General features: G+C 38.6%; 7 protein-coding genes and 1 pseudogene across 32 annotated transcripts; 6 read left to right on the top strand and 2 right to left on the bottom strand.

Annotated features, from left to right (window-relative positions):
- The first annotated feature begins 20,928 nt into the window (after positions 1-20,928).
- LOC104613436 (UDP-glucose 4-epimerase GEPI48-like) lies at positions 20,929-28,762 on the top strand. 2 transcript variants are annotated; one of them, XM_010281257.3, is made up of 9 exons: positions 20,929-21,320; positions 22,611-22,660; positions 23,850-23,985; positions 24,323-24,424; positions 25,266-25,493; positions 26,067-26,145; positions 27,563-27,645; positions 27,775-27,866; positions 28,489-28,762. In XM_010281257.3, exons 1-9 carry the CDS (start codon positions 21,138-21,140, stop codon positions 28,580-28,582), a joined length of 1,047 nt encoding a protein of 348 aa, XP_010279559.1. In that variant the 5' UTR covers positions 20,929-21,137; the 3' UTR covers positions 28,583-28,762. The 2 variants fall into 2 exon arrangements, with proteins under 2 accessions (XP_010279559.1, XP_088748273.1); XM_088892147.1 differs by lacking the exon at positions 24,323-24,424.
- Positions 28,763-34,051: 5,289 nt separating this feature from the next.
- Positions 34,052-51,708, bottom strand: LOC104613435 (P-loop NTPase domain-containing protein LPA1 homolog). Of its 4 annotated transcripts, XM_010281255.3 has the most exons (10): positions 51,428-51,567; positions 51,020-51,217; positions 50,533-50,713; positions 50,223-50,415; positions 42,289-42,623; positions 40,571-40,652; positions 39,826-40,317; positions 38,796-39,533; positions 34,901-35,020; positions 34,052-34,532 (listed from the first exon to the last, which is right to left on the bottom strand). In XM_010281255.3, the coding sequence occupies exons 4-10, from the start codon at positions 50,403-50,405 to the stop codon at positions 34,236-34,238; spliced, it is 2,247 nt and encodes a 748-aa protein (XP_010279557.1). In that variant the 5' UTR covers positions 50,406-50,415; positions 50,533-50,713; positions 51,020-51,217; positions 51,428-51,567; the 3' UTR covers positions 34,052-34,235. The 4 variants fall into 4 exon arrangements, with proteins under 4 accessions (XP_010279557.1, XP_010279558.1, XP_019056031.1 ...); XM_010281256.3 differs by lacking the exon at positions 50,533-50,713 and having other exon boundaries at positions 51,428-51,708; XM_019200486.2 differs by lacking the exon at positions 51,428-51,567 and having other exon boundaries at positions 51,016-51,157.
- Positions 51,709-59,552: 7,844 nt separating this feature from the next.
- LOC104613434 (nuclear pore complex protein NUP93A-like) lies at positions 59,553-84,736 on the top strand. Of its 2 annotated transcripts, XM_010281250.3 has the most exons (15): positions 59,553-59,731; positions 59,827-59,918; positions 60,092-60,158; positions 62,974-63,033; positions 71,722-71,811; positions 73,764-74,033; positions 74,297-74,392; positions 74,541-74,675; positions 74,985-75,038; positions 75,154-75,237; positions 76,197-76,283; positions 76,360-77,265; positions 78,847-79,028; positions 83,933-84,224; positions 84,349-84,736. In XM_010281250.3, exons 1-15 carry the CDS (start codon positions 59,630-59,632, stop codon positions 84,424-84,426), a joined length of 2,595 nt encoding a protein of 864 aa, XP_010279552.1. In that variant the 5' UTR covers positions 59,553-59,629; the 3' UTR covers positions 84,427-84,736. The 2 variants fall into 2 exon arrangements, 1 of the variants encoding a protein (XP_010279552.1); XR_016078557.1 differs by lacking the exon at positions 78,847-79,028.
- A 3,482-nt stretch (positions 84,737-88,218) lies between these two features.
- Positions 88,219-113,096, top strand: LOC104613432 (uncharacterized). Of its 20 annotated transcripts, none has more exons than XR_016078908.1 (9): positions 98,163-98,405; positions 98,501-98,553; positions 99,443-99,477; positions 105,574-105,719; positions 105,816-105,947; positions 110,808-111,203; positions 111,872-112,023; positions 112,646-112,773; positions 112,840-113,096. XR_016078908.1 is itself a non-coding variant. In XM_088892394.1 (8 exons), exons 4-7 carry the CDS (start codon positions 105,598-105,600, stop codon positions 112,008-112,010), a joined length of 789 nt encoding a protein of 262 aa, XP_088748520.1. In that variant the 5' UTR covers positions 98,163-98,405; positions 98,501-98,553; positions 99,443-101,275; positions 105,574-105,597; the 3' UTR covers positions 112,011-112,023; positions 112,840-113,096. The 20 variants fall into 20 exon arrangements, 17 of the variants coding, with proteins under 17 accessions (XP_088748526.1, XP_088748520.1, XP_010279544.2 ...); XR_016078907.1 differs by having other exon boundaries at positions 99,443-101,275; positions 112,658-112,773; XR_016078906.1 differs by having other exon boundaries at positions 99,443-101,275.
- Positions 95,823-97,848, bottom strand: LOC104613430 (basic leucine zipper 23-like). The gene is made up of 2 exons (XM_010281241.3): positions 97,714-97,848; positions 95,823-97,030 (listed from the first exon to the last, which is right to left on the bottom strand). The coding sequence occupies exons 1-2, from the start codon at positions 97,773-97,775 to the stop codon at positions 96,190-96,192; spliced, it is 903 nt and encodes a 300-aa protein (XP_010279543.1). The 5' UTR covers positions 97,776-97,848; the 3' UTR covers positions 95,823-96,189.
- A 1,449-nt stretch (positions 113,097-114,545) lies between the features above and the next one.
- LOC148790132 (putative glutathione S-transferase) lies at positions 114,546-116,258 on the top strand (annotated as a pseudogene). Its single transcript, XR_016078909.1, has 2 exons — positions 114,546-115,459; positions 115,592-116,258. The product of XR_016078909.1 is annotated as a putative glutathione S-transferase (transcript).
- Positions 116,259-118,714: 2,456 nt separating this feature from the next.
- Positions 118,715-119,832, top strand: LOC104613429 (putative glutathione S-transferase). Its single transcript, XM_010281238.3, has 2 exons — positions 118,715-119,140; positions 119,209-119,832. Exons 1-2 carry the CDS (start codon positions 118,829-118,831, stop codon positions 119,578-119,580), a joined length of 684 nt encoding a protein of 227 aa, XP_010279540.1. The 5' UTR covers positions 118,715-118,828; the 3' UTR covers positions 119,581-119,832.
- Positions 119,833-121,196: 1,364 nt separating this feature from the next.
- On the top strand, positions 121,197-123,720 carry LOC104613475 (glutathione S-transferase U8-like). Its single transcript, XM_088892403.1, has 2 exons — positions 121,197-122,972; positions 123,119-123,720. Exons 1-2 carry the CDS (start codon positions 122,661-122,663, stop codon positions 123,488-123,490), a joined length of 684 nt encoding a protein of 227 aa, XP_088748529.1. The 5' UTR covers positions 121,197-122,660; the 3' UTR covers positions 123,491-123,720.
- The last annotated feature ends 18,350 nt before the right edge of the window (positions 123,721-142,070 follow it).

The following is a 142,070-nucleotide window of genomic DNA, read 5'->3' as shown; positions in this document are numbered from 1 at the left end:
TGGCATTTGCATGGAGTGGAGTTTTACATCGTGAATCGATGTAAAACCTCATCAAGCATATCGATGTAAAACTTTACACTTTTTTATCACGGTTTTCAAAATGTAACAGTCATCTATATATGCGATTCAAAATAAAATGTCACCAGTGTATTTACACCGGATCCAAATGAAGCCTAAGTGGTTATTAAGTGCTTATATGTGTTTGGTAAAAAAGTGACGAAGTACTTTTTTTAAAGAAACACTTCTTAAAAAAGTGACCCTAAGGTTGTTTTATTTCAGCACTTCTTAGAAAGTGCTTCTCCCAATCGAATGGGATGAACCAGTCTCTGTTAATTTTTTAATTCCCAAAATACCCCCATGTGAGGGTTTTCTTCCCTCTCCTTCCATTCGAACACAACAAACTAGGGAGTGACACCTTCAATTGTAGGTCCATCGGCAATGATTGATGAAGAGGAAAAACGGCAAGCAGACTTGTCATTTTGCCTTTTTCTATCTATGAAGTTTTTCTTCAATTTAAAGCTATTTTCTTGTTTTTTTAAGTCTAAAACTCCTCTCTTCTTTGTGTTCGCAGATTTGCTTTTTGGCAAGTTTAACAGCAACAATCCCATCGTCCAAGTGCCAACAACAAAAAGGTTAGTTCGCCCAAACTCCTCATCTCCATGTTTGGTGTTCATTTTTGTTTTTTTTTGGATGATTATTTGTCTGATTCAATTTTTTTTTGGTTTCATATGAGGAATCCGAATTTTTTTGCTTGTTTTTTTTTTGCATTGTCTATGAATTTGCTCCTATGCATAAGTAGGATTTTTGGGCGGTTTTTGTTAAAAATCATGCAAAAAATTTACTAAAGTTGGATGAATATTTGGTGATGTTAAATTCACATTGCATTTTGATGTGTGAATATTTGTGATGTTTTATTTATTAAATTCTGATTAATATTTCGTTAGATGTTTATATGAATATTTGATTTTTTTTTCAAAATTGTGATTGCATTTTTTCATGAATTTTTATATGAATATTTGTTAAATTCAAATTGCAATTTTTATTTGTTAAATGTAATAGTGAAGCTTTGTTAGTAAATATTATTTGGTGTTGTTAAATTCACATTGCATTTTTTCATGAATTTTTGTTGGTGATGTTTTTAATATTTTTTGAATGACCCAAATTTTCATTTTTTTGAATAATCCAAATTTAGTTATCCTATTTTTATTTAATAAAATATTGGTGGTGTTTTTTTCTTGAATAATCCAAATTCAATTATTACATTCTTATTAATTTGTATAATAAATTTTATCCTATTTTATGTTTTTTTGAATAATCTGAATTTTCATTTGTTAGTAAATATTATTTGGTGATGTTAAATTCATGTTGCATTTTTTTCATGAATTTTTGTTGGTGATATTTTTAATCTTTTTTTTGAATGACCCAAAATTTCATTTTTTTTGAATAATTTTGTCATCCTATTTTATTTTTTAAATTTGGTATTGGTGGTGTTTTGTTTTATTTTCTAGAATAATCTGAATTTCCAATTATTGATTTATACGTATAGTTAATATAATACACATTTGATGTGATTACACTTGGTGTGTTGTACATGTCCAAGTGAGATGCATTTTTACAAACATTCACACTTTTTTTGTGAAAACTACTCTTTAAAAATACTTTATAGAAGCATTTTGTGAAAATTGTGCCTTAAAAGCACTTTCTAGAAGTATTTTGTGAAAATTGTGCTTTAAAAGTACTTTCTAGAAGTAGTTTATGAAAATTACTCCTTAAAAGCACTTTATGGAAGTATTTTGTGAAAATTATGTCTTAAAAGCACTTTCTAGAAGTATTTTCTGAAAATTGCACCTTGAAAGTGCTTTCTAGAAGTAATTTGTGAAAACTGGTCTTTAAAAGCACTTTTTGAAAGTATTTTGTGAAAACTATGCCTTAAAAGCACTTTTTAGAAGTATGTTGTGAAAACTACGCCTTGAAAGTGTTTTTTGAAAGTAGTTTGTAAAAACTGATCCTTAAAAACACTTTCTAGAAGTACTTTGTGAAAAATTGAAAGTGCTTTCTAGAAGCATTTCTTATTTCTTATTATTATTATTATGATTGTTGTTGTTGTTGTTGTTATCCATGTAGAACTCCATGTGTAGGCCCATGTAGGCTCTCACGTGTTATGATGTGGTGATGTGGTGATTTTTCATTGAAATGTATATTATAATTATATGAAAAGCACTGTTTATATGCATGAAGGAAATGAGAGCTAAAAGTATCATTTATGGGAAAGTAGCTCACCAAACATCCCCACCCAATAAGTGCTTAAAAAACACTAAATGATTGGCAAGTGTGGGTCACTCCGCATAAATCTTGACATCGCTCCAGCGAAGTTGATAGAGCTCTAATCGTTTATCCCTAGGGAACTGAATTTTTTCTGTCCCATCCAATTAGAGCTGAGCATACCGCTCTCCCCTCTTTCTTTCGAAAATGACGGAGTCCAGGCTGTTAACTACAGTCCGGACTTCAAAAATTGATAAAAAATGATTAACCCGCTTCTTTTTCATTCTCTCTCTCCCTTTTCCTACCCTCCCTCCTAAGTAGACTTGTTCATGGGCCGTGTGGCCCGACAGGCCGACCCAGCCCGGCTCGGGCCCCAGACGGGCTTGAACATACATTTGAGCCCGCGAGCCAAAAAGCCCAGCCCACAATAAATTTGAGTCGGGCTCGAGATTTGCCAAAATAGCCTGGCCCGAGCCCAGCTTGGCCCAACCTATAGGTTAAACCCAAAAACCCTAATATCTTAAGTAACCCCTCTTCCTCATTCATCTCTTTCGAATTAGTCGAACTGTCGAACCTCTCTTCTCTTCATAGTGACTCACATCACATCCTCACACTCTTAGGCAGCCATAGAACCGACAAACACTCACCGGCGCAACCAGTAAACTCCGACAAACCAGCAGTGAGTCTTCTCTCTCTCTCTCTCTCTCTCTCTCACACACACACACACACAAACGCGAACTGACTTCACTTTTCATTGTCAAAATCTCAGCTCACCGGTGAACACGGTCACCAGCGGTGAGTCCTCTGTTAGGTTGGGCTTCTGGCTTGGGCCCAAGTTGTAAGCCCGTTGGTCAGGTCGGGCTCGGGCTTGGACTCGGGCCTAACAAAATCCTGTTTATGAAGAGTAAAAACCCGGCCCAAGCCCGGCCCGGCCCGGCCTGGCCCAGCCCATGAACAGGTCTACTCCTGAGCCTCACCGCCTCTTCACATCACCAACACACAGATTGAGTCTCACCGCTGCAACCCTCGTGAATTAATGGAAATGGATTTGAGGCTCATGGGTTTTGACAATCCTTTGTTTTCGGTGCTCCAGCACATTCTCGATGTCTCCAATGAAGTTGAGAAGTCGTTTAACGCTCTTGCACGCACTTATGTTTGAGACGCTAAGACTATGGCTTCTACTTTGGCAAACGTAAAGGAATATCCCAACTCGTATACTTAAGTTCGGTGACATCACATTTAGGTTGAGGACGATAATGTGCTCTTCATCAACGGCTGGGGAACGCAAAAGGGAAAAGGAGAACGAAGGAGCCAAGTATATTAGGAGAGGAGGGTCGACAAGTTCATGAGGAAATTTGTGCTCCTAGAAAATGCCAACACCGGTGCCATTTCTGTTGTCTCTCAAGACAACATGTTTAGAAGCCCGAGACCATTGAGGTCAAGATCACTGAAGTGAAGAACGAAGGGAAGGGGAAAGATCGTCGGAATGTAATGTCAGCCTAAAAGTGTGGGTTTGACGTTTGGTTTGAATGTTCTTTCGGTATTGGTTGTTTTGTTGTTGCTGAATTGGGTATGTTTGTAAGGTCATCACCGGATTCTGATCATGACGGTGCCAATTCCTTTGATAGATGTCTATCCATTGCTCTTTGAATTTGTATACCTCATATTATAACGAGACTTCGCCTTTTTTTGTTTCTGTAAAATCTTTTTGAGTTTCCGTTAAAGTTCCTAGGGTAGCCATTTTCTGAGAAACAAAGAATTTGAATAGGTACCAATCTGCAGTTTACCCATTAGAATTATTTTCAATCGATCGAGTTGCACAAGTTGCAAGGAATGGGATTGCCTAAATGCCTATGCATGACCATTTCTGGGAGAATATGAAATGTTTAATAATTTACCAAAAAATGAAGAAAAAGGAAAGGTAAATAGGGAAATTGTAGTTATTTGTCTTCCACAGTCAAAACCAACAACTTCACAGTTTGAAATTTTTATGGTAAAGAAAATCGTTCCATATGCAGAAATTAGAATATATTATTTGCATCGTTCTCCTGTTATTTGCATTGGATGATTTTTTTTCTTTTGATTCTTGAATATATTATTTGCATCGTTCTCCTGTTATATGAGTTCTATAGTAGGGTGGAACCGGAGGTGAAGGGGGAGGAAGAAAAAAAGAAGAGGGAGAGTTGGGCTCGAGATGGGGAATGAACAGAAGTTGAGAGCTGGCTGTTGCAGCAGGAGAAAGAAAGAGGGAGAGAGTAGTTATACAAAAGGGCATCGGGTGGGACAGGAGTCTACCACCTGCCAGTACGCTAGTTGTGTTGCCGATCTCAACCATTGTTGTCCGAAAGAACTGCAAGTAACAGACTCTAGCAACATGGTAGCATGCAATGGAAATTCGGTGCTGTACATGTAGGGGCAGTGGGGAGGAAGGAGAAGAGAAGATAGAGGGAATGAGAAGCAGCAGCAAGGGTTGCAGCGACAGTTCCAACGGCGGTGGAGATTCAAGTTGGGGAGGGGGGGGAGCGGTTCAGTGCTATGTAGGGACCGTGGGGAGGGAGGAGAAGAGAAGAGGGAGAGAATGAGAAAAAGAGAAAAAAGCATTGAACGGGTGATTTGGATTTCATATCTTGGAGTCCAGGTTGTCGTTAAGACTGGATTCTGTCAGTTTGAATTGTAATAGGGAGGGAGTGACGCGTTCGATTTTAATTGGATGGGACAGAAATTTTTCTGTTCCTAGCCTCCTAGGGGACAAACGATATGAGCTCGATTAGATACCTTCGTTTCTATCATAACTATACAATACGCAGAAATCGGAAAATGACCTTGGAGAAAGAAGAGCGAATGATGAAGCTGCCACCAAGCGACTAGGGCCCTGTTTGAGAACACTTAAAAAAGAAGTGATTCTTTCAATGAGTATTTCTTTTAAGACATGAGATCATATATCAAGTGATTTTTAAGTACTTATTGGTATTTGATAAAAAAGTGGGAAAAAAGTACTTTTCTTTAAAGAAGTACTTTTCTTTAATGAAGTGGCTTTAAATTGGCTTTTTTTAAGTACTTCTTCAAAAAAATAGGACGAATCAGTCTCTAATAAATTTTTATAATGCCTAAAATACCCCTACACCCAAAAATCATTGTTCACCATCTTCTTCCCCTCGAATCCACTTCATGCTCGGTCCCTCTTTGCCCGATCCCTTTCCTACTTCCCTCCTAGAATCCACTTCACGCCCTTACACCCTTACGATGCTCTACTCTTCTGTAACTCTCTCTCTCTCTCTCTCTCCTGCTTCTGAGTTCCGAAAACGCTTCAGAGGAAGAACGACTGAAAGCCTGAAAAGTTGTTGAGACTAGACCTTGAGCCAGTGAAGTTATGTGGGTTGATATTGAGCCAGCCTATGTTTGGTGGGGTGAAGAGGACAAGATCAAAGCTGCACAATGCCAACGATCTGATATTGCCTTTGTCCATGACGAATCATAATTGGAAGTCGATATTGCTGGTGGGAGCGGATCGAGACCACAAGTTCTGTAACCCCATGGTGGAAGGGTGCACCACTAACAGAATTAGATTGTTGGGGAAGTGCTTCGTGAGGGGGTTTGGTGGGAATGTTAGCACCGAAGGAGTTGGTGGAGATGTTATTGAAACATGGCGTCCATGTTGATGCTCATTTTGATGAGATTGGTTTCCATCGGATTGATCTCGTCGACATCAGAAGGGCTTCCGTCACTTTCTCCATGCTTAGATAGTTCTTAAAGTGGCTACTGAGTACTGAGTATGTGTTTTATAGATGATACAAAAAAATGGCGGGAATTATCTACCTCTTTTCTTTCTTCGAAGGACATGTGTACCAGTATTTTATTTATTTTATTATTATTATTATTATTAATTGGATCCACATGGCAGCCCATGTGGGCTCTCAGTTGAAATATGTAGTATAACATGTGAAAAGTATTGTATATATGTATGAGTGAACTAAGGGTTAAAATTGTCATTTGAATAAATATACACTTATGGGGAAAGTAATTTACCAAACATTCTCACCCCAATAAGTATTTAAAAACATAATAAGTGATTTGAAAAGTGGGTTACCAAACAGCCTAAAGGGCTATTAAAATAAGTACTTCTAAGAAGTACTTCACAAGTACTTCTTTTAACAAGTACAATCATCAAACAGGGCCTCGAAAGGAAAAGTGGAAGAGAAGTACTGGGAGATCAGAGAACACGCAGAAATGTACCCCTATGTATGGGCTTCATATATCATCATATACGATCTGCGCCCCACAAGGGGTGCCCCACAACGTCCTACAGCACATCCCCGTCATGAATTGAGAATATCTCCCGATGATGACATCATCATTTTTTGTACATCATCGGGAGATGTTCCCAATACACGGTGAGTATGTGTTGTGGGACGTTTTGGGGCGCAGATGTTAACTCGTGGTCTTGTTGTTTGGACGACCTACAGATGGAGGAAGTTCCAAAAGATTGAGGGTAGAGTTTGAGTTCTCCAAGAAAGACTCTGAAAGCTCATCAAAGCCAAAGAGTCAACAAACACATCAACACCGCACCTATCGAGAAAGCAAAGCTTGATAAAACCAATAAATAATCAGTGAATTGGTAAGTTTTCGTTTGAATTGTACATTTATAACATATTAGTAATTAAGTACATGCATTGCACGTGAGAAATTTTTCTTCATATTAATTATTTGAATTTTAGATATATCATAGTTAAGATAGAAATTGAAAATTAACAAAAGTAACAATATGATTAAAATAAACTTAAATATTTATTATTCAATTATGACATCATAGGTTTCTTTGAAAAGTTGGATCACTAACCCACCATCTAGATAAGTAAATAGCTTTGCTTTTGGATTAGTTTTAAAATAGGGAAAATTTTAGTTGGAGCCAACTGTACATTTAAAATTAGGCTACAAGTTGGTCCATAAACCAACAAAACTTTGACAACCAGCTCTACATTTTAAATTATAAAAACCCCGCCATGTCATCGAAGGCTTATGTGGCTGTTGCCAACATGGGACTCTTAATCCATGTTGGACACAACAAAAAACTTATACTAAAATTGCCCTTTAATGTTGGGTGATTGGAAAATAAAAATAGGGGTTTTTAGTCTCCCTCTCTCTCTCTCTCTCTCTCTCATCATTATCTTCTCAACAACTATGTGATTTGAAAATAAATAAAAATGGTTTTTGGTTTTTATATTTACGTTCCTTATATCAATTTCTCTTAGTCTCTCTCTACCTATCGTTCTCTCTCATTCTCTTTCTCGATTGATCTCTCATTCTCCCTTAATTTTTATCATTCTCCCTTAGTTTCTCTCCCGCTCCCTCTCTCATTTTTTTATTTTCTTACACACTTTTATAGTATTAATCAGATCATATAAAAGAACATGAGACCAACTTGGTATGGTTCAAAAATCAATACACCAATTTGACAAAAATTCACAAGAAGCTCTTGGTTAGGAAATTTACACCAATTGGAGAATGATAAAGATTGAGGGACAAGGAGATATTGATCGAGAGTGAGACTGAGGGAGGAGAATGATAAAGATTGAGCGAGAACAATAGAGAGAGGGGGAATGAGAGAGAGAAGTTTTGATTTGGCTACAGGCCGAAGTTGAGAAAGTGGAAGAGACAAAGGGAGTGAGAGATCAAGAGATGACTATGAGAGTGAGAGAGAGAAGGGAGGGAGATCGAGAGACAGGGGGAGTGGAAGAGAAACTGAAAACCAACTTTTGATATAGGTATTTTGTTGTGTCCAACATGGACTAAGAGTCTTATGTTGGTAACAGCCACATAAGCCTCCAGTGACATAGCAGGGGGTTTTATAATTTGAAATGTAGAGCCGATTGTCAGAGTATTGTTGGTTTCTAAACCAACCTGCAACCTAATTTTAAATGTACAACCGATTTTTACTATAATTTTCCGTTTAAATATATTTCATTTACATTATATAAAATATTTTTTACTTATCACACTTAATTTTTGTGTCTATGCTATCATTTGACTCAAACCACTAACCCACCATCTAAAAATAAAATTGTTTAATTTTTAGCCTGACATTAAATTTTGTAATACATTTCCATCATTAATAAAATTATTTCTTTTGTATAGAACTTATTTTTGTTCAATACAATAAATGCACAATATTAGAGGTGTATCCAATATTTTATTTCTTTATAAATATATAACATTAGATATGTGCCCAAAATTTTCTCTATCTTTTTTTTATTATTTTTGTGATTCTTTGTATTTTTTATTATTAAAAATTTTATTATTTGATTATAACATCATTTCATTTCTAGGTAGAATTTGAATTTGGCATTCCATTTTTATCATTAATAAAAATACTTCTTACATTTCATAGTTATTTATTTGAATTTTTATTATTTAATTATGGCTTTATTTATTAATCCATTTGACCCCAAATGGTTGAATTGCTTTCCCACCACCGGGAGGAAAGAAATACTTTTCAAAATATTTATTTTTATACTATTAAAATTAATATTGTAGGTTTAAGGATGAGAAATATATATCTTAAATATAGGATTTAATGAGAGAGAATAGGAAAATATTTTTATTTCCAATTGGTTTTAAATTTTACATTCCATTTCCATCATTAATAAAAACATTTCTTATTTATCATACTTATTATTGTTTAATATGTATTTTAAAAATGTTCCCATTTTCTAATTTCTATTTTTTTAATTTTATCTATTTTATAATTTTATTATTTAATCGTGGCAACATGGATTAACCCATTTGACCCAAAATAATTTAATTTCTTACCACCACCTAGATGAAAACACTATTTTTGCTAGGTAGATTTTAAAAGTATAAGCTTTTATATTATTGGAATTATTAATTTATTAAGTATAATTTTAATTTATAGAACTTAATGATAAGAAGAAACAAAAATAACTTAAATATATGATTCAATGTACATGAATGCAAGTTAATAACTTAAATGTTGGATTTAATGAGAGAGAATTGAATGCATTGAATATCTTTAAATTACCTCTTTTAAACTCATTTAATATCAAGAACCGATTACCCTATTTTCTCCCATTTTTTATCAATAAATTTAAATAAAGAGGGATAAATTTTGTCCTTAGAAAATTCTATAAATATTCTTGAGGCCATTCGTGCTTTTTAAAGTACTGGTAATTAAGCACATGCATTGCACGTGAGAAGTTTTTCTTCATATTAATTACGTGAATTTTAGATATATCATAATTAAGATAGAAATTGAAAATTAGCAAAAGTAACAATGTCATTAAAAATAAACTTAAATGCTTGTACCAAATAACAATTATTATTATTATTATTATTATTATTATTATTATTATTATTATTATTATTATTATTATTATTATTATATTTTGTTTCCATTTCTACCATAAATAAAAACAACTTTTATTTTAACAATTATTTTTACTTAATATGATGAATATATAACATTAGAAATATTCTCAAATGTTTTTGACAAAATTCTGTACATTTTCATTTTTGGTGTTCTATCTTTTCTTTAAATATTTATTATTCAATTATGACATCATGGGTATCTTAGAAAAGTTGGATCAGTGACCCACCATCTATATAAGAAAATAGCTTTGCTTTTGGATTAGTTTTAAATTAGGGAAATTATAGTCAGAACCAGCTATACATTTAAAATTAGGCTACAGGTTAGTCTAGGAATCAACAAAACTCGGACAATGGACTCGACTTTTTAAATTATAAAAAAGCCCTACCATGTCATCGGAGGCTTATGTGGCTATTACCAACACGGGACTCTTAATCCATGTTGAACACAACAAAAACTTATATTGAAATTGCCCTTTAATGCTGGGTGATTGGAAAATAAGAAAATGTTTTTTAGTCTCTCTCTCTCTCTCTCTATGCTCAATGACTGTGTGATTTGAAAATAAATAAAAATGGTTTTCGGTTTTGTTTTTACGTTCTCTCATTCTTTCTCTACCTATCGTTCTCCCCCAATCTCTCTCATTCTCTTTCTTGGTCAATCTCTCATTCTCTCATAATTTTTATCGTTCTCCCTCAGTTCCTTTTTTTTTTTATTTTCTTACACATTTATATGATATTAATTAGAGCGTATAAAAGAACATGAGACCAACTTATTATAGTTCAAAAATCATTACACCAATTTTATAAAAGTTCACAAGAAACTCTCGGCTATGAAATTTACACCAACTTGATAGAAATTTATAATTTGATTGTACAAGTGGTTGGTCTCTTTAGTTCTTTTATACAGTATGATTTATATTATAAAAATTCATAAGAAAAAAAAAATGAGAGAGGTAGCAAGAGAAAGACTAAGGGAGAAGGAGATATTAATCGAGAGGGAGAGTGAGAATGAAGAAATGAGAAAGAGAGAGAGAGAGATAAATCGAGGTTTTGATTTGGCTACATACCAAAGCTAAGAGAGTGAGAGATCGAGAGATGAATATGAGAGTGAGAGAGGAGGGAGGGAGATCGAAAGACACAAGGAATAGAAGAGAAATTGAAAGCCTATTTTCGTTATAGGATTTGTTTGTGTCCAACATGGATTAAGAGTCTCATGTAGAGCCGGTTAGAGTTTTGTTGGTTTCTGGATCAACCTACAACCTAATTTTAAATGTATAACCGATTTTGACTATAATTTTTCCTTTAAACTATATATTTCATTTACATTTAATAAATAATTTTTACTTATCACAATTAATTTTTGTTTGTCTATGATATCATTTGACCCAAACCACTAACCCATCACTCAAAAAGAAAAATAGTTTGATTTCTAGGTTGACATTAAATTTTGTATTACATTTCTATCATTGAAACTTTTGTTTCTTATGTATAATACGTATTTTTGTTCAATATATTGAATGCATAACATTAGAGATATACCCAATATTTTATTTTTTTATAAATATATAACATTAGATATGTGCCCAAAATTCTCTATCTTTTTTTTTTAATTTTTAGGATTCTTTGTATTTTCTATTTTTTAAAATTTTATTATTTGACCCTCGAAGGGAAGCAAGTACCTCGGGCATGGAATATTGTCAACTTAAGACGATACTATCTGTAACAACTGAGTAGGCCACGAGCCACTCCCAAAGCCTAAGGGCCAAAATGCCGAGCTAACACGATCTCAACGCAATAAGACCTGGTCGCCTCTGAGGCACGGACGGATTTCAAAAGTGAACTATAAATCACTCCCAGAGCCTAAGGGCCAAAGTGTCGAACTAACACGATCTCAGCGCAATCAGATCCAGTTGTCTTCATGACATGGGTGAACTTCAAGAGAGGAGTATAAACAGCTCGGGCTTAAACCCCACCAAGCATAGCTTATTCTAGTACGACGATCGAACTAGAGAATAACCAATGAGCATATAGTTCGGGCACACGTGGTAATCACTTTGTCGTGCACCATAAAGATGCCTTAAATGGTTTAAGGAGCAGTTCGAGGTAACAATTATCGAGGAGTTCTACTTCGGGTACGTAGCCCTCATAGCTTGGGTGTTGAGATCGCCTTAGCAAAGATAAAGATAGCATATCATACTTGGAAGAAAAAAGGGAGAACTTTCATTGTCATTTCAAAAAAAAAAGGAAAGAAAAATAATAATGCGATAACCGAACTAAACAACTCAGGAAAGTCTAACTATCACAGGGCACAACCGCCCAACCAAAGACCTTTGAAAGACCGGGTTTATGGCACCGGGAAGCCACCAGAAGTCCAGAGAAACACCGCCTCAGGGATCTGCCTCATCATCCTCTAGGGAGTCAGCCTCCTCTTCCTCCGCTTGGTCCGCCGTCTCAGGAGACAGACCCTTCATAGTAATATCGTCGAGGTTGAGTCTGGAGAACTTCTTCCGAACTAGCCACCGGGCACCGGCAAAGCTTAAACCTAGAGCGGTACGAACCCGAACCATATTCCGCCTGGAGGTCGTGGAATTCCTGGGAGTCTTTAAAATCCCAGACCGCTTTCTCTCGTTCAACCTCCACCATTTGATCAAAGTTTCGAGTCCAATTTAGAAGAATGGACTCCAAGTCCCACACCTACTGCCTGAAGAGCTTCCTCTCTGCCGCCATCCTCGAAAATTCCTCCCTGTAGCGCGCGCTCTCTTCAGAAAGCCGGGCGATTTGAGCCTCCTGGTCGTGGACGAGTAGCTCTTGAGAATCGCTCCCCTTGCAAGTGTGATGAAGCTCACCCCGGATCCGGTCGAGCTCGCCCTGGAGCTTCTTGTTAGTAGCCTGCTGGTCGAGGGTGTCGACATGATGGACGCGCATCTGGAGAGCCATGGCATGGATGGCAGAATTCACCTGCCAACAGAAGAGAACATCAGAGGACACCGGAGAGGTGCAAAATAAGAGAAGAAAATGGAAAGGGAAAGGGGTCACTTACCACCATGCAGTGGGTAGAGGTGAACGCGACGAGGTCCCCGGGCTCCATACTCCCCCACTGAGCGACCTCGTCGTTAGTAATCGCCTTCCGGCTCCTCCGGCGAGCCACAAGGTAATCGTTCACCCCTTCCCATTTCCCCACTAGGAACCGGGGGTAAGGGCGTGGCTAGAGGGGGTTACAGGGAGCCTCCCCTCGCTGAGGGAGTTCATTCCCTCCGAAGTCAACCCCACTAGTTCCCTCGGGAGTGGGTACCGAAATTTCGGGCGGAGGGGAGGATAAAACCGGCTCAGCAGACCTGTACTCTGTACCCCTTGAGGGGGGAGTCCGGTTGGGGCGCGTCCTCTTCGCATGGCGCCTCTGGCTGCTCGAGAGAGGCGGCGCGAATCGGCACTGGACATGATGGTTGTCAAGAAGAGCATCAGTGTTAGTCCGACAAGAATGAAATACATGCATGCGAATGTGAGTACCACGTCGTCACAGAAACCATGTGACCTAAAAAGACAACCTACCCAGGCTCAGGCCGGCTTGCACGAGCTTCTCCTCGACCAAGTAGTCCGAGCAAAGGAAGCCTACCGGTGCCCAGGACAGCATCGTTTTCCGAACTTCGGGGTCCAGCTCGGCCCCGGGGTCCTGGATGGCGCCCCTCCAAGCAATTGGGAAGGGCCACCCCTCAGGGTTACGAACCACAAAGTAATCCCGCTTCCAGGCGGGAATCTTGTTTGGAAGCTCGTATAAGAGCTTATAGCCGCGACGGGGAGAGAGGTAGTAAAAGCGCCTCTCCGGAGGAACCCCAGGAGCAGCATTTTTTATACAGAGGATAGAGACAAAAATATCGAGTACAGAGGAAGACAGTACTCATAACACAAAGATATAGTCCCAACCATGTTTCGAATGGCGTTGGGATGAAGCTGGTCAATGGTGACGTTAAAGTGATTTAACACCTCCACTATCAAGGGGTGTAGGGGGAGACGCAAGCCAACCTCGAGTTGTTCCTGGAAGATTACTATGTCATTGAGACCATGCTCACAAGGGAAGTTGCGAGTAGGGAGGCTGTAAACCAGGTCCCTAGGGAGGCAAAAGTAGCGGATTAGAGATCTGAGTCTCTCCGCTGTCATCAAGGAAGGGCCAAAGGTGTCAGGATCCCTTCCCCTAGAAGTAAACGCTATGTTGCCGGAGGCCTCCCGAGCCTCCGGGATCTGCTCCCAGTCTCCCCCTGACCTCGAGGGAGCATCGTCATCCTGGCTATCGCCCCAGTGGTAGGTATAGTACGGGTACCCAGACATGGCTGACAGCGATTGGGACTCACCGGAAGAGACAGAGCGAAGCAAACTGAGGAATTTGGGTAGACTAGATGAAGTGCGTGACCTCAGAATCCGAAGACAGCAAGATGGTGTGGGAGAAAGTGAGGCCCAAGGGCCCCCCCTATTTATAGTCTCCACCCTTCCAAGTTGACGGTCCGGATCAAGGCAAATCCAACGGCCTGCGGGCGCCCTGACCGCATGCCTTCTGAAAACCGAAGGTGATTGGCCCGTCTTCCATAATTAAGGTAATCGCGGCCGCACAACGTTCGGAGTTAAAAGCCACCTCAGCACGTTTTCAGAATCCGAAAGTCAGGAAAGTCAGAAAATCTCTTGATTCTCGCAAATGCATTTAATGTGGGCAGTCAATCAAGTTTGAATTTCGGTCAAATCAGTCCATTGCGCTTCATAAACTCCCCGCGCTAAGGCAGCGCTCTTAGCCCAAGGAGTGGGGGGCAATTGATGGAGGGTGATTTGACCCCACCTATGAAACGGTGACGCTTGGACATTGAATCAGCACGAGCGACAACTCAGCGTTGTAACCTGGTACGACCAAGTGGCGGGCCTACAAAGCAGCTCGCTACATTGTAGCTCACGAAAGGAGTTCGCCATGAGGCGAACCCCGGGCTCCCCGAGCTACCTTTGAAAAGATACTCCAAGGCAGTTTTAGCTCACGAGCTAAAGTCATTAGCTCGTTCAAGCTCCCAAGCGGACAAGCCATCCCCAGGGCCAATTCTACTAAGGGTAACCCTGGAGTGTTCCAAGTTCACTACAGAATAGCTTGCGAATGAACCGCACGAGCACGCCCCAGGAAGCTTCCGACTGACAGACCGTACCGGTCAGACTGCGCCATATCCCTTATTGACGGCGCAGTCTCAGTCCTTTCGGCAGTCTGCGTCCACATCTCACAGCAGGCAAGGGCATGCCTGTCACTTCGGAGACATGTCATTCACCCGAGCGAGACGTACGCCACAACGGCCACCTGCGCAGCCCTGGCAGGTAACGGCTGTGGCAGGAGCCCAGTGGCGGTTATGCCCGACTTGACGTAAATGTCCCTATAAAAGCCCTCAGGGCAGAAGAGAAATCTTCTTCTTGAGACCTCTAATCTCTCAAGTACAGTGAGAGCGCGCTATCTGCACTCTTAGCCTTCCTCTCCTTTTTGCTTCTCCTACATAGTATTAACTTAAGCATCGGAGTATCCCCACCGGGTAAACTCCCCGGGGATTCTTCTTCTTGCTCATCTCAGGTACCTTCCAGGAGCCACGTGAATGACAGATAGGAGTGACCGGATCGCGTTACATCATGTCGGTAGGATAGAATTGCATTTTCTCTTAAAGATTTGTACGTGTGTTTTCTTGAACTTGTAAGATTTACCGATTTTTTTTTCTTGAATATAACTTTGAGATGTTGAAAAATGGTGTAGTATTTGGAAGATTGTATTTAATTCTGTAGATATGCTTTTTCTCCTCAGAATAGTGAAAATTGAGATTGAATCTCTAACTCTCAATTCCATTTTTTCCTTAAAAAAAATCCACTTTTTTCCTTGGAACAGCCACAATTGTAATTAAAACAGACAGTTATGAATTTTAGTTGTTGGGTTTACTCCATTTATGTATTTATCTAGCTTTGAGGTTGAAATGAACACCTTAAGTGGTGAGAATTAGAATTATAGAAGAGAAGTAGAGATATATATGATATTGTTATTGATCATGATGCCTAATATTCAATTAGCTAATTGTGTTTGCCTTCGATTAAATGTACCAAATAGTTAATTTTTTTAATTGGTAATAGCTTTTTTTTTTTAATTTGATTATACAAATTTAGGTCATACACGTGACCCGGAGTTGCTAAGGGCACATTTTAAACAAGTTTCCCTAAGATGGCCATTGTGTGACAGGTTTCTAGTTTATATTAGTAGTTTTTTAAAGCTTCATATAGATAGCATTTCTTGGTGGTTACAAATTCATTTGATTGAAACTTCTTATCTGGGTAATTGGTCCCTGTTCTTGATTCTGAGCTGAAGCTTATCCAAACGCAAGCTTAATTTAGCAATTTCATAGATAGAAATAATAATGTTCTCCTTTGAACTACTTTTACTAAAGGAGGAGGATTGTGTCAGGTTGGCAATTTGCATTAAATTTTTTTGCCAAACTCTTATGAACATGGATTTTTGCCAACCCCATATAGATATTGTTAGAAAAGTCTTAGATGATGATGAAAGGGCTTTCTTGTAGATTTTTTTTTTCTCTAACAACTAGTAAAGAAAATTTGTACGAAATTACAGGCTCTGTTCATATTTTATCTTCACATCTTCAGTGGTAAAATCTCAAGCTGACAAATATGAGAATAAGGGTTCAAGTCACACACTGAGGACAGCCACTTTATGTAAAAATGCCAATATGGAATCCACCCTTTCCAATGTACAGACCAACTATCTTCCCACCTTAGTTCAACATTGTTATTTTGAGGGAGCCATTTGATAACCATTGAAGTGAATGACTTAATGTTTTGTTGGATAAATTAATTACATATAAATAAAATATTGGAGTGTATTCCAATAAACCCAATTTCAGTGTCAATCATTAAGGAGCTCACAACCTCAACTTATTCAATAAAATTAAAAGCAATAAGCCATTTTAATTAAGCTGTTATCAAATGGTCCTTTAGTGTTTCAATCTCAGAGGATAGACATTTTCAGTTTATTATGGTGCATCCATCATTTTCCATCTTATTATAAATTTATAATGTCATGATCTTAAGCATCAGGCTGCTTCAAATGCACATTATTATATTCCTTCTCTTTACGTAGAGACATTAAATATTGTGTCATGTAGATATAGAGCACTAGTTGTGGCAATGATGGTTCCACCTAGGGAATTTCCTTTGTCAAACACCACTTGGATGACTGTAAAGCATTTGGTTTGTGGATATTCTGGATTATTTTCCGTCTTTGCCTTGTCTCTCTAATGAAACTGAAAGTGGCTTATTGCTTTTTGTCTTTTCGTGTTATGTTTGCCTTATTCAGTAACTCTCTTTCATTACACATGTTAAGACTGAAGAATCTCTTTTGTGGCGGCACTGCACCCCTGGAAAGATGTATTGGGTTTGCTGAATGCCCAATACAGATTCGGACTCCTTGATTATCCATTAGGTCTACATGTAAATTTGGACCATACACTGAGATGATCGGATTGTCATCTGCTGTGAGTACGTTTAACCATGGCCTGACTATTACCTCTCTGAGACTTGTTACAAATCTATAGATACATGTTAATTTTGTGCAGATAAACTCATAAAAGTATACAGACACAAATATAATCAGATTGGGTCATCATATGGGGATGGATCAAATTAATAATAAACGGACTAAATTCAGATTGGGTTAAATACCAAAAAAATAAAAGAATTCGGATCAGGTTCAGATTCAAATTTGTACAGATACTGTTTTGCAGCCCTGCCAACCCTAAAGTCGTCTCCCTCTACAAAATTGTAGAGTATGTAATTGCACTGTTTTTAAAACCGGACTGGACCGGATGGTTGGATCAGAAAAACCGAGAATCGGTCACTTGATCAATTCCGTTTTCCTCTAAAACCGTTTTTTCCCTCAAAAATCATTGATTTTGGTCAGCAAACCGCTGAACCGGTTAGTTAATCGTTCAAACCGTTTGAACGGTTTTGACTGTTTTTCAATTTTTTATTTTATTTTATTTTATTTTTTCATCAGAACGAGCTGCCCATTCGGATCAAACAGTCAAACCTTTCGAATCGGTAACTGGACCCCTGACCAGTTCGTTTTTAAAAACCATGTGTAATTGCATTTTTATTAACTAACATGAAATTTGCCTGCTTATGAAAATAAGCAACTGATGTGACTTGACTAATTATTTAAAATCAATGAAGGATAAAAAAACTAGTTTTACTAATGTTTAAAATCCGGCCCGGTGGTTGAACCTTTTCAGTTTTTCCCTTCATGTTATTGAGTCAACAGTCAACCATTTGAGTCAATGGGCCAATCTATGATGCTGTATTTTTATTAATACAATTTTTTCAAGGGAAAATCTATGACGTGGAAAAGATATGGTATGGGAAGAGTTTTGATCAATCAAAATCCATCCATGAATTTTGATAAATGACACCTAATTAGCTATCCCATTTATGATTCCAGTTGACTGGTCAGAAATTTTACAGATATCATATCTTTTTCATATCATAGTCGAACCCTTTTTTTAAAGAAGTAAAATAATATAAAAAATTAATAACCCATTGACGATTGAACTGGGCAGACAAATCAACAATTTAACCATTTAGGTCAATGGATTGTTGACCAAATTGGTAGATTTTATAGACTTCGGATCACCTGCCCACGTCTACCCACAACACACTACCCCGTGAATTGGGAACATCTCCCTCTGCATAATGCTATGTAGGAGGATGAGATGTTCTCCATATGCGGCTGCAATGTTATGTGGGTAGGTGTGGGCAGAGTTTGTGTGGGTAGGAGATCCAAACTCGATTTTTTATTGGCCAAATCAATAGTCCAACTGGTTAGGTAAACAACAGTTTGAAAACACTAAATATATGTTTGGCATCGATGCTGCAAATACAGCACCGTTTTCTGATGTGTGGGTTGGAAAGTGTCTTTTTTCTGTTTGGAAACATTGCTGCCAAGTAGGACATTTCCACGTCACTGCCACATCATGTCCTCGTTGGCAACAAGGAATTGCAATCTAAGAAAATGCCAAATTCGACATTGCTCCAAACCATGCCTTTTCAATTTCCAATGTGTGACTTGGAGCACCGTTTTTATAGAAAAATGATTTCAAACAAAGCATTTCTTGAAACACCGTTTCTTCCGACATAATACTGATGTATCACAGTTTTCTAGAACAAGACGCTAATAAATACCACCAAAATGCCAAACACATCCCCAATTTGTTCAATTAAAAAAGAGTTTCCCTTTTGATATCCCTCCATGTGATTTGGCTATCGAATCACTATTTGCTGATGGGTTGTTGTTTTTATTTTTTTATTTTTTAAAAATCAAATTACTGGCAAACAGCCCGTAGTGTTTCTCTAATTCATTTCTCTCATAACATGATTATGTTTTTTTTTTTTTTTTTCTCATTTTACTCCATGGAACACACTCGTCCGTTCCATGGCAATTGTAAGGCACTCTCTATCTCTCCCAGAAACCTGATCATTTCGAGGGGATAGCCGGATAGGGATATGACATCATTTTCAAAATGTAAATTGAATAATCATCAGCCTACCCTCGCTTACTTGATTACTTTATTTATCCCCTTAGAATTTTATAATTTTTATTTAAAAATAGAAAAACAAAGCACAGGCTACTCATAACCGACGCAGTTTCCTTTTTATTAGGAAACATGTAATTATTGCCCTGTAAAGTATAGTCATCTTGTAACACCAACCCGCTTATGGTTTAAGCCATGGTTTTTAAAACTGACTCGGTGCTGAATTGGTCAGGGGTCCAGTTATTAATCGAATAGTTCAAACGATCAGCTCGTTCTGATAAAAAAAATAAAAAAATTTTGATAAACGGTTGAAATCATTCGAATGATAAACCTGCCAGTTCAGCAATTTAATGACCAAAATCAACGGTTTTGAAAAAAAAAATGATTTCAGGAAAAAACAAAACTGATCAAATGACCAGTTCCCGGCTTTTTCAGTCCAGTTTTAAAAACCATGGTTTAAACTAATAACAAGTCAAAAGCTAACCAAAGTGCCAACAGGCTAATTGGTAAGATCACCAGCTGTTTATAATGGAGACTTTGGATTGAATCCCGCCTGCATCAGGGTTGGGTGGTTATTTGGTCAGGGGAATGTGATAGACTTTGCAAACCCATTAGCACCAAACCAAAGATCCTACCTTCAATCCAAGCATATGCCGAGCCACCCTTGGCCAATCTAGTTTTCCATTTCATGGACAAGCTGGGCTTAATACCTATAACAAGGTTATAATTCGGGCTTGATCTCGGTCCAACTCAAACCCCCAGCCATTTCATGTTATATAACATATAATATTGATATAAAATTTATATTATACTTCATATAATGGTCGGTCACCCCTTATTTCGGATCATGGTTCCTGGGTGGTATGAAAAAATTTTTTATTTACTTTAGAAATACACTTTGGCTTCTTTTTTTTTATCCAAGAAATACTTTTGCTCCTTCACGGTAGGTGACAAGGCCACGCCTCCTTCCACTTTTCGATTAAGTTGCTTTACATCCACCGTGAATAGGATTAGCTGGAGACAAAAATATACACACTCGGCTGAACTACGGACTACTTGTCACGGTTGAACACGCTACAGCTGGGTCCTAGGTATTGCCTATTATGAGCACGGGTGTGCATGAATTTATATCCAGCTCATCCGGACTGAAATTGGGAAGCCTTTTCTTTCTCTTTTATGAAAAGAGCTAAAGTCAACTCATAAGCTCCAGAAAAGAGGGCGTCATGCGCCACGTACTCTGTTATCAGTTCGGGTCTCCTGCCAATAAAACCAATATGATCCGACAAAGAACATGCATACATGGTAGTGTTAGAACGTTTTTATTGCAGGAGATTCTAACCCGTGTTTTATCGGTTGAAGCAATCCAAGCAAACCATCGCTTCAAGCTTAAGATTCCCTGATTTGGATGGTAGGGATTTGTAACCGATAAAACGCTTCAACCTTATCCCAACGAGCCACTGCATATGCACATCGGGAATATCTCCCTTGATATTCGTGAGAGATGTTCCCGATATACAGTTGCATTGGCTGATTGAAACGTAGTGGGCACCCTGTGTTGGTAGCTGATCCGACCTCTGATTTTGACGCGCGACCCGTCTACCGAATTAGTTTGCGAAAGCGGTGGGCCGTGGGCCCCAAGAAAAGAATTCCTCTTGCCCTCTTAATATTGCCCGCATGGCTAACTACCTTTGTTACGTAGTATTATAGTATCTCCTTTTGTTATCTGACTCAGAATTCATAAATTGATTAAAAAATAGTACCTGTCTTCGCCCAGCCTCGCTCTCTGCCTCTCCACCAATTCTCTCCCTCTATCGCTCTCTCTGATTTCCCCTTCCTTCGCACTTCATTCTCCGAGTCTCATTTCTCCTTCTCCAGAGCTCTCATCGTGTGTCCGACAACGCCATGGCGAAGAACATTTTGGTAACGGGTGGTGCCGGCTACATTGGCAGCCACACTGTTCTTCAGCTCCTGTTGGGAGGATTTAAGGCTGTCGTCATCGATAACCTCGATAACTCCTCCGATATCGCCATAAAGAGGGTAGCCGAACTCGCTGGAGAATTCGGCAAGAATCTTAGTTTTCATCAGGTTTGGTTCCTGTTCTTTGTTGTATACGTTCTTGTGAAAATGAAGATGTTTCTGCTTGATCCTTGTTCTGTTATTGTTTACAAAACCTAAATAAGTCTGATTGATGATTGTTTTAACTTGTGTGGACATAGTTTGTCTATTGTTTAGGTGTTTGAACTTATCTTTATAGCTTGCAATCCCGAGATTGATATGCTGATTTACGTGCTTAAGCTAACGTGTCGGTTGATTAGATGTTTGATCAATCACTAAAGTTAGCAATGTTCGAAGTGGATTACTTATTTCACGGTTTTTGATTGAGAATAAGTGAGCTCAAATTCTTCAATGAATAGGTGTTTAATTTGTCTCCATGGCTTGCAATTTTACAGACTACATCATGTATCCATGTATATGTCTGACGCCGTGAGTTCAAATCATTATTTAATTTTGTGTTTCATCTTTATCTGCAGCTTAATCTATACTTAGGTGTGATGTGACGATTTGAGATTGATTGCTCAATTGATTAGGCCTTTGATCTATTTCCGTAGCTTACATTCAATAGATAGGTATACTGATTTGAAGTTATTGAGCTTAATCCGTCACTTAAAGAAACCTTTACAATGCAAGAGTTTAATATGCAAATAGTTACGGCTATACTTTGCCATGTGATTTGTTAAGTCCAGGTTTTGCTTAGATCTATTAAGAGGAAAACTTAATAGAAAAGGCTGCATCATCCTGTCATCCACAAGTTCTTTTCCCTGATCAAAAGTAGGAAAATGTGTTGTGAGCCTTGTAATTTGGTTAATATGACACCTGTACCCAATGGAAAGATAAATAGCAATCTTAAATGATCTTGTTCTCAATTGAACCGGATCCCAAAGTTCTGCCAGTATGAGGGTTGCACCTATTATCAGACAGACTGCCCGTAAGGTATAAGAAAGAAATAACCATCTCATGTAATCAAGTGATTGAAAGATAGATCTATATCCTGTACAGTCCTGCCCTGAACATTAGATGAAAGAATATCTGGGCTGGTTCACAGGGTCTTCTGGATTAAATAGATCAGGGCTTGACCATGCATCTCTCTCCACATGGTTTAGCTTTTTGAATCACTTTTTTTATTGTTGCTTTCAGGTTTTCACATATATATTCTCTTTGCATAGATCATAAAGCTCTCTCTGAAGCTTACATCATTAATTTTAGTTTTTTAATTCATGGATTTTTGAAATTTCCAGGAATTGTTTGTCTACCTTCATTCAGTTAGTTCTTTTAAACATGGTTTCTGAGATTTCTAACTTCTGTTCTCCTCTGCAGATTGACCTTCGGGACAAAGCTTCCCTAGAAAAACTTTTTTCTTCAACGAAGTAAGTTACTATTACAACTGATGAACATATTCTGTTTAATTCCCAATCCTTTCTCATACTCTGCTTCTGTACAATAGGAATCTTGACTTTGATGAGTGCCTCTAGTTTGCATCTCTTGTAGCATCTACTATCAGAGTTTCACAGTTGATGGTATTTCTGTTATGTCAGAAACCACCTTGCTCTCTTCTCAATCATTTTAATATAATAGTTTAAGTAGGGCAGAGAGTGATTAAAATGAGTTGGACCATGATGTAGAAGGATGGATTGGATAAAAGGGATTGTCTCAGTTGAAATTGAACTATTGGCTTCCTGAACTAGCATTTGTTCACAGTTACTGTTATGAAACCAAGGGAATAAATGAGGTGGCATGTAATACAAGAAGAAAGAAAGATATTACCCCCATGATCCTCCTGATATTTTGAGACTGCCATGACAATCAGGGCTTGCTAAATTTCCGGTCAATTTTAGAAGATTTCGAGGGGAGGGGGAGGACTATCACCAGCCTATTCAGTAGTTATGGAATTCTGAAGAATTTCAATCTTGCATCTCTTCTTCAATCTCCAAGTGACAGTGGTGAGTAGTTCCATCTTTACTTGATGCTACCCAATAACCATTATCAAGTGTACTGATGGCACTGAGAAAGTGTTGTGGCAGAGGATAGGGTTGGGGTGATGCTTGTGGTATCTTTCAGTTTTATTCTTCTGGAATCAATACAGAGTACCCAAAAGCGAGCTTAGCATATTTAGGTGCTTGGGTTAAACCATGTAGACAGTGCTGAAGGAAATGCTTTGTGACAGTGGGCTTTCATGTTGCAACACATATAGAAGATCCTAAACAATGGCCCTTTCTGTAGCATTGTCTTTTTTTCACCAATGGATTTTATGGCTCATAAAATCATTTACATCTAGTTGAGTCATAAGGATGTCTCTTTTATCAATTCAAACTTCTTGAATGACCATCTGGACAACTTGTTGTGGATTTGATTTAAATTTTTGATAGTCCATTTGCTTCAGTCAACTTTTACTATGGTTTACAATAACAAGGTTAAGGATTTTGATACTAGGCTGAGATGTCTATGTGACAAGAAATTTTATTCCATACCTTAATTGCATCAATTTAGTGCTACATATTTTTATCTTAACCTTTCTGCTACATTATAACATTTCTCTCATCCTCATCCATGCTGCAGTTTTGATGCTGTTATCCACTTTGCTGGATTGAAAGCCGTTGGTGAGAGTGTTCAAAAACCATTGCTTTACTATAATAACAACATCATTGGAACAATAAATCTCTTAGAGGTCATGGCTTCCTATGGGTGCAAGAAGGTACTGCTTTTCTCTTAAATCAGAAAGCAAGATTTGAGAGGTTCAGCTAGGATTCACTTGACTGTTGAATCAAATTTTAGTGTCCTTAATCGATATTTCCCAATTTTAAGAATAAATGAAAAATAATAAAAAAAAAATTGTGACCATCTCAGTTGTAAATTTGTCTGGGTGCAATCCCAGCTGTAGGGGCAGAGTCAGGTCTTTGAGAATTTTGGTTCTCTCTGACACTGGTCCTCGAGTTATGACAAGAAGCCTTAAATCTTATTATGTCACATGACTCACACCCAAATACGTGTTTTTCCCTTACACTAATATTAAATCTCTTGAAATCTTTTAGCTCGTTTTTTCTTCATCAGCCACTGTTTATGGATGGCCAAAGGAGGTGCCTTGTACAGAAGAGTTCCCCTTGAGTGCAACAAACCCATACGGACGAACCAAGGTATTGTATGACAACCCAGTGCCAATCCCTTTATGATGTGTAACACTAAAAGAAACAAATGTTGGTAGGGCACATACAAACATGAGGAAAAGGAGTGCAGATCACCTGCCAACAAAACACGTCCCAACCCTCTACCAACATGATCTCACACCGCACATCTCATACATGGCAGGTCCCACTTTTATGGTGGGTCCCAGTCTCATGGTGAGATTTCGGTGTTAGATCAGGTTGATAGAGCGTTGGAACGTGCTTTGTTGGCAGAAGATCCCAACTTGAGGAAAAGGACATCCGACTTATATTTTGTTTCTGGCCCTTCACTCTGTCTAGTGTCTGCAAAGGCATTTGAGATGTGAACCTTGAAACATGAATCTCCAGTTGTTCATGAAGCATGAATGAGCTGAGGCATAAGTGAGGCATGTTCCACATGAACATATGAAATGGATTTAACAAAATGATAACTAAAAACAATTATTCAGTTTTTTAAATTTAACTTTCAACTGTCAAGTCCGACCCTGATAGATCATAGACGTGAATTACACATTTACCTTTTCACAAAGAAACACATAAAAGAGATAATGTTAGAAAACAAAAACAAAAAGAAAAGTAATATCTATATTTTATTGTATGCTTGTTTATGAAAGAACGTTTTTATGTGATGTTTATGCCTTACTATTTAGGCAAGTTAATTGCCTAACCTCTCACCTTGCCACATCATGGGTGCCATATACTGAGCCAAAACTTTCTGGATGTCTATATTTTCTTTATCGTGTTTCCTGTGTCTTCTTTGTGATTGACATCATCCTTTTCTGGTAACAAAATCTGCTGGTATTGATTCTTTCAGCTTTTTATTGAAGAGATATGCCGTGATATCTACCGTTCAGACTCTGAATGGAGTATAATATTGCTTAGATATTTCAATCCAGTTGGAGCTCATCCTAGTGGTTATATAGGTGAAGATCCCCGTGGGATTCCAAACAATCTTATGCCCTTTGTACAGCAAGTTGCTGTAGGCAGGCGGCCTGCACTGACAGTATTTGGAAGTGACTATTCAACAAAGGATGGCACTGGGGTATGTTCCTCTTGTTCTGTGTATTTTGTTTAATTTTTAATCTTTCTTTAATTGAATTTAACAAAATATGTGTTTTCAATTAAGTAAACAATGTAATGTTCATTTATGATCTTAAATGAATTTTTCATGTTGTCATAGAAATATTCAACTGAAATATGTTAAGATTTTTTATTTTCAGTTTGAGAAAGAGGTGCATTTAGTGCAAGTTGATTTTGATCATTTCTTGAAGTCCACTTTCACTCCTTTTAAAGAGGAGGAATGCTCCTTTTCACAGTGATGCTAAAACAATGTCACTCAATGTTATCATGAAAGTCTAAAATTTCCTAAACCATGGAAGACATGGCCTTATTATCCACTGTGAAAAGGGTCATTCCCTTCTTTTCTTGCTGCCTTCTAAGCTTATATCCCATCCATTACATCCATATTTGGAATTTATATGTTGATACATAAAGACTTTTGTTCATAATTACATGGATTCCATTCCTGTTCATTTGTTTTCTTTTCTTTTTTCCCTTGGTAAATCTTTTCCTTCCATAGAGAGCATGTCATCTTGAGATTTTTGTCTCCCTCCAGGTGCGTGATTACATTCATGTTGTTGACTTGTCTGATGGACACATTGCTGCATTGCAGAAGCTATTTGAATCTAAAATAGGTTTGTATTAGGATGGCCTTTTTTACTGTTTTCTTCATTTATTTTTGCCATGTATGAATTATATATTGGTTTACTTATGGAAATCATACGTAACTTTCTCCACAACCTTTGTTTCATGCTGGTAGAATTTGAACCAACTGGTAGAATAACTGCTTTATTGGCAGCTTTCATCAGTCTGAGCCTGCTAGGAGTCCCAGAATGTGTATTCACTTGGCATTTGGCATATAAAAAGTTTATCACTAGTAAACAAGAAAAAGCTATGGGTTACAAAACTAAAACTTAAGCGGCATATAGAATAAATTAGTTCTGGAGTATGAAGTTTACTCAAAAGTCATAAGCTTACAAGCATCCATGTTTTACAATAAGTCCAAGAATAGAAGGGATAATTGCTTGGAGGCAGAATCAGATCCCAAGTTCATCTGTTTCACATAATGCTTTGGTTTTAACCCCATTTTCTTGCAGTTAATTTCAGATCTCCTTGTTTCCCTCTATCTGATTCCTTCTTACTTCCACTTATGCATGATTTACAGCCAAATTTTAGTAAAAGAATAAAAAATAAATTTGTAATTCTGTGTGAATGAGAAAGGAAGGTGATAATGATTAAGAAATAAACAAATATTAAGTAGTGGAGCAGGGACCTGTAAATATTCATAAAATGTGTAAAGAACACTAATAAGGGTTACATGATATGCTTTGAGAGGAAAAAACACCAATCAAGAAAAGCATCAGTTGTTTCTCTCTGTTTCCATTTTAGTTATAGATCATTGTAATGCAATGGTCCATATCAATTAGTTTTAAGAAATATTAATTCTTAAAATAAGTGTAAAAAGATTAGGATTTACTTGGTACAAGGTGTAAAGGAATGTCAGATGAGTGCATGTGATTGGGGACAACTACCTAGCGGATTATATTAATGCTGATGTACAGGTTACCTCCTGTGGACTGTTTATGATGTAGGACTGGATAGGATTCCTACAGAATTAAAACTTCTGGTGGTCTAAAGAGTAGAGCACAGAAATCAAGGAGCTTATTTGTTGATAAAGGATTTCAGATCTAAATAGTAATGGTACAAGACAGTTCAAGAAATGTTGCAGGTTGGAAACTTTCAGGAGTTGACATTGTAATGATAGAAAAGCTGGCCAGAAACCATAGCTTTAAGAAGACTGAAGATTTAGAGAGAGATCTTCTAAAAGATATTAGAAGAATGGGAAGCAAAATATCATCACCTACCCATATACACAAAAAATGCCACATGCGTGGCTCCCAAAAGCGTGCTAGGAATTTTAGATTTAACAATTGTATTGAAATGCTATTCTGTACAAAAAAATTGCCATTCAAGTAAATAATATTGAGATCCTTACTAAATTGGTAAGTGTATCAGAAACAGTTTTGACTATTTGCACTTTTGCACCTGCAGGCTGTGAAGTATACAACTTAGGAACTGGAAAAGGAACATCAGTTTTGGAGATGGTTGCTGCATTTGAGAAGGCCTCTGGACAGGTAGCTTCATAAAGAAGATATTTAACTGGTTATTTCATAAAATCCTTGCAAATGGATTTTGCTCCTCTTATGGAGATTATTTTATTTTCTTCTTTCTTGGTTTCACATCTGAAAATGTTCTTGTCTCAGAAAATCCCCCTGGTTATGGCTGCAAGGCGACCTGGTGATGTTGAGACTCTTTATGCACTAACTGACAAAGCAGAGAATGAGCTGAAATGGAAGTAAGTTTGGACCTAATATGTATATAAATAAATCAATTTGATTTATGAAAACACTAGTATATTAACATTTATTGCTTTGAAGAAAAGTCCGGATTATTTGTCCATATAGATTGAACTTATTCAACAATCAACCTGCAAATAGTTTGACCTTGATTGATGGCTTCTTGGTGTGGGTTCTACTTGATGGGGCACCACCCAGAATTAAACTAATTGAAGATCATAGAGGTAAAACAAGATTGCTGAAGAAGCAGAACCAACGGGGGAAAACTTGATACAATAGGCAGTTAAATGTATCTAAATTATTCTGATATTTGAGTCATGCTCCATCAAGTGATCATCTGCTGGTTGAACAGTTCAGATAAATGCTCAGTTTGGACAGAGTACAAATACAAATATGTACAGTGCAAATACATACACAATAATACAAAATACAAGATTTTGCACTCTACATATTTGTAGTCATACTCTTTCCAAACTGAGCCTAAAGAATTGCCAGGTTGTATTTGCACTAATTTTTTTCAGTGTTGGAGGCTTTAGGATGATATACATTTCATCCCCTGTATTCATATGGATGTTTCTTTATATGTTGCCATCTATTTTTTATCAACTAATTTCTTTGCAGGGCAAAATATGGGATTGATGAGATGTGCCGGGATCAATGGAGCTGGGCCAGCAAGAACCCTTATGGCTATGGATCTGCTGACTCCACCAATTGATCAGAGTTTGGGTATAATCTAATAATCGAACCACGTGATGATGAAATCATTCTGCAATGCAAGGCATCGGTAACATTTTTTGACTCATGTTATAGTCAAAATGAATTTGTATGATTTGAGGATTCCATGAAATGAAGGACATAATGAAATCTTGTCATTCAAGTACTCATTTGTTGTCTAATTAATGTCAATTGCATTGATCCAGTCCAGCCAATCACGGAGTACTGTTTCATAGTTTCTTTTCATCTGCTGAATTCTATACTTACTAAAGATTTTGTTTCACCATTTGGCATCCTCATAGTGTCATACAGACTTTGCCAGGTAGAATTTGAGATGTTAACCTGTTAGACGGATGGTTCATCCAGTCTATGCAATGCATTCCTAATTTCCTACAAAAGAACAGGCTAAGCCATAGCTAACTGGAAAGGTACGATGTGTTGAAGAACTGGAAGAATTAGCTGAATGAAACCCAGTGAGGTGGCTCTGGAGTCTGGACGCTGAATTTGTCACAAACATATCCGTAGGTTCGTATGGTTCAGGACCTCAGGTCACCTCTTAGTTCTGTTTTTCCTTATCATATCATGGCTGAAGGTGACCAAGTGTAACTATGATTGAATGGATGAATCACTTTTCTTGATGCTTGAAGTGGAGTGGTACATTTTACCAAACAATAAGAAGCATCAACAGCCACTTTGGTTTGAAAGAAAAGGTAGGGAAACTGGGAAAGGTGGGGAAATCACATTTTCCTTCAAACCAAACACAGCATTAAAGTACACATACGAGTTCAACCTTCATCGTTATCTCTGCTTTACGTGACTTTTGCCACCGCAACCCACGAAACATGGTATAAACCTGACCAAACAGTGCTTGGTTGCTTCGCCCTGCTGCTAACCTAATGATAACTTTTAGTCCATCACTAAAATCAGAAGCATCATTAGGAATTAAATTCTTAGCCGTGTTATTGACTATTGATCGTAATTGAACTCAAATGAGTCCTAACCAGCATCAGAATTGTTGATGCTCGATCACGCATGGCCGAAGTATTTCTTACGGCCTACGTACATACTCGAGCATCAATTCTGGTCAGCTACTTGGACGAAGCATTTCTAAGGGTAGACGATGAGTGAGGAAATTTGTGCTTTGAGGATTTTAAATGAGCTGCATAGACTCATAAATCATGATATATATCTGATACTTTGAGTCTTTGACTTGCTTTTTGGTTTTGTTTTGTTTTGAAAATAATTTTTGGGTTTCACCAAAATTACAACTATATAAAAAATTAATATTTTTAAGGGAAAATTCTTTATCGGTACCTTGACCTCTCGGGATTGTGTCAACTGTAAATTTCCTTTACAATAGGTCCTTATCCTTATCCTTTACAATTTTCAGAATGTATTTATGCATTACTCAATTTTCAGAATGTGTCTAATAGGTCCTTATCCTTTACAATCCGTTGGTTAATTTTGGAAATGTCTACCAAGTGTCATCTAATTTTCTTTATCTGTCATTTCCACATAAACCAATTTAAACAAAACTCCTTTCATTTAAATCTTGATTCCAATAAATTATGTTGTCGTTTCACCTTGACTCCTAGCAATCTTGCTTTTCCGTTTTATGGAATGATAAATTACTGATTACTGACAATGAATTTGTGGTTAATGAAGTCAAATCAAAACACAAGTAAATTCTTAAAATGAGCAAAGAAAAAACTAAGTTATACCATTGTGAAAAAACATAAACAATCAACAGAATCTTTCCCTTGTAAATGCTAAGATCAACATCATTTCCCCTTGCATCCTAGTTGAGATACGAAGGTTGTAGCAACTACCCAAGATGGATTTTAGAATATACGGGAAATTTTCACTAGTTACAAAAATTTTTCTTTAAAAGAATTAGAATATATAGGAAATCGTAGCAATGGTGGCGGTTTCGACCGTCGTTGGAACTTGGTCAGTTCCCAACACAGTCATTGGTTTGTTCAAATATATTCTTTGCACCATCTCAGTTCTTAACACCGTCGTAGCGATGGCACAGCTCTTCAATCTCAAGATAGAATGCAATGAACAGTGTCTTCTTTCAATGGCAGTTTTGATATTTTAAAAGTTTTAAGTGGTGCATGTCATTACATGATATAGAAAACTGATGGACTATTAATGACAAGGACCTATTAGACACATCTGAAAGTTTGAGATACTATATAAACAAATTTTGAAGTTCTGGGACTGATTTGACACAACCCCTAAAGTTTAAGGTAACAATCAAGAATTTTTCCTATTTTTATAAAAAGTGATAGAGGTATGGTAGCCTATTCAAAATGCATGAACAGTTGACAAAACATTACATATAAATATATAAGGCCGCATTGTTTCCGATATTCATCTTTTACATCAATCCGGTTTAAAGGTGTTAAAAAGGAGACCAACCCTTATCCCATTTACACTGTTTCTGTTTGGTGCACAACGATGTAAATGAGGAGGTAACTTTTTGTCAGCATCTGGGTGATATACAGCTGGATCCTTGAGAACACCGTTATCAGAGCAGAAAAATAGTGAGAAATAAAAAACAGATGAGAATGATGAGGGCATATCTGAGAAGAATGCATTTGTTCCTCGCATCCTTGAAAAAAGAAGAAAAAAGGGGGCAGATCTGAGAACGATGCATCCCTTTTTCAGATCCGCGAAAAAGGAGGAAAAAACGGGGGCAACTCTGAGAATGATGCATCCCTTCCTCAGATTTGTCCATCCGATGGGAACAAAATGGTGCAAATATGAGACTAATGCATTCTTTCTTCATATCCGTTATTCCCAATAAAAAAAATGGTGGAAGACTGAATCTGTGTTGGTGCCAGTAGAGAACACTGGTGATGTTTTGAACGTTGCAACAGCTAGAGGAGGTGCAAGGAGGGAGTTTTATTACCGATAGGGCAGACGATGGAATTTTACATCTTCACCGAATATCGATGTAAAATTTGGGCTCGGTGGAGTTTTACATTGCTTTATGGTGTAAACCAACAACTTAAACAAATGCACGCAAACTCGAACCGAGATGTAAACTTTACACCCATTCGAGTTTCCACCTCAATCAACCCCAACCCAATATCACTAATAAGGGTGAAATTGAAGAAGCAGCTCAGGCTTAGTCTCAAGTTCAAGCTCAATTCAAGTTGGATGCTAATCAAGTTAATATCTCACAATAAATTTGATCAATTATTTTGAACTCAAACTCGATCAATAAAATGTTCTGCTCAAAAGCTCACGAGATTGGCTCCATTAATATGTATTTTGTGAAACTCAACTCCAGTCGAAAAATAATGTTCAAATTTTGCTCAAACTCAAGCTTGAATGAATATTTTAGTCAAACGGAATCAAGACATGCCAGTTGAATTCGGTTATGTTTGATTGCACCCCCTAATCACCGCCAATTTTCTAAAAGTCATAATGTAATTAGCCCCGAGATTTATTTCTTCTATCATTTCCCAAAGTTTCCAATCGTATCTGGATAGTTCACACTATATAAAATCATTAAAAGGTCTTTCTTATACCTTATTAATAATCTCATGTCCATTGAATTTTGTGTTTATTGATGTATTTTTGAGATTGATATGGGTTTTCCATTGTGAGTGTTTGCAGAGTATATCCTCAAAATTGCCTTTTCATTAAGGGCCTCTCTATTTGTATTACATTCTAAGTCTGAATGTTTCTGAAATTATAATTATTACTTTAAGATGTGTATTGGAGTTGGTGAATTTTTCTTGGTTCTAAAGTCTGAATGCAAAGAATGTTGTTCTGAAATCTAAATGTTGAATTCTAAAAAGTAGCAAATGACCATTTTAACCTTGGATATGAAAATTTTGTTTAACTATTTAGTAAATTAATTAAATAAATATAAAATAATTAATAAAACTAGAATTAATGAAAACTATTAGAACAATTAATAATTATTTATTAAGAGATATTTATTACATAATATTTTACTATTTATTCAATAAAAAATAAATAAGTAAATAATAATTATTAAATAATTGCAAATATAATAAAATAGTCATTCATATATAATAAAATATTTAAATATTTATTTTAATTTACAATATTTACTAAATTAGTTATTTTAATAGTTAACTATTAAATAAATAAAAATAAATTATTTCAGTAATTAATTATTTAGTTTTAATATTTTTATAATTTTTTAATTAATTAAACATTAATATAATCATCTTAATTATTAAAATAATTAAGAGTTTTTAATTATATTATTTAAATAATTATATAACTATTGTTTCTATGGTTAAGTATTAATATATTTTAATTATTATTAATTTGTTTTTATATGTTAAAATAATTAATTTATTTAATAATCCATTATTAAACTAAATTAAATAAAATTATTATTATTATTATTATTCAATAATCCATTATAAATAAGTCAGCCGAAATGGGTACCCTTGTGACTTGTGTGGAAGATGGGTGTATTGTAGAAAATAGAATACAAATATAAAGAGAGGGATAAAACTGGAAGTAAATTTATAATGCCAATTGATTGATGGGATGTCATTACAAATTAGTACAAATTCAGAGGTTTGAAGATTTTGAGCAAATGAATGCTCAGAAACCTCTTAAAGTGCACATGATCTCTTCAGCATTAAGAGATAAGTGGTAACGACAGGCCCTCGAGTGTTTACCAAAAAACAAATAGTTAATTAAGTGGTTTGAGCACTGTATCTAGTAACCCTAATTGTTGAGTTGCTTTTTCAACAAATTTGGCTCTGTTTGGAAAGAGTACAAATATAAAAATGTACAATACAAATATATACAAAATACAAGGTTTTAAACTCTATATATTTGTATACTCCTTTCAAACTGAGCCAAAGGATCCATTTGTTTGCACATATGTTACAGTGTTCTGTTGTGTGTAAAATGGCTAAGAAATAACTCAAGACTGTGTTCCCACTTCCCAGGTGTATTTGTACTCCTTCCAAACTGAGCCAACAGATCCATTTGTTTGCACATATGTTACGGTGTTATGCTGTGTGTAAAATGGCTAAGAAATAACTCACGACTGTGTTCCCAGTTCCCACTTCCCAGGTACAAAATACAAGGTTTTGCACTCTACATATTTGTATTTATATTCCTTAGGTTCAAATGACCCATTTGTTTGTACATATGCTATGGTGTTCTGTTGTGTGTAAAATGGCTAAGAAATAACTCACGATTGTGTTCCCACTTCCCAGGTGTATGTCAATTTCTGAATAAACGTAGGTACTCAGTCTGGATTCATATCTTGCAACGCTCGTATACCCATCAGGCATTCATTTTTTTTTCCCAAGTTGAAGAAATATTTAGTTGATTATCATCAAGGATCTCAGAATACGTGCAAATACAAATATAAATAAAACGAAAAAGAATTGCCAACTATAATGAATTCAAAAAAAAATTACTGTAGGTAGAAATTCCACCACTTCGGTTAATGTAGATCTAAAAAGGAGGAAAAAACATGTAATTCTAAAATGAAAAGGGAACACTGAAGTTCTTCATAGGCAGAAGAAACGACCAGTTCAGGTACAGATGAATAAATGGCGAACCAAGTAAGATTAAAGCATTAATAAGCTCAAACAATGAAACAAACATTTCTCTTTTTACAACTGTACTTATCCTCTTCATGCATCTGTAGGAGGCATTGGAATGTTCACACGTTTAGGGTTGTTAGAGTGATTTCTTTGAAGAGGGAGGCTATTAACACGGCTAAAAGGCTTGCCTTCACAAACAAATTTTCCTGAGAGTTTCATGGAGTAGCATTTCCATAGCTTGTGATGCTTACGGGGACCATCAAAGGGACTGGTGGGATGGCTCAAAGCTTCCAAACTTGCAGCATCTTCATATAACATTCCATCCTTTAGGTCAATATCATACTCATCATCCGATCTTGTGGATGATTCAACCACCGAACCTTCCAACTGCCAAGAGGGTAAAAATCGAAATGAGTCCACGGAGATGGCCTACTTTTACTTAAGAATTGATGATATCAAACAACCATTACTCTTTCATAGGTAATTAAACAAATACCAGGTTCATCTCAAGGTTCAAAATATTATGTATCCAAACGTATTGTACAATACATATTGGTTTGGTTTTCAGGATCACTAAAATACTTAGAGGTAGGTAGGTTTGATAGATCTAAATAGCAATTATTACCTTAATGTACCTATCTGCAAATTACCAAACATAAATATATAAAAAAAAAGAAGAAAAATTGAATTGAGTATCAAGTGTGTTAATACTTTGAAGTTTGAACCATGGTTCATCTACATAGGTTGTTTCTTACCTCATGTCCAAGCTCAAAAATTGCATCTCTAGAATCATCATCATCATCATCATCACCATTATCATCATCATCTTGAAGTGGCTCCTCCTCACTTTCTGACGCCACCACTTGTTCCGTGAGCTGATCAAAAGGAGGGATTGCTTAGTTAGAAAGAGTAATACTTGACCTTGCTAAAAGGGTAATCAATAATAAATAAAATGTTATAGAACAAACACAAATAGTCAATAAATCTGTAACTCTGACTAAGATGCACAAAAGAAAACAGGTTGCCTAATTAACACAAGTCACACTTGTCACTACTACATTGTATCCTAAGCTCTTTAACTAAAACATATCTATCCCATCTTTTTCTCTTATTTATTTAATCAAATATTCAGTGTTAGTATTCACTACCAAAAAAAAAGTGTTACCATTGAAATGGAAATGAAGTATCTTGGAGTAGGGGTGAGCATTATTCGGTTAAAACCAAAAAACCGAACGGAAAATTTCGGTTTGGTTTTTTTGCTTTTTGGTTATTTCGGTTTTGGTTTTTCAGGTTTAGAAATTCAGTTAACCAAAAAAACTGAATTAACCGAACTTTATTATCTATAGTATATATATTAACATATAATACATCTATAATATGTATAAAATATATTTTATTATATTATATTATATATTAAAATATATAATTTATTATATACATTGTATAATATATATCAATAATATATATTAAAATATATATAGTGTTGAAATTCGGTTTTAACCATAATAACTGAAAAGCAAACTGAAAATCTTAGTTTCAGTTATTTCGGTTTTGGTTTGGTTTCTAGCCGAATAAACCATTTGCTCACCCCTATCTTGGAGTATATAATAATATCATCCAAATTGGCAATTTCTACATGTAAGTGGTCTTTGTCAAATTTGACACAATCTGCTGGATTTAGAAATCCTGGAAGCAACAAAATAAATACTCATTTACTGGAAAACCAAAACCCTTTTACTCCTCAAAATGCCCATAATGCCAAAGACTAAAGCGGTTTCCAACCTTAACAACTACATGCAGTCATAGTCTCATACTACCCTCATGCAATGACCATGTGAATGCATACAAAATATTTGAATTGCCTTGAAAATATACAATTAAAGTTAAAGTGATTTTGAAGAAGTAAAAAAATTATTGTTATCTCCACTCCCCACTAAAATTTAGATATTGGCAGCCAAATCAAACAACTAGCTTCTGGGCACTGCTGGTTTATCAACACATTTACCTCCTTATTACTTCGATCCCTAAGGTAGAAGGAGCAACCAACCTCAAAGATTTCAGACCGATAAGGCTGCTTCATAGTTTTTATAAACTTCTTGCAGAGAGATTTAAAAAGGTGTTGGGATCTGTAATTTCAGAAAACCAATGTGTGTTTGTTGGCGGAAGACAAATTCTGGACAGTGTTTTATAAGTACTCTAGGAAGGAAGGAGAACCAGGTCTGTTATGTAAAATTGACCTTGAAAAAGCCTATGACCATGTGAACTGGCAGTGTTTGAACTTCATTCTGGAAAAAATGATATTTGGTCAGAAGTGGAGAAACTGGATGAGGGTATGCATATCTTCCCCCAAATTTTCTGTTTTATTTAATGGAAAGCGCTCTGGTTTCTTCAAAAATTCAAGGGGCATCCGCCAAGGTGACCCCCTGTCACCTCTGCTTTTTCTATGTATTATGGAGGTGCTGACCCAATTCATCAACCATGCGGGTCAGGCAAGCCTATGGGAGGGTTTTGAGATAATTCCAAGTGGTGAGAGGGTAAATTTTCTTCACTTTGCTGATGATACTTTATGCTTCATTGGTGCTTCCTTCTCTCAGCTGGAAACTTTAATTGGGATTTTCATCCGGTTCGAGGTGGTAATTGATCTGAAGATGAACTTAAGAAAATCTTCTATCATTCCAGTGGGCAGAATTGAGGGGCTGGAAGAATGGGTGGAAGTACTGGGATATAAAATAGATATCTCCCAACTAGCTATCTTGGTCTTCCTCTGGGTACAAAAAGCTCATCCTCAACAATTTGGGAACCTGTTGTAGAAAGAATGGAAATAAAATTGGCGATTTGGAAGGCAAAATACCTTTCGAAATGGGGAAGAGTGAATTTGATTAAAAGTACACTTGCAAACCTTCCAACTTATTACCTTTCCCTCTTTCCTTTACCAAGTAAAGTGGCTAAGAGAATTGAAAAATTGCAAAGAGAATTTTTATGGAAAGTCTGGGAAGATGAGAAGAAATTTCACTTGGTGGCTTGGGATCAGATTTGTACTCCACGTAGTTCAAGTGGTTTGGGTCCAAGAAAACTGAAAACTTTTAACACTGCTCTAATGGGGATGTGGTTATGGAGATTTGGCACAGAAGAAAATAGTTGGTGGAGAAAGCTCATTGCTGCAAAATATGGCCTTCAGCCGGAGGGTTGGACAACTGCAATTAACCTTCCTTCCTATAGATGTTCTTTGTGGAAGGCTATAATGAAAGCGATCCCGAGTTTTCTGAAGGGTGTGGTCTTTCAGGTGGGAAAGAGGGACAGAATTCGATTCTGGAAGGATGGGTGGCTTGATGAAACAACTTTAGAGGTAAAGTTCCCTCTTAATTTTTCAGTGGCTGAGAACAAAGAGGCTACAGTGGCTGAATCTTTTGAGCTAATGAGAGGGGAAGTGGTCTGGAAGCCTAGTTTCCGCAGAGCTTTTCAGGACTGGGAGGTGGAGGAAGTAATGAGACTCCTTAGCTGCAAGTAAGTGATATTTGGACCTGGAAATGGAAGGCTGATGGGAACTTCTCAGTTAAATCCTTTGTGGAGGGTCTAGTGCTACAGGAGACTCTGTTTTCCCATCTAAACAAATCTGGATTCCTTCTACCCCTTCCAAAGTCAATTTCCTAGTTTGGGCTGCAACTCTAAAGAAATGTCTAACAAGAATCAGTCTGATGAGAAGAGGAATCACCTCGGATGACCTAAATTGTGCGATTTGCGGTCAAATGGAAGAGCCCATGGATCACTTATGTATTCATTGCTCTTTTGCTTGGAGGATTTGGTCTCACTTCTTGCATGTGGTGGGCATTAACTGGGTGATGCCAGGATCGATTTAGGAACTTCTTCACAGCTGGTATAATCCAGGTCTATCGAAAAGAGGAAAAATCATTTGGAGGACCATTCCAGCGGCAGTGATCAGCACTATTTGGTCTGGGAGGAACAATAGAATTTTTAATGATCTTTGTAAAAGTTCTGATGAGTTGATCAATTGTATTGTGGCTAAACTTGCTTCTTGGTTATCAGTTGTTCCTGAGTTTAGCAATCAGAACATGTTTCTGATTCTAAATTCAGTTAGTTTATGGGATATCTGATGCTGCGTATGCGGGGGAGTCAATCTTGTTTGCTCCTCCATTTGTATGTGTTTCTTAAGAAATAATATTACCTTACTTTTTTCAAAACAAAAAACAAAAAAACACATTTACCTCCTCATCACCATCCATTCAGAGTAGAAGAGATAAGAAAGTTGGGTCGGAAGTTACACTATGGAAATCCAGATTTCTATAATGCAACCTCAGAACAGAAAACGCATAGCATCTTATTTCTTCCATCCAAAAAAAAAAATCAGTTTCAAAAATGAAACTTTAGTGACATAAGTTTCAGTATTCTCAAGGTAAGGTAGCCAAACCAAGGGAGTAAGGGTGTACTAATACCAACAATAAGATTCAGTGATTATGCTATTAATGTCATCGATGATTTTCTAAAATGTCAATCATAGCTATAGTAAGTGTCAATCCAAGAGAATTATAAGATGCAATTTGCATGGTTAACATTGTGAAAGACAACCCTTGCAGAACCCATACATACACTACATTAACATAGGATTGAAAACATTGAAATATAGACCACTACCTCCTTCAAGTGCCCTTCATGATGCAGTTGTGAACTGGAGGAAGAAGAAAGTTCAACCACTTCTTCATCTCCATCAAGTCTGAAATCATTTACACTGCTCGTGTAGCTTGTACCTTCTGTGTCATTTGGCCAAGAACCTATCCCAAAATTACCAAACTGTATATTAACAGGCTCAGCTTCACGAAACTGAATTGATCCATAGATAGGACTCCCAACTACACTGGTACTAGCACTAGATGAAGAGGGCTTCTTTGTTCTATCTTCATGCATAAATGGCCATGCTTTGGAAACTGAGCCATCTGAGTTGACTATAGCCATGTAATGATGTAAAGATCCTTGCCTTTGGATCATCCTGAACATGCCTTTTGAACTGACAGAATTTGCATCATAATGCTTAGAGTATTCTTCATTTATTACTTTAACAGTGTTAGTAACCATATCATATAAGGAAACCCCCATCTGCCTCCTTCTCAAACAACTAAATATAGTTGAATGTATAGCTGCCACACTTTGGTCAACATTGGTGTTGTTCACCTTGGGTACAAGGTACTTGTCTGCCCTTCTGCATAAGTAGTCTTGTATAGTACGTATATTCTTGATGTACTTTGCATACTTATTTTTAGAAGGATCCAGGGTCATGTATTTGGCTCGGACAGCAAACCGTTCCAAGTGTTTTTCCTCATCTGATATGTATATCAAAAATGGAATTATGGAAGGATGCTTCTTCATAAGACCTATCTGGAATATAAGACAGAAGAAGAGAACGAAATCAAGAGTGGCAAGAGCCAATTTATAAGAAACAAAATTTCTTAATTAAGCTATACAATGACAAAGGTAAACCCTTGGTAATAATGTCTAAGCCCCTAAGACTCAAGCCAATCAAGCCTGACTAATAAAAGTCTTTCCAAGAAGACTTTTCTTCATTTTATAAATTATTCATTTGTGTGACTTAAGTTGGAAAGTTAAAATCAAACCAAACCACTGAGATCCTAATATTATTTAAACGCACCCAGAGGGAAAAGAAGATTACCACAAAATTGAGACTCAAATGGACACCCTCCACCACTACTGATTCTTTGTTTTCCTCCCAGACTGTGATTAGCCTATCAAGACTGTCAATAACCATTTCACTCTGTGCTTTATAACCTTCAATTGCTAGAACTTTGGCGGCAACTTGTTCAGTTGGAAGATTGGAAACACCGTCTGTTTTGTAACAGTCACTTAATTTCGTACATTCTCTCTTGGATGGACCTGCTTCCAAGAAGTTGCCTTCAGGTGTATCACATAGAGGTTTTGGCATTGTTTCCAATTTCTCCAAACCAACCTGACCACTCCAAGTCATGGTGGATAATTTTCTGTCCTTTTTTCTCTTTGCTTCAGCTACAGCAGCTGGATCTAGAAACTCCCCAGCATGATATGTAGATGCCCACAATAGTGGGTTTTCCTTTTCATTAATAAAGCTCCTCATCATATGGCGAATAGAATCAGTAGAAACAACAGTTGTAATGCCTAGTCTGCTTGCCTGAAACATCAAAGTATACTACTACAATAAGATATGTTCAAAATGTAACAGGTATATGATAGCAACCATAAGATTATAGTTCATTATCTGTTAAAATATTTGAAAAGTTGCTTATTGTTGTCTCGTTTTATTCTCAACGTCTGGGGAACAGAAAAAGATAAAATTATGTTGTTCCTTAAGTATAATTTCATATTGCTTCATAGATTCAAAACAAGGAGGAAACATGAAGCTAATACGTGCACTGAAGCAATACCAGTAAAGAAGAGAGAGTTGACTTGCCACATCCACTGGTACCACAAAGCAAAATGGTAACAGATTCCTTCTTTTCACGAAGTCTATGGCAATAGAGAGAAATTAGTCCAGAGAATAGCATGAATTATGTAAGGATATAGTGTAGATATTGAATAACAATCTAAGACGTTGGAAGTCAGTTCCATGTTAAACAAGACAACAGAAGATATAGTAGCAATTTGTGCACCACTGGTTTGGCTAACCCATCTAAGACATGTCAACAGTGACATGAAATTCATACATGTGGAAAATTTCGGTTAAGCCTATGACAAAAATCTTAAATTTGCTATACAAGAATGTCCTGCCACTTCAATCTAATTTTGGTTAAAATCTTTATAATTAAATTAATTTCCATGAGAACAGAGCTACTTGGAAGAAAAAAGAAAGTGTTTCAAATTCAAAGCCAACACTTCAAAAATATTAACAATTGACTCTACATATTTATGAAGGCCATTAATGTAGTCTTGCCTTTTCCAAGGGCACTAGGTAACATGCACAAAGAATTTTTTTTGAGAGAAAGTAATTGAATTCCATTAGATAATTAAAAAAAAAAAAAGTACACGAGAAGATAATTCCCATATGACCATGGAATGGCTCCCTATTTTGACAGGACATTTGGACAAAAAGTTCCAAAAGAAGCCCTCTATATGCCTCTATTTTTGTCCTCATTCTCTGTTCAGTAGCTTCAGTACTTGTAAATACTTGCATGGTGCAAGCCTTAGCACGTTTCTCAAATTTTAGATTTCACTTTTTGAGCTTGAAAAAATAATAGCTTGGAAATTTTATAGACCCATTTCCTTCATAATTGAAACTCCATATCCAAAAGAAGAAACAGAAAAACAAAACATTTTATCCATCACTTTTCCAAAAAACAAAAAACAGCACATCTTATTTGAGGGTCACATGGTGCAAAATTAAATTCTAGTTTTTCTCCAATTCTTGGTTGTTAGGATCTTACTTGTAGTTCAACTGCACACAAAGTTTAGGTTATTTGAGAAAAAGGGAGACTAGCAGATGGAGTCTCAGATACATGTCAAGTAGGATGCTAAATAGGTGCTTTGAGATAGAGGTGTATACTATAACATTAAGTCATTTTTTCATGCTTGCCAAAATCTTCTCATATTCCTTGTTAGGATGTATGCAGATTTTACAATCATTGTCAGCAACAAACATGTTCTCTTTATATTGAATAGAAGCTGTAATTGCCACTTTACTCTTCATGAGAAAAAATCATCCTGATGGCATGCTAATTCAGAGTTAATCTCGGTACCATATAGAGCTTAGAAGTAGAGAAATATCCAAGGTCTTCAAAATCAATCTAGCAAGAGACTTCTACTCCATGTCTATTCATCATATGACAGACTGTCTATTGACAGAAAATATAAATTATACCATTCCTTAATATAGAGAAGTAGAAGTTGGAATAATGGTTAGGTCTTTTTTAAATATTAACAAGATTAAGATCATCATTTCCAGAAAATATTGCTCATCTAAAATCAAATTTATGTGATATAGGATATACAAATAACAGAATTACTCTACTCATCTTGATTTCATGTCATTTTCCTAATAATTGGGCTTGACATATAACACAATCAATATAATGGTAGAAGATTCCTACCATTAAGAGTAAAAAACAGGATAGCAATGCCATTCTACACAGAAAAAGAAAAATAATACCTGCATGCAAGTCCAATATCAGCACACTGACTTGGTCCCACATAACGATATTTTTCAAGAGTACTGCATATGACATCCAAGAACCTCCCTCTCTTCACTGTCGCAGATACCCGTTTCTTATAAAGATCATATGGCTTATCTCTGTCTTTTGCAGAATGATCATTTTTCATGTCCACATGCAGTTGACCTTTTGAAGTTTTAAAATCGTCATGACCTTCTTTTCTGATGTAAGAGAGTTCCGTTATCCCATCAGAAACAAAAGTTCCCCTCACTTCAAAGTCAACTGCTCGTTTTAGGTTTTCATTCTCCAAGATATCAAAAACTCGTCTACTGATCTGTTGCAACAAAATGGCATTCAAATTATATAACTAAACAGTTCTTGAAGGAAATATCTCACATACAGTACAAATTTAAGAAAGGTAAACAAAGTATCCCACCCAATAACATCCAAAAAACAAATAATCAGGAGCTATCCAGACAAAAGTAAAATAAAATAAAATCATAAATTGGGAAGGGACAAATAGACCAGGGAATGATAGGAGATTAAAAGGCTAACTTAATATAAACATAATGAGAAAAACCAAAAAAAATAAAGAGAAATGTAGAAATATTTAAACAAAATCAAAAAAATTGGCAATCTTTTAATTGTGACTAATAATGCATGTTTTGTTTGAAATGTAGAAATTATTGAATGTACAAAATAATCCAACAGGAAATTTTGTTGTCAGCATTTAACTGAATATTACCTGTTTTTCAACAAGAAAAACAAACCAAACTAAATCTTAGAAATCTATGATAAAAATATATTTGGCATTTCAATAATAAAAATGGGAGGGAACCCTACTTTTCCAACAGATTTGGGAGGCAAAAACAACTAAAGTTTCAAAACATAAGCAACGACATTCAGTTTTCAAAACATACTTCTAATAAAGTAATTTATCTCTTCCTAACAAGCAGTCTCTTATAAATTTTTTCTTGAGGCTTTTGAGAATTTTATTCATTGTAGAAGAGGGAATTATGCATTTGAGTAGAGGAGATAAGGTTAATGACCACCTATCTGTCTTCATCCTAAATATAAATTGGACCCTAATACATTTGACGAAAGCTTTTTTTCTACTCCTATGTTCGTTGTATTCTTTACTTGAAACAAAAGAAATATGTCCATTGTGATTTCAGATTTTCCAACCTTGGAGACAGTAGAAAAACTTATGTGCTGATTTCGGCCAAGCTTCTTGTGAAAGGAAGAGTAGAAAGTTGGGGATTTCAGCAAGAGACAGAGGAAAGGGAAGAAAAGAAAAGAAGGTCGACTAGGATAGATTGACTTAACCCTAGCCGCCAGCCCCTCATTCTATTTATAATTAACTTAAGTATGAGATATTACAAAGATGCCCTTAGTAGGGTGGCAACTCAACCTAAGTAATTACAGCTCTTTAAAAAATAAAACTAATGGGCCCAAGGCCCAACAACATCTTAATTTAAAAGGAAATAAACTAAACACAAGTCGGCCCACTCAACACTCCCCCTCAAGTTGGGAGTAGATGTCATACATCCCCAACTTGCGTAGATCATGCTCCAGCTTATTCTTTGCAACGCCTTTTGTGAGGACATCAGCAAGCTGCAGATCAGAAGAAATGTATGGAAGACAAACTTCTCTAGAAATTACCCTTTCTCTGATAAAATGTCTATCTACTTCAATGTGCTTAGTTCGGTCATGCTGAACTGGATTATGAGCAATATTAATTGCTGCATGGTTATCGCAGTATAGCATCATAGGTTCTTCTGCCTGAGCACCGATTTCTTCCAATAGAGAACGGATCCAGAGAAGTTCTGAAACTCCATGTGCCATGGCCCTATATTCGACTTTTGCACTTGATCTTCCCACAACTGTTTGCTTTTTACTCTTCCATGAGACTAGGTTGCCCCCAACTAGGGTGCACACTCCTGAAGTTGATCTTTTGTCATCGAGGCATCCTGCCCAGTCCGCATCTGTATAGGTCTCTAGCTTGAGCTGTCCATGATCAGTAAACAATATGCCTCTGCCTGGATGTCCCTTCAGATAAGCAAAGATCCTGTCAACTGCCTTCCAGTGTTGGTCTCGTGGAGCATGCATGTATTGGCTCACTACACTTACTGCATAGGAGATGTTCGGTCTTGTCATGCACAAGTATAGTAGCCGACCCACAAGTCTTTGGTACCTCCCAAGGTCCTTTACTGGTTCACCTTCTGATGCACTGATTCTATGGTTCTGATCAATGGGGGTGCTAGCTGCCTTTGTTCCAAGTTTCCCTGTTTCTTGGAGAAGGTCCAAGACATACTTCCTTTGAGAGATAAAAATTCCATGTTTCGATCTTGCAACTTCAATGCCTAAGAAGTATCTCAGTTCTCCAAGGTCCTTAATCTCAAATTCCTTATGCAGGTTCCTCTTCAGACTATCAATCTCACTCAAATCATTCCCAGTGACAACAATATCATCCACATAAACAATTAGGATTGACACCAAGGATCCCCTGCGCTTCACAAACAAGGTGTGATCAGATTGAGTTTGAGTGTAGCCAAAAACAATCAGGGCCTTTCTGAATCTGTCAAACCATGCTCTAGGGGATTGTTTCAAGCCATATAGTGACTTCTTCAGCTTGCATACCTTTCCCTCTTTAGCATTATCATAAAAACCAGCTGGAAGATCCATATACACCTTTTCTTGCAGATCCCCATTTAGGAAAGCATTCTTTACATCCAGTTGAAACAAGGGCCAAGAGTATGAGGCAGCAAGAGAAAGGAGTATCCGAACAGAGGTCATCTTTGCAACTGGTGCAAAGGTCTCTAGATAATCAATGCCATAGGTTTGTGTGTATCCTTTTGCAACAAGCCTTGCCTTGTACCTCTCTATGCTTCCATCTGCCTTATACTTTACTGTGTAAACCCATCTGCATCCAACTGTCTCCTTGCCTTTTGGTAGGTCCACAATCTCCCATGTCTGATTCTTAATCAAAGCCTCCATCTCTTCTTGCATAGCTGCCTTCTACTCAGGTTTGGAGAGAGCCTCACTAACACCCTTGGGTATAGGCACGGAATCAAGAGAAGAGAGAAAAGCACGGTAGGAAGGAGAAAGTCCACTGTAGGATAAGTATTGTGATATGCAATGAGCAGTGCACTTCCTCTTCCCTTTTCTAAGAGCAATAGGGAGATCAAGGTTATCTGTAACAGTGTTAGTGGGACCAATGGGAACTGAAATAGTAGAGGGATCAAGAGGAATACCTGGATCTGTATCAGCCGAATCTGGAGTCTCCAAGGGATCGACAGGAAGTGGTGTGAGTTCTGCTGTAGTGGAATCAACCTCCTTATGAAGTCTCTGCCACGAGTAATACTGTGAGACGGAACGCAAAGAGGGGGGCAAGGTAGGTGACATCGGATGGTTGTCAAGCACAGTAGTAGGCACAGGAATTGGAACTGGGAGAGGGATAGACTGCTGACTTACTTCCCCAAAACACTCCCCCTGAGAAGGATTCCTTGAGAAGAAGTATGTAGATTCGAAAAAGGTGATATCTATAGTAACAAACCGGTTCCCAGAGACTGGATCATAGCAGCGGTACCCTTTCTGATTCTCTGCATATCCAAGGAAGACACATTTCTTTGCCTTGGGATCAAGCTTCGAACGGTAAGGACCAAGAATATGTGCAAAGCAGACACACCCAAACACCCTTAGAGGAATATGAAAATCTCCCCCTGAGGAAAAAGAATGCTGAATGGAGTGCTGAATCCAAGTATACGAGAAGGCATCCTGTTAATCAGATATACTGCCGTGAGAACAGCATCACCCCAAAAACGAACCGGAACTGTCGTTGTGATCATCATGCTTCTTGTCGTCTCAACAATGTGTCTGTTCTTTCTCTCTGCAACACCATTCTGTTGTGGACTGTAGGAGCAGCTACTCTGATGGACAACACCATACTCCAACAGATATGAGGCAAGATGTCTCTCAAAATATTCCCTAGCATTGTCAGATCTGAACATCTTGATTCTAGTTCCAAACTGTGTTAATACCATCTGATGGAATTGTCTCACCAAGGATGGTACCTCATCACGTGATTTCATCAAGTAAATCTAGGAATATCGAGAGAAATCATCCACAAACAGGAGAAAATAGCGATAGCCGCCCATAGAGGGAACATGATAAGGGCCCCACACATCCGAATGAATAACATCAAAGGGAGAAGAACATCTTTTATTACTAGGTTTAAAAGAGTGTCTACAATGCTTTCCAAGTTCACAACCCTCACACTTCAAACTTGACAGACTCGCAGACTCCAACAGTTTTCGAAACAAACAACTCAAAGAAGAAAAGGATAAATGACCCAGACGGTTGTGCCAAAGCATAATCTGACCCACAGATTTTGTCTCACTATCTCTGCAAACATGATGGCTTTGGTGAATTGGAAGAGTATCCAGGAGGTAGATTCCATTCACTTCACGACCACTCCCAATCGTCCTCTTTGAATCCAGATCCTGCAAAATACAATGTCCAGGAGAAAAAATTACTAAGCAGTTCAGATTCTTAGTCAAACTACTAACAGATAACAAGTTGGTGCTCAATCTAGGAACATGGAGGACAGAGGGTAAACAAATGGAATCATTAATCTTGACAGATCCCTTCCCAGCAATAGGAACATGGGATCCATCAGCTGTGGAGACCCTATCTCTACCAGAACTGAGCTGGTAAGAGGAGAAAATGGTGGAGCAATGGGTCATGTGCTCTGAGGCTCTAGAGTCTATAATCCAAGGAGATTTCTCCTTACCTGAAGTAGAAACATAGTTTGCAGTGACATGTGGACTACCTGTGTGGGCAAGGGAGGTAGAGTGAGTTCCACCTATGCTACCTGTACCTTGTTGTCCGGTTGCGGCTGAATTGGAACTAGTTGTATCCCTCTGATTCAGAAGTAACCCAAACCTCTCAAGCTCGGCCCTTACTGCAACAACTGCAACAGACTCCAAGGCAGTTGTAGTAGGGGGGGCGGAGTGTCACCAGTAACTGCCATATGTGCATTTCCTTTCTTATTCTTCAATCTGGTCGGCACAAGATGTGGGTGAAGCTTCCAGCAAGTATCTCTTGTATGCTTCGGTTTCTTACAGTAGTCACAGACTAAGTCCCTTTTGTCTTCCTTCTTGTTCTCATTGCCATTCTGTTTAGGTTTCACTGCACTTACCATAGCAGACTGATCAGTCATGAGATTCTTCATCATTACATCCCTCCTGCACTCCTCTCCTGACACGAATGCATATGCTTGGGAGAGAGTGACACTGTCCCTAGAAAGAAGATGTTGTCATGCAATGTCATACTCAGGGTTAAGGCCAGCAAGGAATTCGAACACCCTATACTTCTCTAAGTGTCTTTGATGGGTAGTTGCATCCTTGGTGGTTTCCCAAGCAAAGGTCTCTAGATGATCAATCTCCTGCCACAGGGTCTTAAGGACTGAAAAATAAGCTGCAACAGATCTATCTCCCTGCCTAGTAGCAATAATCTGATTTCTTAGTTGATAAGCCCTAGCAACATTCTCCTTCTGTGAATAGGTCTCTGCCACCCCATCCCATATCTCCTTAGCAGTGTTTGCCCATAAAAAGTTTTTACTTATATGTGGCAACATAGAATTGCACAACCATGTCATTACCATATAATTTTCTTGCACCCACCGGGAGTTGCCAGTTTCGGGTTTTACCTCTTCACCAGTAATATACCCCAATTTTCCACAAGCCCCAATGGCCATCTTTGCAGATTGGGACCATTCCAAGTAATTTGTACCATCCAACCTAACTGTAGTAATGGTTCCGACTCTGAAGGGGTCTCCAGCACCTCCTCCCACTGGTCTCATTTCATTCCCGGGCTTATATTCAACTCTGTGTCCCTCCATGTGTCTCAAAGAGGAACAGAAAACAACTAAAAAATGCAACAAGAATAAACAGAATACCTTCTGGAACCAACGACACTCCTTTAGTGTCCTGGACTTTCTTCCCACGAAAGATTCCTTTTCGGTGGGATGGGGAGAAGAGAGAGAAGAAGCAACCGCCCTCTCTAGAGGCCTCCAAACCACATGGAACTTGAATCGCCCCATACAAAAAACCCAGAGGAACCCTAAAAAAATAGGGCGCCACTACCTAGGTCAAAATTGAAGAGTCCAACAAAATCAGGACTCTTCCCCTTTCTCCAGTTTTTCCTGATTCTGATGAGAAACCCTAGACCAGCTACAGGGCATACAGATCCACCAAGAAAATCCAAAAACTGGCTTACCTGAAAGCTTCGATCAGCCTCTTAAATCTCCATGCAGTCGGCTGATCTAGGGCTGCAGGAACGAATCTCTTCAAGAACCTTCAACCCGCTCTGATACCAAGTAGAAAACCTTATGTGCTGATTTCAGCCAAGCTTCTTGTGAAGGAAGAGTAGAAAGTTGGGGATTTCAGCAAGAGACAGAGGAAAGGGAAGAAAAGAGAAGAAGGTCGACTAGGATAGATTGACTTAACCCTAGCCGCCAGCCCCTCATTCTATTTATAATTAACTTAAGTATGACATATTACAAAGATGCCCTTAGTAGGGCGGCAACTCAACCTAAGTAATTACAGGTCTTTAAAAAATAAAACTAATGGGCCCAAGGCCCAACGACATCTTAATTTAAAAGGAAATAAACTAAACACAAGTCAGCCCACTCAACAGAGACTTTGTCCACTGGATTGAGAGAAAGAAACCTTGAAATTTGTTGCCTTGAAAAGATTTCTGAAAAAAAAAAATCCAAATTATGGCTTGAACCTAACACCACAAAGTAGATACAGAGAAAGAATTATGTGCCACTATCAATGCCATATGAAAACCCAGATGCCCATGGTGGATTTACTTGCTGCAGAGTTGATAGATAAGGTATATTGGGGAACTAACCACTGGGTAAGTGTATCGAAGTCCTTTTAGAAGATTTTCATGTAAATTTGGAGGCAGCTGGCATAAGGGGCTAGCTCTCATTTCACCATGTGGTGAGGTTCAATGTGCTCTCTAGCCTATCTCTGCATTACCAATCCCAAAAAAAAATGCACATCATGCATTCATCCAATAAATAAGAATTTAATCTGTTAAGTATTTAAAATATCTTTTAGTCAATATGGTTTCCTTCATTTCATATGCAACCAAATGCATCCAAAACAAACAAGCTTTTGGCTGTGAGCCTATGACATGTAAATTTGTAATGTATTGCTTCTGAAAAAAAAAATGTGACTAAGTGAAAGAAAAAAGGCCAACAAAAAAAAAAAAAATCTATTAGTGTTTTTACAAATGCTACTGAATCGTCACAAGCTTAAATGACCCAAACTATTATAAATTTAAAATGACAATAAAATCATCACTCCAATAAGGAAATAGGAGGTAGATGCCTTTTACATTTGTGTTTGTATGTAGATATATATTAACTAGACCATTTTCCAATAGAGGGAGACAAAAACAACTAAAGCCCATTAGCCAATGCTGGTCCCAATTATCCTGGGTATTGGGAGGGGTGGACTGGATATCAGGATATGAAGCTAATCTTTAGCATTTTGGCACAAAGTGGCTGCTCTCAGACTTGAACTCATGTTCTCATATTTGCCAGACCACGATTTTACCATTGCACCAAGCAATGGCCTCTGTATAGGAGAGTGCTAAATATGAATTAAGAGATTTAAGCCTGCAATACTATTTCTCTAGCCATACAAAAAAAAGAATGAAGCCGAATCAATATATGCATTCATCTAATAATAAAAGAAATCAATCTCTTTAAGTATTTAAATGTCAGTTAAGCAATATGTAACAACTTCAGAAGTCAAAAAGAAATACCAAAACTAAGGGAGCATCAAAGATGTATATTAGTGAAATCAAATGAACAGAAAAGAAATGAAAGAACTTCACGATAGAAAGAGTAAAGCACCTTGAAAGCATGATGCACTTTGCATCCAACTAATTGCAAAACACTCTGCAGAGTCGACTTTGTGTACCAAAATGATGTATCAGAATCATTGCATGATCCTGGCGCTAGCCTGTGTTGCTTTTCAGTTTCTTCACCATTATCATCATCAATAACAATGACATAACAAAGTTTCCGAACAGCCATATTCAAAACTCTGTAAGATAAATAACTAGATGTCATCTTACAATCTGTCAACGGCAATAAGTGGAAAAATGAAAAAGAAATCCTTAAAAAAAGTTTAGAAAGAGAATTTTAGTTACAGTATTTAAACCTGAGACAGAAATCAGATTGATTTGGAACTGAAATATAATTATGAGAAGGATCAATCTTGTTCTCTTTCTTCAATCAAAGATTCAAACTATTGACAAAATGAGGAGAAATAACAGAATCAGAGCCTCCAAAGAAGAGTTTTCTCTTGCTTCCTTTACGAACAGGATTAGCATCGCGATTCACTGGTACCAATAAAAGTGTAATCAAATTGGCGATCTGGGTATTCCCCCCATATGGCGGTTTAGTTCCATAACCCACTAAAAACTACTAAAAATATAAAATTTCTTAAACAGGAGGAGCTACAAAAATATAAAATTTCAAATACCCAGATGGGAAACTGAATCTTAAAACCAAAGCATCGAAACACACATAATTAGAAAGGGGAAGAAGCCTGAACTGAAATTAAAAATAATCGACTTTGAGGTGAAGAATTTTGATCGAAAAAAGAGAATTCAAGTGAAGAAAACGATGGACGATATCTTACTAACAGAGATTCAAAATGGGTATTTGCTCTTTCGAGTCTAGTGATGAAATTTGACTCAACCGCCTCCAAATGAAAGCCTTGACCAGAACTTCAGCAGACACCATGAACAGTGGAACATCTCCAATACACCAACGGTTGCATTTTCCATATTTTCTCGTGCAAGGATCACATGATACGAAGGGTAACGGTTCGGTGAGAGGATCTGCAATTCAGATTGCCCAGATCGCATCAGAGTGAAATCATCCCAATAAAAAGGTGGGCTTGTGGTGGGTATGATTCTATGATATTCGAAAGCTACGATTAGAAGATGCTTGTTCATGCTATATTCATCCGTTCCGTCAAATCCAAACAAGAAAGATTCATCCACTAAAGTCATGCGTAGAATTTTCAGATTTAACGTTTACCGCCTTACCGGGTCCCGCCACCGCAGAACAAATTCGACCTTGTTGATCTTCGTGAAGAAAAGAGAACAAAAATCTTCATCTGAAATGCCATTGGATCTTAAATCGCTGTCTCAACATCCTCTAGTCTCAATCATGTGCAATCCACCTCACACTCACACAATGGTCAGGGAAAAGGAGTGCTGACCGAACGGCGGACCTGTCTAGTTTGGGCTTTTTGAGATAGGGCTAGGCTGGGCAGGGGTGCAACTTTTGCAGGTTGGGTGTGTGGGGCCTGCCAAAGTTGCACCCCTACCCATTCTTGTCACTACCCAATTATTAACTCAGATCATGGTCCCTTGTCGGTGAACACTTGCCTAGTCGCCCTCATAGAAAATCCCATTTCCATTGAGTGCAAAGAATTAATTGCTGACTTGTGAGTCAGTCCATGCAAGATTCACCAGGCCATTAAATTGTCATCAAACTAAGAACCTACAAAAATGTTCTCAAGTTCTGGAATAAAATCCAATTCGGGCATATACAAAACCACATCTGAAGAGTCTTTGAGAAAATAACAAATTTACAACTGAGGACTTTGTCAAGGGAAGAGCAGCAAGAACCACACTCTCTTAAAGACCAATGTAACTATTGGCCGGTTAAAGAAGAGCAATTGTGGAGAGTGAAATCAAGGGAGTTATGGCTTAGATAATGACACAGAAACACAAAAGTCTTTTCCCACATGACCAATTTCAATAACTCCAAGAACACCGTTGATTGGCCAAAATGCCTTAAAGACCAATATAACTATTGGTTTCTATCAAGGGAAGAGCAGCAAGAACTGCATTCTTTAATACCAATATAACTATTGACTGGCTAAAAAAGAGCAATTGTGGAGAGTAAAATCAAGGGAGTTATGGCTTAGAGAATGAGACAGAAACACAAAAGTCTTTCACCACATGACCAATTTCAAGAACTCCAAGAACATCATTGATTGGCCAAAATGTTTGGATGGCTCTAGGACCTCTAATAAGGATTCTATAATTAATACTTTCAAAGAAGCACTTCTACAAGTGGGAGGCCTTCTAAAAGTCTCTAATCCAATTCAACTAAATGGCCTGAACCTCCCAACTCTATCCCCTCAAAAGGATTCAGTCTTAGTTTCTCCTACCTTTGAGGAAATTTCATCGGTGGTTAAACAATTTAACCCTCATAAGGCACCAGGACCTGATGGCTTCACTCCTCTCTTCTTCCAGTATTTCTAAAATATAATTGGTCAGGACATTAACTCCTTGGTGCAAAGATTTTTTAACACAGAATTTCTGCCTAAAGCAATAAACAACACAAATGTTGTCTTTGTACTCAAAAACAACAAGCTTGTGGATGTCTCCAATTTCAGGCCGATCAGCTTATGTAATGTCATGTACAAGATTATCACAAAATTGATGGTGCAACGCCTGCAGCCGATTCTGCAAGACTTAATATCACCAAATCAATCGGGTTTCTTGAAGAGAAAACAAATCTCAAACAATGTCTTGCTAATGAAGGAGATTCTACAAAAGATGAAATCCCAACCCAAAGGTAAGAAATACATGGCTATTAAATTAAACATGTCAAAAGCTTTTGATCGTATGGGTTGGTCTTTCTTATCCCATCTGCTCCGCAAGATGGGATTTCCAAACAAATGGTGCAATTTAATTCATTAGTGTATATCTACAGCCTCCTTTTCTATAAAAATAGCTAGTGAATCTCATTGCCAGTTTTCTCTTAAAAGAGGATTAAGACAAGGCGATCCAATCTCTTCATATTTGTTCATATTGGGGATGGAGGCTTTCACTCAGCTATTAAACAAAGCAATGCCATTGGATCAGCTTAAAGGAGTGAAAATAAGCAATTCCGGGCCTCCAATCACTCACCTTCTCCTTGCCGATGACTATATCATCTTTTGTAAAGTAGAAGTAGGGCAAGCAAGATCTTTGGTTTCAGTTCTACAAGAATTTGAAGAAATGTCAGGTCATAAAATAAACTACTCCAAGTCAAGCTTATTTTTCAGCCACAATGTCCCCAAACATCACTGAAGAATCCTCTCTCACATGCTCCACATATCTCGATCCATGATTGGCTCTAAGTACCTCGATACCCACATTGTTTCAAACCAATGCTCCTCACACAAAGATATCATAGAGAAGGTTTCTTCAAGAGTCTCGTCTTGGAGTTCACAACTTCTTTCTCAAGCAAAGAAAACTACTATAGTTCATTTGGTATTGCAGGCTATACCAGTGTATACCATGACCACAAAATTAATTCCTTAATCAGCCTCGATGAAGCTGGAAAAAATTACAAGATCATTTTGGTGGGGGAACTCCAATAAAGCATCTATTCATACAATCTCATGGAATAAAATCAGTCGGCCTAAGAATCTAGGAGGTCAAGGCTTCACATCAATAAAATCCATGAGCAAAGCCATGTTTTCGAACCAAATATTGAGACTGCTAACAACCACCTCAAACTAGGAGGTCAATAAACTCAGAATTCCATTTAAGTTCCAACTATTCATATGGAAGCTAGTGTGGGAAGGCATATCAACTAAGAATAAATGCCATGCTTAGTTGCGGGAAGGGGATCAAATATGTGTCCTCTACAAGACAAGTTGAGACAATCCATCACATTTTCTCCTGATGCCCTTTTGCTAAGGCAATCTGGTGTGAATCTCAAATCGGGTTAAATCCATCACTTTTGCCCATGAAACCTATACATCAGGTCATAAAGGAGTGGTTCCATGAGTTAATTATCCACTTTGGTAAGTAACAAGCTATAAATAGCTTAGCTAGCTTCAACATCCTAAGCTACCATATCTGGAAAGATAGAAATAAAAAATTATTTCTCGTGGAGTTGGACCTGAAACAGGTGGCCAACCTACTGTCTCGGTTCTAGTACAACGAACCATTAGATCAAACCCTTCCTAATGAAGCTAATCGAGCTCTCACTAACATGGATACATACTCACTTTTGGCTCTTTTGATCATTCACTTGGTTATGCAGGATGTGGGTTCTACATCAGCCACTCCAGTCACCACCTGGTTTTCGCAAGAGGAGCACCTTGTTAGGCTATCAACAGCCACGACGCTAAAGTTAGAGCACTCTTAGAATGATTGCGTGAAGCTCAAGCGCATGACATTTCTCATCTGAAGGTCTTTTCTAATAATGAATCTTTAGTAAATATGGCAAAGTTTGGCATGACGAGCCATTGGATTTATCAACTATACAAGAGCCAACTTAAAAGGCTAATATCTACTTTTATTTCTATCTCTTTTGAGCATGTACATAGGTAGTATAATCAATTGGCCCATACTTTTGCTTACTTATCATGTAAGGGCCAGTTTAAGTTACACTTCAACTCACGCTTATCTCCTCATGTAACTTTCAGCATATAAATATATTTTGTTCTTTTGCCAAAAAAAAAAAAAAACTTTGGTAGGCCCCACATGACTGTGAATCGACTTTTATATAGGCTATGTTTGGATTTTCGGTCATTGCGTTGTGTTCAATTAAATAATTTGGGGTTTTTATTTATTTTTTATCTGAGTCTAGGTTTGGTCTTTAACTAGTTCGAGCCTAGCCCAACTATATGCATACATATATGTATACATATTTGTATAAATGTATACATATATGTATAATTTTAGAATGAATTCATTGACCAACCCAACCTTAATTTGAGCCCGAGCCCAACTCGTGCATCAAATTATAATGCAAATTGGTTTTAGGTGGGGAAGATTGGGCTTGGCCTCATACTTGGTCCAAGTTTTGGCATGGCCCAAACCTTAGGATTGGGTCCGGGTTGACCATAAACCCGATTCAAGCCACCTAACTTACACACCTATGACTGGGTGAATGTGGCCAGTAATGTGTTGGGGTCAATACATCTAAATTCAGTGTATGCCATTTTGGATCTACTACATTAACAAACTCTTCGCACATGACACTACAACTGCACATTAGGAATGTGTAAAGAATAATTTGTGGGTGGGAATGTGGGATGTGGGATGTGTAAAGAGTTTGCGAGTAAGAGATATAGGGTTAAAATACCTGACTTCTCCACGAAGATGACCTTAATTAACCAACCAATGAGCAGCTTGATTACCCCTCTATACATGTGAGAATACTAACTAGACCACTACATTACAATTACGACCAATTTGTTTGTATTCTTTTACAAGTATCAACTGCATTGTCCATGCTGCATGGAGTCTCCTTTAATGATATTCTCATATGCACCTCACTGGGCTGGTAATCTGGTTGGGTTTCAAGAGCAGCTCCCTTTCTCAGCAATTATTGGCCCATAATTGTTCCAATAACCTCTTTGAAGTTTCTGACTATACAACCAAAATAATGCCATCCATTGAGGCTTCAAAAATTTATTTTCATGGATTTGGGGGGAGACCATTTAACCCACAAAATTTTCCTTGATTAGGTTGGCATAGGGTATCTTTTGCAATGGATAGCATTTAAAATTCCTTTATGTATTCCATATTGCTTTCAAGAGAATCTCTAGATGTCCGTATAACCTTTTGTTGAAAATATTATTGTTTTTATTCTTCCATAAGAACCAACCACATCAAGAAGGTTATATTTTTCCATATTAGAACAAAGGGTCCATTGTTTTTGTAGTCAAACTAGAACCAAAATCCCTTGGAATCAGAATTAGAATAGCCCATTCCTTCATTTATTTGGTTCATATGGAAAACAGGATCAGAATAAGATTTTGATAAAATGGGATTCTCATTCCCAATGGAGGGGGAGTGAATGGCCATTCCACTATGAATGGGAATTAGATTCCAAATCCTCCCAATTGAACAATTTGGATGGTATTTGGTATGGCGTCTGCTTATTTGAAAAATGGTGTCAATTCATCGACATGTAAGTGTTTGTCCCAAAATGTTATTTAGTAAGCCTATTTATCAAATAAACGTTTTTTATCTCAATTTGGTATGACTTCCATTTATTTGAAAAATGTTTGTACTTGATTTATCTTCAAAACCGAGAAAATGTGGTTGATAAACGTTTTTTCTACTATTGTTTGACAGTTAGGCACCATTAAGTGCCACATAAGCGGAACATTGGTGTTGAGGGAAGCGTTAAAATGAATCTTTCCCCAACGATTGGCTTACACATGAGCTGATACAAACATTTATTTGATAAATAGGCTTACCAAATAGCATTTTGGGACAAATGCCCATATGGCAATAAGCCGATACCATTTTTTTAAATGGTGCCACGTTGGATCCACGTAGGCGATTCCACAAACACCCACATACATGATTGTTTGGTTTAAGCATTTTTTTTTGAAAAAACGCATGCCTCTTAAATCGGGACCCAACCGTTGCATGAAGCGTCAAATTTCGGTGAACCATTGCCCCCAACGGTTGACTGATTGGTGACTACGTGTATCCTATGTGGCGCTTACCTGTCAGCATATACATGAAAAACGGTGATGAAAATCACCTTACCAAACAACATAGTGTTGCTCACTGCTTATGTGGCAAAAACACTCCAAAACATATCAAGGCGTTTTTTTTTTTTTTTTTTTTTTTGTGAAAAACAAGGTTAGCAAGCATGGGCATTTTTTTTTTTTGAAAATTGGTCCCAAAAAACGCCCACACTTCCAAACACCATCTTAGTTTAATGAAGTTTTGGAGAATTTTAGTATAATACTCTTAAGGTTCGGAAACAAAAACAATTGTTACATCAACAAAATTATATTGTTTTTTGCTAATTAATGTAATAGTTATTTTTATTTTTAAATACAAAACCAAATGTGTTGTTGGAGATGGGTGCTTAGGTGGCAATAAATTAATGGGATGTTCAACAATATAGTTGGTTTTGTTTTTAAAAATAAAAAACAACTGCTAGCAAAATTGTATTATCTTTGCTGATATGATTTTTTTTGAAAAACAAAACCAACCATATTGTTAAATACCCCCTAAATCAAAATGATATTATATTAAGGATTGAAATTTGTTATTATGTTTTTCAAGCTGGGCTGACATTTGATCTGATCATGAGATTAATAAAAAAAGGGAAGATTAAACTCTAAACCCTTAATTATTCTATGAAAATAACTACCGAAAGAAAACTAACCACTACACGATAAATACATCCAATGTTAATACCAGCTAATGGATGGTTCATCAATATCTTAATTGATGACCGGGCCACATGGACAAATGAATCAACCTTTTACCGTTGCATGGAGTTCATATTGGTCAAATGTGTCACACCAAGAGAGTTCTATGACAGCACAAGCTACACTATCTATATTATTACTATATAAATTGGATAATTACTATGGATTTGAAAAATTATGAGACATTTCCTCTTCCCCTTTGGGTCAATGGCTTAGTGGTTCAATTATCCGAACCAATGGGCCAATCGATGATGTCATTATTATATTTTTTTTCATAAAATAAAAACAATAAAAAGTTATTTGGTGTCCGTTAAATGTCACATAAACAAAAAAAATAAAAACATTATTTCAATTATAATAAATGTCAAAATGATATTATTTCCAAAAATTGTTTTCACAAAATTCAAGGTATTCAATGCTGCTTGAAAATATTCAACCAGACAAGAAGTGTGGAACACATTATACCAACATCATGAAAATGCTTTGAAGCTGATACCAAACACTTTTTTGTTTATATTTTTTTGAAAATATAAAATAAAAGGGGAAAAACCCTTCCCTCATTTAAAGTTTCCAATTAATATTAAAAGTTCATAGGGTTAGATTAGGATCAATGGCTTCACGACAGACGAAACACAGTTTCCTCCATCCTAAATAAGTTTATCTCATATCTTTGGGTGGCAAATCAAGTCCAAGTAGATTGCTAGTTATATATTTATATCTAGCTAGGCTGTAAGCAGACTCTTAAAAGTCCGAAATCCAATCCAACATCTGTTCCAATTACTTTGGATTCGAATCCTAGTTAAACTCGTATCTGTTTAATAACTGGACCAAATGTATACTTGCATTGATCCAATTAGGATTCAAGTCCCATTGAAAATTAATATTATTTATAGTTATGTACATATAATGATAAAACCATGTAAGGACCAGTTTTGGATTCGAATGTTTAAAATTTGGATCGGGTCTGGATGTTACTGGATCCAATCCGAAACTGTCCCAATTACACCCTAGTTTATTGCCATGTGAAATAAAAAAGGAAGTTGGTGGGGACGGGGGAGGGGAGCCTCTCCCCATCCCTGTCCCCGTCTCCGCTAACGGGGATAAGGTTATCCTATTTCTATTCTCATGGGAATCCTTATTCCTGCGGGGATTTTCATTCCTTGTGATTTTTTATAATGTTATTTATTTTATTTAAAAAAATAAAATTAAAATAATTAAAATTTATAATCCTATTAAAAAAAAATTCAACCATATTTTTTAAAATATTAATATATAGATGTATGTGCACATATATACATATATAACATATACATACATATATATATTAGTGAGGATCCCACGGGTGGGGATGGGGGACCCTGCATGGCGGAGAATGCTCTCCCCATCTTCACCCAGTCCCCGCTAATGGGGATAAAAATTTTTCCATCTCCCTCCCTGGGGGGAAACCATCCCCATCCTTACTCCATTCGACGTGGATCCCACAAGAATCAAGAAAATGGGGAAAATTAAGATCCCTAAAAATGACTTGAATGTTTAAAAAAAAAACAGATGGGCTGTTATGTGCACGATACGTTAATATGGGTGTGGGGTAAATGAGTAATTTTATTAGTTTCAAATGAAAAACAAATAAAGAAATAACTGGAGTAGCGTGTTACGTGTAGGAAACTTCAAAACAGACGGGATAGGCTCTCCACGAGCATGCCCCACGCGGGGTCCACAGCCCATCCCAAACATCTCGGGAAATATTTCCACTTTCCACAATGCACGGGTTGGGATGGGCTGTAGGTCGCGCTCTGCGGGAAGCCCATCCGAACTCAAGCTCAATGCCTACTTGCCTAGCACACCTTGCTCAAGTGGGCTGGATTACAGTACACCCAACGGTCGTCGGCCCATCTAAGAGTCCACGCTCTCGCATCATGGGCCGGATGTGTTGACACAAGACACTACTGTGTGTGTTGTGTGTCAAACAAGGTCTTATTTTTTGCTTTCGTGCCGCTTTCCCTCCATTTAAATTAGGGCTTCTCTTTCACTGAGCTTTGGAGTTGCAGACATGGCGACGGAACCAGACATGAGTAGCTGGACTGACCTCCTCCATTCATCCACGAAACTTCTCGAACAAGCTGCTCCTTCTGCTCAGTTTCCTCCTCTGCAGGTCCTTTCAAATGTTTTAAGTCATCATTTTTTAGCTTTTCTTTTCGATCGTTATTTTCTCTGGGTACAGTTGATTCATACATTTGAATGCTGCAGAGAAACTTAGATCAATTAGAAGCATTGTCGAAGAAGCTGAAGGCGAAAACCCTAAGAACTGAAGCTCCTTCTCAATCTATTGCTGCCACGAGGTACTGCTCATTCCAATTTTGTACGCTTGCTTTATTGTTCACTGTAATCGTCGATTTTCATGGCTCTTTTGAGGAATTTTGTGCTTTAAGTGGAGCAGAAATAACCGTGTTAGGTGTCTTTGGCAGTGTATTATTTTTCTCAAACTAAATCTCATCGTTTCTGGGGTGCACAGGCTGCTAGCGCGCGAAGGAATAAACGCAGAGCAACTTGCACGAGATCTTAAGTCTTTCGAATTAAAGGCAATTATCTATTTGATACATTGTTTTTGTTTTATTTTATTTTAATTTTGTCTTCTTAGAATAACATATTGAATGCAAGTGTCTTTAAGCGAATCGGGTAAGGGCTTATATTAAACGCAGAGATTGAAATTGAAATGCATATAACTGTTCTTTCTTATCATTTCAAGATCCTTCTCAGATGTTACATATGCCATTGCATAAAAAAAGGCATTAGCAAAATGTTATGCCCATGTTTTAAAGAGGGTTATAGAAAGAAAAGTGACTTCCTTGTGCCATGCACAAAAACAATGTGGTATCCAATCATGGTAAAATTTTGACTTGGAACTAATTTTTGGTAGGAGTAAGGGGGCACCATCGAAAAAGGCAAGAGATGGTTTTTAAGTTGTAGTGATAAAAGAAATCTATTCTTCTATTTTGCATGCCATGATATGTTGTCAGGTTAGGAGACTCCTTAATGAAATTTGAATGTCTACTTGTTTCTATTTGCTCTATTAATGCCTTCGGGAGGAATTACAACATCAACTTGTAAATATTAAGATCCTTATTTCTATATCTTTTTTGGACAATGTTGTTTTTTAAGGTGTTTTACAGCAAGGATTATACTCCTAATTCCATCATTGTCAAGAAATTGTTAGAAGTTCTTCCACATCCAAATATATGATATTTTTGTTAGGCCTAAATTCATCAGAGGATTAATACTTGTAAGATGTTATACAAGGAAATAGCCATAAGGTGTTGTGCATATGCTTGTCGACTGTGCAGATGAAGAATAATGCAAGACATGCAACCCTTCATTAAATCCCAAGGAGCTTGGAAACAGCCAATATTAATTGTAATGGACCTGCAAATTTATTCTCATTAATGCAGACCTAACTATAACTATCATTGTCAAGAAATTGTTAGAAGTTCTTCCACATCCAAATATATGATATTTTTGTTAGGCCTAAACTCATCAGAGGATTAATACATGTAAGATGTTATACAAGGAAATAGCCATAAGGTGTTGTGCATATGCTTGTCGACTGTGCAGATGAAGAATAATGCAGGACATGCAACCCTTCATTAAATCCCAAGGAGCTTGGAAACAGCCAATATTAATTGTAATGGGCCTGCAAATTTATTCTCATTAATGCAGAACTAACTATAACTATGCCCCCCCCCCACCCCCCACACACACACACACACACAAAGTGGCTGCTCTCAGATTTGGGCCCACACTCTTACACTTGTTAGCCCAAGATTTTACCATGACAACAAGCTTGGAATTTCAATTGTTATTAGTCACACTATGGAGTTTTAGAAAATCGCTATTGTTTCATTGTTTTGATTCTTTTTAAGCTTTCTGTGGATGTCTGAATGGTCAAACCTCAAAAATAGTCATTTAGGTTTTTAGTATTTTTTGACCTGGGAGTTCTTCAAATAATAGGATTTCTTTTGAAATTATGATGCTGCTTTTTCTAAAGAATTTAAGCCCAGGTTTGATTTGGACTGCTTTTGAATATATTAGAATGTGATAAATTCTCATGGGAGTATTTATAATTCATTGTTTTGTTTTCAAAATTTGTTGTAATTACTAATTAAACTGACCGTCTTAATCAATTCTCTTCATGTTGACACTTTTCTTAAGTGAATGCTATTTTTTAAGAGATCTGTATCTTTCCTCCATCTTCCTCAACATAAGTTGAACGCTTGCCCAAATATTTTTGCTTTGTTATCAATGCCCACAAATGCAGTTGATTAGGAGATTATGGATTTATTCCTTGGCCCTGCTACAAAAGATATGCAAACTCTTGATTTGCCTTCCTGATTGTTGAGATGATTGGTGACTATTACTTTATTAATGGTGCTTTTCATAAGGCCCTTATATTGAGCTGTGGTACCCAAATTGAAGGCCTGGGAAAGATTTCTTCCTTGATCAATCTTTTCTTGAAAAAGAAATAATTGAAAGTAATCTTGCCGCTTTTCATTATTCTTTTGTTTTCTAATCTACCTGCCAATTTATTTTTTCTCTGTCAAGTCTCCATAATACAGCATGTGCATCTAGAATATGAGGAAATACTAACTAATACTAGCTAGTTTTACAATTAAAATAATTTCCAGCAAGGAATTGTTTAACTGGGACCATCCTATGTGAAGATGAAAATTAATGTTTTTACTTGTTAGTAAATAACATTGCTATTTTTTTTTTGTTTTTCAAATTATAAGCATTCTAATTAGTACATAAAACAAGAGAATTAACCTAGAATTTTGTTCTACTTGTAAAATTCTAGACACCTACTATTTGGTTCTACTAGTAAAACTAGACACCTAGGTGCCTGCCTAGTCGAATAGGCATTCCACTGTTGTCTAGAGATTTTTTTTTTTCTTTTTTCTTTTGAGAAGGTAAAGTAAAAATTTGATTGATGAGAGAAGCTACAATACAACAGCAACCTAGTGGAAAAACACTAGGAGAACTACCACATTACAAAGCCCAAATGGAGTGGGATTCAGGGAGCTGAAAGACATTCTGATTTTAAAATTCTGAAATTACAGATAACCAGGAAGCAAGTCTATTGACAGCAGTTTTAAGTAGATGATAATTGGGTTTGTTACTTGCTATTTTGATGTTGTTTGTTTAATTTGATATGATTTAGTTTAGTCCAAAGTTCTTAGAAAACTATTAGGTAATGTAATGCAAACGTGCAGTATCCAGTTCTTTGTCTTTGTTCTTTCAGTAGCTTTTCAATCATCTTTCTCCTTGATATTTTCTCAAGTTAACGGTTGTTACACAGTGTAAATGTTTTTCTTGACACCTCCCTCATACGTTTTCTTGTAGACAACGTTTGAGGATGTCTTCCCTGCTGAGGCAACAAGTGTTGAAGAGTATTTGCAACAGGTAGCTTTTACATCTCTTGTTTCTTAAGGACAAAGTTCTGTTTCAAAAAGCATTCAGAGTTACACTAGTGGAGATATTGATGATCTTTCTGTTTTAACCATTTAAATTATTTGATAATAACATTTTTTAATCAGTAACAAATCAGAAATTTTGTTAATAAAAGAGAAGAGTGTTACAAATAGGTGCTTATAAGCAGATAGCCTTGACTATCCTCTCATGCTAATTTTACAGGTATACTTCTTACCCAAAGATGTTCTCTCAAAAATTTAACTTCCTTTATATATAGCGGTATAGCCCAGTAAATTGTTCCCTTGATCTTGTACCCTTTGTTTTGCTAATGTGTCTGCCATTCCATTTGCTGATCTGTTCATCCATTGTGTTTTTGTGTGCATATCCCTTGTCAACCATTTTAATTTCTTCATCATTTAAGATTGTATAAATTTCTTATGGTGGCATTATGGTGGTATATTTATCTCACTTTTCTACACCTCTTGTAGGGGACCAACATGTTTGAAATTTCATATAGTTGAAAAGCAAATTTTCTAGTCCAGTTGTTGAATTTTCAAGTAGATTTACCAGTTCTAGGTTTCTATTTTTTGAATGACTTAAAACTTCTCTTTTTTTGACCCATATGATTTGAACTTCTTTTCAAATAGGAGGACTGTATTAACCTCAAGATAGCAATCGAATGGGCTCTTACAGTTTCTCCAGCCATTAGGCATCATACTTCTTTTTCATTCCTTTGTACATATTTTAATTTTAATAATCCTTATAAATGCAATGCATTTGATTCTGTTGTATTTTAGAATTTCTGAACCTCTCCTAGTTCAAATGTTGACTTTTTTATGAACACAAAATTGGCTTCCAAGGAAATCAAATGTCAGGCTGTCAGGTTAAGTTAGTGGTCTCATTTTTGTCCTTCTCTCTCTCTCTCCCTCTCTCTCTCTTCCCCCCCTGACATGTAATGAGCTTCATTAACTATTAAAAAGAACTGACGGAAAGAAGTAAACAGAGAAAATGGAATACATAGAAGCTGCAAAGGGAAAAAAGAAGATACTTTCCTGTGCCCCCCTCCCCACAAGAAGATGCACAATGGTACTCCCAACAAACAATGCATCAATCTGGAACTAACACGCAACACATGAACCTAGTGTCCCCCATGTCTCAACAACTCAGAAAGCATCCTCGATCATTGAATCCGCCTCTGGTACCTTGCTTGTGATAGAAATATAAAAAGACTAGGTTCATTCTTACCTAGCTTCTAATAGACAATTCACATGATTAGCTGGATATTGCATTCTTGTTTTGGTTGTGGAAATCGTCTAGTATGCTCCTTGTACATGCTTTTGTTGCTGATCTTTTTTTAATTGTTTCTTGATGGCTTACTGCTGATGCAAAAGCAGTTAGTTTCTTTGCTTCATGGGGATCTTACTGGCTTCACTTATCCTCATTAATTTGTATATACCATTTCAAATACTATGATATCTTCTGGATGTGGGCAGAAGAGCATTGCTTCAAGCAGAGATTGTTTGATTTGGAAATCACTGTATATACAATGCTTTCCTGCAATAGTCAAAGGAACACATTTTTAATAATGATTTGATTTATGTGCTGAACAAGTGAGTAGATATTTAATAATCTGCTTTTCCTTTATTAGTTTGTATCCAAGTTATGTTTATACATTCAGGATTTGATTCCTGGCAGTGGAAAATATTAAATACTAATTTACCTGTATTGGTTTTTTGAAACTGAAGAGGATGCTGAACATTTTATTGTAGTTCATGATTCAGTGGTTCAACCGTCTGGTATTCTTGTTTGAATGGTTCATTCTGTCTCTTCATTCATAAAAAAAAAGGTTCATTCTGTCTCTTAAGTTGATGCCAATAATGAAAGAAGTTTCCTAGTTTGCGGGCTACCTTATTCTGTCACATGGAGTTGTCATGGAGAACCAAGATTGCGGGCTCAGGTTATTGTCTCTACCGTTGTCAAGGAATATAAACTTTGGGACATCTTCTTATAAGCTATAATCTGGATCATATGGTGTGGTTTAGGTCAAATTTGGGCTAGTTAATAGATGGCAACCAAAACGGGCTGTTGAATGATCAGATCTAAAAGTCCTTCAATGAACTGAGCGATGGCAGATCCATCTCCCATTTCTGCTGCATGATTTTCTTTCTTTGAGGACAACAAAACTAGCCCAAAAGAAATAATAGAAGCTGCCAGCAGTGTTTACAAAGAATAAAAGGATGTTTGGAGGACTGAAAGCAATCTCCCCATCAATTGTATGAAGATACTATTGATGAGGATGTGGAAATCATTGTTTACTATGAATGGGGCATTGAAAAAAAGGCTGCTGCTGCTGATTTTTCCATGGATAAGCAAGGCAGATTCAAAAGGGTCATACTGCTACCTGTAACCATGGAGAATGCAGAACTTGCAGAGATGTTGTCAATCGGGAAAGTGGTGAAGCTTGCAAGAATGCATAAATGGGTCTTATTACAAGTGATGCTTAGATTATAATATCTCTGCTATAGCACAAGAAGATTGAGGACCAATAGGGAATTGAGGGCCATAAGAAGACATCAATAGATCTTTGTGAGCTTCCAAGGCATATATAAATAGAAGTGGAAACCTGTTACACAATTGTTGGTTGAGTTTGTGTTGAGACCCAAACATTCCCTTCAGAACCCACTAGGGGAGTGGAGCAGGCCACCACCTATCAGCCATTCACAAGAAGACAGAGGAGCCAGGCGGCAGAGCCACAGAATTAGTTACACTCAGAGTTGGTTACTCTGCCACCCGAAAATATTCCACCCATGTTATTTGCCAGAGTTAGTTATCCAGAAATCAGAGGATATTCCCTCTGATATTACACCTGTAGGCCAGCTATATAAGGCCATCATCATATAATGAAAGCAATGCATGATTCTCCCTTAATTTTCTTCTCCCTGATTCCGGTTTCTTCCTTCCCTCCCTTCTCTCTTTTCTCTCCATCTTCTGTTTCAGGAGGTCAAGCCTCCCTCGAAGAGGTTTCCGAGGTGAGCGGAAACTCACCAAGTTGGTATCAGAGCAAGGTTGCAGACCAGCTATGCCGCAGACAAGATCCTCTACCATGGAAGATAGAGTCGACCAACTTGAGATTGGGTTCCACCAGGTACTGAACGAACTCAGGGATCTCAAGGTGGTCATCTCTAACCTTGCCTCCCAACAACAATCCGACAAGACCAGTCATCCAACAGGGGCTGGCGCCTCTGTTTCCAGTAGTCAGGGAACTGGGGATAACCCCGTCGGAAAGGTTACTAAAATTAATTTTCCCAACTATTCCGGTGGAGATCCCATTCCTTGGATCTTCAGAGCAGAGAGATTCTTCGAGTATCATGAAACCCCTGCACACCAGCGCGTCGCCATCGCCTCCATTCACCTAGAAGGAGATGCTATTCTCTGGCTCCAATGGTATCGACAAACCCATCCTCAGGTAACTTGGGCGGAGTTCACAGAAGCTCTGTGCATCCATTTTTGGCCGACGACGTTCGTGGATTACGACAAACTCCTCACTCGACTAAAGCAGACTGGGACAGTAGCAGACTACCAGCTCGAGTTCGAAAGAATGGCGATTCGGGCACATGGATGGCCGGAGAAGGCCTTGGTAGGGTGTTTTGTGGGAGGTCTCACAGAAGACATCTGCCTGGAAGTGAGAGCTCTTCGACCAGCGACAGTCATGGCAGCAGTGGGTATGGCTCGCCTACAAGAAGAGAAGATTGATAGCATGCGCAGGACCAGCAAGCCATCCTACCCGAATGGGAGGGCTCCCTTGCGGGCCGAACAACAACCCCTGAAACAAGTTGGGGATTCTCAGAAGCCCATTTTGCCCAGGCCCACGGTGCCTTTCAAGCGCCTCTCGTGGGCTGAGATGCAGGCCCAACGCGAGAAGGGCCTCTGTTACAACTGTGATGACAAGTTTGGGTCGGGCCACAAGCGCCGGGTCCAACGAGTGTTTCTCCTTCAAACAGAGGAAGAACCGGAGGGGACAGAACCAGAGCACATCGAAGACTGTGAGCTGATATCAGGCGAACCAGAACCTGTCGGAGCCGAGATCTCCCTACATGCTCTCATGGGTCTCAACCCTCTTCAGTCCATGCGAGTAGAAGGAAGGTTGGTTGGCCGATCTGTGATGATCTTGATTGACAGTGGCTCTATCCTGAATTTCATCACTTGCCGATTAGCAAGGCAACTAGGTATGTCTCTACAACCCACTCCACTCTTTTCAGTCTATGTGGCTAATGGAAGTCAGATGACATGTGATGGTGTGTGCAAGAAGGAAAAGATCTTTATACAAGGCCACTATTTCGTGGTAGATCTCCACCCATTAGATTTCTCAGGGGCTGATATTATTCTGGGAATTCATTGTTTACGTGGCCTAGGGCCGGCGCTGTGTGATTGGGCCAAAATGACAATGGTCTTTTATCAGGATGGTCAGACTTGCCATCTACAAGGGGTGCGGTCTCTGAGTCCCCAAGGTGATACTGTAGCTTCCATATTACGGGCCTCCAAGGATACTGGACAACCCTTATTTATGCACTTAGGCATGCAGCCCATAGTTCCAACTTTAAACAATCAAGGCTGTGACCAACCCACGGAAGCCCAACACAAGGCACTACGATCGATACTCGATCAGTTTGTTGATGTGTTCAAGGAACCAAGCCAATTACCTCCACCCCGGGCCCATGACCATCAGATACCCCTCTTACCAAATTCTAAACCGGCCAATGTGAGGCCATATAGATACCCCTATTTCCAGAAGCTAGAAATTGAGAAGGCGGTAAGAGAACTAATGAACAAAGGGCATATACAAACCAACACCAGCCCATTTTCATCCCCTGTACTCCTAGTAAAAAAGAAGGATGGTAGTTGGCGGTTTTGTGTAGATTACCGGGCCATGAATCAGATTACAGTGAAGGACAAGTTCCTGATACCCCTCATTGATGAACTGCTGGATGAGTTAGGAGAAGCACAAGTGTTCTCCAAACTGGACTTGCGATCCGGGTATCATCAGATCCGGGTTCACCAGGCCGGCATCCACAAGACCGCTTTCCGAACCCATGATGGCCATTATGAGTTTCTGGTTATGCCGTTTGGGCTCACAAACACCCCCTCCATCTTCCAAGCCCTTATGGATGACATTTTCAGGCCTTTCTTATGGCAATTTGTTTTAGTATTCTTCGATGACATTCTGGTTTACAGCAAGGACTGGGGCACCCATATGGAACATCTGAGACTTACCCTCACCACTCTAAAGGAACATCAGTTACATGCCAAAATGACCAAGTGTTCTTTTGGACAAAAACAGATACAATACTTAGGCCATGTGGTTGCAGCAGGGCGGGTCATGGCAGACCCAGAAAAGATAGATGCCATCCAAAAATGGCCCAAGCCCACTACTGTAAAGGCTTTCAGGGGTTTCCTTGGGCTTACAGGGGGTATTATAGGCGTTTCATTAAGGGGTATGGGCTCATGTCCGCCCCTCTAACGCGCCTGTTGAAGAAGGATTCTTTCAGCTGGGTTGATGAAGCCCAACGGGCCTTTGAAGACTTGAAGACAGCAGTTTCGAGCCCTCCAGTCCTTACTCTTCTAGATTTCACTCAGCCCTTTGAGATTGAGTGTGATGCCTCAGGTGCAGGGGTGGGGGCCGTTCTGATGCAGAGGGGACAACCCATTGCTTACTTCAGCAAGGTCTTATCATCCGCCCACCAGAACCAGTCCATTTATGTCAAGGAGATGATGGCAGTGGTAATGGCAGTCCAGAAATGGCGTACATATCTATTGGGATGCCAATTTATCATAAAGTCAGACCAACAAAGTCTGAAGTATATAGCAGAACAAAGAGTGCACACCTTAGAGCAGCAAAAGTGGCTTAGTAAACTGATGGGCTTTGACAACCGAATAGAGTATAAACCTGGGCCTGCTAACAGGGTAGCTGATGCCTTATCACGGGTGGAAGAGTTGGCCCAACTAACCTTCTCTCAACCCAGTTTTCCCTTGTTTGAAGCCATAAGGCAAGAAGCAAGGACTGATCTGCAACTGCAAGACATTAGGGAAAAATTGAGGCAGAACCCTTCCTAGGTTGCAGGGTACCAAATTGTGGGACCAAACCTTTTCTTTAAGGGCCGGTTCGTGATTGCTCCAAATTCCAGCCACAAAACTGAACTATTGAAGTTGTTTCATGATTCCTCTTTGGGAGGACATTCAGGAGTGCTAAGGACTCTAAAGAGGCTTAGCAGCCACTACCATTGGGTAGGTATGCGCAAGGACGTGTTACACTATGTATCTGAATGCCAGACCTGTCAACGACAGAAATACTCCTCACAGTCTTCCGCGGGCCTCCTACAGCCCCTCAAGATTCCAGAGCAAGTATGGGAAGACCTCTCCATGGACTTCATCACCAGACTTTCCCGTTCTTTAGGGAAGGAAGTTATCATGGTAGTAGTTGACCGTCTCACCAAGTATAGCCATTTCTCTGCCCTGCCTCACCCTTACACCGCAACAACGGTGGCTGACATCTTCATACGGGACGTCGCAAAATTGCATGGGACACCAACATCCATTGTCTCGGACTGTGACCCTGCCTTCCTGAGTTCATTCTGGAAGGAATACTTCCGATTGCAAGGAACCCAACTGCACCCATCCACAAGTTACCACCCCCAGACGGATGGACAGACTGAAGTTCTTAATCGGTGCTTAGAAGCCTACCTGAGGTGCTTCATAGGGGAGAAGCCCAAACAGTGGGCTCACTGGCTTCCGTGGGCAGAATACTGGTACAACACAACTTATCAATCAACAGCAGGAATGACACCCTTCAAGGCTCTATATGGTAGAGAACCTCCTTCCATATTACCTTATGAATTTGGGTCGGCTAAGATGGCAGGAGTAGAGACTCGCCTACTGGCAAGAGATGAGATCCTTAGACTGCTCAAGGCCAACTTGACTAAAGCCCAACAAAAGATGAAGGCCTACTATGACTCTCACCACCGCCCACTAGAGTTTCTGGTAGGTGATTTTGTCTACCTTAAGCTCCAACCTTACCGCCAGGTCTCAGTGATGAGACGGGCTTGGCACAAGCTAGCTCCCAGATATTATGGGCCCTATAAGGTGCTGGAGAGAGTGGGCCTTGTTGCTTACAGATTGGACCTCCCTGCTACCTCGAAGCTACACCCGGTATTTCACATTTCACTTCTCAGGAAAGCTGTGGGGAATCATACCCCTATCTCACCCAACTTACCCCAATTTATAGATGAAGGGGACATTTACATGGAGCCTGTCAAGATTGTGGATTTCCGATGGGTTCGGCGAGGAGGGCAGGTGGTGCCAGAAGCCAAGGTTGAATGGGCCGGACTGCCTCTAGAAGAGGCCACATGGGAACCTTATCTAAGGCTGAATGAGAGGTTTCCCAACCTAGACCTTGAGGGCAAGGTCTGTGCTAAGGGGGGAGGAACTGTTGAGACCCAAAAACCCCCTCCAGAACCCACTAGGGGAGTGGAGCAGGCCACCACCTATCAGCCTTTCACAAGAAGACAGAGGAGCCAGGCGGCAGAGCCCCAGAATTAGTTACACTCAGAGTTGGTTACTCTGCCACCTGAAAATATTCCACCCATGTTATCTGCCAGAGTTGGTTATCCAGAAATCAGAGGATATTCCCTTTGATATTACACCTGTAGGCCAGCTATATAAGGCCATCATCATATAATGAAAGCAATGAATGATTCTCCCTTAATTTTCTTCTCCCTGATTCCAGTTTCTTCCTTCCCTCCCTTCTCTCTTTTCTCTCCATCTTCTGTTTCAGGAGGTCAAGCCTCCCTCGAAGAGGTTTCCGAGGTGAGCGGAAACTCACCAGTTTGTTTGTTCATGCTTCAATGCACGGCTGTGGTTACTTTTTCTATTTTCTTGAAAGGAATTTTTGTTTGCTACTAGATTAACCAAACAAGAAAAAACTAAACCAGTGATAAGAAAAACAGAGAATAAAGGTACTGGTGGACACATTCTACTTAGTTACCAGTTACCACTCTCTCTATTCCCAAAGAACTGTAAGTCCTAAGATATTCTGTTTCAGAAGGGCATTTTCTTGGTTGTTTGTATATTTGTTATTTTCTTGATTTATCCTGTTCTAGTTTTCTTATTTTTGATTACGCGAGTGCTAAAATTATTCATGGTAAGAAAATAAAAATGCCCGATGTTGGTCCCAGTTATCTGGTCCTGGTAGGCGTAGACTGGATACAGTCCTAACCTTTGGCCTTTTTTTTTTGCACAAAGTGGCTGCTCTTAGAGATTCATGGTAAGAAGATGCATAACCTAAATGCTGAAATTCTTAGTGTTTTTAATACTAAATCTCTTTTTCCCTGTTTATTGTCTTTTTCTTATTTTTCTCCTGTTTTGGTTAAATTTTCACAATTGCCACAATTTGTGCACTTAGAGTCTGTTCTTGGATTTCAGCTACTGATAATTTTGGCAAGTTCTATCTGAACTTGTTAAGTTTATTTATGCAATGTGAAATAATGGATGGCAGAAATTGAAATTTGTATCACTCCCATTACATGTCTGTGTTTCTTTTGCATCTCTTTGTCTTAAAAAATGATGGATATTAGAAACCTTTGTATGTTAGTATTCACTGGGTTGATTGCAATATTTGCATCTCAGATTCATGAAATGGCAATGGTCTCAGCTGTCCAGGAGGCACAGAGAGATAACCTTAGAAGTTTCAATGATTACATGATGCAAGTTTTGGAGGTTTGTGTACTTCTATTTCATGTTTCATGCAAGCTTTACCTCAGTTACTTACCACAAGTGCATTTACTTTCTAATGTTGGAAACATTTATTGATAAAAAACATGGTATGGGAAGTGTTTTGACCAATCAAAACCCACCAATGAATTTTGGTAAATAACACCTGATTGGCTACCACGCTTATGATTCCAGTTGATTGGTCAGACATTTTTCAGATATCATATCTTTCTGTTATCATAGTCGAATCCTTTATTAATAGACAAGAAATAAATGAAGAAAGGCTATGCAAGCTACATCCCTCTTCTGCCTTTAATCATTCAGTGATAGTTTGTGAATCCCCCATTTGTATGCATAGCTCTGAAACCCAAATTCCTTGCCAATCACAGATCTTGAGTGTCGCTTAAACTTGGAGTTCTTCCCTTGTTGAACCCCTTACCCTACCCCTACTGGACCTCTGATAGCAAATAAAGTTCTGCCCAGGCTACAGCAACCAAAATTCAACTTTGTTCAATTTTCAGGGGTGGAGTTCATGCTATTGAATGCCTTTCTCTTCTTGAAATTGAAGATGCTATTTCCTCCATTTGCCACCCTCTAAGGATAGCAACAACAACAAAGCATGAGAGTTTCTTTGTTTTTACCCAATGTATAAACCTAATTTTCATCTTGTCAGTTGGGTCTTCTTTAGATTTGGTTGTACTTGAAAAGATTCTCATGTTTTATGGTTGCTCTCATGCATCTCCATAGCAACTTCCTTGTATTGGTCTTTGGGGAGAAAAATTGTCTGGGTAAAGTTCCCATACTATTAGTAAGATTTTACCTTTCACCAAATAAAGAGAGAATATTCCCAAATGCTGTTACAAAAGATCAGTGATTTAAAAGGCTTGCCTAGGCGCACAAGTGAGGTGCATTTTGGGGTATACGCCTCGCCCAGGTCCTAGGTGCACCCCTTTCAAAAGGCGCACACCTAGTGCGCCTGGTGTGCCTTGTGCCTCAGCCCAGGCGTGCACCTTTTTAAAATTTTGCGCTTTTTGTTTTTTTTTTTTTTTGAGTCTAACGGCTGGGCTGGGGGCTCCGTTCCCCGGACCCCCGATCACGCCCCTCGAGGCAAGCCTGAACAAGAATGCAATATGTTTTACATCACATTAGCTACTTGAAGCAATGCAATTAAGGAAAAAAGAGATTGTGGGTTTTACATGTGTGAAAATGCTTTATATATTTGCTTTTGTTTTTAAATTTTGCATTTGAATACGCTTTACATGTTATGCTTATTTATTTTAATTTTAGACAATAGGTTTTTTAAAACATTTATTTTAAATTTTAAGTTTATATTTTTTATTAACATTATGTTTATTATTCTTTTGATTTTTTTGCATTTCTTTTTAATTTTTTTTGGCATTTTTTGAATTTTCTGACTTTTTTTGATTTTTCTTCTTTTTTTTTTGTAATTTTGCACCTTGCTTAAAAAGGCGTGTGCCTCGCCTTGTGCCTTAGGTGCAAATTGGCACTTGCGCTTTTAAAACACTGCAAAAGATGAGGAGATTAGTAGGTGGTCTGCTGATTCTCCACTTCCCATCTATGATACCCAGATACCTATGCAAAGGTGCAATATCATGTTGGATACTTCAACTTTTAGTGCACATTTTGTAATTGATACCGTTTTCAGCTGTATCTGTGCCATATCTGGGTAACGTATCTTGCCATGCAAACAATGCAAATATGGGGTGAAAGTACCCAAGTAAGCTTTCTTCTTGGGTTGCAAATAAAGTGTCCAAGAATGCCTTTGTTCTTGTTGCTCCCATTGGAGTTGAATTTGACTTGAATAAATTATTAGTCACTGGAATTTTAGTACAACTATTTGCATAACAATTTGATGATTTATAAACTTGAGGCAATTATATTTTACTCACGGCGCTTTCGAGTTCTGACCACTATTATACTGTTTTATGCGTAAACAGGAGGATTGGCAAAAGGAAAAGCGGGACTTTCTGCAAAGCTTGAGCCGACTTTCAACATTACCCAAGACCAACAGCAGTGCTTTAGGAACTGGGGTTACCCGACCTGGTCAAATGGTGTCCATAGCTTCTATCCCTCAGGTCTCTGCCAGTCAATCCAGTATGGAGCTTGTGCCTGTGGTTGACAAGCCTATCCTTGAAAAGAAGGCTTCAGCATATGCTGTAGTTGTAAGGAATCTCAATGATACAAGAGAACGTGGGTTACCTTTTAAGGTGTGGATTGGTTCTCTTTGTACCACCCAACTCCTACATTCTGTTGAAAGAACATTCTACTCTGTCTGTCTTTAATTTGTTCACCTCTTTAGATGCAATCATGTCTTATATTTTCAATTCAACATTCTTTTTGGAATAAGGCAGTGGGCTATGCATTAATAATGTATGGAAAACTGTATTGTGGTTTTATGTGGTTCATTGTGTTATTTAGAAAATTTATGTGTCCAAAATAATTTATTTACTGTTTTATTTCTTCTGGCTAGCCTGCTACTGCTTTCAAGGTTGCTTATGAAGGTTTAGGCCTTGATGTTCCTGGTGGAAAATCAGTTAGCATGCAGAAGATATGGCACTTAATTCAGGTACGCTTCCAATTAATTTTTAGTTTTTTTTTCAGAAATGTGATCCTGAGCAACTTTATTATTGTCTTTGTTATGTTTCTCTTTTATATATTCTAGGACTCCTGTTTATGAAAAATTTACACTGCTTTGTTCCTTTATTTGATTTTAGACATTGATGGGGGAGGATTTGGCTATTCCACACAATGTTTCAAGAAAAATGGCATTAGTGATTGGTGCAAAGCGCCACCTGGAATGGGGGCATGAGAAGTATATCATGGACACAATTCAAAGTCACCCTGCACAGGTAAGAAACTCGTGTAAATTTATTGGCTTTGAAATGTTGGTCTTTGTTAACTCTGTTCTGCTATACCCCCCCCACCCCACCCCACCCCACCCCACCCCACCCCACCCCACCCACACACAAAAAGAAACTGATTTCTACTTCAATCTTTATTTTGAGGAACTTTATTTTCATATTTGAATTTTTTTGATGAGTAATTCATATTTTAATTATTTACTGGTGCTTTATCATTACTTATCAGCTGCCTGGATAAAAATAAAATCATGATGAGTGGAATTTATACTTTTCAGTTGTTTTCTAATGTCACTGTAGGCTGCTCTTGGTGGGGCTGTTGGAAACTTGCAAAAAGTTCGGGCATTTCTTCGGGTTTGTCATCATATTCCCAGATTCCATTAACAAGTGTCTTAAATGTAATGATTCTTAATTCTGACTATCTGATTTTTTTTTTTTTGGTTTTCTTTTTTTATTTTCTCCTGAACAGATTCGTTTGAGAGAATATGGAGTCTTAGATTTTGATGCTGGTGATGCTCGTAGGCAGCCTCCTCTTGATACAACATGGCAGCAGGTCTTAAATCTCATTTATTCCTAGTTTTTAGTTGCTTGGTAGACATTAGTTGGTCAAGTTGGTATTTTAATGTACATTAGAGAAATAATTTTTTTCCTTTCTTTCTTTGAGTGCTTGTGCTTGCAGTACACGTATGTTGATTGATAAATTAGTTGGAATCAAGCACAATTGCGCAATTATAACTCATCCTTCGGTTGTATAAGCTTTTTAGCTATATATGAGTTTTACAAAGATGAAGATGCTCTAAAGCACATATATGATGGAGCCTTGATGACAGAATATGAAGGAGTATCTAAAGAAAAGAAGTTGGACCTTTTCTTTTCCTTCTTTCATGGAGGGTGGTTGTGGGTGCTAATTTCAGAAATTTATCCTTTTCTTCTGTTACCTTTCGTGGCTTGCTGGTTCTTGACTTTCGTGGATCTACTTGGATGGCTTTGACCAGTTAGGCACAATATCTTGCCCAAATGCTCCAGATAAACGACCATGAATTTCTATTCTCAGTTTTATTAGCCTGATCACCTGGTGCAATCCAGTCTAGAACATTTTCAGAGTTCAGACCTGTTGCCATCATACCGTGTATTTGCTGGAATACATGCTCTAGCCTTTTGTTTGTTGTCATCTCTGCTTGGCTTCTATTCTTTTTTTATTAATGATAGGAGAAAAGGAAGAAATTATGATTTAAAAGTTTAGTGTGATTGTTTCTTTTCATGATTAAATTCCTTATAATATGACATTTTTATAAAATATTTTTCATTGGAAAGCACAAATGACTGTAGAAAGAAAAACTACTACATTCTTCATTTTGTTATATTGTATCTCCAATTCCAACTAATTCTTTTTTCTTTTTTTTTTTTTCTCTTTGTAAGTCCTGTGGTTTTCACTATCAATAAAAATAAATCCCATGGTTTTCACCATTGCTGCATGTTTGGCTAACTTTTATTCTTTCTGACCATGCACAGATTTATTTTTGCTTGAGAACTGGCTATTATGATGAAGCAAAAAATGTTGCCTTGTCATCTCGTGTTTCACACCAATTTGCGCATCAGGTAGAGAGTGTTCACTATGGATTCTTATTCCCTTTTACTAGCAGTCTAACATAGTTAATGATATCCTTTTTGGCAGCTGGCAGAGTGGATTTCAACTGGAGGTATGGTTTCACCAGAAACTGCAGCTGCTGCTTCAGAAGAGTGTGAGAAAATGTTGAGGATGGGTGATCGAGCAGGCCGAGCTGGATATGACAAGAAAAAGTTGCTACTTTATGCTATTATATCTGGTTCTCGCAGACAGATTGATCGGTTGATTAGAGATATACCAACACTTTTCAATACCATAGAGGACTTCTTGTGGTTCAAATTGTCAGCTGTACGGGAACGGGATGTCCCACGAGGGGCCTCTTCTGTTGTCCTAAACGAGGGCTTGGTACCCTACAGCCTAGATGATCTACAGATTTATCTAAATAAATTTGAACCATCATATTACACCAAAAATGGAAAGGATCCCTTGATGTACCCGTATGTATTGCTTCTAAGCATCCAGTTGCTACCGGCAGTCCTATACCTCTCCAAGGAAACAGGAGATGAAGGATTCAATATTGATTCTGTCCACATTTCAATTGTTCTGGCAGACCATGGTGCCCTTTCTGATGGTGCAGGGACTGGCCAAAAGCTTGGAGTGATGGATGCATTTGCAGAAGTAGCTAGCATAATTCGGCAGTATGGGTCAGTCTACTTGCGCTCAGGTAATCATGCAATGGCGTTGGAATACTATGCACAAGCTGCTGCTGCAGTGGGTGGTGGACAGTTGTCATGGACTGGACGAGGCAACCTTGATCAACAAAGACAGAAAACCATGATGCTAAAACAACTCCTCATGGAGATATTGTTACGGGATGGTGGTATTTATCTTTTACTTGGCTCAAGGGGTGCTGGTGAAGAAGGTGAACTGAGAAGATTCTTGCCTGATAGGAATGCACGGCAATTTTTGCTTGAAGCTGCTCGTCAATGTCAGGAATCTGGGCTTTATGACAAGGTAATACTACTCTTATTCTTGACTTTTATGGTTTCAGAGCTGCTTATGCAGGAGTTCATATGATGCATTACCACACAGATTCATGGCTATTAATAAGAAATATTTTCTGTAATGGTATAAATTAGTATGCTATGTTTTAGTAGTTTCTCTGTATCACCACCATGGTATTGCAAACATATGTTTTGATCTTTGAGGAGAAAATGCACATTGCCAGTATGCAGAAATGCAGAGCTTTTTGCATTATAGTACCATATACTACTTTGTCTAACACCTGTATACTGTGTACACCCGAAAGAGAATTATAGGATCTGTGGTTCTTCTGGAGCTTGCTTTTGTGTTACTTGTGCTATAGAAGAACCACAATTTCAATCCAAAAGAATCTCCTTGGCTTCTTATCTATTGAGAGTTTTTGTGAGAGCATATGGAGGAGAGAGACAAAACCAGAGGGAGAAACAGAAAGTATAGGTAGGCCTGTCAACAATACCTGAAATTCTGCAGCCCGATCCGATTATTCCGGAATCGGATGAGCCATATACAATTTTAGATCAGACTTGGATGGGGCGAGTAGAAAATCGGATTGGATTTGGATATACCTCCACCCAATCTGATAAAAATCTGACTCCGATGTGTATATATATATACACATACATATATATATGTATATATATAGTATAATTATATTAATATGTTATATAATAGTATAATATATTAAAGCCTTCAGTGTATTAGTACATAATTGACATCCGATTTGACTCCGATATATTATATACACAATTGAACTCTAGTATATATTATATAGTATAACATATTAAAGCCTTTGTTTGTTTTCATTGAACTTTTAAGCATTGTTTTGAATAAAAATTTAAAGCTTTTAGTGTATTTAGTACACAATTGGGCTTCTGAACAAGGCGGCTTTATATTAGGCCTAAGTAAGTCCTTTGGAGTCAGATCAATCCAAAATCCGAAAAATCCAATCCGAGTTGAACTTGAATGCATTGTTCATACATCTGATAAGATTCCCGATCAGATTTGGATGCCATTAATTCCTTCTTATCAGATCGAACTTGGGTTTAGTCTGATTACAGGCCTAAGCAATAGGTGTCTGCATAACTAGACATTTAGATTTTTGAGACAAAGAAGTATGGATATATGCATATGCATATACATGTATATGTATCCCAAGATTGTTTTCTATTCTCTTTCTATTGCTGTTTTGGTCAGTTGGGATGTGTTATACAATGGCCCTTCCTACTTCCCATTAGGCCTATAGTTGTGTCTGTGTAGTGCAACCTTGTTTTAGGGGGTTCTGTTTGTTTGCACTCCTTTTCTATCACTAAAGTTTTTCTCTGTTGCTACATAAAGAAAATAACCAAAATAAATACCTATCAAGGGTCTGCATAAGATAAAGAGGATTGATATTCACTCATCAAGAGTATTAAAATGTCTACTTTGTTCTATTTCTTGCTTATTTGCTTATCATCTGTTTCTTTTTGTCGTAATGGAATTCTAGTCTCATGTTATCATAATTAGTTCTATGACTTCCCCAAGTATCTTTTATATCCTCATTTTGTAATGTTTCAGTCGATAGAACTTCATAAGAGGGTTGGGGCATTTTCAATGGCCTTGGAGACAATTAACAAGTGCCTATCAGAAGCGATATGTGCTCTTTCACGTGGTCGATTAGACGGTGAAAGCCGGACTGCTGGTCTTATTCACTCTGGCAATGAGATATTGGAAATGTACAAATATTCTTCTGAAGTCAGGTAATTTGTCATCATCATCATCATCACCACCACCACCACCACCATCTAAGCCTTTCGTCCCAACCATGAGGATCAGCTTATTAATCTGTAATCTATTTTTTTTTTTTTTGATCAATAACAGGAATTTTATAAAAAGAGATATAGAAATTACAACCAGGAGGGAGGGGTAAAAAGACTTAACCCTCCCTAACAAACTGAAAAAACATATTACCATATAGCCGAAAAAAGATTTGTTCTTCCCACCCCCTGTTTGGCCAAGGTATCAGCCATGGAATTAGTGCACCTCTTGGCCCATTGAACCCTTACAGACATTCTGAGTTAACTGAGTAATTTTCTTTCTTTCATTAGAGAACTTACACAAGCTGGACACTTCCTTGCAACCATTTAATAGTCAACTGAGAATCTCCTTCCACCAACAACTTAATAATCTTCAATTTAGCGCTTTTAAATCCTTCTAGAGCTGCCAAGATTTCAGCTCTCAATGAGTCCCCCCAGCCTATAGGTCCTGGGAAGATAGCAATGATTCTACCTTCCTCATCCCCGAAGATACCGCCTATTACCAGAATGGCCTGGATTTCCTTCGCTGCTACCATCGAAGTTCAATATGATGAAACCCGGATCTGGTGGAGTCCAAACAGGTCTAGGAGCTGTGGACATGGGAGCTGACCGAGCCACTTCATCCCACTTTCTAATGATGTCTCCTATCGAATAGTCTTCAAAGAGCTTCAAAGGCTTGACCCAAAGAGCCACCCTAACATAAATAAGTTCTATGATGGCTTCCTTACTTTTTTCTTTATCATGAAAAACTCTTTGATTTCTTTCTTCCCAAACCGTCCAACAAACAACAGCTCTAGCACAACTCCACAATATTTTCCCTCTCTTTTTTAATCCCCTCACTGTTGTGGAGCTAAACAAGCTTTGCACATTAGAAGGGAAGGTCCACCTGCAACCAAATAGAGAAAAAAACCAACACCAGATATCTGAAACAAAAGGGCAAGAAACAAACAAGTGATAACATCTTTCACCATTCTTCTTACATAAGATGCACTAGTGCAGGGATAAACACCAATTAGGCCTTTTCTTTTGAAGTAGGTCACAAGTGTTACACTTTTCTAGGCATGCTTCCCAGCAAAAAGCGCCTACCCTAGGAGGGATTGGATTACCCCAGATTTCCCGGACTGTAAAAGAAAACCCCGGAACTGGACTAGGCTATGTTAGTGCTTTGAAAAGGGAGGAGCAAGAAAAGATACCCGAAGGGACAAGAGACCATACCTTGGGGTCCCCAATTGAAGGCTCAAGGACTACCTCATCCAGGATCTTAAGCAAATTCGAAATGGGTTCCAATTCAGGATCTCTAAGTGCCCTTCTAAAACCTAGGTTCCAACCTATAACAGAGTTAGACACGGTAGCAAAGGTGGCTACAGGTTCACTTTTAAACCTAGCCAGAGCAAACAAAGAGGGAAACTGCTCTTTCAAGGGGGAATCCCCCACCTAAATGTGTTCCCAAAAATTAACTTACAAGCCAGAACCAAGATCATACCTGATGAAGGGAAGAAAAGATTGAAGGATCGCGTGGATTGATTTCCACGGAGAAGCTCTTGAAGCCCTAGGTGAGAGTCTCGGATCCCAGCAGTTGCCTCTTGCCCATGAATACTTGGGATTATTTTGGCCCACAGGTTCTCCCTTTCTTTAGACCACCTCCATAACCATTTCCCTAAAAGAGCTACATTCTTCTTTTGGATGTTTCCCAGCCCCAGACCCCCTTCACTTTTGGGTCTTGTAACTAGATCCCACCTAACTCTATGGTCCCTTTTTTCTTCCCTGGGTTCCCATAAGAAGTTTGTCATCAGTTTTTCCAACACCCTACAGACTCCTTCAGGCATTTTGAACACAAACATGAAATAGACTGGAAGGTTTGCCAATGTAGACTTCATCAGTGTAATCCTACCCCCCAGAGACAAGTAATTCTTCTTCCAGGAAGCTAGCCTTTTAGTGAATTTGTCAATCACCGGATTCCAAAAACTCATTTTTCTAGGATTATCTCCTGAAGGAAGCCCTAAATTATTTTAGTGGCCAATGAGCTATCTCACAACCTAGCACTTGAACCCTTTCCTCCACCTCTCCCTCGCTCATATTAATACCATTCACACAGCTCTTACCAAGGTTAACTTTGAGTTTGGTCATTAGTTCAAACACCTTAATCATCTTCTTCAAGTTTCTTACCCAACTAATCTCCTCTCCATTACAAAACAGAATTGTGTCGTCTGCAAATTGTAGGTGAGTGACCGGAACCCTATCCCTCTCCACTCTCCATCCACTAATCAAGCTCCTTGAATCTGCCCTCTGAATCAGCCTCCCTAACACTTCAGCAATTAGGGTAAAGAGGAAGGGGGATAGAGGGTCCCCTTGCCTAATACCCTGAACAGCTGGAAAGTGATCCACCACCCTACCATTCACTAACAAAGAATAATGACAAGTCCTAATGCACCCTTTTATCCACTTGCACCATCTCTTCCCAAATTCGAAAGACTCTAAAACCTCCAATAGCAAAGACCAATCCACCATGTCGTATGCCTTCTCTAAATCTAGCTTACACACCAACCCCTTCTCACCTCTACTTCTATAGTCTTCCACGCTCTCATTGGCAATCAAGATTTGGTCCACAATTTATCGATTCATCACAAAAGCACCTTGATTGTGGGAAATAATTGAGGGGAGCACCTCTCTAATTCTTCTAGAAAGCACCTTAGCAATAATCTTGTAGAGGCTATTAATCAAACTGATGGGTCTGAATTCTTTAGGGTGACAGGCTCCTTCAGTCTTCGGAATTAAAGCTATAAAAGTAGAGTTCAGGCCCGGGTTTATCACACCTCTTTCAAAGAATTTAGAGAACACAGCTTGAATATCATCCTTAATTATCTCCCAACAATCGTGATAAAAAGCCAACGTGAAACCATCAGGGCCCGGGGCTTTATATCTATCCATGGAAAAAATGGCATCCCTGATTTCTTCCAGGTCAAACTCTCTTTCCAACCACACAATCAACTCATCAGGGAGCTTAGGCCAATCCAATCCATCAATCCTTAATCTCTTAAACATAGGCTTATTGAAGATGGATTTAAAGTGCTCCACAACAGCCTTGACAATCTCATGCTGTCGAGTCAAAACTGTCCCATCAACTACCAACTTAGATATGGTGTTTTTCTTTCTTCTGCTATTGGCAATTGTGTGGAAAAATTGTGTTCCTATCTCCTTCCTTTACCCATTTATGTCTAGATTTCTGCCTCCAACTAATCTCTTCTTGGAAAATTGTGTCCTCCAGGCTCTTCCTTAACTCCCACCTCTGTTCTTTATCACTTTCCCCAAAACAACCCCTTTCTTCCTTAGCATCTAACTCCTCTATTTGGCTTATCAACTGTTGCTTCCTCTCCTCTAACCTACCAAAGTGGAGAATATTCCATTCCTTAATTTTGACTTTCAGTTCTTTTAGCTTCCAATGGAATTTCATCTCTGCCCAATTAACTTTCAGGTTACTTTCATTCCACCAACTTTTCACCTTGTTTTTGAAGTCCGGGTGAAGTAACCACATGTTTTCAAACCTAAAGGGGGAGGGTCCACTACAACCAAAATCAGTCTTACAAATCATTATTGGCCAATGGTCGGAAGTAACTCTGGGTAAGGTCCTTGACACCAAATCTCCCCCATGCTCCTCCCAGTCTGTGGTGAACAAGAACCTGTCTAGTTTTGAGCAAATAGGTTCAGCTTGGAGATTGGACCAAGTGAAGCTATTGTGTTGGAGATTCAGTTCCTTTAGCTCAAAAGCATTAATGAACTCATTGAACTTCCTCATGCTGGTAGTACTCCTTTGTCTTTCCTTGTTACTCTCTTCAATGAATCTAATCACATTAAAATCCCCTTCCACAGTCCTCTGACATCTCAGTTCCTCCCACAACTCATTCCTCTGTTTATAACTATTGGGGCCATATACATTGGTAAGGGCCCATTCAAAACCATCTGACACATGCTTAAATTTAACCGAGATTGAAAACCTTCCCACTAATTCTTCCACTCCCTCCACTACTTCATCCTTCCACAAATAATTAGGCCACCAGGTGAGCCCCAAGATGGACTCATGGCCCAACTTAGACCATTCACTCTGCACACACTTCTAGCCCACTTTTGATTAAATGTCATAAGCTTAGATTCCTGAATTAGAACAATGTCTGGATTTTCCTTCTTTAATACTGCCTTTACTAAAGCTCTCTTCCTAGCACTCCCCAGCCCTCTCACATTCCAACTTACTATCTTCATTTCTTCAACACCTCTGCTTAGCCCCACTCCCTTTCTTCCTAGGATCCTCCTTTTCTCCCCCTCCCTCTCCTTTCTCTAGCCTCCTTACCCCAATCCACTTCCAGCTTCAATTTCTCCGCTTCACTTAACCTTCTCTTTCAGTCTGTAAATATCCTTTCAGCTCATTCAAGTCTCTAGCCTTGCAACCTAGCTTTGCCACAAATTCAGCTATGGATCCTCTTCATCCACTCCCATGACAAACATTCCCCCCCCTTATCTCACTGCTCCTCTTCCCCTCCTTTTCCTTCTCCGTCTTACCACTATCTATGCATAATGTTCTATTCTACCTATATTTGTTTACTAATTTTTTATAGATAGTTTGATTTATAATTTGATTAAATTGCTGTTTTATTTGATGGATTTGAATGACTTGGTTAAATTTTGTAAATCTTAAATAACTGAATTTTCTTTTGTTTTGGAATTTCCATCACCCTTGCTGTAGGCCATTTATCTTGTCTGGAATTAATTTTTTTTCTTTATGTGCAATTTGCTGCATAAAATTTTCAAATCTTTACCTTTTATGGCTTATGAAGTTATCTAAATCTCACGTGCAGCCTTCAAGAAAGGGAGCATGTTATGGAACAACAAACTGTGTTAAGGCAACTTGAGGCCATACTATTTGTCCACAAATTGGCGAGATCTGGCAATCATGCAGATGCTCTTAGAGAAGTTACCAAACTTTCTTTCCTCCCACTGGATCCTCGGGTTCCAGATACAGCAACTGATGTTTTCCAGACTTTGTCTATCCATATCCAAGATTGTGTACCCGATCTCTTAAAGGTTGCCCTTAATTGTCTGGACAATGTGAGGGATTCCGATGGATCTCTTCGTGCTTTGAGGACCAAGGTTTGTGTGATAAAACCACTGCTTTTATCTGCCGTGGAATTGTTTCTTCATTTCCCTTGCACCTTCTTGTTTCTTCATTTTTGAAAAAAAATACTGAGATGTCATGGATATTGGGCCTTTGCAGATAGCGAATTTCGTGGCACACAATTTGACAAGGAACTGGCCTCGGGATTTATATGAAAGGGTTGCCCGAAGCCTGTGAAACAAGTGGATGCTGGCAGGTTGAGATGCTCCTGTAATTCCGTTGATCATCTGATCAATGTGTTAATGGAGGTTTTGGCAATAGCTACAAATTAAACCATTAGTAATATGACAGTGCTGTACAAAAAACTGCCAGCCTTGCTTGAGCAGAGGAATTTGTATTTTCTGTGGTTCCTCGACCTCTCTTCTTTCATATATACATGATTACATGATGTACAAGGTGCCTGTAGCTATTGACAATTTACCAAATTTAAGTATTATCCTTTCTTGAATCGGATGAGGAGTTCGCTAATTTAATTCAATTTCAATCAGATGTTTTCAGATGTGTATACAACAAAATTTGGTCTTTACAGCCTCTCCAGGCAATTCCCCACGAAGCTCTTATTTCGATTTGGAATGGATGTTGGATACAGAGTTACAGATTGAAAGACGACGAGTCGTTGAAAATCCAATGGCGATGATGAATAAATAGTTATATTTTTTTGATCAATCATGATGAATAAATAGATATCCTAAATTCCTTCCTGCTGTGGTGTGAAATGTGGGAACCTCATAATTTGGAAGAAGAAAGAGAGATTTGCGCATAAATAGTTATCCTAAATTCCTTCCTGCTGTGGTGTGAAATGTGGAAACCTCATAATTTGGAAGAAGTAAGAAAGAGAGATTTGCGCATAAATAGTTGTCCTAAATTCCTTCCTCCCTGCTGTGGTGTGAAATGTGGGAACCTCATAATTTGGAAGATGTAAGAAAGAGAGATTTGCGCATAAATAGTTATCCTAAATTCCTTCCTCCCTGCTGTGGTGTGAAATGTGGGAATCTCATAATTTGGAAGATCTAAGAAAGAGAGATTTGTGCAAGTAATGATGTCGTTTGGCAAGTATTTTTTGAAAGATCTTCTAGAAGATTTGACAGCCAAAAGATGTAGTGACCTTTTACATAAAGATTTTGGCAGCCCATAGACCGTTTGATTAGAGGCACGTTTTTTTGTGCGAAAATGAGACAAAAAAGGCAAAAAGCTTCATTTCTAGCTTTTTGAAATAAGCTTGAATCAAGTTTCTCGTGTCTTTTTTGGGGTAGTCTTTTGGCGGCTAGATCTTTTCCCGATCAAATGGGAAAAGACGAAAATACAGACTGTCGGGCTTCTAAACAGCTGATAGCCTGTGCAAAAAGATGCGCCAAATGGGGCCAAAATTAAAAAATGAGCCAGTTTCCTCTTTCATCGCCCCTTCCTCTTCCATCTTTGGTTTTGGGTGGAATTTGGGCTTGAGAAGGGTTGTGAATGACTCGGGCCTTGACAATATTTCGAATCTCTTTCAGCTTCTTGACAATATTTTCTTAGATCCTACTAAGGTGGACTCTAGAATTTGGACCCCCAGCCCCATTGGTTGTTTCTCTTGTGCCTCTTTCTTCAAAGTTTTAAACCAGTTCACCAGTCCTATAGCCCTTTCTTTTCCTGTTAATGAGGTTTGGTGCAAACAAATTCCTCCTAGGGTTGGTAGTTTTTGCTAGGAAGCCTTTTTGGAAAGATTCAACACTTGTGACCTGCTTCAAAAGAAACGACCCAATACTTGTTTGTCCCTTCACTAGTGTGTTCTTTGTAAAGCTGATGGGGAGACTGGTTTTTATCTATTGGTGTCTTGCCAATTTGCGAAGTCTATTTGGGAGTGGGCTTTTTCCCTCTTTGGGTGTAGTTGGAACCCTCTATCAAATTTGCAAAATCTATTTTCCCCTTCTTTTTTTAGGTGGCGTATGAAAAGGGGAAGGATTATGTGGAGAGGACAGACTGCAGTTTGCTGGTCCTTATGGGAAGAAAGAAACTCCAGGATATTCTCTGAAGTAGAGAGATGTACTGAAGAACTAAGGGCTCTGATCCTTATAAGGGTTGTATAGTGGATGAAATCCCTAGAGCTATTCACATATTATACAATGGATGGCATGTTAAGGAAATGATGTGAGATTGTTAACTGTTCCTAGGCCAAAACAGTGATGAGTGTGTCTTGGACCCCCCCACCTGTAGGTTTCATAAAACTAAACTTTGATGGGAGTTGTAGAGGGAATTCTGAACAATCAGAGATTGGGGGTGTTTTTAGGGATGAGAATGGGGTTGTCTTAACCATGTTTTCAAGCCCAGTTGGAGTGGATGACTCTTTCAGAGCCGAAATCCAGAAAGCCAGGGAGATGAATATCAGAAAACTCATAATTGAGGGAGATTCGGAGGTGGTGGTAGGATGGCTGAATAAAGACAACAGTGGCTTATGACATTACAATAATGTGAGGAGGAAATTTAGATGGCTGGTTCGAGGAATGGAAGTTAAAATCATTTGGGTAAAAAGATCAACTAATTCTTTTGCTGATGGGTTAGCTAAACAAGGGGTGGAGAGGGAGTCAATGTTTTGGGCACAACCATAATTTTATTCTTCTTTTCCCTTTCTCTTTCTTTTTTTCTCCTTTTTCCTTTCTTGGGGCTCAAACTGTATTTGGAAGATAAGAAAGTTTGTATTCTTATTTGTAATTTTTATTGAAATTACATAACGAATTGTGTTATTGATAAAAACTAAAACGGGGGCTGAAATTTGCTCTCAAAGTTGGTTTATAGCATAGTCCACCATGCTTGACTTTATACGATAGTGAACCATGCTATAAACAAATTTTAATTTCAATATATGTTGCTCTTAAGTCCTTTTCCAAGAACTTGCTGGCTTTGTTCTTATCTAGGTAAAGTGATACGCATGTGTTTTAGTAGGTGCTTGGCATCGGTGTTGGGAATACAACACTGTTTTCTCATAAAAACGGTGCTGGGCATGTTTGAGTTGTAAGCACTGTTTTCTCTTATTTTTGATTGGAAGCGGTGCTGCCACAGAAAACAGCACTGGTTTTGTTTGGTACTAGTGCTCAAGAACTGTTTTCAGCATTGGCCATATTATCCAACGTCCAAGATGATGCCACATCATTGCATCGCTGGCAGCAACGGGTTGTTTTATGAGAAAGCATCGAATTTGGCGTTTCTTCAGACCATACTTTCCCAATTTCCAAGGTGACTTGTACCAACGTTTTTTTTCTTGGAAAACGGTACCAAATAAGAGGCCGTTTTCTGAAGCACCACTTTTTCTGATGTGGCACCATTTTCTCATAAAACGACATCGATGCCAAACACCGTCTTAAAAGCCTAAGGGCCTTTTTTGCGCTTGAGGTGGGTGCAAGGTGAGTGCCTTTTTTAAGCAAGGTGCAAAAAATGGTAAAAAATTAAAAAAAGTCAAGAAATTCAAAATAATAAAATATTAAACACAATATTAATTAAAAATAAAAATTTAAAATTTAAAATAAATGTTTTAAAAATCTATTATCTCAAATTAAAATACATAAACATAACATATAAAACATATATAAAATGAAAATTTAAAAATAAAATTGAGCATAACATATAACATATTTAATCATGTAAACTCTTAATCTCTTTATTTTTTCCTAATTGCACCACTTCAAATAATTGATGGGCATTCTAAATTGTCTGATAGTGCAGCTAAATGGTTACTGTCTTTTGCTAGCTGGATAATGTCAACTGCCAGAGAGGCATTCTAAATGATTCAATAAGGTCTTACGATTGTGTTACTAGAACTAATAATGATGATTCCATCTATTAGAAAAAAAAGAAGGATTGAAACATGGACTAGTACATCCAATAAAAAATAAACACCGTGATCTTTAGATGGACCAGCAACTGATATGTGACTAGGTCTACTGGTCCTTTTTACACATCTTATTTCTAGCAGATGCAGACTCATTCAATTGCAGAAAAAAGGGTATATTTCCTGTCCCAGTGGGAGGAGCTATGCAAGAGGAGCTGGTGGCCTCTATGGTAGCTGTTAACTTGGCAGGAACACAGAGATTTGAAAGTGATTATGGAGTCAGATTCAACCGTGACAGTAGCAGCGCTTCAGGGTCAAGTCAATCTATTTCAGCACTTAGGTGATGATCTTTTACTTACATGGCAATCTTTTGATAATTTACAGATTTAGAGTGCTTTTTTTTTTCCCGACATGGCACTTGTTTTTTCTGTATAGTTTGATGTCCTCCTTCCTGGCCGAAGAAGAACATGTGCTTGGGCTTTTTTTATGCTCTCTTAATATATCAATATTTATTTCTGTAGCAGAAGCAGCAACAACATTCATAAAGAAAGCTCACTTCTCATTTTGGCCTATCAACCAACTTCACAGTTTGTTTCCGTCAATGGATCATTTTTCTCTACAGTTCATCATAATCATCTAATATCCCCTTGAATGAATATTATGATCTAAAACCCAACCAGCCCCAATCAGACATCTCACCTTCTCAACTTTGTGCTCTATTTGATATTTTGTTAATCTTTCCAACCATTTAAATGACCTCAACCTCCAAATTCCAATCTTTGGACTTCACTGTTTGTTGCATTTCTTTGCGACTGTTGAAATCTGCTTGATCAATGGGATCCTGAATCCTTAGGAGAACATCTTGACCTCCCTACATCCCTGATACAAGATATTTGGTCCCCAAAATGGTTAATCCGTATTCTCCAATCTATGAGTGGTCACCTGCATGGTTTTGGAACAAATATCTGGCTGGCTGACGTGTTTCACCATTCGTTATTGGTCCAGACTAGTAATGTAGTAGCTTGGGTCTTGTCATCACACCTATGTGAATTGTGATGCCCTATGACTTCATGGTTCTGTATTTTGCACTTCATCAACTGGTCTTAACATGTAAACAGACTAACCTTGCAATGAACCCTACTAGTTTACTGCCACATATGCAAACAGGATAATAGTTTATCATGTAGCATCCACCACCAAGAATTGGGGGGGGGGGGGGGGGGCATTAGTGAAAGATCAATTTTAATCTGACTGCTCTATTTATTTTTTGATTAAATTAATTTGATTGTTCTGACAAACATTGTTTATGTACACTTCTGATGCCAACTATGAATCATGCAAAAAATATGTTATCTTCACCTTCTATCATTTACCAACGAGCGACTTTATGGGTCCTGTTTGAAGGCAGTTTCTCTAGGAAGAAGTTAATTCAATTTATCTTAGTGGTCTTATCTCAAGATAAGTTTGATTCTTGCCTCAGGGAAGCTGGAACCGATCCTGATAAACCATCATTATCTGATGTTTTAGACCTAAGGTCTCTAGGGGTGTATAACAGAAATTACCCTTGGAATGGATCTGTTAAAGTGAGCCGAATAGGGGTAGTTTAGTCATCTCATGTTTGTTAAGTACCTTGCTTATGTGGCAATTTTATTAGAGATACTCTACCCCACTCTTAAGTGAGGGCAGTTTAGTCTTTGTGAATGTTATTAGCACCTAATAAACATTAGGGGGTCGAATGAATAGTGAATCAATGAGTTTCGACTAAACCCTCATGTTCTCTCTTTCTCTTTTCTTCTTCTTCTTCATCTTCTTCTTCCTTCTCTCCTGGTTTGGGTTACTGTAGCTGCATTCGAAACATGGTATCAGAGTGAGGTTCCTGACCTGCTTCAGTTTGTAAAGCATCTCAGCTGTGTTCGTGACACCTTCTTCTTCATTTAAGGTTAGTTAATGGAGAGAACTGATTCGCCCTAGGTCTGAGACATCACAACTCGTTTCTCTCTGCCGCGCCACAATCTTCTTCATCAAGGAAAGTGATTTCAACAGTGAATGGTTGGTTGATACTCTCAAAGGAAGGTTGGTTATCTAGTCATTTTGTGTTGCTGGTATTTCTGGGTAGAAATCTTTCAAGAATCAGTTAGTACTGATTAGAACCTAGAGAACTAGGTTTGTTGTTGCCCTAGAACGAGCTGTGTACAATAGCCGAATGGTGTAGGGGCTGCTGCAGGTGGCCAAGTGGTGTAAGGTGTAATGCAGTGACCTTGCCGAGTTCTTTGTGGTTGTGTAATGCCCTCTTAAATGTGTTAAACAAGTCTGAACTGGGTGTAGCAAATTTGACTGTGTTATGGTGCTAGTGGTGCACAACTTTTATTGAGTGGTTGGAAGAGGGCCTACATGTGATAGTGAGTGCTAAATTGATGCTTATGTGGTTCGTGGATTTGTGAAGTCAGCAGTAGTGTGAATAAGAACAAGGCGTGGGCTCTCATTGTTGTGTTTAGGGACTGCAATAGGTGCTGAAATATCAAACTGCGAATAATATCAGTCAGCTTGTAGCTGAGAAGTCAGGTTAGAGGCAACTGTGAAAGAGTACAATGACAGCAATAAGAGATGGGTACAATGATCAGCAACCTAATGTGATGGTTTCCCCCGACTATCTAGGGGTACAGATGACCTCAATTAAACTGAATGGGGAAAACTACGTTCCATGAGCTAAATCTGTGAAAGTTTTTCTTAAGGCAAAGAGGAAAGTGAAGCATGTACTCTAGGGTTTGATGATTGGGAACAAGAAGATGCTCAAATCATGATTTAGTTGTGGAATAGTATGGAGCCCAAAATTAGTGCCAACTTCATGTTCCTTGATACGGCTAAGGATATATGGGAGCATGCTAAAAAGTTATATTCTGGACAAGATAACACAACAAGAGTATATCAACTTTATCAAGAGTACTTTGATTTACAACAAGGAACCAAAACACTAGAAGAGTACTATGCCTACATGAAGAATATAGGGAATGAACTCAATGTCTATCATCCCCTCACTCTAGATATTAAAGTTCAGCAACAACAAAGGGAACAACTAGATGTTACAAGATTCTTGGTGGGGCTGAAATCGGAGTATGAACCAGTTAAAGCCCAAATATTAGGGAGCTACACCCTTCCTACACTTGATGAAATATTCTCACGGCTTTGCAAAATTTCTTTGGGACAGACAGAACCCCACACAGTCTGATAGATTAACACTTGTGACAACTAGAGGAGGTGGACACAGTACAAGAGGGGGAGGACATGCCTCCCGAGGTGGCCGTGGCAGTTCCATGATTGGTCGGGGTGGTCGTGACTCAGGGGGAGACCGTGGCAGAGGGAAGAAGAACTCTGCGAGGAAGTGTACTCATTGTGGTAGGGAAGGACACACAATGAATTTCTGTTATGACCTACATGGCCCTCCCTCCAAATGAGCTAATCATGCTGTAGCAGGTGAGGTTGATATCAGTGACAGTAAACAGGTAGAACGTACTCCTCTCCCATCTACATCTACTTCTGGGAGGGAGATGGTGAGTGTACCGCGTGATGAGTATGAACAGTTCCTTCAAGCTACTTTACTGCATACCACTGCCACACTTGCCCACTCAGGTATTGTTTGCATGTCATCTAAAACCTCTCACTGGATTATTGACTCTGGAACCTCAGATCATATGACCGGGACTCCAGGTGTGTTCCCTTCTCTTTCTGAAACCTCCACATCACAAACTGTTACACTTGCCAATGGGTCATCATCTCCCATCTGTGGTGTTGGTAATGTTGACATGGCTTCTGTGCCCTTATCATCTGTTTTATATGTACCTAAGTTTCCATTCAATCTTATGTCTATTAGTAAATTACCAAAGTTCTTAACTTTTCTTATGTCTGTTAGTAAAATAACCAAAGCTCTTAACTGTTCTATTATCTTCTTTCCTTCCACCTGTGTTTTTCAGGATCTCAAGACGGGGAAGAAGATTGGTGGAGGGCATGAAGCTGGTGGATTGTATTATCTTGACGGTGGTGGATCTTCAATTGCTCTTCAAACTTCACTTACTCCTCTACAATGGCATTGCCGACTGGGACATCTATCTCTCAAGGCTCTCAAGATTTTGGTTCCGTCATCGAGTCATTTGTCAGTTTTGCAATGTGAGTCATGCCAGTTTGGGAAACATCGTCGTGTGCCCTTCAGTCCAATAGTTAAGAGTCGTATGTTGAGTCATTTTTCGTTGGTTCATTCAGATGTTTGGGGTCCAATCAAAATAGAGTCTTATAATGGGTACAAATATTTTGTCTCCTTTATTGATGATTGTTCAAGAATGACATGGATTTACTTAATGAAAGAAATAAGTGAATTGTTTTCCATTTTTCAAAAATTCCATGCTGAACTACGCACACAATTTGGTGTTCCTATCAAAATTCTCCGTTCAAATAATGGTCGTAAATACTTTCTTGCTTCATTTCAACAGTATTTAGAACATGACATTATTCATCAGACCTCATGTGCATTCACCCCTCAACAAAATGGGGTAGCTGAACGGAAGAACCGTCAGCTTCTTGAAACTGCTCGGTCTATTCTTCATCACATGAATGTTCCTAAACGGTTTTGCAGTGATGCTGTACTCACTGTATGTTTTCTCATTAATCGGATGCCCTCTTTCATCCTTCATGGTCGGTCCCCCTTCTCTATCTTGTTTCCCACTTTATCTCCATTCCCATTAACTCCTTGTGTCTTTGGTTGTGTGTGCTTTGTCCACAATCTGAGTGATGGAATAGACAAGCTAGATGCACGCTCAATTAAATGTGTCTTCCTTGGCTACTCACGGACTCAAAAATGGTACAAGTGTTATAATCCCATTACCCAAAAGTGCTATGTCTGCCCTGATGTCACATTTTTTGAGTCTGTCCCCTTTTCTCAAGTCTTGAAGCACCTTCATCTCCACCCGTACTTCCTCTTCCTCTTCCTGTCAGTGATCCCGTTCTAGATGCTGTTGTTGGAGTAGACTCATCACCTCATCCAGTGCAGATCATCACCGAACGACCACCAATCCGGCAAGTGAATACACGACGAACGACACCGGCCCCTCCTCCAGCTTATACCTCATATGCGGATCCTCTCATGGCTCCTATTGTTGAACCTTCAGATCTTGACCTACCCATTGCCTTACGGAAAGGTAAACGTAGTTCTACCCTCCATCCCATTTCCAATTTTGTTTCATTATCTCGTCTTTCTACCTCACATCGCCAGTTTGTTTCACTTTTGTCCTCTATTTCCATACCTAACAATGTTCAAGAAGCTCTTAGTTCACCTGGGTGGTGGCGGGCAATGGAGGAGGAACTTTCTACTCTTCAACATACTCAAACGTGGGGACTTACTACTCTCCCACCTGGTAAGCATGTTGTGGGCTGTAAATGGGTGTATACTGTGAAATACTTGCCAGATGGTAGTGTGGAGCGTCTGAAAGCCAGACTTGTTGCTAAAAGTTACTCACAGTTGTATGGAGTGAACTACATGGAGACATTCTCTCCGGTGGCTAAGATTGGTTCTGTTCGTGTACTAATTTCCCTGGAAGTTATGTATGATTGGCCTCTGTTTTAGCTTGATATAAAGAATGCCTTCCTCCATGGTGATCTTGTGGAGGAGGTATATATGGAGCAACCACCTAGGTTTGTTGCTCAGGGGGAGGATGGTAAGGTATGCAGATTGAAGAAGGCAATTTATGGGTTGAAACAATCGCCGCGTGCTTGGTTCGGAAAGTTCAGTGAAGTGGTGAAAAGTTTTGGAATGAAGCAATGCCAGGTTGATCACTCAGTGTTCAACTATGACTCAGAAGCTGGGAAGATCCTATTAGTGGTCTATGTGGATGATATTGTCATTACTGGTAGTGATAAATTGGAGATTGGCAAACTAAATGTATTTCTGCAAAATCATTTCCAAACAAAAGATCTTGGAATATTAAAGTATTTCTTGGGAATAGAAGTTGCCAGGTCAAAACAAGGTGTAAATCTGTGCCAAAGAAAATATGTTCTTGATCTATTGGAAGAAACATGATTGTTAGGTGCAAAACCTGCTGAGACCCCTATGGAACCAAATGTTAAGTTGAGCAGTGATACAGGAGAAGTATTTGAAGATCCTAGAAGGTATAGACGACTAGTGGGGAAGCTGAACTATCTGACTATCACGAGACCTGACATATCTTTTGCAGTCAATGTGGTGAGTCAATTCATGCAGAACCCTCGTATACCTCACTGGGATGCAGTTATTAGAATTGTAAGGTATCTAAAAGGAGCTCTAGGCCGTGGACTATTGTATAAACCAGGAGGAAAACTTGAAGTAGTGGGGTATATAGATGCAAACTGGGCAGGCTCAGTGAATGATAGAAGATCTACTACAGGTTATTGCACATTCCTTGGAGGAAATCTTGTGACGTGGAAGAGTAAAAAGTAGATAGTTGTGGCCAGAAGTAGTGCTGAAGCTGAGTATAGGGCCATGGCACATACTACTTGTGAGTTAGTGTGGTTGAGGAATCTTCTACAAGAAATTGGGCTTCACATGGATAAACCTATGAGACTGTATTGTGACAAACAAGCTGCATTCCATATCTCATCCAATCCTGTATTTCATGAGAGAACAAAGCATATAGAGGTTGATTGCCACTTTGTGAGGGAGAAGGTTCTTGCTGGAGAGATAAACACAGAACATGTGGGCTCGAATGATCAATGGACAGATTTGTTTACAAAAGCTCTAAGCTCAGGGAAAGTGAACTATCTATGTAATAAGCTGGGATTATATGACATATATTCTCCAGCTTGAGGGGAGTGTTAAAGTGAGCCGAATAGGGGTAGTTTAGTCATCTCATGTTTGTTAAGTACTTTGCTTATGTGGCAATTTTATTAGAGATACTCTGCCCCACACTTAAGTAAGGGCAGTTTAGTCTTTGTGAATGTTATTAGCACCTAATAAACATTAGAGGGTCGAATGAATAATGAATCAATGAGTTTCGACTAAACCCTCCTGTTCTCTCTTTCTCTTTTCTTCTTCTTCTTCTTCATCTTTTTCTTCCTTCTCTCCTGGTTCGGGTTACTGTAGCTGCATTCGAAATAGGATCAACATAGAAAGGACCATCAAATGAACTGGAAAGAAGAAATGAACAGAGATGAGGTGGCTTAAGCATATGTATCATACTATCATCTACATCTAGGGAAATATATGATTTCTAGAAGTGAGGCTGGTTAAGCATTGTATTGTGTATTGGTGGCAGCCAGTAGGAAGGTTTAAAGGACCATGGGTTGCCTGACATCTTCTATTTTCTGGGAAGGTAATTCAAGCAGACCAGGATTATCGGCAAGATATTTTCTGCTAGTTTGACAACTTTATCTACATGACAGAGTCAGAGAAGATCCTTGCTCCTCCCTAATCAGAAAATGGTCATTACCCAATGTTGGTCTTAGCTATCTGGGGTCTTGGAAGGGGTGGACTGGATCACTGGATATGGACCTAACCTTTGGCATTTGCTCCTCCCTCATCAGCTATTAGAAAATATGTGCATCATCTCTTATGAGAAATATAGACTTGAGGACTTTATTTTATATAATATCCTGAAGGGTTTCCATAACTCAAGAATCATAAGATTGTACTCTGTATTTCATTTACAGCTATCTAGAATAAATGGTTTTATGTATATGATAAACCTCCAGGCTGTCTTGAGGACTTCATTTCCATCAATGCTACCTCGGAAATTGTCCAGAAGGGTTTCTATGACTCAAGAATCATAAAAAGATTGTACTCTATATTTTCATTTACATCTATCTAGAACAAAAAAGATGGTTTTATGTACATTACAGGTAGCCAGGCTGCCTTAAAAGCCAGTTCAACATGTAAGAAAGGAGAGCTTTCTCACCCAAGTACAAAGTTCTATTAACTAACTAGATGAAGGATCTTTCTGTATTTTATGTTGAACTTAACTTTTAGGTGCTACAAGTTACCACTTATCATATATTATACAATGGAGAAATCTATTTGTAAGTTCACCAATGTCAGCAAAAATACAAAAGCAACCACAAGATAGTGAGCTTGGTACTTGGTAGGCAGCATAATCAACTTACAACTAAGATCCTCCCTCTGGTTATTCAGCTTGAGATTTAGATGAGACCATGGTCCCCAATGAGTCCAAGGTGTCTGGCATCAAGCAATTAGGATGTGCTTCACCATTTGCCATGTTTTGTGTGACAGATGCATTTAGGTTTGCTTGACAGTTGACAACTGCAGGTTGGCAACTTCCTTCCCAATTGACAACCATTTTTGTGTTTCCACCAATTCCAGCTTCTAGAGATGGCCCTATGTGTGGGTGAAGGCATGGAATGTCAGTCTCACACCGTAGGCCAATCCCTCCACTTGCAGATTGGATGCTACAATCACCCTTTCTAAAACTAGTAGTGGAATTACACTGCTTTTGGTAAGGAAAAACACCCAATTCATTGTCAATCTTTCCCCTAAGATCAATCAACAGAGTCTTCAGCCTGAGAACCTCAGTTTCAAGTATTGCCTGCCCCTGTAATTTCCTGATCAGTTGCTGGTTCAGGAGGCGTAGCTTTTTGACTTCCTCTTCCAAGTACGCTGTCTGTGCCTTCTTCTTCTCTCGATATTTCCGTACCGCTTCCCTGTTTCCTGAAGGCCTCCTAGATTTTGTAACGGACTGTTGTTTGTGATTTGGCGTGTCATCTTCCTCAGATGCAAAGACTTGGGTATGTGTGTGGAAACAAGTGTGAGTGTGTGCTGCATCATGGCCAGGAGGGTTACAGGTGTGAGTGTGAGTACATGTCCGAGTGATCTTCGAAAACTCGTCAAGAAAATTGTCTACAGAAGTCGATCCTTGGATATCACCAGCCGCATAAATATCCGGCAGCAAAACCTGATCTGACACTTCTACCTCTCCATCATCCATGTTCATCCCTCTTTCAATGGATCTTCATGTGAATTCATGAAACGACTGATATCAGTTTAAGCTTGATTCCCATCTTGGATTGATAATCTCTATAATCCTAACAATTCGATAATCTCCTCGGGAAAGTTTAAGGCTAATCTCTACAAGTTCACTCACACCCAGTTAAGAAAAGCTCATATACAAGCAGAAAGGATCGATCTGGAGCTGTGTAGGTTCAGGAATATATGCAAAGTCACACAGCTTCCAGAACAAAATCCAAAAATTGCCTACAGCATAAATCCACACAAAGAACAAAAAGTCTATCGGCCTCACTGAATTTTCGGCTCTACCATTACAGATAAAAAGAAAGGGGAAAAAAGCAACTGCAACTGAAAATTGTGGCCTCAGGATATGAAAAGCAACTCTCTTGCGCAATTAAACTAATACCCAAAAGGAAATTCTTCCTAAAAAGAGAATACCTCTGGGATTAAAGGACGACCTAGATGGAGAGTCTTGGAAAGAAGAAGTCAAGCATACCAGACCATGACCCCTCCAAAATGGTCAAGAGCAAAACAGATTCCAAGCTTCAAGTGGAGCAAGATGACAGAACAATATCAAGACTTTCTAAAGCAGCGGAATCTGGGAAAGGTAAGAACATGGGCTTGATTGAATTGGAAAGTAAAGATTCTTCTCCGTTTGTAATCACTAATCATGCGGTGCATTTACCTGGGTCGTCCATGAAACCATGATGCTTCCAGCTCTGCCAGTCGCTTTCTTCCATAATCCATATGTTCGTCATTGAAGCTTACTTACTGGCCTACAGGCCGGCCCTATACCGGCAGATGTCAACCATGATACAGTACTTTTTCTGAATTATGAACCAGATGCTGAGGCTAACAGGATCGGACGGTTCAATGCTTTGCACAAGTTTCCACTGCAAACAGTTACTCTTATTACAGACTTCCGACTCTTTACCCTCTCTAGATGAAAATAACCTTATTGATGGTTTCTGGGATTGCATGTCTCTGTTGAGCTATGGAGAAATCTGGAGCCGACGGTCCAGAGGACCAGGCGTGGCAGCCATGCGAAGCTCTCCTAAAGTCCTCCAACCAGATGTTTATCTGGAGAGTGGAAAATACGACGAATGTGGGTTTACGGGAAGCGTGAACGGTGAACCTGCCAATAAAATTGTAACACGTCGGAAATTTGAATCGGTGGGAACGTTAATGGGTGTTCAGCCGTTAGCTGAACAAACCCGGTTGAACCACCCACAGAAAAAGACAAAAGACCCAAATTTATTTCATTCGAACTCCTATTTTGATTCTTCCTCTCCTCCGAGCCCTAACCCAGGGAAGCACCCCACCGGCCACTCACCACACACCAGTGTCCATGACTGTAGAACGGCGGCAAAAATTCAAGTAGGCAATCTACAGTCTCTCCAACGACTATTTTTCTTTTTCTTCTTCTTCTTCTTCGAAACCTCACGTTATTTTTGCTCGTTTCTTCTTAACAGATCGAAGAACCCTTTGCAACTCACACCGGCTGTTATCAGCCCTCGGAACAAAGGTAATCTCCCCAAGCCCTAACCCCTGTTTCAGTAGATTAAACATCCCTATTATCCTATTTTCGGTTGGAGCTCTTGAAGCTATGAATTTATGTTATTCGATTACTCGGAGGTTGTTTAATAGAAAAGAAAAAGACGATAGGGGTTTGGGCTTGAGGAGATTACCTTAATTTGTTTTAAGGACTGATGACCGCCGGTGAGATGCTAAGGGTTATTCGATCTATTAAGAAGAAACGAACAAAAATAACATGAGGTTTTGAAAGAAGAAGAAATAGTCGTTGGAGAGATTGTAGATTACATGTCAGAGTTTTTGCCGTCATTCTACAGTCACGAACGCCGGTGTGTGATGAGTGGCAGGTGGGGTGGGCTTGGAGGAGAGGAAGACTCGAAATAGGAGGGAGTTCGAATGAAAGAAATCTTTTTTTTTTTTTTGATTTTTTTTGTCTTTTTGTGAGTGGTTTAACTGAATTTATTCAACTAACGGCTGAACACAACCGATTAAATTTCCGACGTGTTACAATTTTATTGGAAGGTTCATGCTTCATGTGAACCCCGGTTCGGTGTATTTTTACACTCCGGTCCAGTTTTGTGGCCGTTTGGATGGGGTGTAAAAATACACCGAAGATCTGTCCAGTTTTCGATGTGAAATTAGATCAAAGCAATGACGGTGTAAAAACACAACGGCTCTTCGTCTCTTCTGAACCTCTCTCCCTCTCATAGTCGAGCACCGCCGGCTAGCACCCTCCACCACCGTTTGATCTTCTCTATCTCACAGTCGAGCACTGCCGATTAGCACCCCACCACCGTCTGGTCACCCCTTTCTCTTCCAATCCTTCTCTCTCTATTGCTCTTTCTCTTCTTTTCTCACTGTGTATTCTCTTTCTCTCACAGGTTCGAACTCATCTCAGAACAGAGGACACACTCAGGTATTATCTTTCTCTTTCTCTTCCAGTTTTACGTTTTTGTAAGATAACCTTTTCAATCGAAAGATTGAAAACTCCGGGCCGATGATGTTCTACCACATGTTAACAGTCTCATTTCCTGCAATGCATTTTAGGACCATTTTTTGAGATCTCTCTCTGGTCTCCCCAACTTATGGTATCATAGCTCCTTCCCGTTTTTAATTTTTTTATTTAACCTTTCTATACGATATTATTCTGCTATTATTGTTTTGAAACCTATACAGTACACAATTGTTACTTATTCAGTGGCTTGGAATATTTTTGGGATCTTATCACAGTTGTATGATTAATGCTAAGTTTTAGACTGATGTCACATGAATTTCTTTCATGTAGCAGTAAATGCTCAGTTTATGTTATAACCCCAGCCGAAGAATATGCCAAATTCAAGGATATTAGTAGATGCATCCTTTACCTGTATGCTTTGGGCTCTTGGTTGGATGTTTGAGAAAGAGTTCCTTATTTGGATGAATGTGTTTATCCAGTTGCTTTTATTTCTGGGCTGCAGTCAATTTAAAATCAGAATATTGAGATCGCCATTGCTATGTTTGAGTCCTGATCTTCTATTTCATGATAGAACTTTATCTTCCTTTATCCATCTACTTTATTGTTGATGTTGCAGTTGTTCTCCTCCTCCTTGTTATTTCTGTTAAGTAATGAGCATATATCAAAGATGAGAATGATGAGGAGAAAATCTTCCCAAAAATACAAGACATGTAGTCATGTAGAAAATATTGAAGCAAAAAGAAATTACTCCACATCCAAAACAATGCTAAAGGTCAAAACGGAATTATAAACTATACCCTGAATTTGCCAACTCCAAATTGGACAGGGAGCTTTTATCACACAATTCTTGAGTTCCTTGCAATAGGATATTCAGAAAGATGGTTATTGATGAAGGGGAATTTGGCCCGACCTCGCAATCACCAGACACGTGGCAAAAGCAAGTAACTCGGGACAGTAGAGCGCCTGAAACGAGCACCGAAAGTAAGTCCAAGCTCACTACTGAGCCCGAACTCCACCAGACCGCTCTAATAGGAGCCCGAGCTCCCTACCAAGAGTCCGAGCTCCCTACTGGGAGTCCGAGCTCCCTATTAAGAACCCAAGCTCCCTACTGAGAACCCGAGCTCCCTGCAAGGAGCACGAACTATATTGGGTCCCAAGCCTCACAAAGCTGTGACCCGAGCTGGCCCATGGCAGCTCGGAACACTCCCCAAACCAAACTCAAGACATCTCGCTCGCCACTCCAACACTTCGCTTCCGAAGCACCAGGCTGACCAAACGTACCTGACACCAAGGACGTCCGTATCCAAGGGTGACGCACCTGACTGATTTGGGATCTGATGCCTGACAGCCGCACTTCAAACGGCCTCCTGCTACCGCCACTTGCCACCGTCGTTACTAGCCGCAGAGACGGCTCCGACAAAAGGAGCAGTGGCGGTTCTGTCCGGCCAGAGGAAATGACATCCGAACTGGCAGGAGCTCAGAAATAATCATGGCCGATCTGACGGAAGCCTGGAAGTGAGTGCGCGAGGTGGTTATAAAAGGCTCCTACCCCCCAGGAACGAGGTATGCTAACTTTTGCGCTATCTGGTCTATCTTGCCTTTGAAAGACTCTAACTTGAGCTTCGGAGCCCTTACGCCGGGTTCTCCCCGGAGCTTCTCTTCTCCCTCCGTTTCAGGTCCCTGCCACTCAGTTCAGAGGCAAGATCGTTGACAGCTAAGATCGGCCGGATTGTGCATCATCAGTTATGCTTTCTCTTGAGTAGGTTTCTACAGTTGCATAGACCTGTTATATAAAATTGGGCTGTTACTTTTCTTCCACATTTAAAGAAAAATAAAAAAAATAAAAAGTAATAGCAATCTCCAAATGATCATTTTGATCTTTGTTTTTATACTTTCTGAAATTTATGACCTCTGTTGATCATCAGTCTTCAATTGAAATTGCAGGCATAGGAAACAGAAAACAAAAGGAAAGTTCTTTTAACAACTTTCACAAAACCCCTTGAGAACTTCATCCCAACTTCCGGTTTCTCTTCTGTTTTCTGTCAAACTAAACATAGCCTTAGTGTGTATGCATGTGTCATTTGAATCCATCTCACACTAAATTCTGGGTTCAGGAGGTTATATAGCAAACTTGGTTTAAGAATTGTGTTTTCATTAAAGGGTTGCAGGTTCAACTTTTATTGAAAATTATTTTTGATTTAATTTATCAGTTAATAATCCAAGTCCCTTTTAGTTATTTTTATTGATAAAATATAATGTATGTTTTGATGATTAAATTAAAGTTTTATTTGTTAATGATATATAAAGATCTGAGCCTGATTTGACTCCAATTTGTCTATATGAACTTCATAGAGATTTCCCTGTCTAACAGTTAGTCTAGTAGGAAATAGAGTTATAGTTGTTTCTTGTCAAGAAGAGGCCAGAACATTGGTCCCACACACATGGCAAGCATAAGCTGCAAAGGCAGGTAAGGAGCATATCAGAACTCATCAGAATTGGCAAGATTATAGTTGTTTCTTGTCATTTCAAGTAGGAAATAGGGTATTAAGGTAAGCAGTAATTAGGGTTTAGGTATGGGCATTTGAAGTTTTTATGATTGAATTCATGATTCCATCATGTGACTAGGAGTTTGGGTTTAGGATTTTAGGGTCTTGTAGTACTTGCTTTGTTTATTCTAAAAAAAGGGTTTTCACATATTTCCTATAGTATTTCCATCATGATCTAATGTTTTACCTAATGAAGATTCCAATGAAACATGTTGCTTTTCCTTGCCGTGAAAGTGAATCAGGTACCGCCCCATATTTCCTGGAGTACTGGGGGGTTCAGCGGTGCATAAGCTTCACAAATCATTATTTACAGTACCATCTCTTTGAATACATAGGTTTGCTGGGAGCAAATAACTTTTTTATGAGCTTTTAGATAAAGTTTATAAAATTCAAAGAAAACAAGTAACAACAGCTTTCTAAAAAATAATTAGTAACAGAAATTAACAGCAAAGAAATAACTATCTTTCTGTGGTTAAACCAAACCAGAAATGTCAGCACAGATAATTAGGATTCAGCACAGATAATGAAAAACATGATGGCATTTAAGACCTCTGCCACAACCTGTGCACAATAGCCCCACAATGACTGGCACAGGCAGGCTTTCTCTTAAGGAGATTGGTGGCAGAACCAAACCTACAAAAATGTTTCTCCAAGTAGAGTTTGGAGCATTAGTGGAGATTCATTCAAACCAGACTATGCTGCAAAAAAGGCTAAAAACAGAAACGGGAAAATGTGATTGAATGGAGAGAGGAATTTGGGGAAATAATATAAATGGAACCTTCTCACCTTCAAAGTAAGGAGGTTCAAAAGCAGGATCATCTTACAAACAGGATAGAGCCAGTGGAGCATGCTCAAATTGAGTTGGGGAAATGCCTTAAGTCTAAAGATTTAATCCCCAGATTGAGAGAAAAAGCAGTAAAGCAACTGGTAAGGCAGGCCGGGTAAGGCTTTACTTTCAATTACTGGATATGAGTCAGCTTTTAGGTATATCAGTTTGTAATTTCAATTGCAGGGGGATCTGCAGAGGATGCAGATCTTAAATTACAGCTCAGGAGGTTGTTTAATAGGGTGTAGCTAAATAATAAATGTTAACGGCTGCATTTCCAAACATGGGTGTAGTTTTACACCCATGTTAATTCCAAACAAGTGTAGAAAATACACTCACATTTACACTGTTTTTCCAAACGTACATCAGTGTAAAAACAACACAGAATTGGTTCATCTTTTGCATTTATCCATCTGACCGTTTTTCATTTACACTGGTGTATTTTTGTATTTACACCTCAAACAAACGAAGCCTTAGGAATTTAGGATGCTTGCATCTTTTCTCCAACTCCAAGGAGCGAAAAAAGACTCGGGAAGTTACCCACCACTCGTCATTGGCAATCTCTCTCCCATTCCCATTCTCCCTCCCTTCCATCAGTGGTTTCTTACTTTCTTCTTCTTCTTTCTTCTTCTCTCTCACTCTAATTTTTTCCTTACTCCCTTAGTTTTCTAGGCGGCAGACATATATAATCTCGTCCCTGCAACCATTTAAGAGCAGCATCAGTCAAGGTATGGTCAATTTTATTTGCGTTATTATTTTCTTTACTGGTTAAAGAAGTTAGGCCATTCCGGTTCCCATTCCAACCGCAAACCAAATGGATCCTAAGTATTTTTTTTTCCGTAAAAAAAGTGTCATTTTTAAATTCTAATTGCTGGGGACATCACAATATCGTGATTTCTGATATATGCTATTTTTACAAAGGAGGAAATCATCCTCCGATCTCCATTCGATTCAATCGCTACAAGAGAAGAAACCCAGGCTTGGGTTCAAGTTGCTCGAGAACCTGCAGGCTGCAACTGCCTCCAACAGTCCAACTCCAAACTTCAACTTGCTACTCTCTTCGTTGAACTACTATTATATTCCCCTCTCATTTTAGCGCCATTCTTCTTTCTTTGCTGACTCTTTTCTATTTTGGAAGACCGAACACTGTTGTGCTGTCTGTGAAGTCCAATGACACAAAATCTGCAGCTACATGTATGTGCTTTGGCTGTTTAATGCTAACTAGCCTCTTTTTTCTCTTTTTTTTTTTCCTTTGGATAAAGAACATATGTTTGTAACTTCAGTAGTTCATTATCAATTTTTCTTATAAGTTAAAAAATAAAAATTATTACTTCAATACTTCATTATCAAATTTTCTTTTAAGTTAAAAAAATAAAAGTTATTACTTCAGTAGTTCATTATCAATTTTTGAAGCTGGGTTATAGATACTTGGGTTGTTAATTATTTAATTATTAGTGATTCACTGCCTTTTGTGTTGTATTGGAAAGAAGCACAGATCTTTTCTGCAATTTAGTATTTTATTGCTTGTTGAAATTAAGTTTTATTTATGGTATCATGCTTACGACATCTGTTTCTTGTTTGTATATTACGTTTTATTATAGAAATTCCAACTATAGCAGAGTTGGAATTAAGAAAAAAGAAAATGAACCTGTAATCGCACTTACGCTAGAGTCTTGCAGTCAGAACAGAAAACCTTACTTCTTGCCATGAGGAGAGAAAACCAAGTTTCTTGTCAAGCAGACAACAAGGTGTGAGAGAGGAAGGGGAGACTAAAATCTAAGAAAAACAAATGGGTGAAAACAAAAATTTAACTTCCGGCAATATGCTCGGTTGGAGTTTGAGGGGAGGGGAGGGGAGAGAGCACAAGATCGTGAAGAATAAGGGAGAAAAAGAAGAGGAAGGAGAGGGGGGGGGAGAGGGAAAAATGAAAGAAGGGGCATTTCCATCCAAAAATTTCAAGGAGATGTCATGTTGGCAGATTAAACCTAAAAAACATCAATAATGCTGACTGGGTGGGGATCTCTGCAAAAACATTTTGAGAGGGGTAAGGAAGTTAAACTAATTTAAAAGTACATGGTGCTGACAAATAAAATTTTCTGTTGTGGTTTTAATAATAAAATTTCCCTATTTCAAACTGGTCTCTTTTACAGTTTACACTGCTGTTGGGCATTACTCTTTGTAGGTATAACATTTAATAAGTGCTTAAAATTTGATGCTTTTTACTGTGGTTTCATCTCTTTCTGATATATTGGTGTAATGCGTACCAAACATATGAACTGTTTGGCAGAATACCTGAATGTAGCATAACTTATTAGACAGTCTGATTTTGTATAGGTCTTTCCAACAGGCCAAGTTTGATTTGGGTATTCAGCCGTGTAAACAATTTAGTTTAGGGGTTATTTCATCTTTTACAATCTCACCTCAATTAATTTGGTTAACTGTTAAACTGTGTATTGAATTCTTACCATGATCAATATAAATTTGTATTTTGGTAGTAGATCAATAGATGTTTATGTAAAAATTCGTATATACTCAAAAAATAATTGTTTGTTGTACTACAAGAATGATCTTAGTGAGCCTTTTGAAGTTGGTGGTAGTTTAATGTCATTTTCAGTTTCTTTATTTGAATGACTTATGGGGTTCTACAAAGATAATAAACTACTTCTTTGAACATGCTCTTAATAGCAAATATGACCAATAACTGGCATAATGGAGATTGAAGATCTAGCAAGTTCATCTGATGGAATGTCTGATCTAGAAGTTCCATCAGAAGATTTGAATGATGAAGAACTTCAATATACATCTGGTTCTATCCCCAAATTGCAATTCAGGTAAAGCTTTGGAATTAAGGAAAGGGTAAAAGAGGGAACACTTAAATCCTACTTTTGGAGTGTTGTTCTGAAATCATTTTATACCCTTATCTGCAGGAAAGATACATCTAAGGCTCGTTGGAATGCAGAGATGGGAATGGCTGAGGTTATTGAAAAGAAAGGCAAAATGTGGATAACAACAGGAATAGTTCGAAGAGGAAAGCTCTACTGCACAATTGAGGAAACCTTGTATGTAACATGGCAACTTTGTTTTTGACTTTTTTTTCTCATGGAAAAACACCTGAAAACTATTCAGGCTTTTGATCTTTGGTTATTACAGAAGGTGCATCTTTCTTTTTTATTTATCTTCAAAAAATAAAAAAAGGATACAAAGGGCCAACTCTCAAGCGGAGAGCCTCCAACCAGGCCAAGGAGACACACCCTGCACCAACTCAAATCAGAAACACCACAAAACCAACACCAGCCCATGGCCCCAAGACAAAAGCCATGTAAACACACAAGTTTGAAGCAAAGAAAACAAAGAAAAGGAGAAGTTAGGCTGGGGTGGGCCAATATTCCGGCCTGACCCCGGCCCAAAACTACCGACTTAGACTGCAGCTTTTGTTCCTCTTCCACCCCTTCTTGCCCCTTTTGTATTTTTGGCTCTCTCCTTTTACACTCCAGGAGGGAGTCAAAGCTATCGAACAGCCAATCTGATTCAGCTTAGCTCAAAGATTCCAAGTCTATGTCCTGGAATGTTCTCTTAATCTTGGACCTTTCACAGCTGGTTTTCTCCTCCAATGCTCTTTCTTTTAACCATTCTCTAACCTGTCTTCACTGTCTGGGAAGGTCACCTCTAAAATCTTCCCGAAACGTAAATGCTCCTCTACAGCTAGGTCAACAGTTGGGGATACAGTCAAATCACACTCAACTGCCCTGTCCTCTTCCTCTTTCTCTTGGAGGGTGCGTCACTGTTCAAATGCTGCCTCCTTGCTGAGTGGATGTCACCACCACTAGAAGACTCTTCCGAATTCTCCTTGGTTTCCCCTATTCGGGCTGCCTTTTGATTTTGTAGACTTCCTTCAGAATCAGTCGGCATGTGGACTATGATGGACTCCCCATCTCTTTACCTTTCCAGGAGCTTCAAAACATCTCTAATCTAATGATGGAACAATTACAGAAGTTGCATTTTTGATGAGATGCTGTTTTTGAATGACATAATGGATGTTAATATACCAGTTTGTTTCTTTCCTATCTTAGACATTTAATGTTCTTTATTGTGCTGCTAATGTTCAAGTGTTCATTTCTCAGTCTCTGGTGGGTGAATCTAGAGTTCTATAGTTCTCGTGGATGCATGCTGAATGATCAATTCTATGTTTTGGAAGCTTTCATAATTGTCAATTAGTAGTTCTCCTCTATGTATGTAATTTGTTTGTTTGCTCATATATCCACTGTCTAGTTTTCTCATGCCAAGCTTTACTTCTCATTTTATCATGTTTGCTAATTGTGAAGTCCAAATCCATATTTGAATTGAAATTTCAAGTTAAAAGTTTAGCAAGGGATTCTTATTCCAGGAGTGCCCTGCTACTTTCATGACAATTTGCAATGAGAATAAGAACTTTAGCAAGGGATTCTTATTCCAGGAGTGCCCTGCTACTTTTATTAGTTATCAGGAAGCATACTATATATATATATATGTATATGTATATAGCAAAGTTTGCTAGTTGAGTGTTTTACAGAAGAGGTTGTTGATAAAAAAATTGTGGAAAAGAACTAGATGTCTATGAGTATTACATGTGGCGTCAAAGTTGGCTGCCAAAAAGGCTCCATGTGCTCCCAACTCCATACTCTATTCATGTGCAAGTTTACCCACATGCCCAAACTTAGGTATTCAGCAGCTAATGTCAAATAGGAAAAGGTCCAGAGAAGAATATTGATATATGGGCCAGCTAGAATTGGAGGTGTTTTCACAACTTAGATGTAACAACCTTTGGGCTCTTAGTGATCCTATTATGATGTGAAATCCACTAAAAGGGGAGGTTGTTATGCTTCTTACTGGCTCTAGGTAGGGGTGAATTTGAGAAGAGTTGAGCCAAATATTTGGCTATTCGAGCTTGTCTTAGCAGTAAAAACATGAGGCTCGAGTTCAATCTCGATTCAAGTTAGAGACCTGAGATCAAATTTGGCTCAACTCAAAAGCTCATATTTTTGAGCTCGGCTAGGCTCAATCAACAATGAGCCAAGCTTCATATAAAAATAAAACTATCCATATAAAAACTATTTATCATATACATTAAAAAACAAAAAATATTATATATAATATAAGCTCAATTAGAATTTATAAAAAGAAGCTCAATTTATACTGAGCCGAATTGAGCTTTCCATGAGTTGAGCTCGCTTGATTAACAAAAGAACCTATATTTTGAGCTTGATCTTGGCTTAAAGCTCAGTTTAGACCAAGCTGAATCAAGCTTATCACAAGTCGGGCTTGAATAGCTTGTGAAAAGCTCGATTCATGTCCACCCCTTGCTCTAGAATTGCTAAGAGGCTGTGAATCCTCTCTCTGGTAGTTGAAGAAGACTTGGCCAATGCCATAGCTTTCAAGGCGCCAAGGTGAGTCTAGGCGATAGGGGGGCGCCTTGTCACCTAGTCACCTAGGCGATGGATTTTTTTAAAGTAAAAATCACATATCCTAGGGTAGTTCCCTAGGTTCCGTAACCAACTTTCTTTAATAACTATCTGTCAAGACTGTTGGAACAGACCAACAGAAGGCAGTTAGTCAGTTTTACAAGAGGAGGCCACATCAGCTCAACTAACCAGCCACTTGTAATAACTGCCATCCACTTATAACAACTGCCATCCAATTGGATTGTCAAGACTGTTGGAACAGACCAACAGAAGGCAGTTAGTCAGTTTTACAAGAGGAGGCCACATCAGCTCAACTAACCAGCCACTTGTAACAACTGCCATCCACTTGTAACAGCTGTAACAGTCAAGATTGTAGCACTATAAGTAGTAGAGCAGAAAAGGAATAGAGGAGGACTCTTTCAGCATTAAACTCTCTCTCTCCAAGAATTCAGGAGGTTGGCCCCTCGAAGAGCCCTGAGTTAGGCAGGTTCCTAACACTATCCATAATTTTCATAAGAAAATTATAAATTTCATGTTTAAGTCTAGAAAATCAACGTATTTATAAGACGAAAAAGAAGAAAGGAAAGAAAATTCGAAAAATATAGGGGCTGAGCCCCTATTTTTGTTATAAGAAGAAAAAGAAGATGTGGAAGAAGAAATGTGTTGATTAGACATCATTTTAAGTTCTTCCCTTACTTATTGGTTCAGATTTTGAAGTCATTGAGGGTTCAATACATCAGTTAGCAATGTTTGTGTTGATTAAACCCTAACAAATAAGAAAATAATAAAAAGAAACTAGTTTATAAAGACAAAAAATGAACATTTTTCTTTAATAATGTCTATTTTATAATTTTAATCCCAAAAAAGAAAAAAACGATATAAAAGTATTTTATTACACATTATGCAAAACTGCTTGGAGACTGGGCGAGGCAAGCCTCCAAGGGTGCCTTGTCGCCTAGGGGTCACCTTGACAACTATGGTCAATGCTATCATATGAAGCAAGAGATTGGAAGAGGGCCATAGAACTCATTACTCTAGTTGCATCATATATATCTTATATTCTTTGGATGTATAAATGAGATGTATCATTGTTCCCTAGATGGATTAAATTAATTGATGGCCATTTATTAGATAGGATCTATAATGGCTCTTATGGAAGCTTTAGCTTTATTACTTGCTTCTGTTGCTCTCATCATTATCCATTCTTAGGGCTTGGAGTTAATTTGTTATTACTTTTTAGTGTAAACCCTCGGATAATCTGGCCTCCTTTTTGTTCTTAAAATACAAATTTCAGTTACCTTGTCAAAAAAGGAAAAGAAAAATAAAAGATACAATCCTATTGTAAAAAGTAATAGGCCTCAAGTTGTATATTGAAGAAAAGGTATACAGGGATAATGGAGCCTGAAAGGACTCCTTGTACAATATGTATAAAAAAATCCATGGCTTGTACATAAGATTACTCATTCACACCTTTCACCCCTCATAAGTCAAAATTACCATTAGAATTTTGGTTGAGTGTTAAAATATTACTTTTTAGTGTAAACCCTCGGATAATCTGGCCTCCTTTTTGTTCTTAAAATACAAATTTCAGTTACCTTGTCAAAAAAGGAAAAGAAAAATAAAAGATACAATCCTATTGTAAAAAGTAATAGGCCTCAAGTTGTATATTGAAGAAAAGGTATACAGGGATAATGGAGCCTGAAAGGACTCCTTGTACAATATGTATAAAAAAATCCATGGCTTGTACATAAGATTACTCATTCACACCTTTCACCCCTCATAAGTCAAAATTACCATTAGAATTTTGGTTGAGTGTTAAAATATCCTTGGAGTCATTGAAACAATTCATGTCTTTCAGTTAAAAATCAGGAGTCCATCCTCTTCCATTTTGAAAGAAAATTATCATCCTTATCTAAGCCTTGTCCCAACCATTGGTGTTGGCAACATGAATCCTGTTTCGCTATTCTGTTCTGTTCAGTGCCATATACATTGTCAAATTATGGGCGCTTAAATAATTTCTTATCACTTCCACCCAAAATTTACCTACCTAATTATCAAAAAGGTAAAAAAAGGATTTTCTTTAACATCGTGGTTATCCGTCAATAGTTTTTGATAAGATTGATAAGTTCTAAGAATTAAATGATTAATTTATCAGTATGCCAATTCTATTCGTTTTATAAATTTAAATGATCTTGTGAGCAATGAAATCAGTAGTTGATTGTAGTCCCTTTTTTTAAGTTGATTTCTTGTTGATGGCCTATTTTTATCTGACATATTGATGGAAATATGAATCTTTTCCTTCTTAACAGATTTTTATGTTGATCTTATGATGCTTGTCATAATGCATGTAGGTTTTTGGGCAGTGCTGTAATGTTTGATGTTTATTGGATCAACCTTTTCTAATAAGGGTTGAATTCTATATTTCAGGTTAATTTATCTCTAATGAAAGTTATCGTTTCTGATAAAAAAAAATGCATGTAGGTTTTTGGCTGAAATAGGGGCACTGCATCTGTTGGATGTTGATGATACAACACTTTTCCTGAAAGATTTATATGAGAAGGTTGCAGAAGGAAGGAGTGGGTGCTGTTGGGAGACTTTTGAGGTTTACAGACACCTAAAGTCCCTTGGGTACATTGTTGGTCGGTATGGTGTCCCTTGGACCATGAAGGGTGATAATGGCTGTAACTCTACTCTTCAAGGAACAGCAGAAACCAGTACAGTTTCAGACAGTGAATTGGTGAACAGGTTTTCCTTCATCAACCAACGTGAAAATTTGCAGATTAGTGATTTGAGACCGGATTTTGAAGTTTACCTTCCTAACAACAAGTTCAGAAAATCATCTCCTGGTGATCCAAGTTTTATGCTCTTTGTAACTAGGTAATTAAGCACAATGTTGAATGTTATTGATTATAATGCATTCTTTCTACCTACCTTTTAGCAAGTTGGAAAGTATTGATAAGCCTAGTTTTCAAATCACAGCAAATGTGATAACTATAAAAACTTGGCTTTCTAATAAAATGGATAATGAATCATATATTCTCCAATGTCTTGAAAATATGGGAAAAATGGATTATATTTTTGACTGCTGGTTGTTTAGAACACTTGAACTTTTTTATTTTCTTCATCTTCCCCCTTAAGTTGGAAAAGAGAAGCGATAGTTATTGTAACATAGAAACCATAGACATCTTTTCTCCAGCAAAAATACCTAAAAGTCATTTAAAAAATTTTATTCATGTCTTCTTTTTTCATTTATTTATTAATTTTTTATTTTAACATCTCTCCTCAACTTTACGACAGATCACGCGTACATATCAAACTGAATATATTTTTGACCTCATATGGGGTGGGGTAATCTGCTGATGGAACTTTTGTTCACCCTGCAGTATTGCCTGATTGATGTTATCATGTCAGACAGTGCTGCAATAGGGACTTCCTGACTAGGTCTCAGATGGAGCATATGCCCTATGAATTGTTTCTTGATATTCCTTTTAAGCATTAATATGCATTTTGTCTTAGATCCATTGGTAACATAGTTTATCATACAGGGCTCATCCACCATCAAGAAATGAGATCGAAGAACTAGAGAGGAAGTGCAATGGCATTCCCTTAAAATTCTCTCATGTAGACCATGGGCGAGTCAGTTTCTTTTCCATCAACAGAGTGGAGCTTCCAGTCCTACCCTGATACGTACAAGTAGGTGAGTTGGCAAGAAATGTGTAGGGAGAGTTTGTTTGGATTGGGGATGCCCAGGTCTGGCTGTTCTTTATAAAAGCTTTCTGTTTTTTATTTTCTTGTGGGCTTCAGTGAAGGAAGCTGTTGTAGTTAGACTTACAGGCCAGCTGCTTTTGTTTTGAGCGGTTTGGTGATCTTCTTAGTTAATGAAAAATTTTCTGTTGCTTTAAAAAAATCAAAAGCTTAGTCAAGAAGAAGAGAAGTGGTTTCTTGATCTAAATTGTTTTGGACTTGTGAGATTTATGAAACTGACATTTTGATGTCAAATAGTTATATATATTATGCAACTTCAGGTTAGACAGGGACAGTATAGTTGTAGGTGTTTTGATTTTTGGATTATTAAGGAGCTTATTGGGAGTGCTATTGTTATATGTAGGAGGGGCTTTGATCTTTATTTTTTTCTCCTTGGTGGTTTCTTATCACCTGTCATTGTAATTTTATTTTCTTTTAATAAAACTTTCTTTATTATTGAAAGATAAAAAGTTAGATAGTAAAGGTATATTGTAATTAGGAAAATGGCACTAGCATTTTCACTGATTGTGCAGAAAAGTCTGTATGATCTTATTCCTTGTTACAAATTTGAATAGATTAACCTGTAGGCTGTGATAAATTATTCTGGAGTATCAAATGCCAAATATTGAGCAGATCTCAGACCGTTTTGAGCCGAGTATTTTCTTTGAAGGGCTTTCAGGATATCTGCAGCCTTTGTAGAAAGGTAATTTTCTTTGGTTTACAATTTATGATACAGCAGCCTTTTTAATATAATGATTGCACATTGCAGGAAGAAGAATCAAAATTCAGGTGATTCTGATAAAAGAGAAAATACTGTGCTGCAGTTTTCTGACATGATTGCAAAAAGGAAAAAGGTATGGACCTCTAGCAGTATGATCAGAAGGAACATAATTGCCATTTGGACCTAAAATTTCTCATTGAGTGGCAAGTGCAACCGTGTAACTACACTAAATTTGTATGGTATAGTTTCCAGAGCTTTGAGTCAATATAAATACAGTCAATTAGATATGGCGTTCCTGAGATAAACCGATGGGTCTCCAAGATTGTCTTGTTCTACCAATAATTTAGACATGGATTGCAATCAATAGACTAATATCCCCAAGGTTGCACCTGCACATAGGTGATAGAAACTTCTGATAAGGAATTATAAAATTAAAAATAGAGGCATATTTAGTGACGATCAGGGCAAGTACTTCTCATTCCAGACTGAGGCCTTGACTGGCTGCCAATTTGCTGAAAGCCTCACTAGTTTTTGACAGTGAAAATGATTACTCTTGAAAGGGGCATAATTTGGAAGCAAGAAAATATAATTTAAATCTTGTTAAAGGGAAAATTTTCGATTTTGGATATGAAATCAGAAATGAAATATGCCAATTTGGAAGAATTTATTGTGGATAAAGTTTATAGTGTTTTATCAAAATAAATAAAAAAATAATACAAGTATAAAAATTATCCTTCATTCACTAATTAAAGGGAAAATTTCTAACAAGTTTGGGTTAACTTACTGGAGCGGATTTTTTGGGATTATGTGGAAAGGTCTGGAAACGGATATAGAAGAAGTTGGGCCCCCTATATCTCAAATCGGGTAATTGATGAACTTTCTTGTGTTGGAGCATGAAAAATGATTGTTTTTTTGGATGGATAATTGGTATTGTCCTAGAGGATGGATGAGTTACTCACCCAATGAAAACGTTATCCCACTCCCGCCTCATGCGGTACCTGGGCAAGTGATCGTGTGAACAATGGTTTTTAAGCTACCTGGGCAATTTTTTCCCGGAAATCACTTGTCCGGAGAAACACCAATCTAAGTATGACCTTGGACTCTGGACTCTGGTGCCTAGGGACAACTTGGAGTTGGAAACAATAGTCATTTCTAGGCTTTTGAGCCGTCTCTCCACTAGTTTCTTAAATTTACAAGAAGGAAAAGCTCATCTATCCATCTTTTGACTGTAGAACTGCTGCAATTCACAATAATCAAGATTATGGAGGCCGAGAATATTTATATACTCGTGATATACTGATACCCAATGAGATGGTGTCGCCATTTGCTAATTGGGCAATCCGATAAAATGTAAGGCTCCCTGAATTGGTTGGTTTCTGGTTCATTTTAAATTATGTTTATTTAGATGACACGCCTAACAAATCCAAACCAGAGGTCCGTCACAATCTTTAAAATGTTGTGGACTTTTTGCTTGATTCTGGTTTCAGACAGGCTATTGTTCTTTGAATTAAAGGTCAGAAGGCACAAGTACGTTCATTTTTTCAGGTATCATCTAAGCTGCTCTCAATTCCAAAATAACAAGAACATAAGAACATATAGAGATTGGAGATATCAGGATTGTTGGATCCAAAAATTACGATTGAACAAACAGGGATATATTATTGGCCAAGGGCCTCATCAGTTATGATGGTAGCAATAGAAATAAAATTTGGATTTGGTTGAGTTAGTCAACATGGAAACTAAAGTAATGCTTATGACAAATAAATTACTATAAATGGAGCACAGAATTAAACAAATATGCATTGTATATCTTGCGTAGAAAATTTGGATTTGATAAGTATCCCTAATCAATTTTCCAGTCTCCGGGTCTCCTGCCCACGTTTATCGCAGCCATACATGACTCATCCTCTGCATAACATTATGCAGGGAGATGCTCCCAATTCACGGGGGTAGTGTGTTGTGGGCAGGAGATCCGAATTCCTATTAGAAATTGTTTTGGTTCAGACACCTGATGAGATAACACATGAAGTCAATAATGAGACAAAAAAATGAGGTCAATAGGGAAGAAATCTTAGAATTCGGCCAAATATGAGATTCCCATGTGTTTGCATTCTGACATATACAATTCCTAACATGTGGTGGACCGAGGGCGAAGGGTCCACTGAATGCGCTCTCCAATCTTGACTCATACACCAACTAAAAAAATATCTTTTTAACCACAGAATTCTAACAAACGCAGAGACTTGAGCTCTGTGTAGAGAATGTCTACAAAAGGATCACAGTAGAGAAAACGAAATACAGTAAGTAGAAACTGCACTGAATGACTGAATTTAATATTTTTTAAGTGCAAGAGCTAATGACTGAAGAAGTGAAGTTGATTGGCGCATGGGTAAGCCCTGTTAGTCTCAGAGTAGAGCTTGCTCTGAAACTGAAGGGGGTGAAATATGAATACATAGATGAAGATCTCTCTAACAAGAGTCCTCTGCTTCTGAAATACAACCCTATTCATAAGAAGGTCCCTGTGCTATTGCACAATGGAAAGCCGATTGCTGAATCGGCAGTTATACTCGAATACATCGACGAGACGTGGAAAGGCTATCAATTGTTGCCTGAAGATCCTTATGAAAGAGCCGTGACCCGTTTCTGGGTCAAATTCATAGATGAGAAGGTAATTGTTTATTGAATTTCTGTTTTTTGTTTTTGTAAATCTATGTATGTAACTAACACCCAAGATTGTCATAGTTCTATGTTGTACACATGGCCCACTATTGGATTAATTTGGACCCTTTGATCTGTGCAGTGTAATGCAACACTTTGGAGGGCTTGTTGGAGTGAAGCAAGTGAGCAAGAGAAGGCCATTGAAGAGGCAAGAGAGAATCTGAAAATACTAGAAAATGAGCTCAAGAAGGGGAAGAAGTTCTTTGGGGGAGATAACATAGGATCTGTAGACATTGCTGCTATTTATATAGCTTTCTGGGTTGGAGTCCTTCAAGAAGTAGTGGGAATAAGCTTGATGGACGAGGAGAAATTTCCCGTCTTACACAAATGGATCGAGGAGTTCATTAATTGCGATGTTGTCAAGGAAAATCTTCCTCCCAGGGATAAATTGTTTGCTTACTACCAAGGTCGTAAGGAATCATAGCTGCATCCAAATCCATGGTTTATAAATGAGTTGAAGTTGTATGTTGGGAACAATATAGTTACTGATACAAGCTCAATCTTGTTGCAGAACTTCTTCTCATATTTGTGCTGTGTCATCTTGTTTTTTTCCGAAAGCTTTAGCTGTACTGGGCGCTTGCCTATTGTTCTGATCATCTGTTTTACACTAACCAGAAATTTCAGTTTGGTATTCACATAACAGTTATAGCTATCTTCTTTCCCCAAATTCTGGCGACATGGGCTCTATATTTACAGGAATCCATTTTGTATTCAGCTTGTATTTGGATTTATATATGTTTAGTTTTATATTTGGATTGATGAAGCCAAGAAGCAAGAACTATGAACGATCATAATCATCACCATCACCTATGCCTTATCCAAACTATATATAAGGCCAGTTACACGAATCCCGTTTGGCTATTCTGTTCTGTTTAATGCCATATCCATACTTCTCTAGTGTTTAAAAAATCTCTTACTTCAACCCATGTCCTTTTTGGTTTAATTCTAGCCTTTATAGCCCTCTTCAACTTGCAACAGATCAATATAAGACCGTCTTAACACAATTACCTATAAAAAATAATTTAAACAAATAAAAGTAGTAAAAGAAATGCAAGAAGTGATACATCTATGATGGGGTTTTTATACAATGTGAGTTGTTTTTCCTGTTGCCAGTTTCAAAAATAAATCAAAACCATATTGTTTGGAAACAAAAACACAAGCAACATGTTCTTGGTTGTGTATGTGTTTTTTGTTTTCAAAACTAAAACTAAAAGCATGTTCTTAATCTGGTTTCATAAACGTGTTTTCATCTGATTATTCAATATCATGTTCCATAAATCATATAATTTTTATATTAGAAAAATTATTATTATTTTTTTTTTGTTTTAAAAACCAATATTTTGTTGGTTACAAAAAACATGTATTGTTTTTTGAAACATAACTAACTTGTTTTTTCCTTTGAAAACAAAAATAAAGTTCAAGAACATATTTTTGTTTTTTTGCCGATATGGCGACTCAAAAATAAATGAAAACAAAAACATTCATGTTGTAGAATGCCCCCTGAATGGGCTTCGGATAGTCAATGCAAGGTTCAAAATATCAATACACTCCGATACACCGAAGGGGTGTATTAACACTTTGACCCTCATGCTTTACATTTTTTTTAGTTTTTTTCCTTCAAAATTTCGGTGTATTAACACTTTGACCCTCATGCTTTACATTTTAATTTTTTAGTTTTTTTCCTTCAAAATACCTCAAAAAAGATGTATCGAAAATTTGAACCTTGATTTGATGCATGTGGGCCTATAGATGTGGATTTAAGATGGGGCAGAGTGGTTTATTCTGCTCGGAAAAAACCACTTAAGAGCAGATTACTCTGTTGGAGCACTTGATACACGTTATTTGGACGGTGGTGGCTTTCAGAGTCCAGACTAAGCCCTTGGGCTCATGGTTTGGGCCAAAGGATGTATTATTACTTTGGGGGCAGTTGTTGTGCTGAAGAGCCCAAAGCTTGAGATGTGGCAGGTTAACTCTACAATTTAAAGCAACTGGTATTTTTATTCTCTCTCTCTCGTAGTCTCATACTCATTCTCTTCTATTCCTTACTGCGTGTTGGAATCCTTGTGGGCCAGTTGTTACAATTTCAAGCCACTCAGAAGGATTTCTTTTATTCTTAAGTGTTCATTAATTCTGAACTTGAGAATGAATGCCAGCTCTAATTAGTGGTTTCCTTTCTGGTTTTCCATGATGAGTATACGCAAATTAAAGTCCTCTCATTTACATATTGATTCTTCCATCTTCATGCATAAATATAAATTGTTTCAAGCCTTGTTATAGTTTCTTAGTACAAAGCTTCAAGGATAACCCGACATTCAGTGCGTGGTAGTGGCTGTAGGTTTTTTTTTTTTTTCTTGGTATTGGATCCTCAAATTGGTCATGATAATTTTTGGTGATGGGTCAATAGTTGAACATTAATTGGACCGAAAATTATCCAAAACATGTGTTTCTAAACAAGTAGTTAGGGTTTGGGGGTGGAAAACTTTTACGAAATGATGCGTATGGATCAGATGATGGCACTTCTGATAGGGCTTATTAGTGGTGAAGGTCCTTGCTTAGGTGGGGGATTCATCTAACGTTAGGTCCTGATCTTCTGACTGTCTGCCACATGGTGACTTAAGGGGTTATTCATCTAGTAAGTTTATGTCCACATCAAAGGAGACTAATTTTCTTCGATGGCTACTTTAATGGTTTTCCTATGGGCCTTGCCATAGAGGATTTTGGACTAGGAATAATGAGCTATAATAGAAGGCCCAGATGCTGGCACTTTTGACCAGCTTTCAGCTCACTTGCTCTGGCCCAGCCAATTGGCAGAATCTTAGGTGGCTCTGGAAGCCTGCCCTCGTCTGTTAGCAAATTCCCAAAACTCGCATTTTTGGAAACAAAAGGGAAACCTTATGATGATGCTTCTCCATAACTTAATAGTCCTATCTTCTTGTCTTTTTTGTTTGCAACAGAAATTATGGTTGGGAGGAACGGGCAGTACTTTTGAATCAAACGGTCAGGCCGTCGACCCAAAAACCGGTAGTCAGAACGGTTCTTTTCCGGGTTGTTTTTTAAAACGTTGCCATCAAATATATGAAATTTCCATGTATTTGCATTCTGACATATACAAGTCCTAACATGGGGGTCCACCACTTTATGCGCTCTCCAATCTTGACTCAAATACCAACTCAAAAAATATCTTTTTAACCACAGAATTCTAACAAACGCAGAGACTTAAGCTCTGTGTAGAGATGTCTACAAAAGGATCGCAGTAGAGAAAATGAAATACAGTAAGTAGAAACTGCACTGATTTTAATATTTTTAAGTGCAAGAGCTAATGGCCGAAGAAGTGAAGTTGATTGGCGCATGGATAAGCCCTTTTAGTCTCAGAGTAGAGCTTGCTCTGAAACTGAAGGGGGTGCAATATGAATACATAGATGAAGATCTCTCTAACAAGAGTCCTTTGCTTCTGAAATACAACCCTATTCATAAGAAGGTCCCTGTGCTGTTACACAATGGAAAGCCAATTGCTGAATCGACAGTTATACTTGAATACATCGATGAGACGTGGAAAGGCTATCATTTGTTGCCTGAAGATCCTTATGAGAGAGCCATGACCCGTTTCTGGGTCAAATTCATAGATGAGAAGGTAATTGTTTCCTTTTCTTAATTGGATTTTCTGTTATTGGATTAGTCTTGACCCTTTGATCCGTGCAGTGTATTGAAGCAATATGGAAGGCTTGTTGGATTGAAGAAAGGAAGCAAGAGAAGGCTATTGAAGAGGCAAAGGAGACTCTGAAAATACTAGAAAATGAGCTCAAGAAGGGGAGGAAGTTCTTTGCGGGAGATAACATAGGATTTGTAGACATTGCTGCTATCTTTATAGCTTTCTGGGTTGGAGTCCTTCAAGAAGTAGTGGGAATAAGCTTGATGGATGAGGAGAAATTTCCTGTCTTACACAAATGGATTGAGGAGTTCATCAATTGCGATGTTGTCGGGGAAAATCTTCCTCCCAGGGATAAATTGTTTGCTTACTACCAAGGTCATAAGGAAACCATATATGCAATCGCGTCTAGGTTTTATAAATGAGTTGAAGTTCCATTTTTCTAACACAAGCTCAATCTTGTTTAACAATTGCTTCTTATGTCTGTGTATTGTGCTGTGTTGTTCTGTAGCGTATTGTCTTTTCTGAAAACTTTAGCTGTATTGGGAGCTTGTCTACTGTTGTGAACATCTGTTTTCCACTGTTGCAAAATTGAAAAATTCAGTTTGGAGTTCACATCAACAGTGATACCCGTAGATTGTAGTAGTTCTTGTTCACATTATTTCTTCTTTTCTCAAGTTCTGGTGGCATGGGTTCAACATTTACAGGAGTCCATTATGTGTTCAGTTTCATATTTGGATTGATGAAGCCAAGAAGCAAGGCCTATCTTAACACAATTACCTATCAAAAGTACTATAAGTAAACAAAATTAGAAGAAGAAATGCAAGAAATAATACACCTATCCAAGGGTATTGGGTAGGGCTTGCTTAATTGGCCTCAGTCCTCAGTATGTTTTCAATAATCATGTTTGAAAACTTGATGCACGTTATTTGGAGGGTGGGTGGCCAGTGGCCTCCAGACTAAACCTGGGCTCATCGTTTGGGCCAAGGGATGTATTATTCCTTGTGGCAGTTGTTGGGCTGAAGAGCCCAAAGCTTGGGATGTAGCAGGTTAACTCATATATGTTTACGTTTTGTTTCTCTTTTTATTAAAGTCTGTTCTTGTATTTGTTCATGTAATCGACCTGGTAGTGGTACATATGGCTCTATAGCTTTAAATGTTACAAGCGTGAAATGATAAGAGAGGTTTAGAATTGAAATTAAAACTTGACTATACTCTGTACAAGTATGGCATCACAACTGGGCATTACTTGGGCTTTGTCCCTGGATGTAGATGGAATGGGTTGGTGCAGGGTAGGGATGTCAATGGGTCAGGTTAGGTGGTAAATCTGCGCTGACTAGACCTGGCAAAAAGTTGATCCAACCCGCAAACCTGATCCAACCCAACCCGAAAAAACAGGGTTAGGGTCTCATAATTAGCTACATGAATGGGAGAATAACCCGATCCAATCCAACCCGAAAAAATTGGGTTGGGTTGGGTCATGGGTCAACCCGCTGACCCAATTGTTAGGTTTAATTGAGATTATTTATGCATTGTTAGAAGTTTCCACTCTTTAAGTTTTTCTATTTAGTCTTTACTCTTTATTATTTACTCTTTGAATTGTTAAATGTTCAAGTTTTTTTATTTTATATTTGAAATTTTAAGGTTAATTGATTTAATTTTGGCATGCTTTATGTTTTTTAAATTTCAGTTATTTTTGGGCTGACCCGAATTGACCCATGGATCAACCCTAACACGAACATCTAGGGGTAGGGTCTAACATTTGACAACCCGACCTAAAATCAACCCGAAGTGTCTTGAACCAACCCGACCCGACCCACCAACCCAATTGCCAGGTCTAGCGCCGACCCATGCCTATTGGGTTAGGGTTGGGTCAGTCTTAATCTGGTTTTGGGTCAGGATGAAAACCCGACCCATTGACATTTGCAACTGTGAAATAATAGTTTATATGATGTCAATTGAGTATATGTGTACTAAATATGGGGCGGGGCGGGGTGGGTTTTTTATCCCCTATCCATTCAGTCGGGTTGGGATGGGTTTGGGTTGAGATTGCTACAAGCTGGATTTGGGTTGAGGCAAACCCATGCGGAACCCATTGTGAATTTTCCATAATGGAACCAAAACCTATTGATTGACTTTTCCCCTCTCAAAATCCGAAAAATGAACAGGCCCTATGGCATAATTTCCAGAGCTTTATCTCAATATAGCTACAGTCAATTAGATATCATATGGCATTCCTGAGACAAACTGATGGGCCTCTAAGATTATGTCTTGTTCTACCAATAATATTTATTACAATTTTGCTTTGCTAGTTCTGGTAAATCTGAAGGCTGTGGAAGGGGCTGGATGTGGATACAGAAGAACTTAATCTAAGCACGGCCTTGGACTCTGGAGGCTACTAGAGTTAGAGAAACAACTATTTCTAGGCTTTTGGACTGTCTCTCCATCTTAAGTTCATTAATGACTAAGTTAGCAATATATGTTAATTAATTAATGACTGTCTCTCCATCTTAAATTCATTAAGACCTTTCCGGTTTCTTAAATTCATAATGAGGAAAAGCTTATATATCCATCTTTTAACTATAGAAACAGCTGCAATCTCTTACACCTTGCCATAGTTGAAAACTTGAAATCATTCAGACGGTCTCGTCAGAAGCAAGATCATGGATATGCTCATGATATCCAAGGAGATAGTGTTGCCATTTTCCAATTGAGCAATCCAATAGGATAGAGGGATCCCTGAATTGGAAGATTTCTGGGTCCTTCAGATCATATTTATTTAAAGGCCATGACTAACAAATCCAAACCAGAGGTCCATCAAAATCTTTAAGTTCTTCACTTCTTGCTAATTGATTCTGGTTTTAGACAGTCTATTATTCTTTTTGAATTTCTTGCCAAAGGACACAAGTAGGTTCACTTTTAAGGTATCATCTAGGCTGTTCCCAACTCCCAAATAACAAGAACATATAGAGATTGGAGATAGATATCAGGACTAATGGATCCAAAAATTTCCATTGAACAAACAGGGATATATTATGATGGTAGCAATGGAAATAAAGATTGGATTTGGTTAGGAATTAGTCAACATGGAAACTAAAGTAGCGCTTTAGCCAAGTAAATTACAATATATGGAGCATAAAAGTAAGCAAATGTGCCTTGGAAATCTTGTATAGAAAATCTGGATTTGGTCAGCATCCCTAATTAATTATTCACTCTGAAAAATTGTTTTGATTCAGACGCCTGACATCACACATGAGGTCAACAATGTAAGCCTTGAAATTCCACCAAATATGAGTTTGCCACGTGTCTGTAGTCTGACACATTCAAGTTCCAGGGTCTCTCCAATATCTTGACCTCATATACCAACTACAGAATTCTAACAGAGGTAGAAACTTAATCGTCAAGGATGCTCTGTGTAGAGATGTCAATATAAGGATGACAGTAGAGAAGATGAAATACAGAAGTTGAAACTGCACTGCATTTCATATTTTAAGTGAAAGAGCTAATGGCTGAAGAAGTGAAGTTGATTGGCGCATGGAGAAGCCCTTTTAGTCGCAGAGTAGAGCTTGCTCTGAAACTGAAGGGGGTTCAATATGAATACATAGATGAAGATCTCTCTAACAAGAGTCCTCTGCTTCTGAAATACAACCCTATTCATAAGAAGGTCCCTGTGCTGTTGCACAATGGAAAGCCGATTGCTGAATCGGCAGTTATACTCGAATACATCGACGAGACGTGGAAAGGCTATCATTTGTTGCCTGAAGATCCTTATGAGAGAGCCATGACCCGTTTCTGGGTCAAATTCATAGATGAGAAGGTAATTGTTTCCTTTTCTTAATTGAATTTCTGTTTTTTGTTTTTGTAAATCTATGTATGTAACTAACACCCAAGATTGTCATATATAGTTCTATGTTGTACATATGGCCCAATATTGGATTAATTTGGACCCTTTGATCTGTGCAGTGTATTGCAACACTATGGAAGGCTTGTTGGAGTGAAGAAAGTGAGCAAGAGAAGGCCATTGAAGAGGCAAGGGAGAATCTGAAAATACTAGAAAATGAGCTCAAGAAGGGGAAGAAGTTCTTTGGGGGAGATAACATAGGATTCGTAGATATTGCTGCTAACTTCATTGCTTTTTGGCTTGGAGTCGTTCAAGAAGTATTGGGAATCAGCTTGATGGATGGTGAAAAATTTCCCGTTTTACACAAATGGACTGAGGAGTTCATCAATTGTGATGTTGTAAAGGAAGCTCTTCCTCCCAGAGAAAAGGTATTCGCTTTTTTCCAAGCTCGCAAGGAATCCATAGCTGCATCCAAATCCATGGTTTATAAATGAGTTGAAGTTGTATGTTGGGAACAATATAGTTACTGATACAAGCTCAATCTTGTTTCAGAACTTCTTCTCATATTTGTATTGCGGTGTGTTGTGCTGTGTTATCTTGTTTTTTTTCCGAAAGCTTTAGCTGTACTGGGCGCTTGCCTATTGTTCTGATCATCTGTTTTACACTAACCAGAAATTTCAGTTTGGTATTCACATAACAGTTATAGCTATCTTCTTTCCCCAAATTCTAGCGACATGGGCTCTATATTTACAGGAATCCATTTTATATTCAGCTTGTATTTGGATTTATATATGTTTAGTTTTATATTTGGATTGATGAAGCCAAGAAGCAAGAACTATGAACGATCATAATCATCACCATCATCTATGCCTTATCCAAACTATATACAAGGCCAGTTACACGAATCCCGTTTGGCTATTCTGTTCTGTTTAATGCCATATCCATACTTCTATAGTGTTTAAAAAATCTCTTACCACTTCAACTCATGTTCTTTTTGGTTTAATTCTAGCCTTTTTAGCCCTCTTCAACTTGCAACGGATCAATATAAGACCCATCTTAATACAATTACCTATAAAAAATAATATAAAAAAATAAAAGTAGTAAAGGAAATGCAAAAAGTGATACTTCTATGATGGGGGTTTTCTATAATGTGAATTGTTTTTCCTGTTGCGAGTTTAAAAAATAAATCAAAACCATCTTGTTTGAAAACAAATACACAAGAAACATGTTCTTTGTTGTGTATGTGTTTTTTTTTGTTTTCAAAACTAAAACCAAAAACATATTCTTGAATCTGGTATCAAAAAACGTGTTTTCATCATTATTCAACATCATGTTCCATAAATCATATAATTTTTATACTAGTAAAATTATTTTTTTTTTTGTTTTAAAAACTAATATTTTGTTGGTTACAAAAACATGTATGCATTAAGGGGTGTATTAACACTTTGACCCTCATGCTTACTTTTTTTTTTTTTTTTAGTTTTTTCCTTCAAAATACCTCAAAAAAGATGTATCTATGGGTCACCAAAAGTTATGATACGGTATGCCTGATAGTACTGAAAATTTGAACCTTGATTTGATGCATGTGAGCCTATAGATGTGGATTTAAGATGGGGCAGAGTGGTTTATTCTGCTCGGAAATAACCACTTAAGAGTAGAGTAATCTGTTCGAGCACTTGATGAGATCAAATCAGCCCCCACAAGACTTCGCCCCACAACGTCCCATAGCATATCCCTGCCGTGTATTAGGAACATCTTCTGATGATATCATCATTTCTGATATTAGTATTGGGAGATGTTCCCAATACATGGTGGGGATGTGTTGTAGGATATCGTGAGGCGCAGTCTTGTGGGTGGCAGATTCGAACTCGCACTTGATACACGTTTTTTGGATGATGGATGCCTTCCAGAGTTGAGAGAAAATTAGCCCCCCACAAAATTGCCCCCACTACGTCCCACAGCACATCCTCGCCGTGTATTGTGAACATCTCCCGATAATGATATTATCATCGGGAGATGTTCACCATACACGACAGAAATGTGCTGTGGGACGTTGTGGTTGTGGGGGGCAATCTGGTGGGGGGCTGATTTGAACTCTCCAGAGTCCAGACTAAGCCCTTGGGCTCATAGTTTGGGCTAAAGGATGTATTATTCCTTTGGGGGCAGTTGTTGGGCTGAAGAGCCCAAACCTTGAGATGTGGCAGGTTAACTCCACAATTTAAAGCAACTGGTATTTTTATGCTCTCTCTCTCTCATAGTGTCATACTGTTGGAATCCTTGTGGGACAGTTCGAATCAAGCCACTAAAAGGGATTTCTTTTATTCTTTAATGTTCATTAATGCTGAACTTGAGAATGAATGCCAGCTCTAATTAATTGGTCTTTTTATTTTGGCATTGGATCCTCAGACTGGTCATGATAATTTTTGGTGATGGGTCAATAGTTGAAGATTAATTGGACCAAAAATTATCCAAAACATGTTTCTAAACAAGTAGTTAGGGTTGGGGGGTGGTCAAGTGAGTTTATGTCTACATCAAAGGTGACTAATTTTGGACTAGGAATAATGGGCTATAATTTTCCTATGGGCCTTCTATTTCTGATAGGGCTTATTCATCTAGTGAGTTTATGTCTACATCAAAGGTGACTAATTTTCTTCGATTGCTACTTTAATGGTTTTCCTGTGGGCCTTGCCATAGAGGATTTTGGACTAGGAATAATGGGCTATAATAGAAGGCCCAGATGCTGGCACTTTTAACCTGTTTTCAGCTTACTTGCCCTGGCCCAGCCAATTGGCAGAATCTTAGGTGGCTCCGGAAACCTAACCTCCTCTGTTCTTAAATTCCCAAAACTCACATTTTTGGAAACAAAAGGGAAACCTTATGACGATGCTTCTCCATAACTTAATAGTCCTATCTACTTTTCTTTTTGATTGCAACAAACAGGGTTAAGTATAGAAATTATGGTTGGGAGGATTTGTGTGAATGATGATGGAACCATGGAGGTTAGCTTTAATTATTCTATACTTTAATGTGATCTTTATATTAGTTTTTCAGCCAGCGGGGAGACTAACCTATGCCTTTATTTATTATGTAAAAAAGTGGAAAATAATAGTTTTTCGATTACTTGGATGAGCTAAAGATATTGCTTGGTTAATGACCTAGAAAGGTTGTTCTTGGGTTCATGCAATTTCAATATGACCTTATAATAAGAAATGATCAAATGGAAATTCTGTAAAGGAGATGAAGAAAAGGTTTCTTTTAGAATTAATCCACGTTTGCTTTAGTAATTAATAGGAAAGTGAATAATATCCCACGAATTAGGAAGGTGTATAATAGGAAATTACAATTAAGAAAGTGTATATCCCCTGAATTAGGAAGGTGTATAATATCTTGATTAGATAGGAAGGTGCATAATATCTTGCTAGACTTTCCTTTTTCCTTTACTTTTTTTTCTTTTACTTTCTATTTTTCTGCCCACAACTTGTATATATAGTGTGGCCTTCGGCCCCTATTGTATATGTTTTTCAAGAGAAAGAATTTCTCCTTGTTCTTCTCCTCCTTTGAATTATAGTCTTATGGTTTTATCAGTTGTTTCTTAGTTATTTTTCCCCTTCGTGGTTTTCTTATGGTATTAGAGCGGTGGTGAGTTTCACCACTGATCCGTTTAGAGGGTGTGTGCCCATCGAAGAAGAGGAGTCGTGTGACTCGTAACAGTGAGGTTCGGTGTGTATCAAACCACTTCTTCAATCCAACCGTATTTCGGGTAACCTCCTATCTGAAGCAATGACTGGGAGCAGTTCATCCACCTCTTTCAAAATTCCATCAATCAGCGATCTAATGTCTATATATTATCTAAGCTCGTCCGATAGTCTAGGTATGCTTCTAAGCCAAATCATTCTTAATGGAGATAACTATCATATTTGGGAAAGGGCTTTTCAAAGAGCTCTAAAATCTAAAAACAAATTGAATTTCATTGATGAGATTCTAGAGAAAGATAAGGTGGATGACATTGAGAAAAATACTTGGGATAAATGCAATGCTATAGTTGTTTCATGGATCTTTAATTGCGTCGACAAAAGCATACAAAACACTATAATTTCCTTTGATGATGCTAGAGAGTTGTGGATTGAACTTCAACAAAGAGATCATCAAGGACATGGTCCTCGAATATATCAATTGAAAGGGGAATTAAATGAATTCAGACAAGGGTCATGAGTGTCACAGATTACTATGCTAAACTAAAGGGAATATGGGATCAGTTAGATCAGTACACTAAAACCAATACTTGTGTATGTGGATCGACGTGCAAAACGTTGATCAATATATTGGAAGAAAGAGAGAATGAAAAGGTCTATAAATTTTTAATGGGCCTTGATGATCATTATGGTACTGTTAGATCAAACATTATAAGCATGGACCCACTACCCTCACTCACTCGCTGCTTTGCCATGATATCAAGAGAAGAGTTACAATTAAAGGCAGGGCAGCACGAAGATCCAAGGGTACAAGCTACTGCCTTTGCAAGCCAAGGTAAATTAGATCAAAGGGGTCAAACAAGAGAAGGGCGAGACTCTACTGATTTACCCGTAGTCTGTACTTACTGCATGAGACCTGGACGTGACAAATCCCGCTGCTTTGAAATCATCGGGTACCCGGAACACTGGAAGAATTGAAACGGAGGTAAAGCAAGTCGTGGTCAAGGACGAGGGAATGGAAATCGTGGAGGCAAAGGATATCATTGAAGAAGTGGGAGCATCAAACAACACTATACAAATGTCGTCCCTCACGCAAGCCCAACTTGATCGTTTAATGTCTCTATTGGGTACAGGTGATTCAGAAAACATGATCCATGATGCACTGTCTGGTAAGAAATTTCCCTTGGTTCACTTATCAAATTGGATTATTGATAGTGGTGCATCACACCACGTATCTAGTAATCTTAAAGTTTTCGAGAATGTTCGAGAGGTTGGAAGGGACGAAAGAGTCATCATCCCGAATGGGGATTCTTTGAAAGTGAATAAAATAGGGGACATCATGATTAACAGACATATCAAATTAAATGATGTTCTTTATGTTCCAGATTTTAAATGTAATTTGATATCTTCAAGAAAGTTAAGTGAGGATATGGGTTGTGCTATTACTTACTATTTGAATGTTTGTGTGATACAGGACTCCACCCGGTGGATGCTGATTGGATTGGGTGATCTCAAGGATGGCTTGTATTATGTACGAAACACACATAGTGCTCTTGCAATGGCCGCCAAGAAGAATACAGAGGAATTATGGCACAAGCGTCTACGACATCTTTTTGAGAAAAATTTATCGTACTTATCTGGAGTATGTGCTTTTGACCGTAATGGTAGTTATATTGAGTATTGTGATATATGTCATCGTGCAAAACAGACACAAATTCCTTTTCCTTTAAGTGATAATAAAGCTTTGCATGCATTTGAGTTAGTACATTGTGACTTATGGGGTCAGTATCATACTCCATCTCTCTCAGGAGCCCATTATTTCTTAACCATCGTGGATGATTTTACATGTACTACATGGGTATATCTTTTGCATGATAAATCAGAAACTCAAAGGGTCTTTATGTCCTTTTGTGCTATGGTTAGGAAACAATTTGGGGTCGATATCAAGATAGTTCGTAGTGACAATGGAACAAAATTCTTTGGGACTCTCAACGAATTTTTCCTCAGCCAAGGAATCATTCATCAAACCTCTTGCGTTGGGACACCGCAACAAAACGGGAGAGTAGAAAGGAAGCACCAACACATCCTCAATGTGGCGAGAGCTTTATGCTTCCAAGCCAATTTACCTTTGAAGTTTTGGGGGGAATGTGTTATGGCAGCAGTTCATCTAATTAACTACACTTCAAGCAGTGTGCTGGGAGGTCGCACACCATTTGAAGTGTTGTTTGGAAAAATACCCAATTATTCTCGCATTAAGGTTTTTGGGTGCCTTGCGTATGCCAAAAGGCAAAGCATTGGAAGGGATAAGTTTGGAGAACGTGCTGAGAAGTGTATTTTCGTTGGTTTCCCATATGGAAAAAAATGATGGAAAATGTATAATTTGGAGAAAGGAGATATCTTCACATTCCGAGATGTACATTTCTATGAGGAAGTCTTTCCTTTCAACAACAATGAGCCAGTAAGAGGAGAACGACTCCCAAGTGAGGGGGAGCACGTGATTGTGGAAGATGAAAATGAGCCATTTAGGGATAAGAGTCTTGTTGGGGCTAATGGCAACCAGCATATAGGTGCAAATGAGGAAGGGGTCCACGCAACTAATGAGGAAACAAATTCAGAAGAACATCAAGGAACGAATGCATCTGACCAAGCTGCAGTGAGCACACCACAAAGAAACGAAAATGAACAATCAGTTCTGCGACAGGAGCGACCCCAACGAGAAAGAAAACGGCCTGGATATTTAAGAGACTATGTGTGTGATGTGATGATACCACCATCCAACGTGAACTCAGTCCGAAAGGCGGCCGCAGGTAAGGCCCATTCTCTAACACACTACATTTGCTATAGTAAATTTAGTTCAACTCATAAAGCTTTTTTAGCGGCCATCGATTCTCATGATGAGCCAACCAGTTATACACAAACAGTCAAAGATGAACGATGGATTAAGGCAATGGACAAAGAAGTTAAGGCCCTAGAAGAAAACAAAACATGGGAAATTGTGAGTTTGCCTCCAAGAAAGAAAGTGATCGGATGCAAATGGGTCTACAAAATTAAATACAAATCGGATGGAAGTATCGAACGTTTCAAGGCAAGATTAGTTGTACAGGGCTTCACTCAAAGATGGGGAGAGGATTATACAGAGACCTTCGCCCCAGTAACAAAGCATGTGTCTATTCGTACTTTTTTAGCAGTGGCAGTAGCAAAGGGATGGGAACTTCATCAAATGGATGTAAACAATGTGTTTCTGCATGGTGACCTCAAAGAAGAAATTTACATGAAGCTCCCACTAGGTTTCAGCTCTGAAAAACCAAATGCAGTATGCAGGCTACAAAAATCTTTATATGGCCTAAAACAGGCTTCTAGAAACTGGTTCGCAAAGTTGACAACATCCTTGCATAAATATGGTTTCAGGCAATCCACTGCGGAAAGCACTCTCTTCATATACAGAAAGGGAAACATCTTTCTTGGTCTCTTGGTGTATGTTGATGACATTATACTAGCTAGGAACAGTTCAGAAATGTGTGCAGAGTTCAAGGCGTATCTCAATAGTTGTTTCAAGATAAAGGACCTAGGAAATTTGAAATATTTCCTTGGGATAGAGGTAGCTCGGTCCACTACTGGATTGTTTTTGAATCAACGCAAGTTTGTTCTGGATATTTTGAAGGAAATTGAACTGACTGGATGCAAACCCGTAGACACCCCAATTTAGCAAAATCATCATTTCGGGTACGCCAATGGGATTTTTCATTATGATCCCAATCAATACCGAAGATTGGTGGGACGACTATTGTATCTGACAATCACGAGGCCCGACATTACTTATGCTGTGCATGTGCTTAGCCAGTTCGTCCAGCAACCCCGAGTTGAACATTGGAATGGCCTGGTGCGCATTTTGAGATATCTCAAGGGATGCCCAGGGCAAGGTATATTGCTAAATGGTGAGAATGACATGATATTGCGAGGATACTGCGATGCAGATTGGGCAAGCTGCCCTTTGACCAGAAAATCAGTGACAAGATTGTACTTCCAACTTGGTTCTTTTCCTATTCTTTGGAGGAGCAAGAAACAACCCACAGTGTCTAGATCCTCGCCTGAAGCAGAATATAGGGCCATGGCCATGGCTACTAGTGAAATAGTTTGGTTGCGAAGACTATTGAGTGAATTATTAACACCACAATCAGGAGCCACTAGTCTTTTCTGTGACAACAATGCAGCTTTACACATTGCGAGCAATCCTGTTTTCCATGAGAGGACCAAACACAACGAAGTAGATTGCCATTTTGTACGTGAGAAGCTGCTTTCTGGCGAAATTTTACCGCGCTACCTTCCATCACATTTACAGTTAGCGGATTTGTTCACTAAAGGTCTTGGTAGGCGATAATTTCAATTTCTCCTTTGCAAGTTGGGCATTTCGAACCCTCATGCTCCAACTTGAGGGGGAGTAATAGGAAAGTGAATAATATCCCACGAATTAGGAAGGTGTATAATAGGAAATTACAATTAAGAAAGTGTATATCCCCTGAATTAGGAAGGTGTATAATATCTTGATTAGATAGGAAGGTGCATAATATCTTGCTAGACTTTCCTTTTTCCTTTACTTTCTTTTTCTTTTACTTACTATTTTTCTGCCCACAACTTGTATATATAGTGTGGCCTTCGGCCCCTCTTGTATATGTCTTTCAAGAGAAAGAATTTCTCCTTGTTCTTCTCCTCCTTTGAATTATAGTCTTATGGTTTTATCAGTTGTTTCTTAGTTATTTTTCCCTTTCGTCGTTTTCTTAGTAATGTAGATAAGAATTAATCCTTTATACAAGTAATAGTTCCTTGACATTTTTCTCATTACTTGTTTTTATTTGTTTGCTCTTGCTTTTCCTTTGTGATTGCATGTAAAATGAAGGGAAACCAATGATATGATTTCTTTGAAAAGTGATATTCAATAGGAAAATGAATTATCTTTCTAATTTTTTTGGTGATTGGCTTGACTTGAAAACTAAACCTAAATGGTTGAGAAGACTTAGAAGGCATCCCATCCCAATTCCCAAACCCTTTTTCTTAGAACTATTACTACTACTACTACTACTACTACTACTACTACTACTACTACTACTACTACTTGTTTTGGATTTCAACAAATATTGTTTGTTTCTTTTGTTAAATAAGGCCTGAGCTTGGCAACAATAGGACCTCTGGAAGCAAAAACTCTACGCACACTCTGATCATGTCATTGGATTCTTTGGCAGCATAGCTTGTTTTTGATGATGCCATTGGATGACATGTTTGTATTCCATGCTTTTAGGGTGCAACTGGGGTATCTGATTTGAAGAATTTGTTTAGGTGTTTGACATTAGTGCTGGGAATATCACACCATTTTTTCATAAAGACGGTTCTAGGCATGTAGAGTTGTAAGCACCGTTTTCTTACTAGTGTTGCCACATAGGCATTATTTGAGAAAACAACCATGGTTTTGCTTGGTACCAATGTTGATAGCAACGTTTTCAACATTGATCTATATCATCCAACATCCAAGATGATGCAATATTGATACCACATCATTGCATCGCCGGCAGCAATGCAACGTTTTCTCAGAAAACATTGAACTTGGCGTTGCTCCAGACCACACTTTCCCGATTTCCAAGACGTGGTCTAGAGCACTGTTTTTTTTTTTCTGGAAAAATGGTACCAATCAAGAAGTCTGTTTGGAGAACTACTATATCTAATGTAGCGCCATTTTTTCAGAAAACAGCATCGATGCCAAACACCCACTACGTTGCATAGGATCCAAGTATTTGGGCCAAGTCATTCAAATTTGATTAAAATTCCAACTCTAACCCACCAAAGTTGTACCCTTACATGCTTTCTTCCTTTTCCTTAGGAAACCCTAATTTTTAACAAGAAGCATTTGGACAAAAGTTTTATATCTATCTATCTATCTATATATCTACCTAACATTATTAGAAACATGCTTTGGCAGCATAGTCAGCATAGTTTCTTCCATGCGTTGTCCTTCTTATAGTTTCTTGGATGATTGATCCGTTTTAGGGTTTTTATTAAAAATTTGAAATTCTCACTATATATTTTAGGATTCTCTTGATATTACCCTAATTTTTTTACCTCCAAGGACCACCCCCTCAAGAACCTTTATTTGTAAATACCATGGTTTTCAAAACCGGACCAGACTAGACCAGACGGTCGGACCAGAAAAATCGAGAACCGATCAAGTCAGGTGATTGGTTTTGTTTTACTCCAAAACCGTTATTTTGCCAAAAAACCGTTGATTTGATCAGCAAACCACTGACCTGGGTGGTCGAACCATTCAAACTATTCGAACTGTCCAATGGTTTTGGCCATTTTTTTATTTATTTTTGTTTTTTTTTTTTAGAACGAGCCATCTATTTGGTTCGAACGGTCAAACTGTTCGGCCTGTGAATTGGACCCCTGACTGGTTTGTTGTCCAATTAAATTTTAAAAACCTTGGTAAATACTTACCTTCCACCTTCGTGACCATGACAGAAGTGGTTTAATTCACCATCAGCATTTATTTAATGACAAAATTAACCCTGCCCAATCAATCAGTTTTATTGGTGGTGTTTGGTACCATCACTGATTCTCCCCCCTTAATTCCTTTGGATGAATGTTTTCATGCCATTTCAAACAAGACTCAATACCTTGGATTCTATGAACATAACTTTTATGTCTCGTTCGCTTTTTGGTAAGTCACTTATCCAAGTAAATGTACTTATCTGGGCAAGTGTTTTTCAGGAAAGACTTATCCGGGTAAGTGCATTTACCCATGTTCTTTTATTTCCCATGTAAATAATTTAATGACCATTTTAGTCATATAAATTCCATTATTACAAGGGACATTTTTATCCCATCCAAGTATTGGCAATTTTCCCCTAGATGGGAAAGTTAATTTACCCACCTAAGAACCCAGGAAAATAAACTTTCACTAGTCCCTACATAAATCTGAAAAATGGACATGGACTTCTTAGTCGATGAGAATCAAAATCCCATTGACCAACTTCCCCTCTCTCAAAATCCAAGAAAAGAACACCCCCCTTACAGAAAATGCCATTTTAACATTTTTGCAAAGGAAACAACCTTTTCACCTTTTTGCTTATGTAGCAACTAATGGCACAGAAACTCGAGTTACTTTACCGAATTCTAAGGCATCTATTGTTTCAAAGAATCTTAGATAAGTGAAGGGACCGGAGTTTCAGATAAAACTTTTTGTTATCTTTGTCCCCAAAAATCCATTCATCAGATTCTTTCTGTGCATTATTTGCACAATGTATATTCGGCTTTCATTTATGTTATTTTTTTGTGAAATAATATTGTGAGAAAGCACATACAACAAAAGCTAATTCCTAGGGGACCAGAAACATGTGCTCTACACGAAAATTGTTTCAATTTTGGCCTTTGTCATAATATTCTATGCTTTGTCTTCCAATTAATTTTTGGTGAATACGCTTTTCTTTTCATACATACCTATGGATGGTTTTATCCACAAGAAACAATATAGAAGTTGCTTGGAGGAATTTTCTGGATATAAGCTAGACCTGTTGTATGTAAATTAAGTGTCTACTAGTCTTCATTTTTTTGGTTGAATATGCCCCAACTATAACTATATTCATGTTTTACCATAGTAGCTACTTAGGCTTCCTTGTGCAATGTGTACATGTATCTAAAGTTTCACCCAGAGGGCCAATCTTTTTAACAATTTGAAAATTTATACACTAAACCATAGTTGTCCATTACGCAAGGGAAATTAAAATGACAGAGTTCCAAAATTTGTAGAGATGAATAAATAGAAAATATAATATTTAGTTGGCTAGTTGCAGTTAGCCATTTAATATGTTATCTACTTGAAGGGCAAAATCACAAACAGATTTATGAGGATCAGTTGTCATTGAAATTAAATAAACATGATTGTGTTGGATGTACTATTTGCTCTAGGCTGCATTTTGCAAGAGTTCAAACACTGAATTGAAGGGAATTTCTACTCTGGATCGGTTTTACGGGAATTTGATAAGAATATATTGTTTGTTATTGAAAATAACAACAATTTTATTTCTTTGTACTTCACCCTACAACAATCGAATCATTTAGTTCACAAGTGGGTGTAGTTCACTACAGCTTCATCTTTTTCTTTATCTTTAGGCTATGCTTGATTTGACGGAAAAGTAGCGAACGGTTTTCCTACTTTTCTTTATTCCTTCAAAACAGACACAGCCTTATGATAAAAGACTTAAACCTTTCTTGATTTTTGTATCAAATATTAAGGGTTTGTTTGGTGTATCTTTCTGCGTGGTCTTTCAGTTTTTTACAAGTCGAGAAGATCGAAAATAGGTCTATTTACATTTGGCACGCGGAAGATCTAACTGCCAAGAGACGGGACGGCGAAAAGACGCATGAAGCTCATTTTGTGCTGATTTCGGGAAGCTTCAAATGAAAGTTTCCCACGTCTTTTGCGTTTTAATCTCGCGTAGAAAGACCCAAAATGATGCACGGAAAGATGCATATCTGTCAAACAGTCTTCAAACTGCCCATATCTTATGTCAAAAGCTCAATGTGTATTTTAACTGTCAAAACTACAAAAAAATCTTCTCAAAAAACTTGCCAAACGGACTCTAAGTCTTACCCTATCTTTTCAAAATGGATTAGTACCGTTGGGAGATGTTATTGGACAAAGACTTCCCATCCGTTAGGATTCCATTAAAAATTTGTGACCGTAGGTGAAATTAAATATTTTCAAAAATCCAACTTTATCCATTGCACACCTTTATGAATTTTGGACGAAGACATTATCATGGAGACTTACCGTTTAGTAGAAAACGACCTACCGGTGTCCAATTGACCACTACAATCTGCAGGTTGCATCAAGTGGTAAGCGGATGTGATGTTAAATCGAGTACATAATTAACATGTATTTTGATGGATAACTACCTTTTGTTCAATTCAACATCCAAATTCAAACTGCGTTTCCTAGGAAATTGAGCCTATTATCACTTGACATCCTTAATGTTACAATTCTCAATAAAACCGACACCAAGATGCAATATGCTCGGGTGATAGTTGAATTGGGCAAGGATGTCACGTGGGTATTTCTGCGGCTGCTCCTCAAGACCTCAATAGGCGCCTTCATCTCAACAACTCTAGAAGCCCTATCCATTTAGGACACAAATGCTTAACTATAAATAGATATTTTCCGCTCAAAGTAAGGGATTTTTTGGAACTGCACTCTTTGAATACTTTTTTGCACTATCTCTTCGGCTCGGACCAATGCTATTTCAATATGCTCGGCCCGACCACATCCTTCTCGATCTTACTGACTTGAGTGTTGGAGTACCTACCCAGGGAACAACCCCTTGAGCCTCTGACCTTTCTCTTGGTTGCAGAACTCGGTGTGTAGCTTCGTCTTTCCACCTTCTCGTCCAATTGGCAGGACTATTTGATTGTGTCCTCGGTTCAGAACACCTCAGATCGGACAAAATTAGATTGGTGCCATTTTCGAGAAATGTACAAAAATTCATTTCCCAAACCCTTTCCGTGCACTAAAAGCAACCATACCTAAAAACACATCCAACTACTTCGAAGCGAGTTCCCCATCTCAGGGATCCCACTCACTTTGCAGCTCCTTGCCTCGGGAGCCCCAACATCAGGCAGTAGTTGACCCTGTACATTTCCTCACCATGCAGTAGAAAGTTGACCGCATCCTCACCATGATGGAGACGTTGGGACAACCAGCACACACCCCCAAGCCACTTGCCCTACTACGTATGTCTATCATGGCCAACCCTTGCACCGAGGACTCCAAAAGATGCCATACAGGTTGACACGGGGCCTAGTCCAACTGCAAGTGTCCACATCCATCTTGGAGGTTTGACCCCCCAGCTCGGCCTCGTGCACACAATGCCAACAGTAAATCACATCGCTTTGGTACAAGGGTTTTGGTGCGAGAATGACTTGGCCAACACGTACAATAGCCCCCAATCTTGATAGTTGAATCTAGCTCAATTTGAGATCGGCAAGCAGCTCCGAAAGTAGAGAAGTCTATCAATGTGGCACCGACAGGAAGAGATGCCGAAATCAGGGACCTATGACAATGATTGGCCAAGCGAGAACTAGCCAAGCAGATCACAACACAGCCCCTCCGGTGGCCTGACCAACAGAGTAACATCACGGTCAACAACCCACAAAAGAGCCCATCTTCGTCCAAGAGATTGTCGATGAGTTTCCCCTAGCTGGATGATGACCTCCTCAATTCGAGAAGTACGATGGGGCCTCGGACCCAAATGACCATATTGAAGGGTTCAAGGCAATAATGATGTTGTATAGATCCTCCAAGGGTCTCATGTGCAAGGCCTTTGTCGCCACCCTCCACGGAGTCACCAGAACCTGGTACGCCTCCCTTCTGCCGTGATCCATAACCTCTTAGGAATAGCTGGAGACACAGTTCTTGGAGTAGTTCACCGCCGGCAAAGGCATTGGAAGATGTCAGACAGCCTCATGCAAGTACAACAGAGGAAAGGAGAAACCTTGAGGGAATACTTGGCGAGGTTCAATTTTGAGGCCTTTCAAGTTCGAGCTCTAGACCAGCCGGTAGTTGTGACAACCATCATGAGCGGGTTGCACTCCTCAATGTTTAGCTTCTCGCTGCAAAAGAACCCTTCGCCTAACCTGACCGCACTTATGAAGCATGCGTAGAAGTACATGAATGCTGAGGAAGTTCAAGCACTATGAAGGAGTGAAGAGAACCAACATGATTGGAAGCAGGAAGACCATGATGAGCACAAATCAGACAGAGACGACAAGAAACAGGACGGCCGACTCCCCTAAACATGTCGTAGGCCGAAATATTGATGCAGATCCCTATTCATGAGTCGGGCCGGGCTTTTCCTCTTTATCAATAGAAAATGTGTAGGCCCGAGCCTAAGCCTAGCCTGACCATTGGTTCTAGATCTTGAGCCCGAGCCCAACCCTTATATAAATCCCAAAGCCCAACCTATGCACAAAATGTCTTATTTTCAGTGTACTTTTATAAACTAATATTTTATTAATTATTAATAATTTAATAAATTAATAAATTAATAAACTAATTTATATTTCCTAATAGTAAACTAATATTTATTAATAATTTAAGAAACAAATATATATTGTATATATTTATTATGTATAACATAAATGTTTTTTATTATATGTAATAGTATCGGGCCGGGCTTATTTGAGAAAGCCTGAGCTCGACTTGAAAAATGACCGGCTTGGTATTTAAAGCTCGAGCCCAAGCCCGCTGGCATGGAGTTTTGTCCAAGCCTAAAAAATAATGGGCCGGGTTAGGCCAGTCCTTCGGGCTACTTGGCCCATGAACAGGTCAATCCACGATTGTAGCTTCATTAAGTGGCCTAGAAAGATGAAACCCAGGGCAACAAGAGGAATTGGGACAGGTATTGCAATTTTCATCGAGACCACGACCACGACACTGAAAGTTTCCATGACCTTCACCACCACCTGGAAGACCTCATTTGACGTGAATAGCTCCGTGGGTTCATTGATATCAAAGAGCATAAACCCAAAGAAGAGCTACGCCACACCAATGAGCCCCTAGCTTGAGCTCCCCCAGTCGGGGTCATCACTCAAGTGCCACGACTAAGATGTACTGACAATGATTGACATCGATCACTAATGGCGATCGGGCTATACAAACTCAATAAATAAATAATTTTCTTCAAGCACAAACGACCAAATGCCTGCACACAATCCAGTCGACCATAACGGCCAAGGCCCGATAACCATCACATGAAAGACTTGATTGACCACAAATGGTTGAGGCCAAAACAAGCAATTGATATACACCACGGGAATGACGTCCCTGCCATATAATGGCAAGTGGATGACCATCGAATATCATGCACCCTCTTGACTCGTAGTCGGAGTGGAGCTAACCGTGGACGACGACCAACCTAGTCAAAGAGCATGGAGCTCTCCACGATTAGGTGCCACTGAGCTCCCGAACAACGTTGAGAGCTTGGAAGCACCTCGGCCTGCATAAGACCTCGGCCATTAAGCCAAAGACCTCGGCCAGTGAGAACCAAAGCCAAAGACCTCAACCAGCGTAAGACCGAGGCCACAAAGCTGAAGACCAAGGCCACGAAGTTGAAGACCCCAACCATCCAACGTCAAGCCCAAGACCTCGGCCAACATGAATCGAGGCCATAGAACTGAAGACCACAACCATAGCGTCAAGTCCAAAACCCCGACCAACGTTCTTGATAAAAGACCAAACTTCCATTAATTAAAAGGTTGATACAATGGTTATAAGCTTGACATACCAAGCTGTGTACAACAAGATAAAAAAGAGAGAACATCAATCCATGCTAGCAATGCTATCCATGGGGACCACCTCCTATGAAGTTGTCACGTTTCTTTCAAGGTAGGTTGCTCAGTCGACGACTCTTCGACATCGAAAGGACCATACTACCCCACTGCCATGGCGATTTCAAGGTGTTCGTGCATCACTCTCCTCTAGCAACGAGAAAAACCAGTCTACCAGGAATCCATGGCAAAGTCATCGAGGGCGATTTGTAGACCTGTTCATGGGCCGGGTGGCCCGACGGGCCGGCCCGGCCCGACCCAACCCCCGGACGGGCTTGAACAGGATTTTTGGCCCGTGGGCTTAACCTCGGGCCAAAAAGCCCAACCCACATAAAATTCGAGTCGGGCTCGGGCTTTGCCAAAATAGCCCGGCCCGAGCCCGGCCCGGCCCGATCTATAGTTAAACTTAAGTAAACCCGACCCGACCTATAGTTAAACCTAAGTAAAAACCCTATGTGATGTCTATTTGAATAAATTTTTTGATTTGAGGTCATTGATTCACTTGTAGACCCATTGTTCATTTAAATAGGGGAAAAAAACATTTAAATTAAAATAGAAAATGTCGGAAAATTTTGAATTTCTTTTATTAGGTCGGGCTTCGGGCTCGGGCTTTTTATCAGGGCCGAGCTTGGGCCCAAGTTGTAAGCTCGTTGATCGGGCCAGGCTCGGGCTCGGGCCTAACAATTTTCTGTTAATAAAGAGTCAAAGCTCGGCCCGAGCCCGGCCCGGCCCGGCCCATGAACAGGTCTAGCAATTTGGCACTCCTCTGACTCCTTCTACCTCGCCACCGCTTCTTCCTCATCATAGAGCAGTTTTGCCTCTACCTCCTTAGCCACCTTCCATGCCATATCGTAGTCCCCCTTGAGCCCATGAGCACGACTCTTTCGATGCCACAACCTTTCGTACTTGGCCACTGCCACTTGTCTTAACTCAACAATCTTTGCCTACAGACGAGAGAACTCACCCTCCTGAGCATCGACCATCTAACAGAGGGCACGCATCCGATCAACCAATGTTATCACTGCATAGACAACCTACAAAAGGAAAATGCAAGTCAATGAGCACGAAAAATCACACCGAAGAACTGAAAAGGCAGTGCAAAGAGTCTTATCGCAACAGACTCCCTGATGGTTGTAATCTCCAGCACCCCACTCGTGCAATCGCTGGTCTCCCTACGGATTTTGGGTAGCAAAATGTCCCTAGCCACCTGCTTGGGCATTCCCTTAGTTTCCAGTGTCCTCGGGCCGGACACTCCAGCTCGACCTATACACCTTGGCTGCCATCTTCACCAGACTCGATGGGACCTCAAGACTTCCCCACGGCATGGACTACGGCCCAACATGCGGTGGAGACTCATCAAAGCCGACATCCACCACGTCTCCCTTAATAGGAATCAACCTCTTATTGCTACCGAGGAGTCACGACATTGGAGCGACACTATTGCTGAGCCACCCCAACCTGGGTCGCCACCCTCCTTTGCACGACAACCTACAAGCATCTCATTCTCCCCTCCTCATCAATGACTGCCATATCTGTCAGAGAGAACGAGTCAGCCAAAGCCAAAAAAATGAAATAAGAAGAAAGACAATTACAAAAGAAAGGACAGACCAGCCGGGGGCTCCATCAGCCCGGCACGGATCAACATAGAGAATGATGTGTACTCTTGTACGTCTACCATCTCAATTCACCTGATGGCCGCTAACTCCTCCCTACACAACTCAGCCTCAATTGCGCCTTCACCTTGGTCCTCAAGATTGATAGCTCGGTGGGGAACAGTTAGCTCCCTGGGCGGTATACGAAGAAGAACTCCTCCTTCTAGTGTTTCACCGAGGAGGGGGCTCCAACGATTACCTTATTGTGTTGCCAAGCCAAGAAGTAATAATAGCCCCATTGGTGCTTCTTCAAGTGTACAAAGTATGTGAACATCGGTAGGTGATGTCCACATGGTGAACCAAGCAGTAACAAAGGATGCTAACCAAGTATCTAAAGGAATTGGACATCAATTAGACTGGCTGGACACGGTACCACCTCAACACCGTTGCGATACTCTCACTCTAAGGAAACCTCTGCCCGGCTAGTGCTCATAGATGCAAAGCTCCCCCTGTCGAGTCGAGGTAGCCCTTTCACTGATACCGGGGCACCTTAACTCGTACTTCTCAGGAATGCAGTAAAGGGCCCTAATTCGGTCCAAGTGTTCGGGTGTCAACCTACAAGGTGAAGACATGAAGTGGCTACCGAACCGTGCAAGGGCGTCGAGCCCCTCTTTTGACACAATGCCCACTTCAGCCTCGTCGGTTTCCCTGGCTCGGACTCACTACCCGACGTGCAAGAGCTAGACAAGGAGGAAGAATAAGAAGATGAAGACATCTTATTGAAGAGTTACACTATATGACACCTGAAGCACCAACTGAGGACTAACTCTTGCCGTGCTCCTATGATTGCTCACTGAAAATGATAAAGTAAAATGTCTTGCCACCTCCCCTTTTATAGGGGGGACCAACAGTCCAAATAAGCCCAAATCAACGGCATCGATTTGATGCTGCACATCGCACATGTGTGACCTCGGGAAGATGACGCGATGCATCTACCGACCTGTATCGAAAATGACACGAGCGTTGAACCAGTCGGTCTGCATAGCAAAACGGTCTTACCTTGAGCCAATCAATTAGAAGAAACTAGAGTTTGTTAGTCAAGGACCGTAGAACTCTTCCACACCCAACTGCGGCATAGCACTACATTTCTCGACTTTGGAATTGAGGGAGTAGTGTTTGGGTGATGGTTGAGATGGCCAAGGATGCCATGTGGTTATCTCCACGGCTGCTCCCCTCTCAAACCACGTCGACACCACATATAATGGAAGAGCACGACTATGAAGGAGTGTCCCACACGGACAAGAAAGCGAACTCCGTTGAGAAAAATGAAACCTCCTAAAGACCTCAGCGGATGTTCTCATCTCAACAACCCCGGAAGCCTTATCCATCTACGACATGAACGCTCAACTATAAATAGTATT

The sequence above is a fragment of the Nelumbo nucifera genome, chromosome 7 (assembly GCF_055504915.1).
Source record: "Nelumbo nucifera cultivar China Antique chromosome 7, China Antique-T2T, whole genome shotgun sequence".
NCBI classification, from domain to species: domain Eukaryota; kingdom Viridiplantae; phylum Streptophyta; class Magnoliopsida; order Proteales; family Nelumbonaceae; genus Nelumbo; species Nelumbo nucifera.
This window is presented reverse-complemented; position numbering and strand designations above follow the sequence as displayed.

What these genes read in the sequence shown, in the direction of transcription:
- LOC104613430 (XM_010281241.3), bottom strand. Translation starts at nt 97,775, where the DNA reads ATGGATTATGGAAGAAAGCGACTGGCAGAGCTGGAAGCATCATGGTTT. An exon ending in TGGTTTCATGGACGACCCAG is followed by an intron (nt 97,031 to 97,713) that starts GTAAATGCACCG and finishes ATTCACATGAAG; the next exon opens with ATCCATTGAAAGAGGGATGA.
- LOC104613475 (XM_088892403.1), top strand. Translation starts at nt 122,661, where the DNA reads ATGGCTGAAGAAGTGAAGTTGATTGGCGCATGGAGAAGCCCTTTTAGT. An exon ending in TCAAATTCATAGATGAGAAG is followed by an intron (nt 122,973 to 123,118) that starts GTAATTGTTTCC and finishes TGATCTGTGCAG; the next exon opens with TGTATTGCAACACTATGGAA.
- LOC104613435 (XM_010281256.3), bottom strand. Translation starts at nt 50,405, where the DNA reads ATGGCTGTTCGGAAACTTTGTTATGTCATTGTTATTGATGATGATAAT. An exon ending in GATATTGGACTTGCATGCAG is followed by an intron (nt 40,653 to 42,288) that starts GTATTATTTTTC and finishes CTATTGCCATAG; the next exon opens with ACTTCGTGAAAAGAAGGAAT. An exon ending in TTTTTGAGCTTGGACATGAG is followed by an intron (nt 34,533 to 34,900) that starts GTAAGAAACAAC and finishes CCCTCTTGGCAG; the next exon opens with TTGGAAGGTTCGGTGGTTGA.
- LOC104613429 (XM_010281238.3), top strand. Translation starts at nt 118,829, where the DNA reads ATGGCCGAAGAAGTGAAGTTGATTGGCGCATGGATAAGCCCTTTTAGT. An exon ending in TCAAATTCATAGATGAGAAG is followed by an intron (nt 119,141 to 119,208) that starts GTAATTGTTTCC and finishes TGATCCGTGCAG; the next exon opens with TGTATTGAAGCAATATGGAA.
- LOC104613434 (XM_010281250.3), top strand. Translation starts at nt 59,630, where the DNA reads ATGGCGACGGAACCAGACATGAGTAGCTGGACTGACCTCCTCCATTCA. An exon ending in CTCAGTTTCCTCCTCTGCAG is followed by an intron (nt 59,732 to 59,826) that starts GTCCTTTCAAAT and finishes TGAATGCTGCAG; the next exon opens with AGAAACTTAGATCAATTAGA. An exon ending in CAATCTATTGCTGCCACGAG is followed by an intron (nt 59,919 to 60,091) that starts GTACTGCTCATT and finishes TGGGGTGCACAG; the next exon opens with GCTGCTAGCGCGCGAAGGAA.
- LOC104613436 (XM_010281257.3), top strand. Translation starts at nt 21,138, where the DNA reads ATGGCGAAGAACATTTTGGTAACGGGTGGTGCCGGCTACATTGGCAGC. An exon ending in CAACAAAGGATGGCACTGGG is followed by an intron (nt 25,494 to 26,066) that starts GTATGTTCCTCT and finishes GTCTCCCTCCAG; the next exon opens with GTGCGTGATTACATTCATGT. An exon ending in TTGAGAAGGCCTCTGGACAG is followed by an intron (nt 27,646 to 27,774) that starts GTAGCTTCATAA and finishes TTCTTGTCTCAG; the next exon opens with AAAATCCCCCTGGTTATGGC.
- LOC104613432 (XM_088892394.1), top strand. Translation starts at nt 105,598, where the DNA reads ATGGAGATTGAAGATCTAGCAAGTTCATCTGATGGAATGTCTGATCTA. An exon ending in TGCACAATTGAGGAAACCTT is followed by an intron (nt 105,948 to 110,807) that starts GTATGTAACATG and finishes AAATGCATGTAG; the next exon opens with GTTTTTGGCTGAAATAGGGG. An exon ending in TTTATGCTCTTTGTAACTAG is followed by an intron (nt 111,204 to 111,871) that starts GTAATTAAGCAC and finishes TTTATCATACAG; the next exon opens with GGCTCATCCACCATCAAGAA.